Source organism: Microchirus variegatus, assembly GCF_963457635.1.
Source record: "Microchirus variegatus genome assembly, chromosome: 18".
Classification (NCBI taxonomy): Eukaryota; Metazoa; Chordata; class Actinopteri; order Pleuronectiformes; family Soleidae; genus Microchirus; species Microchirus variegatus.
Window position 1 is genome coordinate 13755559 of NC_139819.1, and position 134149 is coordinate 13889707.

Consider the following 134149-nt stretch of genomic DNA (forward strand, 5'->3'; position numbering starts at 1 on the left):
CTGACATCAAAAAAAGGGGGGGGACTGTGTTGAAAAGAGGTGAATCGTTTCTAACCTTTGGACAACAAACGCGCAAATATGACAAGAATTCGTGTCTTTTGGCGCGAGTGCACAGCCGCCTGCACTCATTGTTGCTCAATTTGTGCTGTTTTTTTGTGCACATGGAACGAGATGAAAGGAGGGGGGAAGCTAATGCTGGCTAGGCTAACGTTCATTTGCCAATATGGCTGCCTTTGCCCCTTTAAATCAAATCGCCTGGCGTGATGATTATACATCCATCACTGGCGGCTACGGGGAGAAAATGTGCCTGAAAACAAGCGACCAAACACGACCAGAGAGGATGGGAAGAGGCGACAACATGTATCGACAGCAGCCGAGGCAAACACGCTTATCGCTAAAGAAGAGCAGGGAGAGAGGGGGAGCGAAGGAGCAGCACACAGATATTGATGCCGAGTCGAGAGATGCAGGGAAATTTTTAACAGAAAAAATGTCAGTACCTTCAGCGTGTCCCATTCTAAACACATACACCAGCCAGCAACCTTTCCTCGTTTAATCTGTGGGGGGAATAAAAATCGGAAAAACAAAAAAAAAAACAATCCTGTAATAGTGATAAAGCGCAGGCCTTTCCTTGTCGGTTTAACGCAATTCTCGAACACAGAGAGAAGGAGGGGGTGTTACGCTATCTGGTCGCTGCCCAATCCCAAAGCTTGGCTCTTCCTCAGTGTAGATAGACTATTCTGCTGGGCATTTTGGTGAAGAGAAACCTGCTTAAAGCACATTCTGTGTAGATTATGTCCATTTCCCAGCCTCCTCTCTGCGTGCACCATCTAATAATATCAATAACCATAGTCTGTTCCTGTTAATGAAAGCCTCCTGGTCTCTGGGCCTCTGCAGCTCAGTCAGCGCCAAATCTCACAGATCCAGACTGGACTGGGCTGAAGGAAAAGAGAAATAGTTCACGTCAGATATCAGTGTACTAGTAACGAGGGCTGTGGGGTATAGAAACAGTGGGGGTCAAATGTTAGAGCCAGATTTGATTTGATTTTGATTTTGATTTTGATTTTGATTTTGATTTTGTTTTTGTTTTTTTGTTGAGAAAGAGAGAGAGAGAGAGACACGCCCACTCTAAAAAGAAAGAAGGAAATGAATGTGGTGATGGAGGAGGGTAAAACCCAGCACCAGCCACAAAGAGGATTTTTAATTCAGCCATAATGAATACAAGCTGTGAACACAATTCATTAACTATTGTTCCATTATTACCACTGCCACCCCTGATCACCAGGGGGCCCCAGTGGTTTCTGGAGAACATTTTAACATATTAAAGAAATATATTAAGATATCAAGATTGTGTTGAGCTGAAGTTCTGTTCTACTGTTCTACCAAAGTCATTCAATTTCAGTATCATCACACTGAGTACTTCACTGAAAACGAAAATGCAAATGAATACCAGGCCACTTTGCCCTCTTAGGTGAAAAAACCAAGAGTGACACTGGTTTGGTGTAAATAATAACATTTTAATGAATGCAATTTATAGTGTTATGTTTGTGTTAATAATGGTGATTTTCCACTACACAGTTCTAAGCACGACTCAGCTCGGCATAGCCTGAATGGTTTTTTTTTTTGCTTTTCCATTCGGGATAGTACATGGTACATGGTGCTTTTTTAGTATCTGCTCTGGCAAGGTTTCAAGTAAGCTGAGAACGACATCCGACACAGAATCAAACTGAACAATCCTGAACTGTAAATCAGTTAAAAAGTCTCCAATATTTTACAAGGAAATTTCTGAGGAGTTTGGTGTATTTAATGACATCACTGCTGAAAGATGACGATCACAACCACTGTGAGAAATACAGGGGGGTCTGAGGGGGGTTAGAACCCCTCTGATTAATATAAAAACTGCTTTACTAGTCACTAGTTTGGGTCGCAATGCTAGCAGCATTTTGGCAATAGCAGTTACACACTGTAGTGTGAAATGCATTTTTATACGGACATCATTATACATACACTTTTATTTGAGAAGTGATACTATAGACCAAAAAAAGGAAATCTAAATTATTAAAAATATAATTAAAAAATAGGCTGTTGCTTGATCAGAGACCCAAAGAGCAGGAGTTTGTGCACGTGGGGTCTGTGCATGTCGTACTGCTACTACTACTACTAATAGTAATTTGAAACACAGATTAATTGTGCTAATTTATGCATTTTTAAAAAATAATTGGCCAATTGTTACTTTGTTCTCAGTAATGTGGTGGATGCTGCTAAGTGAATTAATACCTTAATGTTTTCACTCAAATGTTTTTTTGTTTGTTTCACCTATATTTCCTATATCTAATGCTGTGAATATGCTACTTTTATTTAAATACATCAGCGCATAGACGTAAAAAGCAGGCAGGAGGGACAGACAGTCAAGGTTGTTCAATGTATATTTATTGGACTTACACACAGCTGTGTATGATGTTGTTATTGAACTGTTGATCTGTGAAATTATGCACTGGCAAAATCAATATGAGGTCTTGTCTGAAAAGACATAAAATGCAACACTGTTTATGTGAAATCATGACTGAGGTTGGCTCAAACACTGGCACATACATAATAGCAAATATTATGTATGTGTAAAATAAATTGTAATGACTGAAAATGCATTTCAGTTAACTGCTGATACTGTTAATTTATGATTTAAAAAAAAAACATTTTAATCAGGCACCTCCATTTCCATCTCTTACTAATGTCTGCTGATATTGTGCAGTTCAGATACTATTACCATGTTTTTCCATTTCACTTTAATATATTTTATATAATACATGCTTAGGGCTGTTTATTTTAGCCACAGTTGAAAAAAAGCTATTCAATTGAAAATAAAAAGAGACACACATTGAAACCGGATTTTATCAAGGAAACCACAATTTTCATAGTGACACACACACACACACACACACACACACACACACACACACACACACACACACACACACACACACACACACACACACACACACACACACACACACACACACAAGCAAAGTACCAGCACTTGGAAAAGTACCAACGCCATGATGTACGCCCACTTATACCGAGCGATGGGCGGGTCTGTGCGTACTGTACTGTAAAACTTGTGCGCATGCGCTCCTTGTCCTTCCAGCACAGCTGCTCACGCTGCACTCTCAAGTCGCAACAGAGTTCAGGGAACGAACAGCGGACATAGGATCGGTAACCTATTACGCAGGAACGACACAAAACGAAGAGACTACAGTAGATGGGGTTTATCATCGCTTGTTACCTTCGTCTCTCCCGTTTTTGTCGCCCGGTTGTTGTGGATGGATTACAGTATTCACGTGTCACCGAGAAGCATCACATCACGCCACTCAGCCAGCAGCGGCAGCCATAGCTCAGTCGTGACGCCAGAGGTGAGTCTGTGCCTCCATTTCAATGGAAATATGCTAAGCTAACGGGCTAACAAACATGCTAGTCAAGGCGAGTGGTGCGGTGTTTACTTGCATACAGGTGACGCTCAGCGTTTTTATTTTCGTGTTTTGTTAGGTAAGTAGTCTTTCTACAGTTTTCGGCCGTTACATTTGTTCTGGCTGTTACTTAACGATACGCCTTAACTGGAAAATAACCGAAATGTCACGTATTTCCCACCGAGTCACATGCATGACGGTGTACATTTGTTATGACCATTTAACAACAGTCGTTTGTGGGATATAAAGGCGACAAGCGGATTGGATATAAGTATCTGATATGTTAGAAGTGCAGAATGCAGCGTGGCGTTACATAATAATAACTCACGAACCCGATGACGTTGGTAATATAAACCAGTAACCACTCTGTATTCGGTGCCACTCTGAAGTTAGTTTGTTAGCTGATCTCAAACTGTTAGGCTCTTACCTCAAACCTGAGTTTTGTGAAAATTGACAAAGTTGGGGGGAAAAAAGGCGGATTATCCGCTGGTTAGACTTGTTCATTTGATCTGTTGTGTTGGTGTTGTTTAATATTATTTAATTTAACGGTCAGATCACAGCTTGCAGACCAGTGTTACGTGGTCTGTATTTTTCCAGTTAGCCGGTATACAACCGTGTGAGTGAGGTGTAATTGGACACCTGTCACACCCCCTCCTCTCTGACTCTCTGTCCCTACATGTGCTTAAACAGAATACCGTAGTCGTCCCCTTCAATGGCGGTCTTTGGTCAGCAGGTGATCGTTGCAGTCACAAGATCAAGGTAAGTTGCAGTGGCATGCATGAAGAACGGCAAGAAAAACGTAAACACACTGTAATTAACATGCTCCCAGTTCCAGACCAGTATTTCCTGTGTTGGGGGAGAGGTGTCTCTTTTGTTTTAGACTCTGCAGGGAACATTTTCAGTGTTTCTCAATTCCCTCATTTCTTACAAGATTTTGTTTTGTCAGAACAATAGATCAGAACAATAGATCAGAACTTGGAGCTAAAACAGCTAAAAATAAAAACAGAGTAATTGAAAAGGATGTAAGTGGAGTATATTTGTGATTTATTTAAATCAAAGAAATGACCTTATGATGATGTGAAGCACATAAAAAGCTTTTAACATGTTTCTAAAACTGAAATAATTATCAGAATTGTATGTCTTCTTCTCCTGCAGAATATGTTGTACTTATTAACCAATTTTTCCTACCTCTGCCAACAGGGGATCATATTTGTTGTCTAAAAGGCACAGCTGTTCCTCTCTGTCTTCCAAAGCCTATCTCCACATCGACCCTCCCCGCCACGTCTTGTCCTCTTCCCCACTCAGACACTGCCGCCATGCCCACCCCCACTGTTACAGAGGCCATGCCCTCAGCCGTGGCCACAACTCTGCCCTGCTCGCCCGCTCTCTACACAGTTCAGGTGTCTGGCTCCAGGACATAAAGCAAGAAGACACAAAGTCCTCACTATCTGCTGCACAGGATGCTTCTTCAGCAGCTAAAACCTCTCAACCTCCATCAGCTTCCCCACCAGCATCTACCACCACCACCACCACCACAGCAGCCACTGTTCCTCCAGTGCAGGAGAGGACAGTAGTGAAAAAGACTGTGTATCAGAGGATTGTGGACGAGTTGAAACATTATTATAATGGCTTCCGATTACTTGGAATTGACATTAACACTGCAGGGAGGATGGTGTGGAGGCTTTTACATGGACAGCTTCTTACACGCCGGGAGAGGAGACGGGTAAGATGCATTTAATGTTGTATGTTCAGTTTTCTGATTTTACAGGTTAACGGAATTAAATCAGCTATAAAGTCATTACATCCTCATGATTCTTTGCCGTATGATGTGCTCTTGGACAAATCCAACTGGTCTGCATTTTTTGTTTTGACATAAGAGGTTACATTTTCTATAACAACTTACTGTTGACATAGAAAAAAAGATTGAGATAATATGAAAATAGACAAAAGAGGGAAATAGGGTTTTTATTGGATCATAGCTTATAATTTATTTGCTTTTGATCCAGCTGCCATATAGAACCCACCTCGTTATAAAACCAGTGACTGCACATTCAGCATATAGCCCGCAGTTCTCAGTAGGCAGGTGGAATAAAATGAGCTCAACACCAGCATCCTCTGTGTACCTGTCATCTGGGCTCTGTTACGAATGGGATGAACTGTGTACGTGATCGTACACACAACAGTCAACCCTGAGCAGCTGCAGTCGCAGACTAATCATCAAAGGTTTTTCGTGAATGCATCACACTTACAAATGTCACTGAAGAATAAATACTTAATATTCCAAAAGTGAGCAAGAGCAGACAAGTTTCTGTCATCTCAAATAAGATAGAGCTGAGGCTCCGGCAGTGAACACATATATTATTAGTTGGTTATTATCTCTTTATAATGACAACATCAGATTCTGATCCATACCTGTGATCTGCCAGTGTTTTCAAATAAGTTTACTTTCTTTCAGTCAAGTATTTTATTGTGCAAGTGTTGCAAACATTTTGCAACGCCGAGTTTCTATCTTCTAAACGCCACTTTTTCAAATCACGGAAAGGAAAACGGTAATTTCATCAGATCAACTCAGGGTGGTTTTGCTTAGGAAACAAAGTTCTTAATGATGAGATGCTCTTTACCATGCACCTTTGCCTCAAATTATCTAATAAGTTATAATGTTTTTGTTGCCTCAGTTAGAAAAGTCTCTGGTAGATTGATGATATCATTCTCTTACTGTATGTGTCAATCACTGACTGATTGATGTATACATGTTTCAGTGTGATTATGCAGGCAGTCTCGAAGATTCAAGCTGTGCACACATGCCAATGTACATTTATATTAGGGTTATTTTTGACGAGTACTGACTGGGTTTCAGTGCTAGGGTAAATGGATCTTACTAACTTGGACATTGAGAGTCATTGACTGATTGCTTATGTCATGAATCTACCTGCTCATGTTACCACGTTTTGTTAAATTATTACTATATCTTTTATTTAATGTGATCCTGGACTCAAACATGTAATTTTGATTATCCTATATATATATTTCATTAATTGTTTATTTTCTGGTAATTGCATTTGTTACATAACCACTCACTTTCTGTTTTTACAGCTATTGAGGACCTGTGCTGACCTCTTCCGTCTGGTGCCCTTCATTGTGTTTATCATTGTTCCTTTCATGGAGTTCCTTCTGCCCGTTTTCCTCAAACTCTTCCCAGAGATGTTACCCTCCACCTTTGAGACGGAGTCCAAAAAGGCATGTGAACATATGCACACAGACGCACACAAACCCTGCCTCCTGAATGACCCGTGACAGGGTTCATTTTGATTATGTAACTTGTGTCAGTTTTACTAAGAACCTTTGGCCGTTCAAGCAGCTGACATTAATCTAATCTGGGTAATTTACTCATGGACCTGTGACAGAATTGTCTCCAAACCTGCAAAATGTTTAAACTAGACCTAATATTTTATTTACTTAACTTTTTTCATTGGCCTGTTTCTGTAGTTGTAATAAGTCAATAATATAACATTTCTCTTTGTAATGTTGGATCTCCTTTAGATGGGAAAAGCACTACGTTTTGTGTTAAATTGGTTCTTTGCTGGATGTACTAGAGCATGGTTGAGTGATTCACAGAAATGCTGCCATGGACATCAGAAATGTCTGGCCTCTCAACCTTTGACCTAAAGCCAATCAAAGTCAAAATATTAATTTCTGTCTTCTTGATAGATGTTATGAGATATTAAATAATGATTATGTATTTGAAATGCAGTACTTTTTTTTTTAACGAACCAGTGTCTCCTATCTTCTCGTGCAGGAGGAGAAGCAAAGAAAGGGTCTTGCTGCAAAGCTGGAGCTTGCCAAGTTTCTCCAAGAGACCATCGCAGAGATGGCGAGAAGAAACAAGGCTAAAGCTCAAACAGAGGATGAAACACAGCGCTTCTCTACATATGTTCAAAAGGTATACTACAGCACAATTCTTAACACCTTGTATGACCACAAATGAGTCAAAGGCAGCTCATCCAAACACGGCATCCAGTGTTGATTGTGTTTTCAGTGATATCTGTGTATAATTGGCAGGTCCGGGGCACAGGCGAGCAGCCCACCACAAAGGACATTGTGCGGTTTTCAAAGCTGTTTGAAGACGAACTCACACTAGAGAACCTGGAGCGCCCCCAACTGGTGGCTCTGTGCAAACTGCTGGAGCTGCAACCCATCGGCACCAACAACTTGCTGCGTTTTCAGCTAATGATGCAGCTCAGGACCATCAAATCAGATGATGAGGTGAGATGAAGGACTGGGACCTGGTTGTTTTTCAAGAAACTCTGTAAAAAAATGTAGCTATCATGTAATTTCACACTTGTGCCACATTTGCATGGAAAACAATGAAAAATGAATACATTTCTTGCATATAGTTGACCTTCTCCCTCTTCATGTCCTCACAGATGATTGCAGCAGAAGGCGTGGCAGCGATGAGTGTGTCAGAATTACAGGCGGCATGTCGTAGCCGTGGGATGAGATCTCTGGGTATTACCACTGATCAGCTACATCAGCAGCTGCAACAGGTGAGTAACTTTGAAAATTTCTGCCCCTTTACAGTTGAACCCTTTACCCTGAACAGTTAATTTGTTGTGCTTTGCTGACCTTTTGAACAAATGTTCTTCTGCTTCATCAGTGGTTGGACCTGCACCTGAAGGAGAATGTTCCTCCATCCTTGCTGCTGCTCTCCAGAGCCATGTATCTGACTGACCTTAAACCAAAACCCCCAGCCATCCCGCCTGTTCCGAAACTAGAGGTTTGATCTCTTACAATCCACACCTCCACACTTCCCTTATGTACTGTATTAGAAAAGCTTAACATTCCAGCAGTGAAATAGCTGGTACACAGGTCACTGGTAATTATGATGTTCATTCTTTGCACTCCTTACTAAAAGCTGTTTCATAACTATGTTTAAAGGATGGCTAGCTTTGGTAATGAACAGAAGAACAGAAGGGGAAAAAAAGTTGAAAAGGCTCATTTTATTTACAGTCATATTTGATTAAGACAATAAGCAAACATGGGAATCATTCAACAAGTAAACCAAGTCAGTTATTACAGCAGTTTACATGTTAGTTAAAATACTTAAATTACATTTAAACCTCTCATTAAAACCCAGAATCTATGAACATGCTAATTTCATTCCATTCAATTCCATGTTAAATTGCTGTAGAAAACATTTTAAAACTTCAGTTTAGGATCAGTTTTATCATTGTATTCTCAAAATATTGGACCACAATGTCTCGAGTGCTAACATGTGCACATGATACAGGATTATCCTGCACAGTCAAAGTCACATGAGCACCACTAGTTTGAGCAGTGGGAGACTTAACCAAATACAGCTACAGAGAATAAATAAACCAGAGCATTTAGTCTTTTGTCGGTTGCTGATGTTTGTTGTTTTCTTTTTACAGAAAACTGCTCCTCCCCCAATGGATAAAACAGAAGCAAGCACAGCCTCGGTCACGACAGACATGTTGACAGATCCTGCTCTCATCATCAAAGACAGTTCGGTCAGTGTTCTCCCTAAAACACACAGCATGACATGAGAAACTGTTTTGATGATTCAGAGGAAAGTGCAGTCACTGCATTTAAGAATAGAACAGAGTAGCCATGTTATCAGAGCACAAAGGCTGCACAACGGGTTTTTATTCCAGTCGAGTCTTTGGATGTTTTCATATTCTTAAATGATCAAAGATGAAGATGCAACTAAATACACAAACCGAGAAAAGGCAATGACGATGTTCAATAAAAACAACTTTGGAAAACGGGTTTGTCAGTCGATTGTCAGTGAAGACATGGTTTTCATGCTTAATTATACACTACGGAAAAAAGTTGAGGGAGTGGTTGTTGAAAAAAACCATAAAATCCTGCAGAGCCGTGTTGACTTTTACTCTTTTGTTATAGGTGGAGGAGTTAGGAGACAAGGCCCCTATGATCTCCGACAAACCTCTTACACCCGCTGAAGTCCTGCAGGTAAGCACCCACTGTTGCCCAGACCAGTAGCAACCACGAAAACCAGTCCTAATAATAATTTCTGTACAAAGTACCCTAAGAGGTGTAATGCTGCCCTACACTGTTCAAATCTGGTGTTCAGCCATGAGAAAGAATCCAGTTAGTCCTTCCATTCTTTGATCATCATCACATGGCGAGCTAATCCACAATACATACTGTACAATTGGACACAGCAGTTACTGTTGGATTTAAAGTACAGTGAGTACAAATAATAGAGACTGGTTTAGAGAAAGGAAGGAAATATATTGAACTGAGAAAAACTGATACAGAAAACTGAGGGCAGATAAGAACTAATGAACAGCAAGTTGCTGTGTGAGGTTTAAAAATAGCTGATAAATATAGACCTGTCACTGTCACACAGGCTTCCAACTGAGTCTGTTTAATAACTGGCCATTTAACAAGACACCAAAGCTTGTTTGATATTGGTCTTTAGAAAAGCAGCACACGCTTGTTTTCTGTTTCTCATAGTCTGTCATGTAACTGTGGTCTATTCATTGATTTTTAAAGTCCCCCTTTAAAAATCAAAATCTCTTTATATAAGGGTTTAATTTTTTTAACTAAAATGGTAGCAAGTAAGATGACCAAAAAGTACTTAGTGTTTTGTCTGCTCCCCCAGATTTATCAGGTCTTACCAGATTTACTAGGTTTGCCATTGGGCATGGGTGCACGTGTATAACTAAAGCTACCCTAAGTGAGAAGTCTGCTACCAGACCATGTGATAATTAACTCTCCCCCTCTGATTCTGTAGGCTTCCTTGACTTCATATATTGGCGCTTATGTACAACTGGCCTGTAGCTAATATCCGTCTCCACCTGAAGCTGTAGACCTTGGTCTGTTGACTCGAGTAGCCACACTTTACTGGGTGTTCTTCATTCAATTTTGCTATGGATATAGACCGTAATGGAAAAATAAACTATGAGGTAGAGGATTAATAACCTCAAGATTAATTCAGTCATGCACAAGGATTCTTGGCTTTTTTACCCCACAACCACTCAAAAATCACATAATCAGTGGGAAATACTACTAGATATTAAACTACGCTCTTTGTTTCACAGGCTAAAGCGGCAACAGAAGTGTCCCAGAAGAGCAAGATGAGTGCCAATGGTGTATGAAGAGAAGCAGCAACATCTGGACTGCAGCGGTGATGGACTCCTGTCCTATTTAAATACCTACCTGTATAACACCTTCTCCCCTCTTTGGACTAGAGGGAGAGGAACTGGTGTTTCAGGGATTCTGCAAATAGCAGCTCATACAACTCATCCAGGAGTCCAGTTGGCTTCTCATCCCTCTGTTAACACCCAAGAAAGCTCTGTCTTGGCAGCAGCTTCATCCAACCTTTCACCCTTTGCGTTCACTTTTGTGCACTCCGTTTGTTGTAACTCTCCATTAGAGCTGGACGAACCAGCCTGAAGTGTCACTGGACCCACTGTCTGCTGCTGTGATGATGTGTTTCGACTGACTGTCTGAGAAGTAATTCACAAACTGCCCAAGGCTGCTCCTGGTCAGTCATCTCTTTCAGTGGTGTCTCCTCCTCCTGTAAATTTGTAAATATCTTGTATAGTTTCATCCCTGCCTCAAACTCACAGCAGCAGCTTTGTACAGTTTGTTATGCAAAGGCCTTCAAACGAATTTACTTGAAGGGTTCTCTCTTTTCAGTTTTATTTTGTTATTATTAAGTTCAAGTAGAAAAAGACGTTGTCCAGTTTTTGGCTGAATATTTAGTTGCGGTCTTACCCAGACACCAAGAGGCCGCACGTTCTCAGCCTGCAGTTTAATAAAAAGCATAAGGTTCAGTGGAAATGTCATTATGTCATTTAGTCGGTGGGTGGACCAGCAGATGTAGACCGACCCCGTCTGTCAACACAGTAATGTAGTGTTGTTTCCTGCTGCTTAAACTGGCAAATGAAGACTGATGTGATTAAGAGAGTGGTCACTCCTTTTTACCCCATATGTAAAATGCTGTCTGCTCCCACTGTTAAATCACTGACGAGAATATTTGTTTAAAAAAAAAACCATTTATTTTATACATACATATGCTTATATTTGTACAGTGTATGGATTGTGTTTTTAACACTATGACGCAAAGACCTCTTTGAAAGAGAAAAGTATAATATCTATGACGATATACTGTGCTACTAATGTGGAGGATAAGCTTTAACTCTGAAGCCACGGATGAGATTGATGTTATTTTTTAGTATTGTGGCACTAAAACAGGTAAATATGTAGCATGATGACTAAGTCGCCCTAATTCCTTACTTTAATAAGCGCTCATAATAAATAAAAAATAAAAAAAAAGTTGTTATTGGAAGGTATACAACATAGATGTGGTGATAACAATAACTGTGTACAGTACACATACAGTTTTTTTGTACCCACTCATCTCCCTTCGTACATTTGTCATAGATGGAGAAACTTAATGTCTCCACCATTTCCTCTCTACTATTTTTCCATAGGTACCTGCCAGTGGTGGACACCGTAAATGAGAATATTTTTTTAAAGCACATAAATAATTCATAACGAAGATTTCTAAGTTGAGTTAAAGAGTTCATGTTTGCCTTCTTCCTTAACAGATTTTTTCCACTGTATCTTTTTGCACTTTGGTTATTCAGCTTGTGTTTAAAAGATGCACCTTGACCCTCCCATTTCATCCAAATTTATACCCAAGTCCAAATGGAAATTAAGAAAATATTAATATTTACAACAACAAAAAAAAGAGAGGCAGTATTGTGGCTTTATTGTTTCTGATTTTTGATCTGATGTCACATTTACAACATTTTCCTCAGATTTCCTTTTGGATTTGAAGTGATATATGATTTTTTTTTGCAGTTTATATAATAATTTTCATCCCACAAATGGTGCTTTTTAAGTGCTCTGTCTGGCTGGATGTTTCATTTGGCTTTCACCTCTCTGACCACGGCCTCAGTGTTTGACATCCGTCTTTGTTTTTTTGTTGTTTCTAATTTGCACATGAAAACGAACTTGACAGAAAATGCTTAAGATATCACACATGTCACAGAAGAAGAAGAGGTGGAGATGTTGGTGTTTAAGTAACTGTGCAATGGAAACGGACTTGATGAATAAATAAAAAAATGTGACTCCCACTAAACATGTATAAGTACTGATCCATGTGGAGTGATGAGGAAACCAAGCTTCCTCAAGTTATTGAATAAACGACAAAGGTTTCACGTGGTTTTGCTTTCTACATTGTCTGAGCGTTCACTTTTGTAATGTTGCTCTCTCCTTTCATTTGATGTGATTTAATTGTACCTGACTCACAGTATTCACATAACAGAAGGGGACATGCACGCCCATCAATTTGCATTCTCTGCTGCAGGTTTTCTAGATATTGGCTGTAATGTAGCTGCTAATGTTAGTGTTTGACTCTATATTGGTGACTACACCGACACTGATAGATCAGTTCAAAACTTTAAGAGGATGTTACTACAGTTACAGATAAATGTTATTCACTTTTCACTACTTTTCTCATTAATCTACAATTCAGTTTTTGGATATCTGTTACTGAACTTTATTCCGACTTACCGAAACTTAATCCAAGATATCTTTCAATTTCAATTAAACTTTACTTGTCCCCAGTTTAAAAGACACAGTGAAGCAGGTACACATGTACAGTTATGTAAGTTGAACATTTAAAAAAACAAAAAAACAATCACAAAACAGTATATTTGTGTAAGGTGCAACCAGAGTAGAATATTTACATGAACTGTACATGTATGTTATCTGTGCCTTATAATCTTAAATAACAATAAATAGCTAACCAGAGCAGTTAAGTGCATGTTGAGGAAAAAATGGGAATGTGTTGAGGCGTGTGTAATCGTGGGGTGGGGTTAGCCGTTGAAGAGCAGGACAGCTTGTACAAAGTCAAGTACAACATGTACAAAATGTAAAAAGTACAATGTAAATATATTTAATTGAGGATAATTAAAGATATCCTGGACTTGAATTATGACTAGTCATAATGACGCTGTAGATATTTGAAACTGGAATTAAAGATAATCTTCTGTATAATAATAATAATTATAATTATAATGAACCCCATATAAAGAATAAACAAGTATATTTGACTCTTATGAGTAAAGCTGAATTACACACACCTGTAACTAGCTTTGAGTAGTAATGACGTTACAGATGATCATGATCATCATCTTCCTGAAGAGGTGTCACACTTTTGTGTGTATGCTTGTGCAATATGTTAAGAATTCAAACTTTCATTTCCTGGTGTACATGCTGTTTGTTGTCCTTTAGCTTTAATGATTCAAATACACGTTTTTTTTTCTTTCTTAATTTGAAAGAGCAAGTGTGAGAGTAGAAGGTTGAAGGTTGTTTTTTTAAGAAGAAGAGTCAGTGCATGACACAACAAACCACATGACTTTTCTAAATAAAGAAACTGCAGTGTGGTCGACGCACCGGCGCTACAAGGTCAGTAATGTGTTCAAAGTATGTGATAAAACCTTGTTTTTCTTTTTAAAAATTACATTTTATCATTCATTTAGCTGATGGTTTTCAATAGAAGCCTTGAAATCCCTGCATTTTTATTGTTTTTATTTGAATAACATTTTTTATTTATATAATATATATACATACAATCATTACAGAAACATAGTGTATTTGGCGGTTATGAGCCATTTTGAAATCTTAAAAAGAACTTAAATGACAAACGAGTGAATAACATGAAGTGAAGGTCTGTGCTATTTAAAGCCTGGTGGTTATTCTGGACCATGCCATGAAGTTAGTTTTAGTTTGGCTACTGTTTGTGTTCAACAGAATGCGTAACCTTTCACTCAGAAATCATCAAAAAATTACCCCAAATCATAAAATCATAAAATAAAAAAGATCAGCATTAAAGAAGAATGACACACCTGTCACTATTTCAAAGGAGAATTATTAACTTAAAACACAAATATACAATAATAAACCTAAAGGTCCAGTATGTGATGCTGTGTTCACAACACAGCACATCATTTACTCCATTGTGTTGTGTTGAGATTCTCTGGATGACATCACGTACTTGGCGACGGACAGACTGTGTGAGTGTGGGCACCTGACGCGTGGCAAATGATCAGTGAAGGAGTCCACGGTTCGGTTTGCAGTGATCTAAGTGAACCACGAATGACGCAAATGAAGCAGTGCGACGCGGAAAATTAATGTTTTGTGTAAAGCACAGCATACGAATGACTGACATCTAACGGTCAAACCGCAGACTTTGCTTTGTAAGTTCCTCCTTCAGATGCAAAACATGCATTTTTTTTCTGGGTTTGGGCTGCTGTCGGAGCACAAGATGGCCGCCTCTGTAAAGCATGTCTTCAGAAAGGCTTCGGAAAATTAACATTTTAAAGCTTACACTTAAACAAACGTGTATCAGTGGTTGTAGTAAATAACAACTCTGCCAATAAACCCTACAAAATGTTACACACTGGACCTTTATCCTTTTGGCCTTTAACACGCCTACACTTGTCCATCATGTGAATCCACACACATGAATCCAGCCTTGAATTAAATTAATTATGATGCGGTGTGAAGAAAACTATGAATATCTGATGCATAGTTATGACAAATGATAAAAAGAAGCTTTGTCAATGAATAAGTCTGAATGTCAACACTTGTTAAATTGACTTTGGCTCCAAATAAAATCACAACAAAGTCCAAGTCATTGGGACTTGAGTCAGAGCTCTGAACTGGAACAACTACACTGTTAACAGAAATAATAATAATAATAATAATAAAAAAAAAAACCCTCAACAAGAACAAAAGGTTCCTCGCATTTCATATTCATTGTTCAGGTCATGGTAGTCCTCTAAGACACATTTTGACTTCTTTAACTGTCATGACCGTCTCATGATTGGCCTTAATAGACCAGCAGGTGGCGCCATCTGCATTACTTTCTCTGTCCTGGATCCTGAAAGCAACTAGATTACACAATATTACCAGCGAGCAGCAGGGGGCGTTAGAGGTAAACAGTAAATGGCTGAAGGTGCTCTTTTGTCTCCCAGTGCTACTGTTATATTTGATTTTGACAACATTGTGAAGAACTAAATCACACGTTAAACGGATTAAGACAACACATTGGAAAACGGACAAGAAATGTATAATTTTTAACGTACAACATTATGTGTTTTTACATTTTTAAATCTCTTATTATTTGCTCATCATAATCCTACTATGATTCTTCTTCTACCAGCAGTGATTTTCCATCATCGCGTGATGGCGTGAAGAGGCTCGAAAGTGTGTCACGGAAGCCCCGCCCCCCCGTCTTCTGTTTCTCGGCAACCCCGCATCCCTCGCGCCTCGTTACGTCAACAGGTCTGTGAACGTCGATCCTAAATTGTCCCAAACGGTTCACGTCGACACTAAAAACGGACGTTTGAGTGGAGATAATCTGAATAAATCGACCCAGGTGTCATGAGTGAAGGTGAGGACGGTGATTTACTGTTAATAATCCAGTGTTAGTGGTGATTCATGTTGAGTAATTATGGGTTATTGTTGGAGGAGGAGAGAAACAGACCACAGGGGTGTGTGTGTGTGTGTGTGTGTGTGTGTGTGTAATCACACGCTTACACTATGGGTTTATGAGTTTCTTTGTTTGTAACTGGAGGATATTATTAAATCACTAGTCTTCATTACCTTCATGAAGTAGCCATGCTTGACTATTATTTGTATACATTACATGAATTATAGTTATGTTATTTACATCAAACCAGTGTCACTCTTGTTTGTTTTCCCTATTTGACTTCAGAGGGCAGTAAAATCACAAAAGTGGCCTGGTATTCAAACAAAAATAAAACCAAAGATTTTTTTAATATGTTAAGGTTGTGTTTTTTTTCTACCATTGCTAATTGCTGGTTTAGCACAGGTGTGTTGAACTCATAAACAGTGTCTTCCCCCCAATGTTTTCCCTTTGTTTTAGATTTAATGAACCTCAAATGTTGTGCTTAAGTTGACCATTTACTCATGTGGATCGCAACTCAAGCCCAATTTATACTCCTGCATAAAGTGCTCTACGTCGGTTACGGAGACCCCTTTACGTCGTCTCCAGCTGCACGAAATATTTTGTGTCCGTCACTCCTTCAAGGGACAACGGAGACGGCAAGGGCTGCGATTGGTCCTCAGGACAGACTGAACTAATGCTGAATTGGACCGAGCGTCCACAGAGGCGGAGCTGACTATAAATACTATAAATACGTCATATCTTAATACACGGACCACATGTTTAGACTCTAAATGGCTAATTTCTCGCCTCAAATGATCTTAAAACTGCGTTCCGGGACACATAAAATATTTATTTCAGGTGAGAAACGGCCACTGTTTCAAAACATTTTGACCTAGAAATGATTGACTATTCCCACATAGACGTGTTCCTAGGTCACCGTTAGTCACCACTTCATAGTGACTAATGCTAACACTGCCCATATGCCGGCTTCACTCTCTTCACACACACACACACACACACACACACACACACACACACACACACACACACACACACACACACACACACACACACACACAGCGCTGCTCTCTTTCTCTGCACGTACACTTTCCCGTCTCTTAAAGGGGCTGCAGCGTTCTTATAACAGTAGATTACAAAAAGTCATCTTGTGGGCCGGATTGGACCTTCGTGGTGGGCCGGTTCTGGCCCGTGGGCCTCACGTTCGACACCCTTGATTTGTTGTTTCTACCTGTAGAATAAACATTACAATAACAATAGCTCTGTTTGTGACAGACACAAAAGATTTTTATGATAATTATTTCATAATGTTCCTTTTCTCTCTCTCTCTGTTACTCCCCCACAGCGTGAAGATGAAACTTAATTCACCATCTGTGCTGTGCCTGTCACTTATTCTGCTTTATACCCATTCATCACTGCCTAAGAGAATCGGGGGTGGCTTCGGGAAAGGCTTCAACTCAAAGAAGTTTCCTACATGGAAGCGAGGTAACAGCCACTCTTCTAAGAATAAGCAGGGCTCCAGGTCTGAGGGAGGAAACCCCAAACAGCCTGGACAAAACCCTCAAGGGGGCAGACGTGGGTATCCTGTGCAGGGATCCTCAATTGGAAGAGGTCATGGAAACCAGGGAGGTTATCCAGGTGGATATATCAATCAAAACCCACACAACAAAATCCTGAGCCCTCATTATGGAGGCAGCTTTGGTTATGGAGGCTACGGTGGTAGAAGCGGATCTCCCTATTCCCACTCAGTTCAGGCAATGGGCGTCTATCCCCAAGATAAATCCAGAGGGTTTGGACGCAGTGCAGTCATGGCAGCAGCTGGAGGCGCTGTGGCAGGAATGGCCCTGAGCTATGGGTTAGGAAGGTTCCCTCGCCCTCACTTCCAATTCCACAGTGCAGAGGAGGAGTACCACTACAACCACTACATGTACAGGAAATATGGTGTCAGGTCCACTGATACCAATGACTACAGCAGGGACTACAAGTACAGCCAACCCACTGAGACCTATGACCACTTCATGGACTCATGCATGAAGAGAACAGACCTTCTGTCTGGCGAAAAACCCAAATCTGCCACCTTAAAAGTTATCACCACCATCACATCTACTCCCGCAACTACCACACCTACTGCAGCCTCACATACACACAGTACTGCAGCAGGAGACCACCTGACCTCTGCACCGTCAAGTCCCCACCCTCTACAGGAGTCTGAAGCCAGACCTGAGCCTCCTGCTGCACAGGTTCTCAGTGACGATGATGATGATGATGACACAGTCAGTATTGAGGAGATCGGATATCCCGCACTGATCGAGCAGATGAAGGCCAGGAAATGTTTGGAGCTCTACATGGTTTACTCTGAAAAGTACTTCATGAGACAGAGTTCAGGGGTGCAGGGACTGAAGATGAGCCTGGGAGGGTTTTTATCCATGGTCATCAGTGTCACTGTGATGCTGCTGAACAGCAACATTCTCCTCCACTGACTGCCTTGATTGGCAGGAAAGCAATTAAGAATAATTTAACTAGAGGGAGAAACATCTGACAATACAAGGAAGCAGTGGACAGGAAAAGTTTAGGTCATATAGCTCTGCTTCTTCCTCTTTGGCAGAGAGGGTCATTCTCTGTGATCTAATTGATTGACTGTGATGGTGGTGTCCATTAGAAATTAGCCATAGGAATGAATGGAACTACCTTTAACTCAAGTCTCTATGTTTGAAAACAATTCAGTCTTTCATAAAACATTGTATTTACACTAAAGACGTGTCCAGACTTCCAGTCCAGTTTTATTTATTCAGGTTAAAGTGTCAGATATTCATTAAGTCTGCTTTTAGTAGATATTAGTGCCTGGACATGGTTGGTTTTTTTAAAATGAATATTTGTAATGGATCATGTCTCAAACCAGACTAATCTGGTAATTGGGTGGTTTTTACTTTAATAAAAACTCTCGAGACACTAATGGGAAAACAGGCTGGTTTCCTAATATTTCTGTAGTTACTTTTGGCTTAAAGGAGAGGTTTTTTTCTTAATATTTGCCAATATTATGTCCTCTGCACTTGCTTTATAAAAGTGTGTTGTATATTTATATTATATACAACTTGCCTCCCTTTGTTCAGGGTCACACTGTGATTAAGTTTTATTAAAACAGGAGAATCCTGATTCTGAGCTGAATCCATAACAAGATTTGTACAATAAAAGCGATGAATTAAAAAAGGTAGTGTGTGCACGTGTGATTCAGACACATTGAACACTTTTCTTAGCAAACATCTATCAAGATTGAGGTTTTATGTGAACAGACAGTGTGAGATAAGTTTTAACTACTTATACTGCACACCCAACATGAGCTTTAAGTGATGTGCCTAACAAGTAAGTGAATGTGACAATAAAGACTATTATTCTCTCTCAGAGGAATCATGACCACTGATAACTGTTGAAATACCTGACAAGGTCACCCTGAAATGTAGGTTTTTCTATTGCCAAGAATGATTGTAGACCGTATTTTGTGACTGAAAGGTTTCTACCTTAAAATCTTATGAATTGACTTCATAAGAGTTATATTTGACAAATGGTGGCCTGCAAATTCCCTGTTAAAATACCCATTTAAGTCCAATACAATGAGCAAAATGTGGGTTTTCACTTGCCAAAAAGTCATTGCAGCTCCTACTTTGTAAGTGAAAGGTTGCGCTCGTCTGAACATTCATTTAAATTCATTTAATTCATGAGAAATATTTGACAGATTAAAGTTAGGTCTGTTCAGAGACAAAACTGTAAATATAAAGTATAAAATAACAGAAGTGTCACTCCAACAAATGTAGTGCTGCAGAGTATCATAAACACTGATGTTGTGACTTCAAACTAAAGCTCGGTGTGGTGTTTCATTTCCCAGAAAACAAAACCATCAAGGTCATGGCTCACATTTGAGGAAATGAATACAATAAAAGATGGTTCTATCTGCTCTAGAGTCACCCAGCACTTCTAAATGTTTCCAAAATGAATCAAAGGAGAACCCACATTGTCAGAACACAACCAACAGAGAATAGCTTTCAAGGAAAGAGAATCAAGACTCCCCTGAATCTGACCTGCATATATAAATAACCTGGTAATCAGGCTGATGAAGTGCAGCTGTGGGAGAACACAGGTGAACACAATGGCTTCAGATTAACAACCAAACCTGTGACCTACATTCTCTGTGGGTTCAAAAATAGAGGTGAGGCAAAATCAGGCTGAGGCTGGAATGAAATATATATAAATATAAACACTGAATCAAATTCAGACGTGAAGTTGATTACCACTTTAGTTTTATTGGAGGAATAAAAAGGAAACTTGAGCACATGACGTAAGTCTGCAGGCTGTTGAAACTTTGTTAAAGCTGCGTTATTAAATACATAAATATACCCACTATGAAAACACAGCAGAATTATTGACACATTAACATGCAATCTCTTCTCACCCCAACAAAGACAATAAAAATCAATAGAAATGTTTGCTCTATGTTTTTTTTTCTTCTCTTATACAAGATTTGGTATATACAGCATTTTGTTACATAAAAAGCTACTCATAAAAATAAAATATAAAGCAATGAAGTGAAAATGTAACATATACAGAGTAGATACTGTGAAGCAGGACGGCAAACAATTCAATGTGATGAATACAGAGACATGACATGGTCATGTGACATGTACAGCTGCTCTGGTTCCTGACCGATCATCGTCAGTCACTGAAAGTATAAAAACACGGGACACATTGCAAGGAAAAAACGGGAATTTGGAGCGTGATGCAGAGTCAAATCATCACACGACACTGATGAACGTCGTGCTTTCTTTTTCTGCAGATTTAGGCTTCATGGGGTCTCTCGTAGAGCTTAAATTGGTAAACGTCCTCTCCTGGACCTCACACAGAGAGTATTATATTATAATTACAAGAGTAACACACTATATGGACAAAAGTATTTGGTCACACCTGTTAAGTTTTGAATTCAGGTGTTTCAATCAGGTCCCTTATCTCCAATGAAGCACAATCTTAATGTCTATAAAGACATAGTTTGACTTTGAGTTTGTAAGAACTTGACTGGCACAGAACCCTAACCTCAACCCCATTGAGCACCTTTGGGATGAACTGGAACAGAGATTGTGAGCCAGATCTTCTCGTCCAACATCAGTGTCTATCCTCATTAATGTTCTGAAGAATGAATATACACATTCTCAGAGAAACACCTCAAAATCTTCCAGAGGAAAGTCTTCCGAGAGGAGTGGAAACTGTTATAGCTGCAAAAAGGGGAACCTGTTTGTATTTGAATATGTCATTACAGTCCCTGGTGGTGTAATGGTCAGGCGTACCAAATATTTTGGTCCATATAGTGTATTTTTTGGTCACGTTTAACTCAAAACCAAAGATTGTCCTTTGTACTATCAGGTCATGAGTTGTTTCTGGGATCTCAGCCCTGTCTTCAGTGCTGCATGAGAACCACCCAGTGTCCCATCAGCAGGGACATCAGGGAGCCAATGACAACAATAATACTGTTGTAGATTGGGCCACTGGACGCTCCAGTGTAGTACTCCATATCTCCAGAACCCTCTGGTTCATAGCCGGCCCTGGAGCCATAGCCGAGACCACCTCCATATCGTGTGGAGCCATAGCCCCCTCCATATCCTCCATATCCTCCATATCCTCCATAACCTCCATAACCCCCACCGAAACCACCACCATACCCAAGGCCAGGGCGGCTCAAGGCAGACCCCAGCATTGCTCCTCCTACAGCTCCTGCTGCAGCTGCCCCTGCTACTTTGCCAGCACTGGGACCACTTCCCTGGACCACTACTGGTCTGTAGGCCTGACCACGGCTGCCTCTGAAGCCTCCTCCGCCTCGGCCGAAGCCACCACGCCGGGCCTCAGAGCTGGGTAAGAGTGTGGCAGAGAGCAGAAGGCACAAGGCCAGAGTGAGCGGGACTTTGTGTAGGCCCAACATCGCTTTTGTCCTGGAAACAGAAGACAAAGAAAAACAGGTATAAATGTGACATACAGGAGAGCTGAACATGAAAGACAGACCTCCCACATAGAAATGTGAATTTATCATGACACCCAGTTTATGTGATAAGACACCCAAAGTGGTTCGCTGTATGCAGGTTCCTATGGGCTGGACAGTAACTCATATGTTACTGTTTCAATTCCACATATATCCAAGCCTCTCTCAGATCAACAACACATAGAAATATTTCCTCAATGTTCCAGGTTGTAAATGACGATTTATAGATTTAACAGTAACAGAACGGTCAAAAAACCTCTTGTTTTTTTGTATTTTTTTTACACCAAACCAAGCACAGTTTCTCACGGACATTTTACACCAAAGCAACTTGCTAGATATTTCCTACCTATCCCTATATCTATCATAGCTATCAATGGTCCACGGTACCCTTTATCTAAAATAGAATTTATAATAACATCAAAGTTCCACAATACCACATTTCATTCCTTATATTACTCAAAAGATTACTCAATACTGGCTCCTACAAGTAATATTGCCAAAATGTGGCATACAGTACCATTATCATAATACTAATAATAATACTAATAATGGTAATGCAGTTCTCTTTCATAATATTTCGTGAGATGTCTCACTATGGTATGCACGCCCTTCCTGCAGTCCTCAGAAGCGTTAATCTCATTATGCCAATCCAGATTGGCTGGTGAACGTCTGGCACAGGTAGTCCCACCTACCATAAATACTGTGTGCGGATGGGACCACGTCATTCAAACACCTCTTCTCACTCGGAGCATATCTCGTGTCCAGGGCTAACTGGCTGAACTGGATTTATTTGCTGCGTCAGTCACACCAGACCGATTTTACTGAGCATTAGCACACCAGCTAATCCTCAGTCCTTGCGGTCATCACACCAGCTAACCGCCGAGCTCGTCGCCCGACCATGGCATTCGACCGTGGTGGCTCAACCTCGCCAACCTGTCAGACAGAGAGAAGGAAGACATCCTGGACATGCCCATTGTCCCGGACGGGCTTTTTGGTTCTGTGCTGGCTTCGATGCAGCGGTGACGCCCAAAAGGAGGAGGACCAAGCTCTTCAGCTCTGCCACCAGAACACATGGCGCTGTGGACTTGGCCCCTGAGTGGCTCAATCTGTCAGCTGTGGGTCTCTCAGAGCGTGTGATTTCCACTATACAAAGTGCTTGAGCCTCCTCCACTAGGTCTCTATATGACTGTAAGTCGAGAGTGTTGGTGGTGGTTTTGGAGGGGCTTAAAGGGCCCCTGTTCGAACCACTGGAGGAGGCAGACTTGAAGCAATTGTCACTCAAGACTGTGTTACTGCTGGCTCTGGCTTTGGCTAAACAAGTTAGTGACATTCATGCACTTTCAGTGCATCCGCCATGTGGTCAACTTTTCCCGGGCGATGTGAGGATGATTTTGAAGCCCAACCCCGCCTTTGTGCCTAAGGTGGTGGGTTCATGTTCTCCTCCCACCAGATGGGCGGTCGCATGTGTTGTGTCCACTTGGATGGGACAAAGGCTTTCAGGAGGAGCGATCAGCTGTTCGTCTCCTGGGCTACTCCTCATAAGGGGAAACCTGTCACAAAGCAGCGCCTGTCCCACTGGGTGGTGGAGGCGATAGCTTTGGCCAACCCCCAAGTCAGGGTTTGCAGCCGCCTGTGGGCCTGCGAGCGCATTCGACTCGGGGGTTGGCCGCATCCTGGGCCTTATTCAGGGGGGTTTCTGTTCAGGACACTTGTGCTGCAGCGAGTCGGTCCTTGCCTCTCACTTTCGTTCGTTTCTATATGCTGTACGTTTCATAGGAACAGAGTACTTTCCCTGTGGGTTGGTGGACGCTTGCTAAGCTTGTCTGGCAATACCGGAGCTACGACATCCCATAGCGAGACGTCTCACGAAATATTATCAAAGAGAACTTAAGGTTATTAACATAACCCCGGTTCTCTGAGTACTATGAGTGAGATGTCTCACCAGACAACCCTTCTTGCTTGGGCGAATGAGAAGAGTTGCTTATCTTGAATGACGTGGTCCCGTCCGCACACAGTATTTATGGTAGGTGGGACTACCTGTGGCAGACAGACACGTTCACCAGCCAATCAGGATTGGCGTAATGAGATTAATGCTTCTGAGGGCTGCAGCAGGGGCGTGCATCCCATGCATATCTTAGGCGTAATATTGTTGACATTGCACTTATTTTTCTCAGGAAATTTCAGGCTGTTTATAATATGTTTTGTAAAACGATACTTTATTAAATGTAAATCTAATGGAAAAATGTTGTTGTTCATCAGTTATGCTATTGTTTGACTGGTCCTGCCTACTTGAGATCAAATTGTGCTGTATGTGGACCTTAAGCTTAAACTGCTTTACTGCTTTACTCTATATGTGCTAAATCATCACCAGCCACCAAATTTGTATCTGTATTAAGATACAAATTCATTATATTCATATTGTTTATAATACATCAGTGCATTGTTTCTTAATCCTGGTCCTGGTCCTCACTGTCCTGCATGTTTTAGATGTTCCCCTGCTCCAACACACCTGATTCAAATATTGTCAGCACAAGCCTGATAACGACCCCTTTATTATTTGACTCGGGTGTGTTAGAGCATTGTTTTAGCACAATGCAGGACAGTGAGGACCAGGATTGAGAAGTGTGTATGTTTCCTGTTGTTCGGTAACTTGATCTGAAAATATCAGCTGATTTTGAGGAAAAAATTATTTTAGGTAGTTTAATGTATAAAAACGCATAATTTAGGAGATCTCATTTCATCTCGTAGAACGACTTTTGTGAAATGAGTGAAGACTTGTTGAAGTAAAGGTGTTCCATACATGCAATTCAGTCATTACACTTGTTTTTTCCACACCACTCACAGTCACACGGTCACTAACTCCAACACATAAACACACTGATGGGATGTTCTCATTACGGCTTTAGTCCTACTGTGTAGTATATTTACGTCTGTGATAAATTTAGAGCAGTACAGATCACGGCTCCTAATCCAGCTTTAACAAACACACCTTACACAACACTCGCAGCTCAGATTTTCTAATCTCTGATACAAACATTGTATAATATAATTTAAACAGTCTGTTTAAATGATGCTAACCAACTTGTCCACTGAAGGAGAAACACCGTAGATCCTAACTAAAGGGTATTAATAAGTATATATATATATAGTGTCTTTGGCTATAATTTGTCTTTTTATTAAACACATTTTCTTGTTGTTGCTCTTATTTGAATGTACCAATCATCTTTGCATTGTTTACTTTTTAATTTAATTTAATGTTCTGCTTGTTATCTCGGATTGGTTTTATTGCTTGAATTGCTCACAGGGTCAAACACACACACTCTCACACTTAAGTTTATAATAGATTTAATAGATATATAATAGGTTTCGTTTTTAGAGTGGGTTTAGTTATGTTTTTATTGGTTTTAGTTTTTTTGTAATATGTATTTGCCAAAAAAGGGCCATAATAAGTATTGTGTCATACAAACCCAGCAAAAGATGCTATTTTAAAAAGGACACATGAAAAATACAAAAAAACCCCCACAAAAAATAATATTAAATAACCATCATCACATTGTTTGAGTCTCAGGGAGCGAAAAACATGAGGGAAAAAAAAACAAAAACAAAAGAGTGAATATTAAATTTTAGTTTTCGTTATTTTGTTAATTTACGTCAACTATAATAACTTTGGTCTCACACTTACGGTTCATTTAGAGCGATGGTTCCAGAGGAACACTGTCCTGTGTGTTTTAGATCCAACACACCTGCTTCAAATGTCAGCTCGTTATCCCGCTCTGCAGAAGCCTGGTAACGAGCGTTCATTTGAATCAGGTGTGATGGATCTCAAACACAACAGTTTCTCTCAGGATCAGAGCTGGGAGACACTGATTTAGAGCGTCCTGTTTACGATTGATTTCAGATTTTTTTTTACATTAGATAAATAGTTGAAGTAATACTATACTAAGTTAACATACAATATTGCATATTACAAAATCTTTAGATTAAAAATAAATAAATAAATAAAATAAAATGTAACATACAGTATTAGCCTTTTTTTGACACGTGATAAGATGTGTTGGAATTCATTTGTTAGTCACCGGACAGGAGTCACTGTAAATAGTTAATTTCATTTTGTGACAACACAACTTTGATAGATTAAATAGCACTTTGGTAAAACATACAAATGTGTGACAACTTTGGAAAAGTTTTGACGTGTGTTTATTTTGAGTGGCATCTTTCAATGTTACTTTATATTTCCTCTTCACCACAATTCTTAAAAATAAATTGTAATTCTTACCACATTAAGTAATACATTTTCTAAACGACAAAAGTGTGTGATAAACTGAAGCTTACAACTATATAGAAGCCGTTAACTGACTCAAGTATCATTTACATATTAAAAGATGAATAATATTGACCCAATACTGAAAAACAATAGTATTGAAAGAGGCCATTTTGCACCATGACTTCTTTTTACCATTTAACTGAACTGTATTTTTCTGTACTTTTACCCATGTAAACAATCTGAATACCTCAAGACAGTTCCATTGAGCAGCAGCAGCAGCAGCAGGACATCATTTACTGTGCCGTCAACAAACTGCTCAGTCTAATCTGTGTCCTCTAACAAGTTCAGATAGAATTACCCCGGGTCACTTAGTTTGAGAATAATCCAGTTACTGTCATGTAACAGCTCCAGGAGCTCAGAGCCACAGATGAGATGACACAATTTCTTTATGACCGTTTCAGTTTGCAGCTCTGTGATCTGATTACCTGTGTGTTCGGCATTGATTTGTTTCCGAATTCCGAAAATCACCTCAAAGCTAATGATGAGCCTGAATATGATCAGGGAAACAGATACGTTCTTTTAAGTCACTGTTATAGACTTACCCTTTTAATTGATTTTATTGTTTTATTATTTGAATGTGTTATCCTTTTCACACTATCTTTTTTTAAATTTCAAATTTAGTTATTATCTGGGCTGCAAGGAACACATGAAAATGGCATCACAATTAATAAATACACAAATAATCCTGAGAAAAATAACAAATGGTGTTTTAAATCTGCTAATATTAAATAAATAAAGAACACAGGTTAATTCATAAAAAGGTTTGTTAAGTTGAACCATCTCACCTGTTGAGTGTCTGTTTGCAGAGAAAGTGAAGCGGTGCAGCAGGTCAGACGATGCTCTTCCTCTCAGTTTGCAGCTCCGTCTCCTCTGACCGTGTGTAGGAAAGTATGTTTCAGGGCCAGACTGTGATGATCCTGATCCTCCTCCAGACAAGCTCAATCAGGTGGAGTGGATCATTGACTCATACTCACTCATTGGCTGAGTGCACCGTTAAGCTGCTGTACCACTGACATCACACTTAAATACCTGTGTACATGCTGCTAATTTTGTCTGAATTATTCAACCGCTCACTGACAGAATAAACCAGAACATGTAAGTAGGTTTACCGAAGCTTTTACTGTGATTCCGGTTATGTCTCTGTCAGGTCAAGGGTCAGTGGTGAGACAAAATAACACACACACACACACACACACACACATTCTTGTACTTGCTGCATACTGAGGACCAGGTAAAAGTGCTGATAAAGTGAGGACCAGAATTTTCACTTTAAAAATCAACTCCAATAGCTACTTCATGAATGACATCTATAAAGAACTACTGGGTACAGTACCATAAAATGTCTGCAGGTGGAGCCCCAGAGCAAAACTGGAAAACGGGTTTTTGTACCAAATTGAGGACTAATGTTAAAAACAGAGTATAGCATGTTAACAACCTAAGGAAGTGATTTCAATGAAAACAAAGCAAGGGCCGGCCAAAATGTCCTCACTTCGTAAATATGACCTCACTTTGTTGGTTAAAAACCCTCACTTGTCCTCAGAATGCCGCAAGAACGCACACACACACACTGTATATTTACATCTCTTATCAGGATTTCTTTCTTTTTTTTTATTAAATAACAATCATACAAAAACAATTTATTTAAGTAGTGGCATGAGTCCTGAACATTTGAACTTTTCTTCATTATTGTGTAAAAAGACATGATACAAAACAGGCAAGTCTTGAGAGTCACTAAAAATGTAACAGGCACACACTCTTGTTGACACGGTGAGATGTTCACCACTCTAAAAAATACTGAACACACGCAGAGAAAAGCACGCGTACGAAACCCCAGTATGCGTCATCGTTCGTACATTTAACACATTCCTATACAGCATTATGTCATATTTAAAATAATCCGTACACTTCACAGTCTGAGGGATTTCACTTGATGTGCTTTTTGTGTCATTCTTTGTTGGTTATAAAAAAATAATATTGCTGTCGGTTAAAAATGTTCATCATCATTCATCATCAACTTTTTTTTCCACTGTGGTAAAAGTTTGTCGTCCTGTTTGTCTATGAGCAGCATTATTTCAGAGGTAACGTGACTGTGGTGGTGATCTAAGGTTTGTACCTCAGATGTTATGGTTCTTGTTGTTTTTTTCCCTAACAATTAAAACAAGTTTCTCTGATTTTTCAGCTTCTTAAATGTGAATATTTTCTGGTTTCTTTGCTCCATTTGACAAAGAAATCATTCAAACTGAATCATCATTCCCAGGTTTGAGAAAAACTTTCAACATTTTCTGACATTTTACGCACAAAACGAGTCGGCGGGTTAACCGATTATGAAAATAATCATTAGTTGCAGCCCTAGTAGTAAATATAAAACTATACCTCTAAAGGTAACAAATCAAAAACTTTACATCTGTGCTTGTTTAATCCAAACAAAACTTTTCAGGTTTTATGTCCAACACACAGCCTGTAAAAACCCTTCTAAAACAACAACTTGTCATATTTGTGCTTTGGTTTTTATGCAGATGTTAGCGTCAGAGTTGCTGTGACTGTGGACGTTTTTACCTAATCCTTTATTTCAAATCTGAACGTTAAGGGAGCTGCATTTTTGTCTTGTGTTAAAACTGCTAAAAAGGGTGATCCCAGAGTGATTTATGCATTGTTACGTACGTCATGGTGACATCATACGCGCTGTACAAACATGAGAACTGTATCAATCTTCTCAATAGTACGCAAGAATATTAATAAATACCGACTATTCCCTTACCTACAATAACAAAAGCATCTTCATCATTCATATTTGCAGAATGATAGCTACGGCGACAACATAAACACAACGTTTTCAGCTGCAGTAAAAACAAAGAGGGTTGATTATAATCCTTTTGACAACAACGTGCTATGTTGCAAATCAGCCTATCAGGGGAAAGAAGAGTCGAACAATAAAACAGGTGTTGATTTTTCCAGCGAACCTGCCTACTGCAGCTTTAACACACACACACACAAGCATCATAAAAGCACCCAGTGCAATAACGCTGTTTGGAGGCTATGACCCTTTTACTTGTGGTTCCCGTACATTTCACAACACCCTAAACTGTGCGATGTAAAAAATACCCTCATATTATTATTTTCTACACGACACTAACTTCAAAATGTTTTGTGCTTTACAGAACCTTTAAAAACAGGCACTTCGCTAAGACCACAGACCAATGATGTTTGTGCTTTGAACTCATTTTTGGGTCTGGACTTTAGCCTGAAGACGGCCTTACAACACTGGGTGCTCTTGGTCTGAACGGAGAAACAAACAAGGCTGTGCAGGTCTCTGTGACTCTCAAGACTATTGTAAAGATGGTCACGCGTAAACATGCACACAAGACGGCATGTTAGACTTCTGTGTGTAATCTGATTGAGCGAACGACTCCATGCAGAGGCAGGGATTAACTCAGGCGAGCAGGGTTATCACTGACAGACGTACGCTGGGGTTGTCGTCTGCTGATTTGCCGTCACAGCCAGGTGGAGGAGATTTAACTCTGGGAATGTTTTTTGACAGTTCTATGTGCTGGAGAGAGTTGGATCACATGCACGTCGCCCCCTCTGGAACACAATGGAGCTGCTTCTCAATTACACAACGCAGGAAATTATACCTGCAAGTACAAGGAGACATGTAGAGAAGGACAATGCTCAGTGATTATAACTTCTATACTATGACAGTTTTAAAAGAAACTGTCTTTCATTTGTCACCAGCTGTTTGACATGTGGACAGTTTCAAACAGAATAAAGACACAGGATCATGAAGTAAGGAAGGATATTTACCTTCTCATGAGTTTCTGCACCTCTCTGTCCTCTTCTTCTTTCAGCTTGGTGATAAAACTCTGCAGGACAGGCATCTCAAACTTTATATACTGTGCCACCTGGTGGAGAAAAAGTGTCATGAAAATAAAACAGGGGTGGACACTGTTGGTGTCCTTTGTGCACATTCATATCCAGGAATCAAGTCTTTTGACACTTTTCCACGACATGGTCCCAGCATGACTCGACTCAGCACGGCACGGTTATTTAGCTTTTCCATTAGCTATAGTACCCGTTACCTGGTAATTTTTTAGTACCTGCTCTGGCAAGGTTACAAGTGAGCTGAGCCGATACTACGTGTGACGTCATCAGACTGCTGGCCACTGATTGGTCAAAGTGCCGTCACAGGAAGAGACACGAGCAAACGCGTCTGACACAAGAATCAAACGATGATGTACAGTACTGTAGATCAGTTAAAAAGACTTACAAATCCTGAAAAGTGCGTTAATGTCAAGTGACAAGTCTTAAATCTCAATATTTATTTGGTGTATTTAGCGACACCACTGCTGAAAGCCGGCGATCGAGCCGCATCATAAACCCTGCTGCTGTATTTCGGTTCGGTGACTGTCTCAGATGGAGTCATACAGGAAGTACTGAACAAATCTTTTTAAATTAACTGATTCTAATGATTCAATACATTGAAAACAACAGCTTTACAAGTCACTAGTTTGCGTGTGTCGCAGCAGTTTCATGCAGCCGTGCAGTGATGACTCCGCCCACGTTGAGGAGGTACTATATTGTAATGGAATACCAACCAAACTGTGTAGAGTCGAGGCGAGGTGGGACCATGCAGTGGAAAAGAGACATTCGTATCTCTGAGTGGAATCAGTTTTACAGTCAATGTGGGGACTTACATCATATGTGACTTCTTCACCCAGATCCGCTTCCATGAGGAAAACTTTGCAGACCTGCTCACATGGACCCTGCATTATTCTCAGCACAAGAGGATAGTCACTGCGCTTCAGTTTTACACGCTCTGAAATGTAAATACAGCAGAAAAAAAAGGGACACATACATACACATTAAATATCGTTCCACGGTGACAGTAAGGAAAAGCAATAAACAGCGTAACCCATTCTCACCTCCACTCGTGTGGACGAGGTAGAGCGCAAAATCATCCGGGCTGTTTTCAATTTTAAATTTGTTGAGGAGAACTCGCAGCACTTGCGGTGTTCTCATGCAGCTGTTGATCCGAACATTCGTCACCGAGCCAAAAGCGGGAGTAAATACCGCTGTCTGAGGGAAACAGACATTTAAACATCGTGAATATATTTAAAGCTTGTAAATGAGTTGGAAAATTGTAAAATGTATAAAGGAATATATAATAATGAATGACAATTAAATATAACACAGCTTTAGTATTGTGCAAAATGTGTTTAACACGCATGCACATGGGTGAAATGGGGGAAAGGCTGCACACTTGGTCTGGTTAATGGTCTCAAGTCATAGGTTCGCAAACTGTAGAATGTGTTCCACCAGTGGTACGTGAGCCTCCTCTGGTGGTACTTGGAGGAAAATCAGTGATACTTTTCCATCCTAATCCAAGTTATATATACAGTATATGTGAGGAAGAGCAGGACGATGAGAGATGAGATCTTATTGTGAATAAATCTGCCTCCTGTGAAAAGTCTGTATCTGACTTTGCTCGACCTATTTACACCACTGTATTTTAACACTGGTGATAATGGTGATACTTCCAAAGCTCAGTCTTTTCCCAGTTTGAGATCCACTGGTCTAAATCGCTAGTTTCAGGTCTTCATTAATAGAACATGATGTCAATTTTGTAAACCATGACATTAAAGCATGGCACATATGACTAGACACAAGTGGTATTCTGGTCTGTGAACATCCATGTTTTCAAAAATCTGACCTTGGTGGTCAATCTGGAGTTGTACGTCCATTTTTATATACATGCTATGGATCAAACCTTCTATACAAACATACATGTACAATGTATTACATTTTAATATCGTGTTAATAAATATTATTATGACGATTCACATCAAAACTGCTGCCAAAATATGCTAAATATGCTAAATAAACTGAAGTGATTATACAGACTGATTCTACTGGCAGCACCTTGTGGTTGTAGAAGTGTCCGTTGATGGAGAAGCGATGGCGTCTTATTTTCCTCTGGTCGCTCGGTGACCGTCGCTGTCCACGTCTTAAAACTCCGGCATCGCTCTTTGTCCGTAAGAGCTGAGCGGAGGTCTCACTGTCCTCTGTCCAATCAACAACCATTACCTTAGATTACTTTGTCATTAAAATGAACAGAAATACAATAATGGTAAGCTCCAATCTTTAAGAAAGGTCTTAGACTGACATGGTGGAAACTACAACTCTGAAAGTTTGAAAATCTGAGAGCTAATATCATATGCACATATGTAAGTGGATTTTAGATCATCCCTGTCATGCATGAGTTTATCCAAATTAAAGGAACTATGCAGTAAACTCCTGATTAAACTAATTCAATATTGTAATATTCAATATTGACTGGAGGATGATGCTGTTCACTGAATCCTTATTACAGCCACAGCATGTTGCCATATTTACATTGAACTATCAGAAGGGCTGGGTGATGTGGCTTATGAAGTTAAAAAAAAAAAAATTGTATTTTTGCTGTTTATTATTTATGTTAAACATTAAAAATACAGTTTTTATTGTTAGTTTTCAAAACCTGGTGTATGTCTTTGACTTTTCAATTAATGAAGGATATTGAAGTTGCTGTGTTTTCTTACATAACTATACAGGTATGTTGATTCCATGAATGTAGTATATATATATTATATATACATATATACATATATATAAATATATATACACATACATACATACAAATATATGTATATATGTATGTACTTTACAGTACTGATATTGAGGCATTAGTGTTAAATATTATGACAAGATATTAAATATATGTATACATAATATATATATACATACATACATATACATATATATATATATATAAACATATATACACACACACACACACACATATATATACGTATATATACACACATAAATATACATATACATATATACACACACACATATATATATATATATATATCGTTTTAATATGTCATAATATTTAAGACTAATGCCTCAATATCAGTATTGTAATGGGTTTCAAAACCAGGAAAAGCCATTTGAGATGCCATATCAATATGATGATATCAACATCTATGTAATGATATCTTCTCTTATATCATAATATGAATATAATATCAATACAGCACTCAGGCCTGACTGTCACTAAGGACACTTACCCTCCTCGGTCTCTTGTTCCATCACACCGTTGTCCTCTGGTTGGCTGTCAGGTGGCGTCACCTCCACTATGGGTGGACTCTGTTGTTGATCATCTGTGCTGTTGGGGGAACTTTAAAAAAAAAAAAAAGGAAACGAGACAGAGAGTAAGAGACACACACACACCACCAAAGAAGAACAAGAAGCTGCCAAAATTGTACACACGCAATGGAAAATATCATATGGAAAATACAATGACGGTGGCTGTATATGGAGCAAACAGCAACCAGGGCAGCTTTTGTTCAGAATAGTGAAGTAAGTCATGTAAAAAAAAACAAACAAGTGATGTCACTGAACAAAATCAATACGGTGAATCTCATTTCCACTATTTTGTATACACACCTCAGACAGTGAGTACATCACTGTCTGGTTAACTGCCGACTCCTGTTCCTCCTTCTTTATGTACTCTGTAAACTACCGTTCAAAAGTTTGTGGTCACTTCGACATGTCCTTATTTTTTGAAGGTATATCTTTTTGGAATATGTACATAGGTGTATAGAGGCCCATTTCCAGTGTTCTAATGGTACATTGTGTTTGCTAATCGCATTAGAAGGCTGTTAGCACAGCTGAAAACAGTTTTGCTGGTTCTTTGACAAAAGCAAAGTTTGAACGGCAAAATTATTATTTTGAATAAAAATCATTATTTCTAATCTTGTCAATGTCTTGACTATATTTTCTATTCATTTTGCAACTCTTTTGCTGAATAAAAGTGTGACTTTTAATGGAAAACACACAAAAATCGTATAGGTGACCCCAAACTTTTGACTGGTAGTGTATGTGAAAATATAAAATCTCCTTCACATATGTGGTGATTTAGTAACTCCAAAGTTAACGTCACTTCTCCTCAGTTGAAAGGTGCCTGAGAGGGTGAAATGTGGCAGGATGATGTCGTTAGTGCTGTGATTTCCACCGTCGTATTATTTGTGTTTACTGGACTGCTAAATGACAGACATTATGCAACAAACTTATGAGAGGTTGCATAAAATGTTCCTGTCATTTTGTCTACTTCCTGTAAACAGTTTTAGCACAAAGGTAAAATTACACGCAGGCCTGTTATCCTGGGAACGAGAACAGCTTCATTTGATGAACGGAATTAAGCAGCTTACGATGGAGCTTCAGGTCTGATGACACAGGCTGTACTGTGTAGATGTGGCTTTTGTTTAGTTTATGGATCTCTGCAAAACTGTGTTCATTAAAGCTGAGGTAATATAATATCATTTTAACATAATGTAAATCAAGTGATTTTACAAGCCTGTGGGGGCAGTGCTATGATCTGGGGTTGCTGCAGTTGGTCAGGTCTAGGTTCAGCAACATCATGTGCCCAAAGAATGAGGTCAGCTGACTACCTGAATATACTGAATGACCAGATTATTCCATCAATGGATTATTTCTTCCCTGATGGCACGGACATATTCCAAGACGACAATGCCAGGATTCATTGGGCTCAATTTGTCAAAGAGTGGTTCAGGGAGAATGAGACATCATTTTCACACATGGATTGGCACCACAGAGTCCAGACCTTAACCCCATTGAGAATCTTTTGGATGTGCTAGAGAAGGCTTTGCGCAGTGTCCGACTCTCCCATCTTAAATACAAGATCTTAGTAAAAAATGAATGCAACAATGGACCAAAATAAATCTTGTGACATTGCAGAATCTTATCGAAACAATGCCACACTGAATGAGTGCCGTAATCAAAGCTAAAGGCTATTAGAGTGTGTGACCTTTTTTTTTTTTTTAGGTGCCGACTTTTTTTTTGGCCAGGCAGTTTATATACGGTTTTCCCTGCGCCCAACTGCAGAGGTCATTTAGTCTCTTCTGTCGTGAAATTAACATGATATCTTGCCTCATCATGTCGCAGTAGATGTCGATATTTATCATTATGTTGTAGTCATTAGTCATATTGGCGGATCTTGGTCTTGTTTGCTGATATCCGATAATACATTTTGAAGCCAATATCTGCCGACACTGATATCGTGCATTCTGAATTCTTACATATAGACCAGTTGCATGATTAAATGCTCGTTATACGACCTCAAGCACAAGATGACTCATCAAAAATCTCAAAGTTGTTTTGAGGGCATTGCAGGCTTTAAAATTCAATAGTCATTTTGGTAAAACTATCTCTTTTGGTATCATTAGGTTGTACGTGGACGTGTAGGTGACATGAATAGGTGATGAACACACTAAAATGCATGATGCATTGATGTCATGTGGACTTTAAAGGATTTAACCTTTTGCAGGATTGGTTGCATAACAACAATGAATGCCAAAAAACATCAAGAAGCAGCCATTCAAGAAACAAATAATGTCTCATCAGAGAAACGTGGGCGTGGCCTAATCTATATCTGCCCTCATTGACCTACAGTGTCTCACCATTTCCGGGCAGTGAGGTGTAACTGGATCTGTCTGGATCTCTTACCCTTGACTGTCCAGATTACAACCCGAGTGCCACGATGTGGAGGAGGGGGGCGGTCGGATACGCTCGTGGTCATCCTGCATCTGAAGCCTGATTGGTCGGCGAAGGCCCCAGAAGATGTTCAGCAAGCCTTCGACAATCAGCTCCTCCTCTTCCTGTCAGGGGAGAGGAGAAGAGCTGTGATCGATGTGTGCACATGACAACAGAGGACATTGCATTGACTTAAAAAGAATTACTGCTAACCTTAAACCTGACCCTGACCTCAGCCTAACTTTAATACATGTCTTCACCTTAAAATGTAGTCATTTACGTTATGGGGCCTTGATTTTTGTCCCCATAAGGAAGGCAAATCCCTATAATGTGACTGTGTAAACAGATGTAGGTCCACACAACATAAGGAATACCAGGTGTACACACACATTCACACACACAATTTAAATGTCTCCTCACCTCTCTGTGTCTGAGTTGTAGATTTTGTCCTTCATAGTAGAGGTTGTATGTCTTGAGGTGGGAGAGGACTGTTGACCTAGAGACAAAGATGCTGAGTCACTGAAGAGAAAATGCACTTTTAAAAGGCTGAAGTCTGTATTGTGATGTGAGGTGTAAAGGTGTAATTTCATGAAATCCAGGCAGTGATTCAAGTTAAATGTCAGAACAGCATGAAAATCAACTTATAAAGACTTTATTTAAATAAAAGTTGTTCCTGCTCTTGATTACTATGATTGTATTTAAATTGTATCTTTAATTGCAAGACAGGGTGGTGATACATGTATGTGACCCATACCAAACTAATACAGTGAAGGGGTGACAATATACTGGGGGTGGGTAACATCTAAGGGTGGGAACAAGAGTAGGAACAATAAACATACATGACTGCAGGATGAAGAAATAAGGTGACTGTGTGAGTGAGTGGTCTCATCTATATGGAATAATAATAAATACTCATACTCCAGAACGTATGATTATATTATGTGCTCTTGCTGAGAGACTTCTGATTTCTAATTACTTTGGTCAAAATGAATGACCAGGAGGTGTGACTCCATGTCGTCTGTATATGTTATTATTTACGAGGGTATTTTTTCTTTGGTATTTTAAGTAATTTTGCAATTTGTCTTCAATCTTCAAGATATAATCTGCGTTGAGAGGCTCCATCCTAGTAACTTTTTTCATTTCATCTCAATGTCCGCTACAGTACACTTGAGTAGAACGACAAGGCAAAGAAAGATACTATGAACCCTAAACTCTGCAGTGTAAATAAATGAAATCGAACATAAAATAAGTCCCTCCTTGACATGAGCTCATGTGTTTCACATGTGTGTACAGGCGAGTTCCTGAGAAACAGGATGACAAATGCAGAGTCAGTAGTTTCTACAGCGAGGAGTCTCAACCAAAACAATAACAAACAACCTAGTTAAAGTTGATGAAGTTGGGATGAGTGTGGATTATGAGGAGAGCTACCAGAAACAGCAAAGCTGAGCAAATTAAAGCTTTACCTTCAATAGAAATATATAATTTAAAGTCTGGTGGATATGTTGTGTCCTAATGTATACACACCACTCAATAACATTATACAACATCAATCTAACTGTTTTTTGAGATAATTTCATGCAGAAAAAGTGACATAATATATCTTTAATTTGATCCTTACTTGCTGATGAACTTGTTCTCTCCAATCTGAACCCCGTTGTGGATATCATCCATTTTCAGTCAGCATGAGAGGAACTGAGAGACAAAGAAGCAACACAGGGAGTTAATGATTCTCATGCGTCTGATTCAGTCTCATGACTTCTCATGACCAGCGGTGAGCACAGACACAACCAGGGCCGCATGGAGACGAGGAAAGTGACTGCAGGAAGAGGAGGAGGAGGAGGAGGAGAAAGAGATAAAGCTCCACACAACAGATCATATCTATTTTCCGGGGAACTATTTCCTTCAGCAATAAAAGCTGATATACTGTATCTCTACATCTTTACACGGTTACAACCATTTGTGATCTCCTTTTGCCTCCAATACATTTGATTTACCAAGTCTTTTAGGCATTAACACTCTCAAAACAGACAGACATGCACACATTTTTGTACACAACCCCTTAAATATTTATATATCTATATATCTATATAGATATATATAGATATATAGATAAATGCTTACCTTAACCTAACCTAAACCTAATTCTAACCCTAAAACCCTCAATCTTTATATTGAAAAATATCAGGATCAGCCAAGTGCCCTCACGCACACACGTGTTTGGCAGAGAGGTAAGGGTGATTGTGGGTCAATGGCAGAGTTCCATTTAAAACAGCTGTGTGTGTGTGTGTACTTGTATTTATATCTTTGTGAGGACAACATTTTGTCCGGGCCCCACAGATTTAAAGGGCTTAAGACCTGGTTTTAGGTTAGAGTAAGGGTTAAGTACTTAGTTGTGATGGTTAATGTTAGGGTAAGGGGTTATGGGATGCATTATGTTTATGATGTGTCCTCATTAAGATATAAAAACAACTATTTGTGTGTGTGTGTGAGTGTGTGTATGTGGGTGGGAGGCAGAACATAAGCCCATTGAAGGAGATGAACAGGTGCAGGACACATTGCCCACATGCTGCACTAAATTATTTCAGCTTCTTAAACACCATACATGCACCTGTCATATTTGTATCAAGGCTAACATACAGTCTGGACATTATATCACAACTCAGCCAAACAGGTACAGAAGGTCTAAGAATATTACAACATGAATCAGGATATTTGACTCCTCTCTGCTTTACTGAACTCTCTATCTGTCTTTGGACCATGTTTTAATACAGGCATTACATTCTGTATGTCCATGTGGAAAATTATGCTGGTCAGTTAATACAATACTTAAATAAAGATAAATATCATTATATAATAATAGCAAATCAACAGATTGGTGAATGATTTTCTACAGACAGAGGATGTATCCTATTGATTTCCGATAATCTCCTGAGTCTTTGGCTAGTACCACCATTTTGTGTATTCTGCTAAACATCTCGACACATTTTGGGATGAATTTTAACATCCTGGATTAAATGAACTTTATGATATGTATATAAATATGTGTTGATTCTTTTCTTTTTATTCCTGTATCGTATCAAGCAAGTAGTAGACTTTTGGTTCATGTACATGCAGTATAATCATCACAGCTCCAATGGGTTTCTACTAATTGTCTTTATATTGCATGGAAATAAATAGTTACGGAGAAAAATAAGCAAAATACAAACATTGATAAGAAATATTAGGCATCATTAAGAGCTATGTAACTGTGATCTTACCGTGGTGAGAACTGTGTGATTTTGTTGGTCAGCAGAAAGAGGGAACTGGAGATGAGAAAGTGAAGAGAAAGAGAATGAAAGATTAAGACAGGTAGACTGTATAAATCCTCTTGTATTAGCAGTTCTTGTCACACGGGTGTCGATTTCAAACAGCCTCTGACAGACAATTTCTTGTGAGGATGATGGCGAACACACAAGGAAGAGAGGGGGTGTTTAAAGGAAGTGCTCCCTTTCCGTTTAATCACTTCCTCCTTTACTCAGTCTGTCACACAGGAAACTGCTACAAGCCCTTGCACAGCCCAAAACTTCCTCAATTCAAGCATCTCAAGATGAGTAATCGTGCACAACTGAAGCTTTAAACATACATGAGCGTGTGTATAAGATCTGATAACAAAGTCAGCACTTGGTATTTGCATCTAGATGTGTTTAAAACGAAAAAGACATAACACCTATAAGTTTGTTAAAATCCACAGATGAGGAGTGTATGATGAGGTTCCTTCTTATTAGTTTACATGCTGTTTCTGCTGACTTTTGAATTTATTCTGCTGCTGCCACTGTGAGTAACATCATTAATAAAGATTAGCGAGGATGTTTAATGTCGTTTTCACACCCAATAGTCCATTAGACTCCGTACGATTTGAATAGTGCATTCCCCTCCTTGCCTGAGCCAGCGCTGCATCAAAAAATGAGAAGACAAACAATGAACAAGAAAAAATTTGCCCATCTATTGGTTAATGCATGACAACTTCCATTTCCTCCACATAAGAGCAAAACATAAAGCTGCATCGAATCCTATCGCTTTATGCTGCAACAGTGGGCTCAGTCATTTCTCCAGGATAACGTTCAACACACATATATCTTGGTTGTGTTTACCCACAATGCCCTGCGTTGTAGTCCTGTAGTTTCCTTTATTTGGTTCGCGTGAAGCCTAGAGACCTACGTTTTTAGGCAGACCAGAGATCGCTTCTTTGGTGCGCATCAGAGTTCGGTTGCGCATTCACACCTCTCCAAATGAACCACACTTTGCAAGCAAACGAACTCGAGTTTGATTAAGAAGATCTGGCGTGAATTCACCCTCAGAAGCACCCAGGCCAGGTAACACTTTATCCACACTGCTTCACAGAGTTTTTTTCCATTACTAAGTTCCATCTTGATCCAAAGAACAGATTTGATTCTTAATGCTCATAAGTGGTTTTTAAACTGCAGTGTGACCTCTATACTTCTGTTTTAACTGTTTTGGATTTGACCAATTTCCCCTCCTGTCCACCTTCAACAGTTTGCTGTTGCTGTCACTGTGTCTTCTGATTGGTTTATACCTTTTTTAAAAATGAAAGCAATTGGTGAAACTAAACCTAAAATTGTACATTCAAACAATCAATCTAATATGTCCTAGGTCCAACATTATTTTGCTCATCGAGATGTAAATATCAGGGAACAAAATGTAAAATATTCAGCACTTATATCATCTTAAACCCATATGCATTAAGTGTACTACAAATGCATTGGATTGGACTTGCTGTTCCAAAGAATAAAATGCACAGTATGCATTTTTTGCCTCTGGGGGCCCTCTCAATAAAAACAATAACAGAGGACCTCGTTTGATCGCGTCATGGAGCAGCTTAGAAACATGGGAATTGTTGTCTGGGGAGAGCTTCTGTGGCAGAAAACAGCAATGATTCTACTAAAATGCAAAGCATTACAAAAGACAACGCACTAACTAGTACAACCGAATCTTTCCTTCCTCACACTGATGTGTCTTACGGAGTCTGTCCCAGACATTATAGCTGTCATCTTACGACAGACACAAAGGTAACCAGAAGTCACACGGCTGATTGTGTATGTGTAATTCACAGGAGAGTTGAGTGTGTGCGTGCTGTATATGTTGCTGTGGTCACACTACTACATTAGTCTTGATGTTTTTAAATATGTTAATGCAGAAATCCTACATCTTTAAGGGGACTGTAAGCAGCCAAACTCCATTATCACACTTGCATGATAAAACATGGCGCTGAATGCTGATAAATAACCTGAGGCTGTCAATCTCTGAAACAAATGTGCTCAGTTATTGTGTGCAAATTAAATATTAAACACTAATCAGCCCAGCCCCTGCCAAGCTCTATCAATATTTAAGCGACTATTTTGATCCTGTAAAGAGCGCAAAAGCCACCACTGACCTACACAATGGAAATCATTAGTCTTTAATAGTTCGGTCATGGTCAAGGGCAGCCGTGCCTGCAGACTCATTAACAGATGATGCCAGTGGTGTGAGACAGACATGTCGTCGCCTCTGGCCCGTCCGCCTACTTTCCTGATGTTACCTCTGGCTCTATAAAGCAAAAATCACTGACTCCATTTGCATGGAAATCAATACAAAAACAATCGACCTTATTCTGATTAAGAACTAATCTGATGGAGCATTAGTACTCCATTACAATATGATGTGTACTTAATATTCTGACGTAAGGATGAAAGGTTAAAAAGACATCGAATGCTTACATGGGTTTTTTTTTTAATTAGCATAAGACAACTACCGATTTATCCTCCACATGAGGGTCACTGGTGCCAATCCCAGCTGACATAGGATTATGTCACACATAGGTGTATAGGGCGAAAGCAGGGTACACTCTGGATAGATCGCCAGTCCAGGAAACCATATAATGACCAACAACCATTCACTCTCACATCTACGGCCAATTTAGAGCACATGTCAAACTCAAGGCCTGGGGGCCAGATGTGGCCGGCCACGTCATTTTATGTGGCCCGCGAGTGATTCATTGGTCTTACAAATCTGTGTTAAAATAGGTCTATGCTGCTTTAAGGCGTGCGTTGACCATAAACTACATTTCCCACAATGCATGCCAATTGTGTTACCCGCAAAGTGACGGCATCCCGCCGTCCCACTAGATCGCAGTGTATCATTGTATATGCATCATGCGGCGAGTGAAATTGAATAAGTAATAAATACAGAAAGTTATTTAGCAATATGTTACGGAGTAGTAAACTTTATTTTAGATATAAATTCTGTCTGACAGTTACATCTGGCCCTTTGAGGGTAACCATTATGCTGACACCCCTGCTTTAGAGTGTCCAATTTACTTAATCCCTAAATCTGCATGTTTTTGGACTGTGGGAGGAAACCGGAGAACCTGGAGAAAACCCCGCACACACAGGGAAAACATGCAAACTCCCTGCAGAGGCCTAAATTAATTATAGTCCTGACCTATACACATCATATTCACACTCAACCATCATACAGACTGAAGAACACATGAAAATGATAATTATGTAAAAAATATGTATATATATATATATATATATATATATATAAATTATTATTCTTATTCAGAGTGGGACCCTATTCGGGTTGAGGAAATTGCAAACGGCTCCACACTGGCTTAATATCTTAATACTGCTGTCCATGTAAAAATACTAATGTTGTAATAAATAATCTGCATGACATGAAGTGTTTATTGCTGGTGAAAAATGTTAATGATTTCCTTCAGATCATGACCTCAGAGTTTTTACAGGCCACAAGCTACAGCTCAGTGATATACGAGTGCAGTATTGATGTTGTGATACGACACTGGCTTGTGTTTATTGTAATGCTTTGGAAAAAATGCCTCGTCTTTCCCTGAATGTTAAGGATACAGTATGGCTGAATATAATATACAAAATCAAAATGATATATTCAATACCTTTATCCAAGTACATGAATGTGTTTAAGAAAGAGAACAACATATGATTAAAGCAGAAAGCATCCTACAAAAAAAATCCTCTTTCCTCTTTCCTGTAAAGTACAGAATAAATATCTATGTGAAGCCTGAGAAACTGTATTAATTACCTCGACATCAGATCAAAACTGCCCAGAAAACTAAATAGATCTTGTCTGGTACAACAAAAAATACACTATTTCCAATCGCTGTGGAACATTTTCTGTTTGACACTTGGGCTCCAGAAAGCTTTCACTGGTATTTGTGTGTTGAAGCCAGCAGCAGCTTATAAATGCATCCAGATGAATCTACAAATTATGCAGTGCTGCTTCACATCACTGAGCTCTTCTCCATCTTAATAGTCCAAATGTAGAGCTCATTGACTCCTAGAATCCCCAGGTGCCTCATCAGCCAATCCTCAGTCTCCATCTTTGAGTCATTCCTTCATCTAGTGTTTCATAAAAAACAGTAACAGGGTTTAATAGTGCTGCTCCTTTTCTTCTGATAAGGAAATTCTTTCCTCTCTGCCGTCAGACTGCGATTCCCATTCAGCCTTCTTCTCTGTCTCCTTCATAGTCCCTTGTGTAACCATCCACCATGCGATTAAAACTCATGACCACAACTTCCTGACTTCTCCCCCCCCCACTCCTTCTCCTTCACTGAGACACTTGGGCTCTTGTTTTCCTCTCTCTCTGCCTCTGAACCTCCTCTGTCAACATCCATGGCCAAAAATGGATGATGAATGGCTCCTCTCTGGCTCCTCCTGTCCACATTACCACTCTTCTGCCTCACTATTGTCACTGTTGTTATAGCAACATCAAAAACATCTGAGCTCCAGCAACTATCCTGCAACGTGGAGCCAAAAATAGTGTGTGAATTTGTCTCTCCTGCTCCTTGTTATTCGTACAGGGTAACTTTTCAAATTATGCCACCAGCCTCGAGTCTCTACCTCACATCCCTCTTTCGCTTTCTCTCCACCATTTCTGTCCCCTTCCTCTCCTCTGTCCCCCATTTCTGCTTTCACCCCAACAGGTCGAGGCAGATGGCCACACTGTCAGAGATTTTTTCCGGTTAAAGGGCAGTTTTTTTCTCTCCATGACACCTAAGCCTCAGAAGTGGTATTTATTTAAGTATTTTGAGTTAAGACTAAAATCTGCAGACTCACGTGTTCTAGACAATCTAGAAGTCAAACTCAAGGGCCGGGGGCCAGATGTGGCCCGCCACGTCATTTTATGTGGCCCGCGAGTGATTGATTGGTCTTAAAAATCTGTGTTAAAATAGGTCTATGCCGCTTTAAAGCGGAACTAGACCGGAAGTTCCTATTATCGCTGTTTTTTTTGGTGTGTATCTGCGTCATTACCTTGTTTATGAAGCCTGACGGTTCGAAACAAACAGTTCAGCCATTGCTGAGAACGTTGTGTTTTATTGTAATCTCGGGGCTCAACGAGATCACTGAAAATCCCGTAAACGTTACGTAAGACAGCGGTTCTCCTGAACAACCGATCGTCCTGCTCCGGGCGGTAGTCCGGGCACATCCGGTTACGTACATTGAACCGCAGAAGAAGAATAACGTCCGTTGTGGAGGTGTTTCATGAGCGACAGTGTCTTCTGACTCTGGGTCTGACTCCGGTTTTAAGTCATAAAGGGACTGCGGCGGGGAGTCGTGACGAAGCTATTTTTAAACACTGTTAAAACAATGTTTTGATAATGAGTAGCAATGCATCCACCGCTCCAGAGAGGGAGCTGCGCTTCTGAGAGCTGACGTGATAGATTACGTCACTTCCAGATACCTGGCCAATCACAACACAGGTGGGAAGGCTCTACGCTGGCTGGCCAATCACAACACACTCTGTCTTCTCGGGCGAGATTTATGGCTAAAAATAGCACGACTGACAAGCGCTTCGAAAAGGACAGATTTCAATCGGCTCGTTTACATCAACTAGGAGGATTTTGACCATAAAAACAACTTAATATATGTAAGTAGACCTCCATAACTCACATATATGTGCAACAGGACCACTCTATGTGACCTTTAAGGCGTGCGTTGACCATAAACTACATTTCCCACAATGCATGGCAATTGCGTTAGCCGCAAGGTGACGGCATCCTGCCACTAGATCGCAGTGCATCATTGTATATGCATCATGCGACGAGTGAAATTGAACAAGTTATTTAGCAATATGTTACTGAGTAGTTACCTTTATTTTACATTATATTTAATTACATTTAGTTACATTTATTCTGTATGACAGTTACATGTGGCCCTTTGAGGGTAACTATTATGCTGATTTGGCCCTCAGTGAAAATTAGTTTGACACCCCTGTCCTAGACCATTTGTGATATCGAGAAAATTCAAAAACTATGGACTATTGGACTGGTGGTCTGTCCAGGGTGTGACCCCGTCGTTTGCCCTATATCAACTGTGATTGGCGCATCAGCCCCCGCAACCCTCATGTGGAGGATAAAGCAGTAGAAGATGGATGGATGGATACTGGAAAGCTTTGCACCCATATACTTGTCATTACGGTAGCCCTTTAGCCCCATTAGGACTTCCACAGAAAGACCGTCCAATCACAGACAAGATTCACCAGCGTGTCACACGTTTGTGATGTCAATTTCTTAGTACTGTTATTCCTAAACATTCAATAACTGCCAGATATTGAAAGTTATCTTAAAAAAAAGGGACAATAAGGGGCTCTCATTGAACATGTTTTGACAATTGTACAGCTATAAAAATCAAAATAAATCCAGACGGCATGATTATCATGATGGTCATAAGAGGGTGATTACCCAAATATCTTTTGAACTTGATTTTTGTAAAAAGTTATATAGCCCTGGGGCCTCCTGGGCCCTTTTGCCTCGGGGCCCCAAATCCCGTTGAAACGCCCCTGTCTGCTCCCCTTGTCTGCCCATGCAGCCTTGTGTGCTGCTGTTAGGAATCTTAACTATCTACAGACTGTTATATAACCCGTTTTACTAAAACACAGCAAAGCACTCACACGGATACAGAGCCGATGTAATATTATGGGGTATCTTTCTTTTTATCTCTCCCGTTTTTTTAAGGCTGGACCACATACACGCACCAATTCGTGAGAGGAGCATCCGCATATTATGAGTGACATGTGGGACATGTAGATAGCGAATAGATACGCGAGTTCGTGTTGTATGTCGTCAAAAACAGTTAGATTGTATTTCCAGTCACGACATCCAACGACACCCAGTTCACATCAACCGATACACATCGTCATGTTCAGCCTACTTAGCTACACCGACGCTTCTGTCGGATTCCTGGCGACTTTTGCAGCTCCTCTCTCGGATCAGCAGACCGTGGGAAGCAGGTTCTGCGGTTCTCCTCTCACGACTCTGCCTCGGTCCCGGTAAATTGTCCGCTAAACTTCAGTGTTTCGTTAACCCGCTCGTTCACTCACACACACACACACAGCCGTTGGAAACAATCACTTTAAAGGCGCGTGCACACCGCCGCCGCGGACTGCTGCGAGGAGCCGTGCGCGTGCGACAGAGCTCCATCTGTTGTAGACGGGCACGCGCGTGAGCTCGCGGCGACACAGCAGCGTCGGGGGGGCGGGGGGAGGAGGGGAGAGCCTGGCCGCGAGCCAATCAGAGAGCGAATCTGACGCCCCCTTTGTTCACGCTGAATGAAAACATGAAAACAAAAGGGTCGGGGTGAGAAATCACGCAGGCACACCAGTGACCAGTGACCAGTGAGGAAACGTAAAGAAGCGCAAAAGTGAACAAAACGCCACGTGTCGATCTCAGTCGACCCTCTTTTACAACTTATTATACATATTTATTATCGTTTTCGTCCTCATTCAGAGAACATTTAAATGGAACAAAAGTTGCTACTAATTATATTCCATATTTTGCAGTCTGAGTTCTAATGAAAAGGCGAGAAAATAATATATAGTCAACTACAGACGTTCAACAACGAAGAGGTCTGCGAGGAGTTCTACATACACTCACACATATACTATACATATATATACACACATATATAAATATATATAAACATACATATATATGTATATACATATATATGTATATATATACATATATATACATACATACATATATATGTATATACATATATATATACATACATATGCATATACATACATACATATATATGTATATACATACATACATATATATGTATATACATATATACATATATATGTATATACATATATATGTATATATATACATATACATACATATATATATATACATATACATACATATATATATATACATATATATGTATATACATATATACATATATATGTATATACATATATATGTATATATATACATATATATGTATATACATATATATGTATATATATACATATATACATACATATATGTATATACATATATATATGTATATGTATATACATACATACATACATACAGATACATATATACATACATACAGATACATATATACATATATATACATACACACAAATACATGTATATACACATATACAGTACAGACCAAAAGTTTGGACACACTTCCTCATTCAAGTAAATGGAAAGGTGTCCAAACTTTTGGTCTGTACTGTATATTCACACATATATATGTACATATGTACATAAATACATATATATTATACGTGCATGTATATATATATTTTTACACAAACATGAATATATACATCTATATACACACATATGTACATATATGTGTGTTCTGAATACTTGTACATACTGTAAATATCATGAATTTAACATCATTATATATAATGATTGGTTATAATGATATATATTTAATGACGGTTGCATCTACAGGAGGTCACTATAGTGAACCTATAGTGACCTCCTGTAGATGCAAGATGAAACCTGCTATTAATTTACTTTTGCAACATGGAGACACTAAAAGCCATTTTGTTTCAGTTTCCCTTCATTCTGCTTACTTAAAAGTTACATATTTGTGTGATCAATAAAGACAAAAGACTGTATTCATTCAGTAACATCTTATTAAATAGCTTTAGGAACAAAGAATAACACAATTTCTTGCTACCAATTAGTTTACACAATTTCTTTCCAGAAGGTTTAGCAAACTTTACTCCTTTAAATATACATTTATTTGTTTACATATTTAAAGTTTACTGGTAAAGTTTCACATTACCAGCAAAGTATACTGTAATGCAATGACATGGACAGAGAGCAATGTTAGAGTAAAAAAATACAATTTTAAAAAGGTCCTACGAAAAACAAACACAAGTATGGTATTCTGGAAAAGAATTCCACCACACCACATAATAGAATTGAAATGATTTACCTTTTAGAGAAAAAGTAAACAAAAGGGTGAGCTGTTCAGCATGATTTAAGATTGACAGTTATGATTTGTTTCTTACAAATATTTACTTGCAAAACATAAAATGATGTATAAAAGTACAGACACATTGGAAAAGATAAAACACAGATAAAACATAGTATTTTTTTTTTCCATGTAGCACCCCCTTCAAAATAACTGAAAGAGACTGATGTATTTGTGTTATGCACCGTATGACCACCTTCTCAAGAACCGTCTGCTTGTTTCTTTCATGTAAATAATGAAGTAAATCTGAGGTGTGGCTACTGTAATAGAGTCATTTCTGTCGAGACAATGTGTGATTCATTCACATATGCATGTATGAATGATTCTAAAAGAAAAAAGAAAGGGGACAAAGTGTACGATAACTGTGGGGTAGAGGTGGAAATTAAGAGGAAGATGAATTTAGGCACAAAGTTGTCCAATGTTCTTCTCGCTGTCAAGTAATAAGGCAGATTCACTCAGCTGCCAGCGGCCAACAGGCTCTTAATAAGATGGCCAGTCTGTGTCTTCTCATGCATCCAGAAACAACGGGCTCAAAACCAGTCAGACTAAACATGAGGACACGGACCGTTTCTCTGCAGGAATGAAGGACTTCTACAAGTGTGTGAGTGAGTGGGCAGAAAGAACTCGAGGATGTGATGGCAAATCGAAGTGCTGGTTGCATGATCATAATATGATACAGAGAACAAAGTCACGAGTCGTGATTGTGATTATCGTGCACGTCATGTGCAGCACACGGGCCACAAAAACTCCACCGGTTAACAGCTATCAAGATGGTGAGGTTTAAAATGTACAGCTTTCAAATCACAGCAACTGTAGCCTTTTTTTTTTTTAGAGACCACATCAATCTTCATTTCCCTGCAATTTGGTCCCATCAGACTATTAACCCGAACAAGGATGGTAGTATATTTGGCGACTCTAGCGTTGCACCAAATGTTGTGACTTTAAAGATAAAAATTGCATTATTAGCATAATGTGCATCAACTGATCTGAGAGAGAGCGTCACTCCTGCACCTCCTCTGAGCTCCGTTTACAGCCTTACAACTAAATCTGTAGTGTGATTGGGAGGCTTTGACCAATCGCAGGGCAGTTCATAGAGAGCTGCTCCACTTCAGAGCTCAGAAACAGAGAGAAACAATCCCAAAAACCAGGGTAGATGAAAATCAATCATGCATTTTTTCCATTGATCTTGCCTACTGCAGCCTAAATGAGGAATCACAGCAGCTATACACTGTAAATATCTATCACTCTTACTGAAATAAGAGTGATGTAAAGAGAGATGAGGTCATTCATAGGGCCCAGAATATTTCATAACAGATCAGGTTTTAGAGTCATTAAAAAGCTTGAAAATAAACCTGTATAAACACAATAGAGTCATTACAGAGGTTGAGGTCAGTGAGAATGTGTCACTCCCTGACTCTGATTTTCTTGGCACTGTTACATGTGCAAAGAAGTTTTGTATTAAAAAAAGGGCCCTGACAGAAATTTGACATGAAAATCCAGTTCAATGTGTAAAAAGTGTTTGTCCCCCCCCCCACCCCCACCCCCACCTATTTATATTAAACAACAGGATATAAATGGAATGAAGTAGAAGCAGCGAGCGTTTTACATGACTAACTGTACAAAAGAGTTGTTGAACTTGAGGTGAGATGTTTTAAAAAGCATAAACTGTAGCAGAGACTGGGAGAGAGAGGAGCATGTAGTCATCATCATCATCACACCTATTCTTATCAAGTATATATGATGTCAGCTGGGATGTGGCTCCAGCCCACTGCGACGCTCACATGGAGGATAAAGCAGACCAAAGTGTAACAATAAATATATTTGCAACATTGTGCAAGCGGCAAATAGAACCTGCTTCAAGCCATCGTTAAACACCAACTTCGCATAAATAAATAAATAGCTATATGATAAAAGGCATGAGATGAAGATTCTCAAATGCAACTGCCAATGCTGATGAAAAGTATTGTTTTTTTTGGTCACAGCGCAACATGAAGAGCTTTTAGAATTCTGATGAAGTAACAATCTCTTGGACTAAATGCAAATGACCATTTGTTTTCTATTGGTTATTTTTCCCTTTGTGTTACTTTTTACTTTTATATGACGCATGTTATTCTACAAACTGTTTGTTTTTCTTGTAGAGAAGCAGAGGCATAGAGTGAGGTCAACGGACTCGCTCTTTGCATTGAGAACTTAAAAAAAAAAAAAGGTCCGAACAACAGCAGACACGACAAGGTGACGTGACAACGGCAGGAGTTAAAAGCTGAAGTGGGATGAGAGTGGCAGGGGCGGCGAGGAGGAGGAGGAATGTAGGGAAAATCCATTAAAGCCATTAAAAGTGGCAAAAAAAAAGTAGTCTATCGAAACAAAACCACCACCCTAAGTTCTAAGTAACGTTATACAACAGCTAAGAGAACACAATGATGGAAAAAACCGCGTTGGTTGGATAGTGGTAGTTATTAACGGTAGAGTTAATCCTACATTAACACAAATCACTGCTCACAAGCGATTGTGAGAGAAGATCTGCACAGGGTCATTAGTGAGGCCACAAATGTGCAGATTCCCTCTCGTCATTACAGCAGTTCAGGCAGTATTAAAGCCTTACACAAGTGTCGATTATTGGATAAAAAAAAAAATTAAAAAACTTCGGTAAACATCTTGGTCTTGTTTACAGACGATGCACAATACTGACAGTAAAGAGACATGAACTAGAAGCTTTGTGACATTTCCTCCTGATCAAATGGGAGATGTCATGAATATCAGCAGTCTACATATTTTAAAAATGGGTCTCTGAGGAGTTTTACTGAAGACATGTGGGCACAAGGTGTGGAGAGACATTCTAAATGCGGGAGGCAGATAGTGCAAACATAAACTTCACAATCACTTCACATGGCTAAGTGCACCTGACAAACAGCCTCCATTCGTCTGCATGACCACAAAGTGCTTCGTTTTCGCTTGTTCTGGTGAGGCGGTCGGTGTTTAAGCACGTGTGTGCATCTCTAAAGCGGTTGCATAATAAGCCTCGAGATCTTGTAACAGTAATTTTGCATAATCCTAAAATCGACGCGTTTCGAATCTAACGTACTTTTAGGAGAATGTGTCAAAGATGACGTGGCACATGAAAGTCGGCAGAAGTGAATGACCAATCGTTCAGCTTTGATTGTTCCACGTCCATCGCTCTCACTTAAGGATAACGTGCAGCCACCTCTTGCTGCTAACCGGATACACATTCACACTCACACACACACACACACACACACACACACACCAACTAACCTCTGTGTGGTGACATCTTTTAAAAACATGCTGTGACTTGCTTAAGCATGCTTTAACCAATATAGTGGGCAAGTGGACAAAAACAGTCACAAAATAAAGTAAACAAATAATGGGGGGGGGGGGGGTTGGGCATGGTGCAACACATTTTCTAACACATACAATTCAAAATCCTGCTCTGCCTCGGTCTTTCGTCTTCCGTCCTTGTGTACCATCCCCTGCTCCCCAAATCGAGCCACATGTTATTCCTTGCCGACTATACCCGACTCTCCCCTGGTGCAGGGTCCCCGTCCCCTCCCATTCCTCCCCCCTTGACCACTTCTCCAGGCCCCATTCTTCTCCTGCAGGTTTTCTGTAGCCTCACCGACTGATAGCCCGTGAAGGCGGGGCTGATGGGGATGTACTTGAAGATGGGGTGCCTGTGAATGAAGTCCATTCCAAACGGCAAGTCATAAGATCTCATCCCTTCCAGTTCTGAAGCATTGACGCCAGCTCCTCGCTTCAACTTCTGGAGGCCTCGTTCCTCAGGAGAACCTGAACAGAAAGATGAAAGAGTGAATGATTATTCAAAGCCATCAGGGGGCGACTCCACTGGTTGCAAAAAGAAACCTCTTGGAACGCAAGTGTATGAGCCTACTGTCCATCCCACTTGATTTACAACGTGAGATGACATTTTCTTGAGGAATGAATGGTCTCGTTTCAGGTCTTCTTCACTAACACATAATGTCAATTTTGTACATCAGACAATTATGTACAAGTTGACAACAGTGTGGAAATGTCCATTTCCGGTTGCTTCACAACAAGAGTTTAGATTCTTATGTTCGAGTCCAACATGTTACGACAATCTTTTTTAGATATTCGAAAAACACAACTCGAACACAGTTCTTCTTCAAGGGTAGACGCGCTCTATAATTTCCAGTGTGTAACATTAAGGGAGGCTTAAGTGGCAGAAATGCAATATGTATTTTGTTTGTAAGTGTACAACTGCATTGAAATAAAACTTTTGAATAAGACCATTTATTGAAGGAAAGGCCTTGGTTTACGCAGGTCACCTTTTTGTGCCTATATGTTTCTACAGCAGCCTTAACAGACAGCTAACAGCTTACTACACATACACACACAAAAACAAGGCCAGGTCCACCCATGTAAACCCGCTGTATAAACCACCAAAATTGTTTACATTTTGCAAAGGTCACCATAGTTCCCTGACACACTTGTAAAAAGCATTGGTCTGCAATCTGCAGTCTCACCATTCGATGGGACTAATTATTACGCACTGAACCCTTTATCCTTATTTATACTGGTCCAGGTCACAGATGAAATTTAAGTTCAGGAGTCCTCCTTCCAGCCACATCGTCCAGCTCTACCAAGGGGATCTACTGTAGATGATACAACCACCCCACTATCTTCTATCTGCTTGTCAGTCACAGCAATGTTGTACAATTCAACAATTCTATCAATAATTTTTCATCCTGCCATAAACATGGCAACATTTTTAGACTCAGTAACATGTCATTTGTGAAAAATGGTGGATTAAACACTTACCAGGGATAGTATTGTCCAAAATGAAGGCGACAGAGCCTCCAACAAACATGGCCGTGGTGAGGAGGACATTCAGCACTTGGTCAATCTCAACTATTCCTGAGAAAGATTAAAGAACAACTTACTTAATGAAACAATGCTGTAATAGGACGAGAACTGAAACCTTTAAAAAGCTGGCATCAATCTCTAATCAACATCATTTTAACATGTTCAGCAAATTAAATGATTTCCTTAGGTTGTTAAGATGTTCCTGTGGGGTTTTTCACAAGAGAGGAGGAAGTTGGGTCTGTGTCTTATCCAAGTGTTAACAATTTTGACAGATAAAATCAACCAGTTTCCACTTTGACAAGACATACATTTTCAAATGATGGCCAGAATTGCAACTGGTGGTGAGAGCAGATGACAAATAAATGCATCCACAAGTTCATATACTGTATGTATTAATAAGAGGTTCACAAAGATGGAGAATGTTGTATACATGCATTTCTTTTTTAATCTGCTGCAGAATACATTTCCATTAATCAAAACTGTGTATGTAGAAACCTCCTCTGCACTCACCTGTCACCAGCGGGTTACTTTTGAGGTAGCTTGGCAACATCAGACCGAAGAAGATGGAGAAGCCCAGGACAAAGAGGTTTCTGGAGGAGTTGAGGTCAACAAACTGCAGGTTGGACAGTCCAACTGCTGTGATCATACCAAACAAGGTGCAGAACAGAGCTCCCAGGACAGGGTCGGGCAGAGAGGCAAACAGGGCGCTGAATTTACCCACCATGCCCAGCAGCAGCATCATGGCGGCTCCGTACTGGATCACACGTCTGCTGCCCACCTGCAGGAAGGATACCGGTCAGAGAGATGAAGACAGAGACCTGAATAGGCTCCAGTGCAGCCCTTATACCCCAAAGTTTCCATATAAGGGCTTAAATGCTCAAAGCATCTATTTTAAGCATGTGTTATCTGTTTTGAGAATCTTGTACAACTATAGTTTATCGCCCTGGCCACACGATGCAGAGCAGACATGTCTGTGCATGTCCACTTAAAAACTTGTTTTACCATGTTGATCTCGCTCTGCCCACTCTCTGGAGTGGTTCGGTTGGTTTTCCATTATAATATAGTACCTCCTCAACGTGGGCGGAGTCATCACTGCATGGCTGCATGAAACGGCTGTGACGCAGTTTTACACGCGGCAAACTACTGACTTGTAAAGCAGTCGTTTTCAGTGTAACTGAATCATCAGAACCAGTTAATTTAAACAAAGACTTGTTCAGTACTTCCTCCATGACCTGAGCACAGACTCCGTCTGACACAGTCACACTCGCAGGCTTTCAGCAGTGCTGTAGCTAAATACACCAGACTCCTCTGTTAAATTATGAGATTTTAGACATTTCCTTTGTGAAATGTTGGGAGATTAACCCACATTTTCAGGATTGTTAAATCTTTTTAACTGATCTACAGTTCGGTATTGTTCGGCTCTTCGGTCTTGCTCATGACTCTTCACTGACGACGTCACGCATAGTATAAGCTCAGCTTGCTTGGAACCACGCCAGAGCAGGTACTAAAAAAAAAAAATAGCGGGTACCAGGTATTATCGCTAATGGAAATGCATAATAACTGTTGCCGCGCTGGTGGAAAAGGCGCTTCAGATTCACTGATAGTATCATACAGAAAATAAACCACATTCTGAAATGTGGTCTGGTTGTGGAGGATTGTGAGCTGGCACTACATAGTGCTTCAGTGTGGGGCTCAGCAAGGACAGCAGAGCTTGATGAACATGAACACCAAATGGAAGCGAGTGGCGCTTTTGTGTTTATTGTGTCTTAACTGTACATGACGTGCATTCAACACAGGAAGCTGAATAAACGAGGCTTAATCAAGGATGTTTTCAGGTCAGAGCAGAGGTTTGCGAGTTTTGACAAAAGCTTGAAAATTATGTTTGTCTGCTTAGGTTCCAACGCTGCAACAGAGGACAAACGATTTGACTTGTATGCGTGAAACCAATCAGCCTGTAATCCATGTAAAACAATGACTTTTGAGCTGCAACCATGGTAACAACAGCAACATTTGGCGTGTTTGTTTGACAGTTTTTAAGAGTTGCCAGTTATTTTTTTGACGAAGTAAACTTTTCAAAAACTAATATGAAATGAATGAAATGCAGATGAGGTCTCGCACAATTCAAAAGCAAAAATAACCTTCGCAGAGATCAGATGCATTTTACCTTTGTGATTCCCAGGACACCTATATTTGGACTGGAGGAGGTAGATCCATTTCCTGTGCCAAAAAGCCCGTCCAGCACACAGGAAATACCCTCCACAAATATCCCCCTACAGAGACAGAGGGGTGGAAACTAATTACAGTGTCCGACAGACAGTAAAACATCCTTGCTGTACTTCTGGAGTGAACAAATACGAGCATAAATAAGACACTGAAGAGTTGCCTACCTGTTGATTGCATGGATGGGAGGCGGAGGAGCACCAGAGAGACGAGCACAGGCATAGTAATCTCCAATGGACTCGATGATGCTGGCCACCACGGCACTCATCATCCCAATCACACCTGCTGCTGTTACAGTTGGAAAACCCCACTGGACTGCAGAGTTAAAAGTTAAGACATGTAAAGCAGCTGCATTTAGGCACAACATTTTCATGTTTTTATTCATCATCGTGTATCAGGATATGCCAACAATCCTCTGCCTCTTCACTTACAAGGATATGGGATCTTGAACCACGGCGCCGCCGTGAGGATTCCTTGACGTGCGTCTGTGCGGGCGTAGTACCCGTATTTGTCCTTGTCAGGCGGGAAAACGTCCGTTACAGTGAAAATGAAGCATAACAGCCATGACACCAGAATGGCCATGATGATCTGATGATGAAGACATAGAGAATTAAAAAAAAAAAAAAAAACAGTATCTTAGTTTTAATGAAGTATGGCACATATGAGCGATCATCAGTGCGATTGATGGCTAGTATTATCTAATATGTGCCTGGTTGCAGAACGGGAGTTCAGATTCTTATGGGTGATGTGACAACCGATGGCCACTTTGTCCAAAGTCTATATTCTCCACCACATTTGCCAAACCACAACCATGTCCATGTTATTCTGTACTCTCCTCAAATATTTAATTGTATCTATCACATGAAAACATTCAAAGACAAGGTCACATGTATAGCAGATAAAAACAGTTGTTTCATGCCAGCTTGTAGGACATATTAAGCAGACTGCTAGGTAACGTTGGTGTGAATTTAGGAGAGTTGTTATATATTTTTTAAATACAACCAGTAGAGGGCAGGGTAGGACACATTTACACCCTGCACAGTGGTATGCAAAAGGAAAATCGCTTTCCCTCCTGCAGAGGAAGGAGATTAGCTCTGGTGAATAATGTGCGACTTAGATGAGAACACAGTTTGTGGTGGTGGCAGGGGGAAAGTTGTAAAGACACCAAACTAAATTTATTAGGTGAGAATATTTTCTCAAGAAAACAAATCACTAAGTGGTGTCCAGTTACAGTTTGTACTAAATACAAAAACATGAGTTACATCTTGTATTTTTTTTGTTTTTTCTTTTTACAATGTGTACTTACAGGAAACATTTTGAAGACCTGAAGTTTATAAGAAGTCCAGCCTTTCTTGGCTTTGTAGACCGGGAGAGGGAAATTAACATTTCTGGCATACTGCGAGAACAGCAACACCAAGAAGATAGTCCTGTAGACAGAAACAGCCGTGAGTTTGGTGGGTCACAGAGTCATGCTATATTATCTGTTGTACCATATTCTTGCATTAAAAAACAAATCCAGTTTGATCTAATTTTTCATGTAACTAAGGACTCAGTGCCCTCAGAGCCAATTAATTATCCCAACTGTATGAGAGAGAATCAGTCAGTGGAAATAACACGGAGAGTTCGTATGTCCCCATAGAGTAAGCACCATGTAAACAAAGGTGACACAGCAGAAACCTATGTCACATCACTGTATATCAGGTTTGACTCTTTCAGTATCTTCTTCATGACCCAATACCTTCATTTAATAGGTTAAGAAAAAGCAGACCTGTCACATCACTATGATAAGCAAACGCTTGTTATCTGTAGGCTCAGGTCATACACAGATAAACGCACCACTGCCATAACACACTTTGATAGAGATCATTGCATGAGTGTTTACTTACAGCATGGCAATGCCCCAGTGTTTTCCAGCCCTTTCCCCTGCAGCCTGGAAACCAGAAAGGCCGATGAGTGCTACAGTGGGAGTGATGGTCAGGGGTCCGATGTACTTCAGGAGGATCCCGGGAAGACCAAGGGCTCCAATGCACACTTCAATCAGGCAGGACACGATGATGGCCCCCTGGATCTAATAAAACAAAGCAATTGCTATGGATTGCCCCACTTAAAGGACTCATATTATACACTATTTCTCTAGTTCCCTGGTGTCCTAATGAACATGTCTGTGACATGCTTTGGTCAAAATACCATAAGGATGAAGCACCACAGCAGTTCAATCACCCTGCCAAAACAGCCCTGTTCAGAACGCTCTGTTTAGTCGTATCTCTTAAAAAAATAAAAAAATAAAAAAAGGAAAACGAAACTAAAGGGACAGGAAATATCAGCCACAGAGGCTACTGGGAGCTAACAGCAGGTAGCATTTGGGAAAGTGATCATTTGCAGGCTCTAGCAGGCACATTGCTATGTATCCACTGGACAGATAAATTCTCTGAGGCTGGAAGTTTGTGTAGGACTCTGTGCTGCACTGTGGAGCCACGAAAACTTTGCAGACTTCCGTTGTTTGGATAATGTTGCCCTCGTCTCAAAATATTTAAAGACCTTATCCCCACTTCAAACTGTAAACAACACATTTAACTTACAAAACAATTTTAGATTGCAATAAATTTACATTTTCCCATGTCTGACAATTTTTGGAGTTTATTTCGTGCGATTTCTGAAGATGCGTAACTTCACGTGTACGCGCGGCCCCGAGCTGATCTAACAGGGCGAATGAAATCGTGATTAAGACTTTTTAAGGGCTTTTATTTTCCCTAAATTGATTTATCAACCTTTAATACTTTTTAAGACCCCGCGGACATCCCGTAAATACTGTTGTATGTTAAATATTTTCAAATCTTCACCCTAAATCGGCCACTCAAGACCCACTTTCAGATGTGCTAAAGTTGCAGTGGGCATTTTTCTTAACTTTTCTTGTCTGACCATTTGCCAAATTTCCACAGAAACAATTTTAGCTCTGACATGTAAGAGAGAGGCTATGTGAGGACACAGCAAGTGAGTGGGCGTGTATCCTGCCCACTGCACCTTGAAGCTTCAGGAAATATATGATCAACCTTTAAAAGATAATGATCATAAGACAGAATATGGGTTCAGATCAATCAGAAATCATTTATCATTTCATGTGACACTGGAGCCAACCATATTTTTGATGGAACTCATGCAGACAAGTGTTAGGGTTAGGGTTAACCCTTATACTCCGCTAAGAGAGTCATGTAATATGATTAGTGACATTTTGTTTGCAATACGGTTGGAGAAGATTAAGTTACAGCCACCTCATATCCTGTTTTTTCAAAAGATTATCTATGTTTGAGTGTTAATCTTATTTTTCCTGCCGTTTCCCATCTCACAGTCCTCTCTTCCTGTCGCCATTCATCATGTGCACATTGGTGTTACATTCGACAATAGGATCCAGTATGACTGACAAATGAAACCGGTAAGCTCTGTACAAATATGCAATATCAATAACAGTAACTATGATCGTCATTTCAGCTCACTTGGATTATCTTTGTTGACATCAGAGGACGTGGTGCTTTCTTATTTGTCCTGAGGACATTATTGCATATTACGCAGTTCTGCCAGCTCTGGAGGTTTTAGGGGATGTTTACATAATGCACTACTGGACAGCTTTCTATAATACCCAGTTACTTTTCTGACCAGTCAAGACAGTTTCAATGTTTTCCCCTTCCACAGTCATGCTATTTGTCTTTTGTTGCCTCACCTCTCGTATCCTCGGATGCCAAATTTCCTCCGTGTTGAAGAGCTCGGTGCTGTTCAGTACTGGAACCTCTGGTTAAGTAAAAAAAAACAACATGGACATGAGATCACAAAATAGGCAAACTTAAAGGAAGGGTTGCTCAGGGTGTTTTCAGATATCCTGAAGTTAATTTCAATAAATTTTTAAGACTTTCTCAAGACCTTCTCAAAATATTTTAAGACCTTATCGCCACTTCAAGCTGTAATCAGCAACATATATTTAACTAAGATAACAGTTTTAGTTTGCAATTAAATCTACAGAGGACAACCATACAAAGGAACAAAGCTTGAAAGAATGAATTAACCTAAAGGAAAGGTTTATTAAAATAAACAAGTAACTCTTTGACTTAAGTATTCATGAGTTTCTTGTGTGCGATTTCGGATATTATTTTGTGCCAGGACGAGCGCTTTTGCAGGCACAAGATGCGTGATCGATGTTTTTAACAAACACGGGGAGGAAAAAAAATATATTAATGCCTTTTGCAGTCAAACTGAGCAGACACATTTTAATACCTCATGAAATCGAGATTAAGACTTATACTTTATAAGGGCCTTCATTTCCCCAAAATTTCCCAAAACAGATCTATTAACATGTTGAGAGTTTTTTTCTTTTGTTTTTACTAATGAAACAAGTTCTCAGATTTTTCAGCATCTTAAATGCTAATTTCTTCGCTCCATTTAACAAATAATGGATTATGGATATTAACCAGTAAATCCCCCAAATATCCTTGAAGCACACATCGTGTGAAGACGGGATTATGAAGATGCAACCCAGAAATTTCATTGCGATCATATAACAGATGAGGTCGTCTACAATAAAAGAAAGGAGTTACCTGTATTATTACACTTCCATTTGTCCAGTGACAGGATGGCTCTGGCTGGTGCCAGGAAGGCGAAAGCACTGGCTTGGAACAAAGGTAACCTAAAACAAGCAAAGCATGGTTTAGAAATTACACCTGAATAATCATTTAGGACACGTCTAAACATGGTTGGTTTTCAGCTCTGTGTTGAGTCTGAAAAGCATCCAGGTGTTTGGGCTCAGTTAAACACAAAAGGGCATAGAAAGACAGATTTGCTGGAACATATTTCTCTCCATGCCACGTTTTCCTTTCCTTTTTCTCTCAAACCATAAAACACTACTCAAACCCTTTGTATACTCATACAGTAAATGTCACATTTCTATTACATAAGTCAATGGGCAGCCACACAAAACACAACTATGACAGGTGGTAATGATGGTGGAAGGATGTCGTACCTTCTGATCATAGATCAGAATACAGTAAATCGATTGTAATGATGTCAAGTTAGCGTGAGTGTAAATGGAAGACGGAAATGCAAAGAGAATTAATCAGCATCAACAATGAGGTGAATTTATATCTAGAAAGAGACATTGAGCAATTCTAAAAACACTAGTGACAAGCACACGACTACTTTAGACAAGATTCCAATAATCATATATGTACATGTCTTATGTGTCACAACCCACAACTGAATAAGAATTAAATTATAGATTTCCTTCATCCTAGATTTATAATTTATTTGCATTTTAGTCTGAAACTAAAACAGTTAAACACACATGCTGGATTCAAATTCATTAATACAAGTATAGAAGTGATTATTTAAACCGTGGATGGCTAAGATATAAGGGAAAATCTCAGCAGGTAGTAATATCTCTTTACCATCACCAACTTCTGAGATATGATGAATTATAAATACAATTTAAATAAATATTTTTAAAAATAAAATGTAGTACTAGGCTTGTTGGTTATACAGAGCATTTTCTAAGAATAGCACTGTAGATGTTGAGCATGATTTTATTTTCCAAGCATCTTCCTAATTTCTACTGCATCATGACAACAAACTCAGACACAAAAACTTAAGCAACTAGAAAAGCACTCAGAGAGCGCAGACCTCCTTCAAGGCAGTTCAGTGCCTACAAAATACACCCTGCCGGCGCACCTGGGTCAGACAGCGAGTGGTGTAACCAGTGATAGCATCTACGGATCACGCCTAAAATATATATTCACTTGTTCCTGGTTTCATTGCGGACATTTCCTGAAAATTTCATCCAAATCCGTCCCAGATTTTTCGGGTTATTTTTCTAACTAACAGACAAACAAAATAATAAGTAACAAGATGTCCTGCAACATCTGTTGGTCACCATTTTAAAGATGCAGCAGGAGCAAGACCATGTGTTTTCTTTTAAATCAAAACTGGTGTTTGTTCCATAAACTGAGTAATATTTTCCCACAGAAACCTCGTAGCTAAGAGAATAACCACAGCAAAAGCAAGACTTCTCGCGATCAATATAAACTGACAATTTTTAACCAAAAACCTCAGAAAAAAACCCCAACTTATTCCACATTGAATAATCTTAAATGTATATGTTCTATGAACACATCTAAAAACAAATAGGGTGATTAAAAGGAAAATACTGCAATCACACTTATCCAATCCTTGAGAAACATCTGTGCCCTTTCCAATTCGACTTGGCACCATGACTCACCACAAGCGTTTGCATTTTTGTTGTCCACCATGCAAAACAAATATCAGGTTTACTGCAGCCATTTCTCCCGTTCATACTGGCCACTAAACCACACCACATGCTCAAGACCATTTTTGTTTTTCCATTTACAAAAAAGGACACACTGCACTGTTAGTTTAGATGAGGCATCAGTCAAGATCATAGATTGTGTCAAAAAGAACAGCGAGCGGCCCTGAATGAGGTGATTCATCTGCAGTGACACACCAAGGATAATCATGAGACTGTGAAGAGCTTGTGACACCGTGATGGAAAGATGAAGTTTATTAGAAAATGGAAACAGAGAGAAAAAGATCACCTCAACACCTCAAGAAGAGACCTGACTGGGATGAGATAATATCCATGGCAACAGGAGGTGTCTCATGTCAGTCAATACATGACGTTATTGAAGATAAAGCAGGTGGATCACTGTTTAACTCACAAGTACAGTCAATATTTTTGTCTGTGTGAAAAAATAACAACAATGATCACAACTAATGAAATGAGAGAGGACAGAGAGGTAAAAGGAAAAAAGAGATGTGTTTTTTTTTTTAAGCAGTCAGCATGGGGCAAACATAAGGTCGCTTTCACACTGTGCTGATCTGCTGTCTCTCACACAGCTCTGTCATTCTCACCAGTTGTGCGTCTCTTTCTCAACTACCACAGAGCTGCTTTGGAGCCTCTATCATAATCATAAAACATACTTATGGCAATACTCCTCTGTACTAAACTAAATACTAGGACTCTTCGGTGTAATGTTGTACATCTGTTGATATGGGGGGGTGTGGGGGGGGGGTGGGAGAATGAAATCAAGGAACTGAAACAACGGAGTGGCTTTTACTTTGAAGCAGGTGCAGGATGTGCTGTGTTTGTGACAAACTCCATTGATCCAGACATGTTTTTTTCATGTAAAGTTGTAAACGGTCTCATTACTCATGCCTCAATGAAAAGAGAGCGATGTGCCACAGGGCGTAAGGCGCTGCACAGATCTCACATTAACAGAATGTAGGGTCACACAAGGTTCTGCTGCTGCCGACGTGTACATAATGCTGCAGCCACAGACTTCCCACATGCTTAACAGACCGCAAGCACGGGCGAATATTTGTTTTAATCAATTATAGCTTCAACATCACGCACATATGCCCGTGACAAAGTGAACGGTTGATGCACGTCTTAAATGTGTGGAATTTCTATCGCTGCTTTCGAGAAAGACAACTGCAGTCACATGAATCTGACTAATCTACACCAAGCTCTTGACAGCGACAATACAGCAATAATTTAAATGTTATAATATGCTGTCAGGTCCCTTCCCAACAAGTCTATTCTTATAAACGGTCACTTTGCCGTTCTGGAAATACACTTCGCCAAGCCAAAAAAATGTGTGAGCAAGCATCTACTTAAATGTATTAACACACACTCACACACACTTAAACCCACTCCAGAGTGACATGAAGGGTGAAGGTGGAGAAAGAGGAACTTGTTGACAAGGGGACCTGTCGCTAAGTGGCACATAGTGACACATTTAGGCAAAGGGGGGAAAAAAGGCTTCTCAGAGGAATTTAGTACATTTAAAATGGCACAGAATGTAATTCAGCGCCTTTCTCACAGTCATACCTTAGAAAAACAAAGATCAACAACAATTATATATACATTAGTAACCCTGTCAGTTAACAAAATTAATTATTTGTTACTTAAAGCTTAAAGGCCTTGGTACAGTTCCACACACAGCACATGTGGACCCACGTCATCAACACACAATGTACAGCCTGCTTGTGCATTCAATGATTTTCGGACTGTGTATTAAAGCTCCCATAAAACGGAAGGATGAATTAACGCTGTTTTTTAACCTCGTTTATGAAACCCTGAAGGTTCGAAACAAACAGTTCAGCTGATGTTCAGGTTTGATGGGATGTATAAAGAGAAGGTGCGCAGGACTCGGCCTACGCACGGTTTTATAAATTTGAGAATTTCTTTGCGTACGTACTTTTCAAATTTTGTGAGTACGCCCTCTTTCAGTATGAAAGCTGCGCACTCTTTTATACACGAGGCCCCTAGAAACTACTCAAATTAAATTCCATACTTTTCCATGATGCGTAGGAACCCTGTATGAGCCTGCTGGTCTGAATTGTCTGTATCTGTCTCTGCCCTGGGATTGTCAACATGCTACATGTGACTTTGATTTGTTTTACACTGGACAACATGCACCACATATTGGACACAAGCACCCTCATACTCCACTGGTACTCACTTCCACACCTCATTGCACATTTACGCTGTACTGTATTTTTATCAATAAACACTCGTCTTATTTAATGACACACGTGCCTTATCCATGTTTTGTTTGCGGCCCTAGAGTCAGGCTTAACAGAGACGCACTACGGAGCATGCGGCATGTCTGCGGAAGTTTACCAGGGCCTTAAGTGACAGCATGAGTCAATAATCTTCATACAAATATATATACGAATATTTGTGACTGATGTCACCTTTTGCAGCAAGTAAACAAAACGGTTTTTTTCCCTCATTGCTTTTTTTTTTACTAGGTAATTGAATCTGTTGTTTTTCAAAATGTGCAGACACTGAGGAGAGAAATTGAAGGAACAAAACGTACAACAGTCTGGACACTGTCTGTGTGAGGCAGTAATGTTGTGTGTATGTACCTGCAGCCCACTGTGGTCTGCAGCAGGGTGGTGATCCCCACACAGAAGAAGATGGTCCCGATGAGCTGACTGGTGGCCCACTGATCGAACCCCACGCACATCGCCTCAGCAAGGAGGAACGGCACCGCGATCGTCCCACTGAAACATGTCAAGTAGTGCTGCAAAAACAAGAAGCCATTCAGTCAATGTGTGTCTTCTGTGATTTCATCACGGCCACATTGTGCCAAGTAACGGTCTCAACGATCCCAGTGCGTCCCTGAATGTGTCCTTACATCCATTCACAGAAACCACATTCAGTGGTGGTTTGAGGACATTTGTCCACAGTCCTGAGTAGCATGAAAGCAATCGTCATACATTCATTTATCTGTAGCCACAACCACATTATTATTACTGACCGCCATATGATTTGCTTTTTTTCTCAGAGTATTTCCACACAGAGAGAAAAATATCTGTTACCTACCTGCAGCTGTGAGCTGTGGGATTAACATCTGTACTGTGTGAGCTGATCACATATAGACAGAGTTTAGTACAGGTTTGAATTAGGGATATATGGATTATCTGCGCCGATATTCTGCATTTTGACGCATATCGGCATAGGCCTATTTTTAAATCCGACGGTCGATTAAATTTCAATTTATATATATATATATTTCTATTTCATCCTTACTGACCGCCAGAGGCGGTGCTTTAGCACTGGATGTCTCCATCTTGCGCATGCGCAGGTCGAGTGTTTATACCAACAAAGTCACCCATGACCCCTGATGACGCCGGCTAGCCTATATCTTCCGGTGACATCAGAGGATCTGTTCCTTTTCATCTTCTCGCTTTGCAGGTAGACGCATGTCAGCGAACTCTAGCTGAATTAAAGCGTTCATTGCCGCTCCGTCGCTGGTAGCCTTGTGACAATCTGTCGGAGCTGCGAGCTGCTCGCCCTCCAAGGGCTGCGACGAGCGGAGACGGGAGGTTCGTCGCGGTTCGCCGTGAACACCCCGTAATAGAAGTTGGATCAGCCAACGCTACAACTGGCTGAGTATACCAGGCGTCTTTCGCCTCCTTTGAGAATATGTCTTCTCTGTAAAATTAGTCGGTGAAGGCGTTGTGCGCTCTCTCCCGACATTTCCGTGTGTTAATTACGGGCGCTAGCGGTTAGCATTGCCTGCTCGACCTAGCGTCTGTATAATCGGTACACAGCTGATAGTACCCGCTTTGTTGCGGTCATATGTTGGTGAAGAAAGTGCATCTGTACTACTATATCTGTGAGTAATTGTACAACTTGTACCGTTTTTTATCTGTACTTTTCCATGTATGAAGACAGCATTGCTTTAAGACACAGAGTCTGTGTAATCGCTACACAATTGGTCGTACCCGCCTTTCGTTGTAGTTGTATGTCGGTGAAACCCCGACACCCTACTTATGCTGTATCTATGAGTAACAGTACAACGTGTACTGCCTCTCTCCTTTTTTACTGTCATGTGTCGGTGCAGACAGCGTGTGTGCTCTCTCTTCGACATTTGTGATTTAATTACAGGCACTAGTGTCAGCACTGCTACTTAATCTAGTGTCTGCATAATCTGTACATTATACATGTCAGTGAAGCCAGTGTACTCGCTCCCTCTCCTGACATCTGTACTACTGTTATCCGTGAGTAACTGTACAGTGTGTACCGTTTCTCGCTTTGTTTTTTCATTTCATGTGTTGGTAAAGACAGCGTGTCCGCTCTCTCTCCCGACATTGGGTTGTTGCGCTGGCGGTCAACATTGCTAGCTTGACCTAGCGTCTGCATAATCGCTACACCGCTGCTCGTACCCACCTCCAGTTGTAGCTTCATATGTCGGTGAAGCCAGCGTACTCACTCCCTCCTGACATCTGTATTTCTGCTATATCCGTAGAAGCTTGACCTAGAGGCTGTGTAATCGGTACACAGCTGGTTGTACCCGGCCCACCTTTCGTGGTGGTTGTATGTTTGTGAAGCCAGCGTACTCGCTCCCTCTTCCAACTTTGTACTTCTGCTGTATCTATGAGTAACTGTACGGTGTGTACTGTCTCTCTTTTTTACTCTCCTGTGTCGGTGAAGACAGCGTGTGCGCTCTCTCTCCCGACATTTGTGATTTTAGTTACAGGCGCTAGTGTCAGCACTGCTTGCTTGACCTTGCGTATGTGTAATCGGTACATTATACATATGTCAGTGAAACCAGTGTATTCGCTCCCTCTCCTGACATCTGTACTACAGTTATCTGGGAGTAACTGTACAGTGAGTACTGCTTTTGCTTTGGGTTTTTACTGTGTTGATGATGATGATACACCGTTGGCTGTACTCTTCATTCTAGTCCCCTGTAGTAAGCAGACGTGTTCCACTAAGGCTAACTGCATTGGATACCTGATTGTGAAGGCAGTGTGTTCGCTCCCTTTCCCATCGCAGGTGTATACTACTACCTCTAGTAACAGCCATATCTTGAGCTGTGTTGCTAGGCGGGATGGTTGTATTTGGCGCAGCTAGCCAACCTTTTGCTGGTGAAGGCAGTGCTCTCGCTCCCACTCCCAGCATAGGCAGGTGCTGTTGCCCTCCAGTTAGCAGAAGTGTGAAGAGCCCACTAAGGCTAACTGTACTTGTCTGTGCGACACCTGTTGGTGAAGGCAGTGCGCTCGCTCCCTCTCCCATCACAGGTGTATGCTACTAAACGTCAGTAACAGCCACATCTCGAGCTGCGTCTGCTCGGTGGCGACAGTCTGTATTGGCGCAGCAAGCTGGCCTTTGCCGGTGAAGGCAGTGTTCTCGCTCCCGCTCCCAGCATAGGCGGATGCTGGTGCCCTCATAGTTAGTGTGAAGAACCACTAATCCTAACTGTATTCGGCTGTGCGACACCTGTTGGTGAAGGCAGTGTGCTCGCTCCCTCTCCCATCACAGGTGTATACTACTTACCGTCAGTAACAGCCACATCGAGCTGTGTCTGCTCGGTGGTGACAGTCTGTACTGGCGCAGCAAGCTGACCTTTGCTGGTGATGGCAGTGTTCTCGCTCCCGCTCCCAGCATAGGCGGACGCCGTTGGCCTCATAGTTAGTGTGAAGAACCACTTACCCTAACTACGGCCGTGCGACACCTGTTGGTGAAGGCAGTGTTCTCGCTCCCTCTCCCAGCATCTGTTGCTTCTCCCACTCTACAGCCGCCGACTGGCACCATGCTTGGTGACCACTCCTGTGCGACCTGTATGGCCTCCCTGCAGCCGGAGGACGGTCATGATAGGTGCCCTCCGTGCCTTGGCCTCGAACACCTGAGGGAGGGGCTGTCGGAGGATCCGTGCATGAACTGCAGCTTCATGCCCAGGGCAGTGCGGGTTGCCAGACTGGCTGAGGAACACCTGCTGGGTCATGTTCCGGAACCGGACCAGCTGACCCCAGCCCAGCGACTGCCACCAGCACAGCCTAATCGACCTCGGCTGCAGAGGCTGTGGGCGCCCCCTCTGGGAAGAGGGTCGAGGAGTCTAAACTGGCCTCCAGGGGGGACCAGCTGACTGAGGAGTTAAACTAGATGAAGACCCTCTTCATAGCCGTCCAGTTCTGGGATCGGTGCAGTGGACGCAGGTTTTTCCGCTTCCCCGCTGCCACGGTCGAACCGGAGGAAGATGTACTCTCCGTGGCGGCTTCAGCCACCGAGTTCACCAACAATGGGGCCAATGTGGTTCCCCAAGGTGCTGCCTCACACACCCTTGGGGTGAGCTCCCGCTCCCCAGCCAGCAGTGGCGGGTATAACTTCATGGGTGCCACCATTCGCATGGCCCCACAGGCTCAGCCGGCTCCCGCCAGTGCCTCTTCAGGCGTGAACCAGCCCAGCTCCCCCACTGTTTTGACTCGCCGCCAGTGGCTAGCTCAGGGGAGATTCAGTGGCTGATTATCGGCTTCTTTTTCCAGCAGCAGCTCAGCTACTGGACTGTTTTAACCACAGGCCCTTAGGTGATTCCACCTTAACCCCACAGGTACAAATTTCAGTTCCGACACCCCCAACCTACAGCCTGGTCAAATGACCATTATACGCGACCCGGCAGAAAAAAACCCTGTCACCATGGGGTTCTACTCAACTTACTTTCTCATGGAAAAGAAAGACGATGGACTCCGCCCTATCACTCAACTTGAGGGGACAACAGGTTCCTGAAGTTCACGAAGTTCCACATGCTCAGTAATGCAGTGGTTCTGCGTACTGGCTTTTACAGGGGAATGGTTTACCTCTTATTCTTGAAGGACGCGTACTTTCACGTCCCCATAGCACCAGGCATTTTCTGCAGCCTGCTCTCAGGGTCGCCATTATCAGTCCAGGGTGCTCACTGCTCCCGTTCGGCCTCTCCCTTCACCACTGGTGCTGGCCAGGTGTGTGGCAGCAGCCCTCTCCCCCCTGCAGTCGCGGGGCATGAACATCCTCAGAGTGATTTTCACAATGAGCTGCCTGGTTCCCCCTCAGAGTACACTTTTCTAGGGGGGTGACTCCGGATGCTGTTGCCATGAGGGCCTGTCCATCACTTCGGCGTGTGGACTACATCCTCATCCTCCTTCTCCTCTTCAGAAGGGCCGCTGCTTGCGCTACACCCAGTATATGCGCCTCTTAGGCAAGCTAACAGCTGCTGCCACTGTGGCTCCCTTAGGCCCGCTGCCACTACGCCCCCTTCAGAGGTGGCCGAACAGTTTTCCACTTGTATGCCAAGTGGCACCAGCACAGGAAGCTTAGGCATCACAACGCTGCCTCCTTGGCCTCCTGCCTCCTCGGCCTGCTCTAACCCCACGGAGGGTGAGATGGTTTCTTCTTCAGGGCACGCCCATGGGCGCCATTACATCCCCTCGGGAGACTGTCACACAGATGTATCCCTAACAGCTACAGGCAGTGCACATGGCACTGCAGCTTTTTCTTCAGTTCCTTCAGTAGAGGCATGTGCTAGTACGGTCAGACAATGTCTCAACCGTCTCTCTCTGACATAATTGCACACACTCTGATGTAGAGGTGGTATTTAATATCTGGGATGTTTTTTCGGCAGGGCAGAGGGGGATCTCTTTGCCACAGAGGAGTCGTCGACCCACTGCCCCCCTCTGGTTCTCCTTGACAGAGAAGGCCAGCCCTTCTCAGCCGCGAGGATGCTCTCGCACACGATCGCCCAGAAGCTCTTATCTATGCCTTCCCACAGAGCCGCTGATTCCTCAAACACTGCAGAGGGTCCTCCAGCAGGGCCACAACCTGCTACTGGTGGTCCCCTTTTCTGGCCAGGGATGACATGTTTTCCTCTGCTGCACAGGCTCTGCTGCAGCTCATCGCGGCGTCTCCCCGACAGGTTGGATCTCCTGTCTCAGTTAGGGGGCCAGGTCTGGCATCCTGACCCTCATTGCCTCCAGCTCTGGGTCGGCCACTGCAGGGCACGACCTCCGGGCAGAGTGTTCAGACACAGCCCAATGTACCACACTGAAAACTATGGAGCTTTCTACCCAAATGCAGTATGTGAACAGGTGTAAACTGTCTGCCTGGTGTTCCGACGGGGGCGAGGGCCCCGTCTACTATACAACTACAACAATTCTGTAGTTCCTACAGCCACTCCCGAATGGCGGACGGGAGGGCTTATGTGGCGGGCTTTTCCTCTCGACACACTCAAGTTGATGACAACACCGTGGAGTGCCACAGACTCGTGTCCTTTTCCTTAAAGGAAAGCCTCAAGGCTACAACTACCAAGGGTACAGAGAATTCTGGCTTGGGGTCTGCCCCGGTGCTGCCCCCCCCCCCCTTGAGTTGAAGACTGCCTTCCTCCTCACCATCACTTAGTAAGGAGTGCTGAGGAGCTACATGCTCTCTCTGTGAGGGACTCATATCTGAGGTCGAACTCAGACTCAGATGGCTCAGGGGTCACTCTGTGGCCAAATACGGGCTTTTCCTCCTCAGGTTCTGTCATCGTCAAACCTTAATCCTGGCACAGTTTATCCTCCCAGCAGGGGAGGAAAGGTCATGACAGCCGTGCCCTGTCCAGACCTTAAGAGTCTATATAACTTCGACCGCGAGCTTGAGACGGTCAGAACAGCTGTTTCTCTACTACGGCGTACTAATAAGGCCGTGCTCCCTCCGAACAGTGACTCTCACACAGAATTATGGACATCATCACTCAGGTGTACAAACACGGTGGTTATCCCCTGCCATCCGGGGGAGGTGCCACTCTACTAGGGCTGTCACTACATCATGGGCGGCTCTGCGCGGCGTGCCCCTGGTGGGCATCACCAGCTACCCTCTCCAGATTCTATAGGGTGAATGTGCCGCCTCTACCTTTACTCTCACTGAGGTACGTACTGGCATTCCTCGTGACTTTGTTGTTATGGTCATCCAGTGCTAAAGCACCGCCTCTGGCGGTCAGTAAGGATGAAATAGAACGAAAGTTACGTATGTAACTACGGTTCTATGAATCCTGGATGACCGCCAGAGCGTTCTGTCACTCGGAATCCTCGTGGTTTCGCGAGAAGATTCTGCAGGAACAGATCCTCTGATGTCACCGGAAGATATAGGCTAGCCGGCGTCATCAGGGGTCATGGGTGACTTTGTTGGTATAAACACTCGACCTGCGCATGCGCAAGATGGAGACATCCAGTGCTAAAGCACCGCCTCTGGCGGTCATCCAGGATTCATAGAACCGTAGTTACATACGTAACTTTCGATATATATATATATATATATATATATATATATATGTGTGTATGTATATATACATACACATACACCTTTACGTGTGTATGTATATATATATACATATACAGTATGTACATATATACACATATAGATACACATATACATATTTATATATATATATATATACACACACATATACATATATACATACACATGTGTATGTATATATATATATATATGTGTATATGCATACATGCATACAAACATATATACATACACGTGTATGTATATATATATGTGTATATGCATACATGCATACATACGTATATGCATACGTATATGCATACATGCATACATACGTATATGCATACATGCATACATACGTATATGCATACATGCATACATACGTATATGCATACATGCATACATACGTATATGCATACATGCATACATACGTATATGCATACATGCATACATACGTATATGCATACATGCATACATACGTATATGCATACATGCATACATACGTATATGCATACATACATACATACATACATATATGCATACATACATACATATATTACGTATATAATAATATATATACACATTTATACATACATATATATGTATATGCATACATACATACATATATATTATACGTATATAATAATATATATACACATTAATACATACATATATACACATTATTATACATATATACACATATATAACTTATAAGAGATGCTGCTGACCCTGGGAACCTCCTGCCCATTTTGTTTTTATTTGAACTTAAAACAAAGATAAGTGAAGGATGAAATAACATTTCAGTTATATTGACAATTTGTCAAACTTTATTTACTCTACAAAACTTTAGGGAGCTATTTATTACCTCCGCCAAGGAGGTTAGGTTTTAGCTGGAGTTTGTTTGTTTGTTTGTTTGTCTGTCTGTTAGCAACATAACTCGGAAAGTCCCAGACACATTTGGATGACATTTTCAGGAAATGTCCGCCGTGGGACCAGGAACAAGTGATTAAATATTGGGCGTGATCAGTATACGCCATCACTGGTTACAACACTTGCTGTCTGACCATAAGGTCATCACTAGTTACAACACTCACTGTCTGACCATAAGGTCATCACTGGTTACAACACTCGCTGTCTGACCTGGGTGTGCCGGCAGGGTGTATTTTGTAGGCACTGTGCCAACAACTTTGTTTTTTTATATGTTGCCAAAGTATCAATGCTATCAATGAGTAGATTTTCTAAAGAGGGGGGGGGGGGGCTGAGCTGTCTTGGCAGAGGTCTGTGCTCGGTCATGCTGCTGAGCCTGAGAGCTTCCAGCACTTTTTGTTAGAATTTTAAAACAAACATGCCTATTGTCTAAGATAAAAAATAAAAAAAACCTTTAACATGATGCAAATCTAAAAATCTGTTTAATAAATATATGCTTAAAGGCATTTAAACGAAGTTAAGTGTTTAAAAATGTTGACGCCAATATTTTCACTTTTGCAAATATTGGTCATCGGCCCCCTTGACTCCTAATAATCGGTATCAGCCCTGAAAAAAACATATTGGTCTATCTCCAATTTAAATGTCCCAAAGGTATCCTAAATTTAAAAAATCAGATTAGATCTGATGGAAAAAAAAACACATTCAAACAAAGGTGCTTTGTACCCACGGCCACAATACTAACACCAAGTCATAATTTCATTGTCTAATGATTATAACCTTACTTTATAGTGCTTTGATTCACTCAGGGCTATTTTGCTCTCTGTGAGACTCACCGAAAACAACATGTTGCTCTCGCTAACAGACGTGATGTCAGCGAGGGGTGAAGCCTGTGCCAATCTAATGTGGTCACAGCAGACACAAAAGTGTCAGTGTCGAACAAAGCACACCACCAAAATACAGTGCTGCGCAAAGGTCTTAGGCCACCGTTCGATCTGTTGTTTTAGCAATGCTACAATTATTACAATTACAATTATACTATAATTATTTCCTCATCACTTTATTGGAACAGAGCCGGTCGAGTCTGATTCCGTCAGAGATTCCTTCCTCTCCACTGATGCCTCGTGCTTGTTCATTGGGTGAATTGTTGGGTTTCTCTTCCAATAATAATATTGTGAAGGTTTCCAGTGCCTTGAGAAAATGCATGTTGTGGTTTGGCGCTATACAAATAAAATTGAATTGAACCTTTTTCAGTTCATATGGTGAGAATTTAAACACGTCTTTTACTCTGGTATTGAAAGCACACTAATGAGAGCTCATACAGGCCCAACAGTGTCGTCTGAATAATTACCTGTAAGCCCAAGAATACACACAGGTACCAGGGTGGGGTGTCTTCAATGGTATAGATCATATCCATCCTTCTTGCGTCCATACTCTCTGTGCTGTCCAATGTCTCGGACATCGAGCTCTACACGGAGACAAACACAGAAATGTAGTTCTTTAGCGTTTTGTTGACTTTGTCCAGTGCACTTTGGTTTATGGATCAAACCACAGAAAAGAGTTGTTAATGTTTAAGAGGCATCAGGTACGTTTTAGTGGCCCCCGCAGTTCAAGTTTGGTCACCGTCTTGAAAATGGTAAAAGACAAAGGGGACTTTTCCTCAGATCTAGTGTGATGTTATAATAAAGAACTCATGTGTGAAAAAGACAACAGATACCAGGTGAAAGCTATTTTCTTCTCTAAATCATTATGGAAACCGAATGCAGTTCCTTTCAGTGGCCAAAAATATAATATAGTGAAAGCAAAACTTGAAGGGAACCAATACAAATGTGGGTGGTGGTGTTTTTCTATTGCACATTATCTATCGTATACTGTCAGTGTTCGTGTTAATGTGAGAACAGCCAATGTTTTTAAATTAAAGACAAAAAGGAGCTTGAAACAGGCAGCGAAAGAGAAACTAAATGAATAGTGTGCGTGTGAGGAGAAAACAACACGCTCCATCACTGCACGTTTTTCGCCTGACCTACCTTTTCTGCACCTTGAATATCTTTTGTGTATATGGCCATTAGTTCTGTATTCTCAGTGTCCTGGTCTCCACTGGCACCACCGACTCCACTGACCACCACCTAAACACACACACAGTCAATTTAGATTTCTGAGATAATATACCGTACTGTGCAAAAGCCCTAGGCCACCACTGAGTTGTTGTTTTAGCAATGCTACATACAGTGTAATTATTTCTCCATCACCTCATTGGAACACTGTGTGCTACGTGAGATGGGGCAATGGAATCGATGCTTTTAGAGAGTTCTACCGATGTCTGTTGCATTTCTTAACCAAACACAGTCAACACTGCACACACTGGTGGCCTCAATAAGTTGGACAGTTAAATGATTAACAAACAGACAATCTTTGCATTTATAGATAGATAAGTGAAGTAAACGCAGTGGCATGATGCACTTAAAAATAAGGGCCAGGGATAGTGAAATTAAAAAGAAAATGTACATACAAGGATAGGAACAACTTGAATATAGGCACCTGGTTAAAGCCCACCACAACAAGTGTAGTCAAGCTAGGCTTTATGTGTGTACGTGATTTTATGCATGACACCGCTACTCTTGTGATTTTTCTCATTGACCTTGATGAAGCGCTGGCCTGGAGCCGAGCAGACAAACAAAGGAAATGGAAGGACAGTGCTGCAAGAATGTGCAATAAATTGCCATGAAGTAGACAGCTTGCGTTTGTACACCCACAAAACTACATTCCATGTACAGATGAGTGGGAGGTGAAAGAAGACAACAGGTTTTATTTAATTATAAAAAAAAAAATAATAAAAAAAAAAATATAGAAAGAAAAATAAAGGTGTGATGTGACCCAAACCTTGCCAACCCTGTCTTTTTTTAATAGTTCCATTATGAGCTCATTGGTTGGTGATGACTGAGTGGATATGCCTCAGTGGAAAAACTATAACCTTAACATTCAGAGCCATGTACCGGTATAGGGTAGAAATCTGCTCCATGTTTGCTCTCCTCTTCATATTTTACTCCCTCACTGCCGCTGTCCATCGACTTGGAGGTGGTGTTTTTCCCCACACCCATTCTTCTGTATTCAATGTTGTTGACCTCCTCCTCCTCCTCCTCTTTCCTTATCCCTCCTAGGTCTTGCTCTTGTGTCAACACTGCAGCTGACTCCTTTAGTCTGATGACATCGTCCAGGACTGCCTCATCTGCTTGAAAAAATAGAGACAAAAAAAAACTGCCAGATTACCATCTTTATTGCGGACTCGTATCCTGATCGTGCTCTTGACATCAGAGAGGCCGCAACGCCGTAACTCTCGTTTGATTTATTACTTTTTGTGTTTGGGAACAAATGTCAGAGTTTATTTCCTTTATTAAATGTGAATATGTTCTGCTTTCTTTGCTCCATATAACAAATCACAAAAACCCCCCCAAAAAACCTCTGGCCTATTATTAGAGAATGAAAACAATTGTTAGCATATGTTACTAATACATAAATACCCATGTTGTCAGCAGGTCACTGAAACAGGTGGAGGAACATAATGATCCGACTTCTGAGTTTCACTGCCTGTTTTAAGGACATGAGACACTTGAGTCTGAGTGAGTCTGAACTGCAAATGCTTACAAAGCTGTCCCTCCATGTACTTATACAGTAGTAGTGGTCTAATTAACTGTAGAAATATCTGTAAAAAAAAAAAAAAAAAAACACTTCAAGGAAAAAACAGCAGAACAAACTTGGACACACTCATTCCTCATGCCTGTACCAATCATATCGTTTTGAAATCCGATTCCAGGGAAAAACATTTACTGAACTCTAATTGAAGCATTTCCTTTTGAGCAACGAAACAAATGCATCTCGTGACTTCCTTCTCCCTGGACTTCCTTTTTCTTGGAAGGCAAAAAAAAACCAAGTTCTCACGTGCGATCACATGTCGTGTCAACAGTCGTGGTTCATGAAACATTAACCTCTTTACTGACCAAATCATGTTGGTATTATCGATTTCTAATTCACGTTAAAGCAACGGTACAAAACTTAGTGACCCGAGGGCAACTTGCACCCACTGTTCATTGGATGACATTAAGGAATTTGGAATTCTTTTCACAATTTAAACTAAATTTCTGTTCCGATTGTACACACAAAGAGTACAGTACAAGAGTACAAGAGGTTGCTTGTATTGACTCAGATGTGAATGGTACCCAACCCTATTGCACTGCCCAAGAGGAACGTTTCATTTACTTGTTGAAGTAAAAGCCGAGCCAGTGTTTATTGTAGCGTCACAACAGCTGGAAACATGGGATTTAACTGGATATACTGTAATAACAAACTCCCTTGCGTAGCGCTAACACTTCATTCTTGTTTGTCTTGAAAATCATGTTGTGACTGAAACATGTAAGCCTTCAAGATTCTTTACATTAGTGCATTTGTCTATACAATGTTATACTCTCAATCCTTTTTATATTTTTTCTAATATTCGTAAAGCCGTTTACATGTTCTTGATACTTTATATTTGTAGTTCGTCACTTACATTTTTAGAATTTTAGAAGAATTACCTTGTTGTTGAAATGTGCTATACAAATAAACTTGCCTTGCCTTACATCTTTCTATATCTTAAGAGTTGTAAGGCGCATGATGCTGTGCAGCTGTTGGGATAAATATAGTAGGTCTACCCATTTTGAGTAGGAAACTGTGTATATGTGCCTTGTTGCTGCTGTGAGGACAGTGACAGTTGTGCTAGTGATCAGCCAGTTATATTAACATTTTGTACATGCTACATTTATTTATTAACTCAAAAAAGGCTAATAATATCTTAAAAAATAATGCAGCTTCAAAATGAAAGATGTTGAGAATCAATGTTTAGTGCCATATTGACCGATACGTCTACAATCATTACACCCGTACAGAGTTCAATGTGGGCCTTTATATAATTCATGATAAATGATAAAAAGGAACTGATGCATTTTGGGACTTTTAAAGAGTACTACTGTACCACTGTATCTCTAAAACGTAGATAGCAAAGTTGCCAGTTTCAGTACTTTATACTCATGTTTTCAAAAATACACATGTAAACTGTGCAGTAATAGAATGAGTAATAAAAAAACAAACTAAAAGTGGTTCAAATAATTGTCTGTTTGTAGTGATCACCAAATAATTCCCATTGAATTTCACAAATGGGCCCTTTGCACAGCAGAAAGTTCAACAGGTCTTAAAATCAAATGTGTAAAATTAATTAAATAAAAACTTCTTCCGTTCCTGGGTAATTGCAGGTTTACACTGTTCAGATTTTATGGGGGCAGTAATGTTGTCAGTGCTTTTCCTGCTGAATCATGTCAAACCGTGCAAAGGGACCATTGTTAAAAGAGTAAGCACAGATGCCTGCACTGAAGCCACCGACCGCGCATTTAATATTTCTAGCACCCGAAATAAATCATTTTTTTTCCCCCATCCAACCAGACTCCCTGCTTTCAGTGTAAAATGTTGGGATAAGTGTAATACCTAGTTGACACACCCCTTCACTCTTGTCAAGCTGGGCAGCTGGAAGCATCTGTGGGGAAGGGGCAAGAGAATGGGGAACAAGTGGTGGTAGAAGATAATGATTAGAAAGAATGAAAGAGAAAAGGAGATGGGGAACAAGCGGGGAGGAGTGAGGCAGATGGGGGGGGAAAGGAGGAGGACACAAGTTAATTTGACAGACAGGATTAACTCACAAGCAAAATTAATAGTGTGAACTAAAGGGCCACCACAATTCATTTATCACCAACTATATATATATATATATATTTTAAATTCTGTGATTTTCACTTCTTAATTATGAATGTGAATATTTTCTGGTTTCGTTGCTCCTCTATGAGAGTTAACTCAAAATCTTTGGCAAAAACAATTTGAGATTTGAGGATTGATTGAGGTTTGGTAAACAGTGATCGACAATTTACTGACATATTATGGAAGAAAACAGAATAATAAACAGAATGTTAGATGCAGCCATAAAGCCAGTTATAAATGACATACTTATATTTGCTTTGAATGTATTGCTTTGAAGTTGGGGTGCAGGCCTTTTGAAATAATAAAAAAAGGCTATACCAATTAAAACTGAAGCAACATTAAAGGAAAGGAAGTTTTGAATCGATTTAGAATCCTTGAGGATAAAAATCACAATTTTAACATGGATCCATTTGCTTTGACACATCTAAAGATCTGCTGTGGACCACATTAAATGTCCAAAGCCCAAGAGTTGGAGGTTCAACACGAGGATACATGCAGCAGTTTAGTAAACCAAAGAAGCTTAAACCAGAAAATCAGCACCAGAAGAGTGCAAACCTCCACTCCACAAAAGGCCACTCACTTACCCACGGTGTCAATTTACTCCGCTTACATTGCAATGTAAAAAACGATACTTAAACTGCGTATGACTCACCCCCAAAATACAAACAAAACAAAATATGCCCTTTAGTATTTGAGTTAAGCTGCTCACAAACAGACAGACAAATCTAACATCCAAGATGGATGATAAAAAAAGAAGTGGAAAATGTTGTCTGTCGAGTCTTGACTTTACAATTACATTTAGCATGGAATGGCATTAGGCAGAACAATTACTGACTGTCTCCCGCTGTAGAATCCAGTGAGCCCTGTTCCAGTGGCAGGTGGCATAACAACCAAGGTCTTAAAGATATCATTAGCCAGACTGCAATCTACGCAGGGACAAGTCATAACACAGGAGTCCTTCAGGTCATGGCCCTTATGATTCCTTTTACAGTTACTTAAATTAACTGCTGGTCTAATGAAATCTGTTATGACCTTGGCAGATCAAACTGGCACAATGATCAAATTTATCAACATCATACATACATACATACATACGGTCAGCATAGGTTAAGCAGGGTCTCTGCAGGTTTCAACAAGTCAAATTTAAGACATTTTAAGACTTTTAAGACCATAATAAATACAATTTAAGACCCTTTTTCAAATCCATACTGGCAAAAAAGCAAAAAATACATGAAGGAAAATTGGAGCCACAAACTGTTGAACTTGCAATTCCGCTTAGCTGTGGGCTTTCATTAAGTTTTCTCCGCTGCTATGCTAAGCTGTAACACACTGCAGCGCACGCACAGCACACTAGCTAGTGGTGCTCGATAAGTTCTCACCGGGCAGCACAGGTGGCCTACTTTAGTTCCGTGTTGTAGTTATGTTATCGCATCCTCAAAAATAGAAACTTTTCAAATTTAGAGACTGAAGTTTATGCACGTTTTGAATAAAAGTAACGTTAATAGATTTTTAAGATCTTTTATTAGATTTTAGGAAAATTCAAGACATTTTAAGGCCTTAAATTCAAATTTTTGGATTTAAGAATTTTTAAAGCCCAATTTATACTCCTGCGTAAAGTGCTCTCTACGTAGGTTACGCAGAGACCTCTGCGTCGACGGAGAGCCTTTCTCCTCTGCATTGTCTCGACTGCACAAAATATATTTTAAGGAGACGGCAAGGGCTGCGATTGGTCCTCAGGACAGGCAGAGGTAACGCTGCTCTGTGCCGGCCACTGTGCGCACCGAGCGTCCACAGAGGCGGAGCTGAACGTCGCTGCCAAACTATAAATATGTCATATCTTAACACACAAACCACATGTTTAGAGCAAGAAGCACAACAACCTTGCGTAGCGACCCCTACTGATCGGGCGGAAAATTGCAGTGCGAATCCAGAACCGCGACGGAGAACTATGAAGGCTTGAGGGGTCTCCGTGGTTACGCAGGCGGAGAAGTATACTGTGGCCTTTAAAATACAAGGCCCACAGGAGGATCAGTGTCTTCAATTCAGCAGGAGATAAATGATTCCTGCTCTTCACTTCCATTCAGTTTTAGCTGCAGTGTCACGGATGAACATGTCCCTTTAGGGAAGCAGTCAATCAAAATGCCAACAGCAGCACAATCAAACAAATTAAATAACAATTATACATAACTAATGAGTTTCATTCAGATAGATAGATGATAAATAAAGCCTTGAAACCCCTTCTACCCTCTGTAGCACTTTCCAGTCAAACAGCAGGACTTGCCCCATGCTGGGCTGTGCAAACACATTTCTCAGTTAAATGGCCAAAGCAGCAGGACAAGAAAGGTACATTTGGATCATGGGAGCAGAGATTTAAAAGGATTTCTATCCGTTTCTCAAAGCAACACCGACACTCACACAGCATGACATCAGGAGCACATGACCCGTCATGTGGTGATGTACAGAAAAAGGAGACCTGTATTGTTTTCTCACAGGTTGCCCCACAGGGCAAAAGAAAACGTATTCTGTGATTTAAGCCGACTTAAGCCTACATAAGATTCCGTGATACAACTCACATTGTTCTCAGTGGGATAACTGGTTTCATTTGCTTGTGCAATAACTTTGGAGACCGAGTACACGAGCCGGCTCTTTAACTGTCAAAATAAATCTGTTAAAAAAAAAAAAAAAAGGTAACATGTAACATAAGAAGCAGAGTTGGTGTTTAGAAGCACATGTATGTACTTGTTGTATTAGGAGTGGTAAATCACAGATACAACATGTGGTGACTGAACATAATTACAGAGGTAATGGTTGGGGAAAAATTCTAACAAATTGATAATGTGATTTTTAGATGATTTTCTCCCCAGAATTGTGATATTTCTACTAGTTTGGTGAATATAAACAGCTAAAAACAGAATTCTTAATAAAAAAAAGCATTAGAAGTTCCATTATCAGTGTTACCTGAAATCCAGTTTCATTATTTGTCACATTTACAGCATGTTCCTTTTTTTGAAGGCTCATTTAGCTCAATCAATTATTTAAAATGGAAATTACATTTGTTGCTCAAGGCCAAGAATGCAGTTGAATCGACACAACTACCCATCTATGCAGTGTTAAGTATCTATTTTTTTTTATTACCAACAAATATGTTGGTACAATAAAAGAACAGGACAGACCAAATAAATGCAAGGACTCTGAGATAAGGACACTCTATGAAGACGATAGAGCAAGAATTGCGACAAAGTGCAACTAAGGCCTTGTTACTAAAACATTTTAATCGCCAGCAAAGACTGAACTGAGGTCATGTTGGCATGAACAGAAGGGTGAACTTTACTCTGCTCGTTTCCAGATCAAGGTCTGTGGAAGTTACGCATTTGTCCAACATAAATGGCGACTGAGTTGATAACAGAAAATGAACTCTTTTTAAATAAAGGAAAGGAAAGTACACAGCAATTAATCAGGAAATGTAACAGTAAACTAATTAACTTTAAAAAATAATAGGTTGCAACCCTAACCAGCCGATTTGGTTGGTTCAGTTTTCTAAGGAGAAAAGTCGCCACATTTGTTTGTGCATTAGAGCAAATTCACTATGATCAAGACATTTAATAAGTATTATGCCCTCTGCATTTTATCTGAAAATAAAATATTCATTAAATCTAGATGAATCTGCACAGGAGAGCATGTTTGACTAATGATTTCATAAACGTACGCATTTATTGGCACCTGGTATAATGAACCAATTATTTGAAATTTGAATTGTAGGGTGTTTTCCTTTTTCTTTCATTAGTTTTAATATTATTTTCAGCCATTTACTTGTTCATTTTATGTCTACATGTATAATTGTGTCTATCCGTTTTGTTATTGGACGGTAGAGTGCATTCTGTGTCAAGGGGATTGTTGTAGTTCATGATTCATGGATATCGTGTTCTTTCTTCTTTTTTTTTTCTTTCAAAACACAAATGTCAGAACAATGGCTTTGGCACGTGATGAGCTGAAAGAAAAACATCCAAGAAAAAAAGAGACCTACACAATAGCTAATTGTTTGGCGTGAGTATTAAATTACCCCGACTCAAATCAGCATGATGTCAGCGCTTTGAAATCAGATGGCTACATAAGAGTGTCGACGTCAGATGGACCACTTCAACAGACAATTAGTAATGCACTTTCATCTACCACTGCATTTATCATCTGTCATGATTAACAATTTTAACAAACCCATAGTATTATGAAAACTGCACTAATATGCTGATATAAGACAACGACAATGTAAACCATATTATGCAAAATTAACTTTTTAATCATTACACACAAACAATAAAATACCCATTGTAAACTACTTCAATAAAAGTGGATAACGAGAGAATAGATATAACCCCAACTCATGTCACAGGGATAAGACGATTAGTGTGTGCCAAACTGCATTTTTGGCATTTTCCCTGCAAATTGTAAACTAAGGCAATCCTGTTACAAGCAAAGCACACCATCGCCAATTCTTGGAAATCCATTACCAAATCAGGCCTAAGTGCCTGGCCTGCTGACTGTCAGATTCTCTTTTGCTTGAAAAACTCACATTTATGTTTAAAGCTCCCATAGAGTGGTCCTATTGCACATATATGTGAGTTATGGGGGTCTACTTGCATACACCAACTTGTTTTTATGGTCAAAAACCTCCTAGTTGTTGTAAATGAGATGATAGAAATCTCTCCTCACTGAAGCTCTCGTCAGTCGCGCTGTTTCAGACTGAAATCTCACCCCCAGCAGACAGACTGTGTTGTGATTGGCCAGCCAACGAGAGCTTTCCCAACTGTCTTGTGATTGGCCAGTACCTCGAAGTGGCGTAATTAGCACACCCGCTCTCAGAAGCACAGCTCCCCCCTCTGGAACGGTGGATGCACTGCTACTCATTATCAAAACATTGTTTTAACAATGTTTAAAAATAGCTTCGTCACGACACCCCGCGACAGTCTCTTTTACACCTTTGACCCAGTGTCAGAAGACACTGTCGCTAGTGAAACACCTCCACAACACACGTTCTTCTTCTTCTGTGGTTCAATGTTCACAACCGGATGTGCCCGTCCCAGGAGGATCCGCTGTTCAGGAGAAATGCCGTTTACATCACCAGAACAGGTTTTTTCAGAGATCTCGCTGAGCCCAAGATTATAATACAACACAGCGTTCTCAGCAATGGCTGAACTGTTAGTTTCGAACCTTCAGGGCTTCATACACAAGGTAATGGCGCAGACACACCAAGAAAAACAGCGTTAAATGGTAATACCGTTCTATGGGAGCATTAAGGGTAAATACCCCATGTTTGATATGGAGATCTTTCATGATACTCCTAGATGGGAGGAAAGCATTAGAAGCACTCTTGTCGTAACCGTCAACAAGTATTTCTGTGGTATTTAATATGTACATTTTATTTTGTGCTTTTCTCTTCTGGATAACGGAGATAGCTATTGGACCACCAGTGTCACTTCAACATGATCTATGTTTTGGACTGTGCCAATAATGCATTCTATTGCCTGGTCATATTTTCCAGTGGGCTGGATCTCTGGAAAATAGTTGCCAGGTGTGTGAGAATACTCAGCTCCTCTCATCAGATAAGCACAGACAGGCACAACACCTGTTAGTTGATCCAAGCAGGGGGATGGGAAGTGGAGTGCTGCAGCACCCCCTACTGACAAGGGGTGAATACACAGCGTGTAAATAGTTTGGTTGCTTTTTTATTTTTTTTAAATCAGAAATTTGATTTTTTTTGTGTGAATAATAATTAAAGTATGTTGAATGACATCAGCACACTTGGGTCAAAGTGTAAGGGCTGGTCAAAAACAATGTAGGGAAAACAATGGCACAGAAAATATTTCTGGATTTCTTTATTTCTAAAACCCTAAAAGCAACCAAAACACAGAGTGAAGATTCCAGTCCGTGTCCAGTCGCAGTAAAAGTGTGTCAACTAATGTCACAAGTGTGTCGAGTTGAGTTCCGCTGTAGAAGGTTGGGAGCCTGAGCATCAGCCCTCACTCACACTACTTTAAATGTTGATAAACTGAGTAATGATGATCACCTCCATAAGTGTTGGTTTGCTTAAAGTGGACCTAGACTGGAAGTTCCAACTAACGCCGTTTTTTAGTGTGTATCTGCGTCCTTACCTTATTTAAGAAGCCCTGGTGGGTTCTAAACAAACATTTCAGCCACTGCTGAGAACGCTGTGTTTTATTGTAATCTTGGGCTCAGCGAGATCTCTGAAAAAAACCGGTCCGGTTACGTAAACACCGGTTCTCCAGAGCAGCAGATCGTCCTGGTCCGGGCACTAGTCCGGGCACATCCGGTCGCGTACATTGAACCGCAGAAGAAGAATAAGGTCCGTTGTGGAGGTGTTTCACGAGCGACAGTGTCTTCTGACTCTGGGTCTGACTCCGGGTCAAAGTCATAAAAGGGACTGCGGTGGAGAGACGTGAAGAAGCTATTTTTAAACATTGTTAAAACAATGTTTTGATAATGAGTAGCAGTGCATCCACCGTTCCAGAGGGGGGAGCTGTGCTTCTGAGAGCGGGTGTGCTGGATATACTGGCCGATCACAAGCTCCGTCCTATGGGTGAGAGAGTTGAGTCTCAAGTCACGCGGCTGGGAAACACCGTCAGAAAAGAGGATTTCTATCGGCTCGTTTACAGCAACTAGGAGGTTTTTGACCATAAAAACAAGTTAATGTATGTAAGTAGACCTCCATAACTAACATTTATGTGCAACAGGACCACTCTAGGTCCGCTTTAACATCAAAGTGTGTGCCAGTTACTCTAACATCGTTCATTCCCTCATTATAAAGATGTTTCTTATGGTAACTGGAAAGGTGCTTTTGACGTGACTTGAAGGAAGGAAAGTGTGCATGCACATACAGTCTTGCATGCTGTAAATGGCAAAATGATGTCCCTGCGCACATGGACCCAAGACATCTTATTAGCTTCATTATCAGACACTTTAAGATGCTTCCATTACGACACACAAGCAAATGATCTCACACTTGCACACAAAATTAAGGGTGTGTTTTGTGACAGGGTGGAAAGCGAAGAAGCACAGAGATCTTTACAAACGCGTTTTCACCAGACAAACAACATTAAATCACTAAATGGCTCCAACGGTTGCTTCCATCCACACATCGCCACTCAAAGAGAAAAGCTAAATCTTTGAATCCAAAGGAAAATTGAGTAAATGCTCATGTATTCATTAAGTCATTACACAAGGCCAAAAACAGCTTACAGGCCAAACAAAAAACAATGAGAGAAAAAAGAAAACAGTCATTAAGGGTGCACAATACAGAGACCCATTTTACTTCACGCACTTTGCAACCACAGGAACACACACACACACACACACACACCTTAACACAGTACAGTGGGAAGACGCAGCTTAATCAGCACTACAGCGTAAGCTCGGTCACATGCTGTCTACAGCAAATGGGGCCAAGAATCCATTTCTGCACGTATGACCCACTTCAGCTCAGTGGGCTTGAGCCTGATCCTGGCCCAGCCTGGCACACCCCTCCTGCGAGGTGATACTCTGCACTTTTACTGCAAGTCACGGTGACTATGAAAAGCTACAGTAGATGATTTCGGTCCATCCATCAAACTGTGCGCCCCACTGCTTTGCCCTGATGACTGTGGCCTATCACTGTGACAGCACACCGAGACGGGGAGCAGCAGGAGATGTGAAGAATGCACCTGTGCACCAGTGAGCACTGCTGAAGGGAAGAGAGCTCGTCTTCCAACATCTGTACTATGATGTACCGTGATAAATAAATAAATAAATAAATAAATGTGTCCTTTATCAGTGCTGCAGGGGAAATTCCTTCTGCACAAGGGCACAATGGGGTTGGGTACCTTTCTGAGGGGTCACCAACCCTCTGGTTACAAGCACTTCCCTACTTTCCTTTCCACTTGGCCTTGGGCTGCCCCAGTGATTGAAACACAGCTTAACTTCACCTCTTGGCCATTCCTCAAGTTTTGAAAATAACATAACTTACGATTTTTCACATGTGAAATTTGCTAATGTCCAGAGATTAAGCTCCGGACATACTTTAAAGTTTGCAGTTTATAAATGTTTCCAGGTGAGTCATGTTCACATCGGCAGGAGGACAGCCGAAAGCAGTACGCGAGAACACTTGCCCACTCACTCACAGTGGCTTAGTTTGTGCGTTCACACATCAGCTCCCTTGGATGTTGCCTAAAATTATACAGGAGTGCTGGCAGAGAATCCCCAAAGGACGTCGGGAGGAGATTCTATGGACATTTGTGTTCACACATACAGCTTTCCGTATTTAAACTCAAGAGAATCTTTGGAGTCTTTGGTGAGAGCAGTTCTCGACTTACTGGCAGGTCATACTACTCTATTTTGAGTCAAAAACGCATGATTTCTGCTCTGAATATTTCACTGGGTATTTCCTACTACCTTGTGATATATGTATAGAGAGGACACAATTCGATACGTGTTGATACACTGTTATTTTTGAATAATAACCATATCCTACACAGAATATGCCACAACAGCTGCTTTGTTAAGCTTTAACAGCGGTGACAATGGACGTGTATGTTTGCGATATATGCTACACCATGTCAAATGAACAATGCTGCCACCAATTGACTTCATTATTCACTGCCCTTTTGGTGATGTTTATGTCTCAAGACTACCACCACAGCATTTGCTGACAAATACAGAGACAATTCTCTTCACAGATTGAAATGAAAGGACCTTGAATTTTATTTTACAATTATATTATTGTGTCAAGTATAACCATCAGTAGTTTAGGCTCTTTTTATGGCAACATTTGTCTGCGAAACATTAAAAACGTCTAGGAATGATCAAGTAATTTGCACACAGGAGGTTTCACATATTTACAAATCTATTAATACCTCTTCCATCTGGACTAGAGATCTCAAACTCTCCGATTAATTTCATGTAGCCCGCCACTTAATATCAACTTAGAATAGAGTTGTTTGTGTGCGTTTGCTTGAGTAATTCAATATCATAAATACATGACTTTATAGTGTCTCTATAGTTGCTTACATTTTTTCCTCTTGACTGTGTCTCCTGGCCAGATTAGATGCTCTGTGGCCCCAGTGTCATTTAGGTTTGATACCCGTGCTCTGGGCGAAGACAAAGGTCAGTCTTTACCCTTTGCTACATGTTTAGCCTCTGTTACATGGGCAGTCCCGTGTTACAATTATTCTTATTTGCACAATTCGTCGTTTTGCATGCTTGATTATCCTGTGTTTGGTCCATATCGCCAAGCTTTAATCGTTTTTTTAAATGTTGCATTTAGCCTTTAGGAATAATAAAGCCATAATTACCTCAACTGAACCATAAAACCCCAAGTGTTGAATCTCAAAGCCTCTTGAAGTTATGACGACGTGCTAACATGTTCACCACCTGCCTGGGTCGTTTACAGCTGCTCTACATTTTAGGATGTCGTTTATTTATTCCATGTGTATGGTGCCTGCTTACATGCTTCCCTGTAGCGTGTAGCGTGTGTATATAAAGGCCTCACAACCACAACAAACGAGTTTATTTGCCTTCACAAAACACAAAGACAGGCTTCTGTTTCCTACGTGAAATGCGTTTCCTACGCTAATTTGTCGCGCTCCAAAGGGATGAAAATGAGTGGAGGGTGACGTTGGTGTTCATAATCTCTATGGTACGGGTTAATGCCATCAGGCCCATCAAGTCCTACTCCAGCGACCAGAAGAGACACCTTTACACCCCCGAGCGTTTTTATCCGCTGTCGCCGGCTGACTACATCTCCAGCCCAGACTGCTACGACAAAGGGAGGCCGTCCACATCACTTCTCTTTCCGTGTCCTACTTTCTTAAACCCACATGCTACGTTTGTCTCACTGTTTTTTTTTTTTTCTTTCTTTTTTTTTCTTTAAAGGCACGTTTTGTACTCACCTGCCTGACGGAAAGAGACAGCGGAGCCCACTTCCCTTCTCTGCTAACCGTTGGCTTCTAGTCCCCGTGGTTCGTTATGTCGGAGCGTGAAGGCAAAGACAACCTACACTCACAGCCGGGACACACGCGCAGACGACGGGGTGTAGCGAGGAGATGCGACCGCCCTTCAGCCCGGTTCACACGAGGAGAGTTCCTTCTTCTTCTTCTCTTTCACAACAGCAGCAGCAGCCACAGCCAGCCCACCGACCTGCGGATCATGGAGAGATCCGTGTTTAGAAGCACGGGGGTCAACGTTCGTCATCACGCACGACCACGTTCACTGGTGACGTCAGGGGCCTGCCTCCTTGCCGCTTTGAGGAAGATGGAAGATACCACTTTTTTTGTGTGCGATACCGATATCACAACCTCGAGTATCTACCGATACCGATATTTTAGAGCATGTATGAACTAAGAAGCTGTTAACAACACATTTGTGCTGAGCCATTTCAAAGACGCACTTCTAAAAAAAACAACAACTGCTTAACAAATATTGTTCTCTCAAAATAGAAGAAATAAACAGCCCGAACATGACTCAGCTATAATGCTTTTGCTGATTTTTATTTACATTTTTTAATTTTATTTTGTGTGTTCTTTTCTATATTTGTCTTGTAGAACACCTTTAAAACAGTATTCATATGTATTCATAATGTTTGCCATCGTTTATTGTTAATGCTATGTGCAATTCTGTAATAAAGGTCATTAAAATAATGTCCTTTAATCTACCCACACTGAAAAAAGACACTGATGTAAACTGTTTCTTTTGCTCACAGTTTTTATTTTCATAAGCTGTATGTTCATAAATACTAAATTTCCCCTAAGTTTCCATTAGATAAAACAACACAGGTTTATTGATTTCCGTGTGTATAACTACCGTGGCACATTGCATTAACATAATAATAAAAAAAATGTTATGTTAATGTTAATAATTACAAGATTATTATGTCATAATTAAGAGATATTATGTCATAATTACGAGATAATTATCTCGTAATTACGAGATCTTTATGTTCTCATCATTACGAGATACGAATATGCATGATATCAATGACGCGCACATCTGGGGTGCTTTGCATCCGCTGCATCTGGGTGCTTTCAATCAGCCAGACTGCCAGGCTATGACAGCATTACGTCAATAACAGGACAAACTAATACAATTATCTCCTTTATGTCATAATTACGAGATAATTTGTTATATATTTTTTTTAATTATGTGAATGCAATGCGCCACCGTATATAACAACTATTAATATACATCATATTTTTAAGCTTTAGAAGAATTGTATGTACTGGTCTATTGTTTTTGTGTTTCACTTTTATTTTGTTATAATCCTCTTGATTTGGTTCATTTGGTCTCCAGTTGGTTAATTGTTTACCTTTATTGACTTAAAGTTGTGCAAGATTAAAAAATCCAGGAACATTTCAAAGCCCCAGAATTTTGTTTGGTATTTTATCTGAAACAGTATATTTAGAATTAATTTCCCACACACTTGTTACTTCAATGTTAGAAAACTATACCTTTAAAATTATTGATTAAGTTTTATTTGCAGGCTCTACTATCTTAGAAATGATGTTTCTCCCATCGGGAAGAGAAGCTGTGATTACGCATCAGTGGCTGAGCTTCACTGGTCCTGAGGTGTTCATTTGTCTCAGAGCACTCAGGGTTGATTTATGAATGTCTCCCGCTCACTGTGCCTGAGCTATAACTGTATATTTGACCATACTGCCATCTGATGGCTGTTTTGCTGTATTGCCTTTATCTGAATACACACACCCACACACTAGTTTCCACAACTTCAGAGGACATTGAATTGACATTAAAGGTGCATTTTGTAATAAATCTAAAGCAACTGACCATAAAATCCTCCTAATTTGTCACAGAGACTCAGGAATAATGTTCATATAACAAACTGAACTCACCAACTACAACAGTACAGCCAAAATATTTGCATTAAAAAAATATTTTGCAGACTGCAAATCATGTTTGTTTTGAAATCATGTTTTGGCATGTGGCGCCACCTACCGCCGTCTACCAATCATTGCAGTCAGTAGAGTCTCAGCTGCCGAGCAACCACGGGTTGCCTGTTACGTCAGAAAACGCAACCGACCTAAACCTAACCCTAACCTTAACCTGACCCTAACCTCAGCCTAACTTTACAGCCTGTCTTCACCTTAAAATGTAGTGATTTACATGATGGGGACTTGATTTGTGTCCCCATAATGTGACTGTGTGAAAAGATTTAGGTCCCCACAACATTAGGATTACCAGGTACAAACACAGACACACACAAATGCTGGTTTTTCATTCTTTGTGTGGACACTCATAGACATAAATAGATAGGGCATGGAAGATACCACATAATGCAATAAGACATAATGCATTCCCTAGCCCCTTACCCTAACTTCCTCAAAAAGCCCGTAAAGTTGAGAGGACCAGTCAAAATGTCCTCACAGGTTTGCTTGACAATTGTTTTCGTCACAGCCTACTAAAGACATGTATACACACGATTGATGCTGCTAACAAAAGAACAAAAGAATCCAGAACAAGACCAACAGCAGTGGAAAGTAACTCATGATAGACAGAAAGGGACACATTAAATTGGACATGACAGTTTCGGACAGCGCCTTTAATTAACTGACAAAGATCCAACCATACTGTACATAGTACTGTGGCACTTACGAGTCAGCATGCTCATAGATACCGAGGAACCAGGATAAAACCTTAATTCAGCTTTAAAAATACGGAAAAAAAACATACTCTAAAGACTTTTGTATCTCTGCAGAACTCTAGAGATTCAATATTCCAATCTGACCAAAACATAATCATAGAAAATACAAAAAAGAAAGAGAAATATTTAAGTAACTCATTTAAATTGTGTTTTTCTAAACAACATTTTTCTGAACTAAATATTGACTTCTGCCTATTCCTTTACCCAGTTCAGCGCGGAGAAAACAAAACACAACTATTCACTATACATATATACATACACACTGGTTTCCATCAGGAGTGCATCAGGTGCAGGTATGTACAGAGCCTTTGTTTCAGGCACATATCATACATAGTCTTAAAAATGTAGTGCAAGCTAATTCCACATCACATATTTGAGGACAAACATGCTTAAATGAATTACTCTGTGTCTTTGTGTGTGCACGTGTGTCAGAGACAGAAAACAGGGTGTATCAGTGTAAAGCCTCTGTCCTTGAGTGCTCAGGTCAGTGGGTTATTGTAAGCGTATTCACTCGTTGTTGATTTTTGATCCTTTTAGGCGTTTTGAGGATGTTATTTGTTGCACACATAAAAAACACACACACTCTGAAGGGGAGGGGGGTTCACCCAGGAAGCACTTCTTCAGTCTGTGACAGTTCCTTTAACCCAGAAGCACTACAGAAGACACAGCGTAAAGAAGAAAACAAAAAACCCACATACAATCTTATATTATGTGCTTGGAAGTCATGTTATAGAGTGGAGTTTGAGGTGTTTGTACTGATTTTGTGTGTGAAATGTGGGTGTGTCGCTGTTGAAAATGAAAAAGCACATCTGGATCTGCATCTGGACTCCTCATATCACATTCTCAAACAGCTGCATGGAGTTCATGATGTTCTCGTCCTGCATAAAAAAAACAAGTTCAAACATATGTCAGCAAATGTCTGAAGTAAACATATTTCACGTATGTTTCAATTATATGCCAGAATGTATTTGCAGTGTATTCTTTATATTATATTACATAACAACATGTAAGCCTCGTTTTCCACATAAAGCTACTCAATGAGGTGGTAAAGGATAGGTTTGACATTTCAGGCAACATTTTAAACCTTTTCCAACTTGAATGACATTTTTAAAGCACAGGCCTGTCACAAGTGGAATTCCGTGTGTACTGCACTCAATATATACGCATTATTATCACTATTATTTGTGTGTGAGTGTGCATATATTATGAGTCACCTTCTGACAGGTCTCAATGAACTCTTCAATTGTCACAACTCCATCTCGATTTTTATCCATTTTCTGTGGGGAAAAGAAAAAAGAAAGAAAACAAACATTAGCAAGAACATTTTTGCATGGGTTTGAAGCTGTAGAGAAGTCTCTACACTTTGTTTTTTTGTGTGTGTGTGTGCATTCAGAACCTGGAAGAACTTGTCCACATGTTCAGAGGGTGCATCATCTCGCACACAGGGATAGGTGTATCTCCCCATCATGTCATAGATCGATTTCATAATTGCCAGCATCTCCTGATGAGGACAGAAGCATGATGAAATAAGACTAAACAACTTTTTTAAAAGTTGTTTTTCAAATGTGCACACATTTCTAATCCACTCCAATTTTGCTTTAATTTGCTTTTAATTGTGTGGTGTTGAATATGACATGTGCCTGTTCTTTTATTGTCTAGTTTCATATCCCAGTACCTCTTTGGTGATGTAGCCATCCTTGTTAATGTCGTAGAGGTTAAAAGCCCAGTTGAGCTTCTCAGTGACTGAACCTCTGAGCAACACAGACAGGCCAATGACAAAGTCCTCGAAATTGATTGAACCATTCCTGTCCATGTCAAATGCGTTGAACAGGAAGTGAGCGTAGGTGGTTGCATCTGCAGACAAAAGGATCAGGGTCATTGTCATGGATTTAGACGACAGTACAATGCTGTACAGTCAAGGCCACTCAGTCTCTCAGTGTCAATTTAATCCCCTGTGTTAACGATGGCTTAAATCTGGATGAGAGCCCAAATCATGACCAAATCTATGGCTGAACATAAAACCCCTGGGCCGAGGTAAAAATGGAAAAAAGTTTATGATCTCTTTTGTAATGCTACAAACTTAATATAATAGTCAAATTAGCTACACATAAGCAAGTTGGTCATCTTCTAAGTGAAAGCTTGGAGTTACGTGCCAATGTGTCCCTGGGAAAGACACTTAACCCTTTAACACTTAACCCTCAAAATGTCCAGCTAGACTTTTTTGGTTTGTTTTGTTTTTGCTCATTTTAATCATAAAAGGGCCAGAAAATGCTTTTGCCCATTTTTTCCAGAATAACGTCCAATATCTGGCAGTTATTTACAATACTGCAATTTGAACAGTATAAAAAATATTTAAAACAAGGCAATCAGAGATCCATTGTCATATTGGTAAGTGCAGGTGTTGGAAGCACAGACAGACACACAGACAACTCTCTCCTCTGGTGAAAAAGACGCTGATTCTCCAGCTTCCTGCAACAGCGCGAGTGAAATTACCGGAACAACCACATGCTGACTTTAATGTGCAACTTTTCAGCTTTCAGAAACAGTTGGAATTTTTCCGATAGCACAAACTGTCGTGTAAGTATTGCAATGCAAATTGCACTTGTGCAAACATGTCGCCGGCGATACCCTCAGTGTTAAAGGGTTATCCCTTATTTGCTGCTGATTGCAGCGCCAGCAGCATCTGAATGGGTTACTCTATCGCTCTATCACCATTCAACAACATTTCAGTTATATATGCATCAACGACAGGGGCCATACAATTGTTTTTACTTTCAATACTTTCACTGAAAATACTTCTGGATTCAGAATAATTTTACCAAAGTTAAATAAACAGGATTTTGTGCCTTTTTAAAAAAAAATCTTCTTATGACATTCACACATTTTCAATTATGAGGCCGAACCAGGGGAGAGATTGTTTTAACAGCTTACCTCCTTGGGGAAAGAACTGAGAATAGATTGACTTGAACGTCTCCTCATCAACCAGCCCACTGGGACACTCCTGCTTAGGAGAAGGAGGAAATAAATCTATATATTATATATATTATTGAAGTAAAGCATCATAATAAGGTATATATTAACAAGGTAATAATGTATGTGTATATATATATACACATATATATGTATACATATACGTATATATATTTATATATATACACATATATATATATATATATATATATATATACATATATATACATATATACATATACACATATACATATACATATACATATACATATACATATATACATATATAAATATATATACACATATACATATACATATACATATATACATATATATATATACATATATAAATATATACACATATATACACACATATATATATATACATATATATATACATATATACATATATACACATATACATATATATATACATATATACATATATACACATATACATATACAACATATATATACACATATATATATATACATATATACATATATACACATATATACATATATATACACAATGTGGACATACATTCTTAAAGCCCCGATAGAGAGACTGAAGCTCCTTCCTGTCGAACTTGGTCTGAGCCTGTAGCTGGTCCAGCCCTTCCGGCTGGTGACGCACCGTCGACAGCTCCAGATCACTGTCGCTGCTGTCTGTGGGAGAAAGAGACAGAGAGAAAAGAAAGAGAAAGAAGTGATGTAGAGAGGGAAAGATGAGGAGAAAAAGAGGGAGGATGGGGGCAGACTGAGTGCGTTGATGCAGGTCAACATTCAGGGAGGGGGACATTCAACGGGAGACGAAGGAGGTGGGAATAGTTGCATCAGAGAGATTTAACAAAAATACTGCAAAGGGCAGGCAAATGACGGAGGAAAAAAGAGGAGGAGGTTGTTTATGGTGGAAAAGTCACCAAACAAGTCCAGTTTTGTTATTTTGAAAAAGATCCTTCACAAAGGATATGAATTTGAGAAAATCAGTCATGGACACTTTTTAAAACGAAATGCACAATTAAGTGTTCGAACAGCATTACTGATTCATACACATTAAGAGAAAGCACTGCACAACTGGGAAAAAGAAAAAAAGTATGGTTGTATCCCAAAGTGTAGTCTGGGTTTGTACAGTTCCCATACTCACCATCTTTAAGAACGAGAGAACAGAAGACAAGGAGGGGTGATGACACCAAGGTGGAGTGAAAGAGAGTAAATGGAGGACAATGGGATAGCGATAGTAAGGAGGAAGGAAAACAAAACAAAGACAAACAAGTTAAGTTGTCAGATTGGACAAATATATGATGAGCACTGTGTGATCTGGTGGAAAAGACTGAGGTTATTCTGATAAAACAGATCATTGACATACACAATACAGAGAGAGAAATAAAAAACAAAGACATACTGTAAGTTAGGATTGTACCTGATCCACGTCTATGTTATATTAGATTGTTAATGTCGGGTCGTTTTGATTTCAGTTCAAACATTCCACTGTTATCACTACATGGGTTCTCTCATTCAGAAAAAATTGTCTATGTATGAAATCAAAGCACTCAATTCTAACCAAACTATAGTTTGAGCTTAAATTAAAAGGTCATGACTGAACAAAATTGACACTTTCTACTTTATTTTTTGCCTTTTATCATAACTAACACAACTACACTTTAATGGAGACACAACATTGGCTGACATAATGTATCACAGCCAATAAAATCAAACAATTTATAGTCATGGTAAGAAAGTGCTTGAGGTCTTACCATCACCGCTATCCCACAGTGTGTGCACATCGAGAACTATATTTACAGATGATGCTCTGCATGTGAAGAATCAATAACAAAATCAAAACCACTGAATATGTCATTTGTTTCAGATTCATTTTTTAAATATTACACATAATTTCACTTTTTAAAGTTTTTTTCTTTTTTGCGTTTGAATCCAAGATAAACAGACAAACAAAAAAATACCTCATACTTGTCATCCTAGCCTTATCTGTGTACTCCTGCCATGATTTATTATGATCCAGATGTGGCTCAAACATCACATCCACAGATATCTACACGTGGATTATAGTGAAACACTTATTCCCAGCCTCCTCCTCCACTTCCTCACTGCCCCTCTCACAGACTGTTTACCGGTCTCAGTGATGTCGATGAGGCCCAGCAGGTGCATCAGTTTGAGGAACATTATCACCAGGCAGACGATGCCAACTGTCTGGAGTCCCTCAGTCTCCCACCTTACGCTCATCTTCCCCTCTTCTTCTTCTATCTGTTCTTCCACGGTCCTTTTTTCACTTCCTCTCCTACATTATTGAACGTCTCATACACCTCTACACATCTTTTAGTCCTTTCCTCCAGTCCTTTCTTCCTGTGTCTGAAACATCGTCACTCATGGATCATTCATCTTTGTCGGACACTTTTCTTCGTTTTTGCTGTCTTAAGTTCTCCTTCTCTCCTTTTACTTTTTTTTGTTGTCCGCTCCTGTTCTAATAGAAGTTCTCAGATATTCCGCAGGATGATGAGCAGGCTCTGACGCTCTTTCATTAAGACCAAGTGGATCCGATTATTGCTGTAAAAGTACTTCATAGGAGAGAGAGAGAGAGCGAGAGAGCGAGAGAGAGAGAGAGAAATCCTCGGGAAAACTGGACCTCATTAATCCAAGAACACAGAGAAAGGACCAACACAACATCCATCATCCATCCACAGAGCAGTGAGCGATTGACCTGCTCCCTCCCTCTCACATCGTATTTTCTGACAATTAACCAGAGAAATCCTGAGGAAAATGCAGAGAGCCACCCTTCTTCCCATTTCTATCAAAAACTAAGTATCAAAGCATTTAACACAGCAATTTAAAATGGACCAAAACAGATTATCGTTGATAAATGTGACTTTTTGATGTTTAAGCATAAGAGAGGGCGGTGTCATAGGTCAACAGGTGTCCTGAATCCAATTTCCCAGTCGTCTCTGTGATCCACTTTCTAACTGCTCTGCTCTCCGTCTCTCATGGGACCAGTAACACAGATTTAAGATGAACTCAGTGGAATCCTGTCACATTATCATAGTCCTGTAATAACATGAAAGAGAGAACAAATGCTCCCTCAGGTCCTGTGACACTTGTTCACAACTCATTTCACGCTCGCAGTTTATAGACAGGCATATAGATATATAGGTAAGTCAGGCAGACAGACAGACAGACATGGAAACAACAGATGAAAACGTGAAACTATTAATATCCTTTCTCACCCCCAGTTAGGGAACAGATTATTGATGTTCCTCACTAAAATATCCTGCACGAGAGTCAAATGTGGAGTAAAAATATCAGATATTGCTATCTGAGAGCTCATACATCTCTGAAGACAAGGCTAGCTCAGGCATTGATGTCATCCCAAAATAGGCTCAAGCTTGGACTCGACCCAAAATCGACATCAGAGCAGGAAGGACCAGACTAAAACAACAAGCCGAGGCCGACAATTTCATTCATTAGTCAACAGACTGAACTCGACTTCAAGGATACAAACGCAAGTTCAAACACAGGCCTTGCGTGTACACACTGACACACCCATCTACACAGACACAGACACACACAGGGGACTAAGGGTTTCCAGAGGATAATTTCTGCATTTAGTCAAATTATGCACTTCAAGTCAGTCAAACAGGCGTGGCACTGTTGCCTTGCAACAAAAAGACCTGTGTTTGCGACGACAACCGAACGAGTTAGCCCAAATGTACAAAATGAATGTGTCGCTGTATAACATGTAATGAAGAAAAGCATAAAGAGCCTTTTCCATCATCATACTGCATCTACTTATTCAATATTGAGTTATTTACTAATGTATTTATTAAAGATGTGTCTCCCTCTTACTGTGCCAAAGGTTATACTGTACATTTGACCATACTGCCATCTGATGGTGGTGTAGCTGCATTGCCTTTTTTAAATATAGTAAGACAGATCTGTCTATGTTAAGATAGATAGATAGATAGATAGATAGATAGATAGATAGATAGATAGATAGATAGATAGATAGATAGATAGATAGATAGACAGATAGACAGATAGATAGATAGATAGATAGATAGATAGATAGATAGATAGATAGATAGATAGATAGATAGATAGATAGATAGATAGATAGATAGATAGATAGATAGATAGATTTTTGAGTTTACAGCCCAACAAAAGATGTCACAACATTCCTTTACATTATCTGAACAACATTAGTTAGCCAAACTGTGAAAAGAGAATTTTGAGTTAGCACAAATCTTACAAACAAGTTTTGTTTTTTTTTGGACTCAACATCTTTTCTTTTGGGCTGTAAACTCGAAAATTGATTGCATCAAGTTGCCTTGAAATTTTGAGTTTTCTCAAAAAAAATATTTTTTTTAAAGTGCAGATAGACCCATGTGTCAGCTGATAAACGTTGGAGTAAAAAGTAGTGAAGAATAAGTACAGTATGACCCTCGCAACTGTACTGTGTATCTTTCTACAATGGATCAGCAAGAAGGTCATCGGGAACCGAGGGCCTTTCTATGTGGAGCATGTTGCATGTTCTCCCTGTGTGTGTGTGTGTGGGTCAAAAACTTGCTGATTAGGCTAACTGGACATTCTAAATTCACCGTAGTGAATGGTTGTTTGTTTGTATGTTGGCCCTGTGATAGACTGGTGACCTGTCCGTTTGACCCCATGTCAGCTGGGATTGACTCCAAACCCTCCTGATGTGGAGAATGAGGTATGAGAAAATGAATGAATGATGAAAGGTGAGCAGAAAACCCACAATATCTGCTGCCAAATAGTTCCTCATGATAAAGATAATGAAGAGCTGCAGGTGAGTTAATAACACTGCTGTTGGTAAATTAGTCCCACTGGGACATGAGGACGTAATGAAGTGGCAGGAGGAGGATGAAGACATATGAGGAGAAATGCTCAGGCTACTGAGGGGCAGTGAGTGTCCTTCAGGGTCCTGGAGGAGTACTCCAGGCTCCATATTTAGGCGGCCTCAGAGAAAGCCTGTTCAATACTGCATGTATAATTGATGTGCAGTAATGCTAAACCAGGGTGTAGACCCTGCCACAGTGGGAGGAGGAGAAGGAAAATTGCAGGGGGGAATATTGAAAGAACTGCAGATTGAAGACATTGAGAGGAGTGATAAATTATGGAAGGGCATTACTGGTGTTTTTGTTGATTTTATTACTTATGATGCCGAGCCATCTGCAAAACACTAATGTGCCGACTGGAGCCTTCCCACTGTAACTGACTTGGCAAACTGACTACAGGCCACTCTGGTTGGCCTTCAGCCCAAAACTCTAATCAAAGGGAACTGCATCATTCAAAGAGCAGTATCTGATGTCTTCTTTACAGTCCCAAATGTACACAGTCTTTTGGCCCATCAATGCTTTATGGTATTTCCCTTAGTAGGCACAATGGAACATCCCATTAACCTTTTTCCACTCTGATGCCATACATAGATTTGCTGACAGCCCATAATTAATAATGTATGTTGGGGAAAAAAAATTACAGTAAAACAAATTTAATGTTGTCCAAATTTGTGTTTGTGTGTTTAAAGGAACTCTTATTTAATGATATAGTGAGTGGACAGGGAATAGACGGCCAAAGACAGAGGAGATAACCTGGAGTAAAGACTCAAACATATGGCTCTGTGATGTCATGGTCACTGTCATCAACAACTCTATGATAGTAATACACCTTTTTACTACAATAATACACATTTATGTATACACACAATAGGCATGTGCAGTGATTGGAGTGTTTTACTATTTTGGTTATATTTCCAATCCATTATTACGACTCAGAATAATCATTTCCAAGGGTGCACTACGTGACATTTAGAGTCTAGTGTTTGTTTCTAGTGTTCTTATATTTATCGTTAAACAAGAACAATATGTTTGGTTATTGCCACATCTGTGTCCTGGGGGACAGCATCATAACAGGGCACCAAATATGTTTAAAAGTTTAAGTTGTTGTTGTAAAAGTTAAGGATAATCTAGTTGACAAAATATGAAAAAGGTCCAGTTTTTAATATAGACTAAATATTTAAATAAAGAGATGCTGTGAACAACACAAACATCTTCTGGTATCCTTTATATATATATAATACAATTTTTTTTTAAATTTTTAATGGTTTTGAAATGACATGCTGATAACCGTTATTTTGATTAAATAAATAAATTAATTAAAGACTAATTGAAAGAGTGGAATTCACTCAAGTTGTGTACGACATTAAGAAGATAACATTTGTAGAGCTTTAATTACGATATCGGGACACCATGTCCCATGTCTAATACACAACAAGTCCTCCAGCCTGAACAAGGATCCCTACCCTTCAACTGGTCAACAATTCATTGCATCGTTATTTTCCAAAAAGGAGTCCAGTCAGCTTGATTTTAGTGTTTTATAAACAAGTTAAAAACATGCAATATAGTCTGAGAATTGGAGAGGCAGTTTCAGAACCCACTGCAGCAATCATAATTTAACAGCTCCAAGTATAGGTCTGAATGCACACAATGCTGATCTGATCCCAAATAACACATTCTGAGGCGTTTTAGGGATATAGTATGTGGACACATTCTTTTGCATGTATCCGTCCCACCCGCATTAGAGACAGTAACATCAGTTAATGTTCTCTGACCTGATGTAATTGTAAAAGTTAAAATCTTGTGTCATGCTACAGCAGCGTGAGTAGTGTGTCACTTGGGCCAATGCACAGACACACACTGTATACAGTCAGACTGCTGAAAAACCTAACTTTGGATACATGTGTGGATTAACATCTGGTTGAAGCCAGATCTAATCTCATGTGGTCCCAGGAGACACATCCAGGACAAATGCTAATTCATCAGTCCACTCAGAGCTGATATTAACTACATAGAATATAGTAGCATGTACCCGTTAGCCAGTAGAGGGGCCTCAAGTGGGCCCTTACCTTCAAATGAGGACATGGGTTCCAAAATGCCAAACTGCTTGAGAACTGCCATGAAAAGGATGATGACCACTCCGATGGCAAACAGCTCCATGCCCTGGATCCCCATGACTGCAGAACAGGTGGGAGCCCGCTTTGGGCCAAGTCTTCACAAGAATGCCTGGCCTCGGGAAGAGACGATGGGAAACCTGGGCCGGCCCGAGCAGCGCTGGGCCAGGCCAGTCAACAACAAGCGTTTTTCAACAGGGGATGAAACAAGATGTGTCAGCAATCAGTCTGGTTGGTGAGTGACTGCATGGGTTTGTTTCCAGGCCCAGGGTGAAGCATGAGAATCAGGCCAGTGAGATGGATGAAGGCTGCTTTAATGTCAACACTGATGCTGAAATGGAAAATGTGTGGAAGTCGACATATATGGAAAACTGTCTTCTCTGGACCCATGAGGGAAAACGGGGGTTGTGTCCCGAGCCATTTATTACAATGCATTAAAGGAGACGTTTAGAGTCACTTTCTAAACTTTCCTCCTGCACACACACTCAGGAGCTCAGACTGGCCAAGACACAAGTTACTTCTCATCCTCTTAATCCAAACAGCTATTATGACTCCTCGCCTCATAGTTTATGCTCATTAATCACATCTTGGTTTTAAATAAATACGTCATAGGGGTAAAGCAAATAATTCGACAAAGCCTTGATGTCCATTTTTTATATTTTTTCTCCCATTAGGTGGGAGAGGCACCAGGTGAAGGCACGTAGCTTAACAAAATACAGAACACCACAATACTCAGGTCTTCTCATGTTCCATGTTTTCAAATGGCAAAACATTTTCACTTACGACTAAATTACCCCATTATGTGAGCCACCCACACAAGTCATTTGTGAAAGCTCTGCTCTAAAAAGACAAAAAAAGATACTGTTTATCTGCAAACTGAGGACAACTTGGCTGTCTAGTCTGTCTTAATATCTATAATATGAATCATTATAACGATACTGAAGATTCCTTCTGTCAAGATACAAAAAGCAGGCTTTCATGCAAAGTGAAAAGCGATCAATCTGAAATCTAAACTGCTCATATAATCAAAAATAAAAATGACTTATTGAACTTTTGATGCTTCAAATCCGCCAAATAACCCTTTTTTTTTCAGTCAGTAATCCTTTGGTCCACCAAACCTTTCAGAGCAGACTTAGTTATGCTCAAGTTCAACGTTGCCTTGCCGAATACAGACCACTTCACTGTTTGTCCAAGTCCAGGTCCAGATATGGAAGAGTGTGGCCCAGCAGAAAAGGCACTTAGAGCAGCAACAACAGCGAAAGCAGCAGCGTCCAGGGAGGGAAATCCTGAGAAAGTGAGAGGAGCTGTAGGGAATGAAACCTCCTCCCCCTGAATCTACCTCCTCCACATATACTTCTCCATCAATCCCCGCAGCTTTCTGAATTTATCTGTTGCGGCGTCGAGTTGCAACTTTTACTCCCTTCACTCACTCCGTCCGCATTTAACCACCTGAGGTTTAAAAACAAAGTGCGCTGTCAAACTGAAAAACCTTCCATCTTGATCTTCTTTTGGGCTCTCCTTAATCCACCACACTCCTCCTTTTTCTTCGTCTGTCCATCTGATTTGCTTTTGCACCCCGGAGCTTGCCACCTCCTCCTCCTCCTCCTCTTTCTTCTCCTCCCTTTATCCCTTCCGTCATTCCATAACTTTGGCCGACCACAGACTTTCTCTCCCCCTCTGCTCAGCTTTCTCTCTCATCAACAAACTGCGACCTTCTTTCACCACCACGTCCACCGCATTGTCTCTTTGTCTTTTCCCTCTGCATCCCCAGATTGGGTTTACTCAAAATATGTTTTGTTACTAAAAGAATAAAACCTAATGGTAATGTGATGAAGGAACTATTTCAAGTATTGTATTATTAAATAAACTCTGAATATCTTACAGGGATAGAGACATGTATATGGTCCGTCACCTCTACAACATTAGCAGCAGAATCCCAGAGATTTGTGACCTGTTTTTTGGTTGTTTCTCAACCCATGATCACCATTTTTCATCTTCTGCAGTTGTTTTAATAGTTGCATTGTTTCCTTTTTATGTAGTTGTTTTGCTCATGTTTGTGTTAAATTTAGACCTTTTCTTGTATTAGTCAGTGTACATTAGTTCAGGGTTGTAATGCTTTTCTGATTTTCCCTCCTCGTTTTGCCTCATATATCGTCTTTTGTGGTTGTTTTAGTGCGATCATCTGAAATGTTGCGTCAAACAAGTTGCTGTATCCGGGCCTTGGACTTGCACTTAGTGATCCATCCACGATTCTACCAAGCTTCCGGGAATATGTGTCAGTTTGCCACAGATGACATGGAAAATTTTATTAGTGTGTGTGTGCGTCTAAGTGTGTAGAGATTGAGAGAAAGTGTGGTGTGGTTTTAGTGTAACTGATGACTCGGCACTTGCTAATGCATCTGGATAAGAGGAGAATGAGTGTGTGTGTGTGTGTACCTGGTATTTCCTTATGTTGTGGGGACCTAAATCTGTTCACACAATCACATTATGGGTACTTGTCTTCCTTATGGGGACAAAAAGCTAGTCCCCAATTACTACATTTTAAGGTGAGGATGTATTTTAAGGTTAGGTTGAGGTTAGGGTAAGGATTAGGCCAGTAGTAATTATGGATAAGGTGAGAGTAAGGCTCCAGGAAATGAATGTAAGTCAATGTAATGTCCCCTGAAGTGACTGAAACCTGTGTGTGTGTGTGTGTGTGTGTGTATAGACCAAAACTTGGTCCTAATGAGGCAGAACCCTATTTCTGAGGAAGTGATTAAGTTTAGGACTAACATTTTAATTGTGGTTAGGTTAAAGTTCAGCATTTACTGTTATGGTAAGGGATAAAGCAGTGTTTAGACTGTCCAAATAAAAGGAAGTCAATGCAGTGTCCTACATAGAATAGCTGTGCAAATATACTGTGTGTGTGTGTGTGTGTGTGTGTGTGTGTGTGTGTGTGTGTGTGTGTGTGTGTGTGTGTGTGTGTGTGTGTGTGTGTGTGTGTGTGTGTGTGTGTGTGTGTGTGAGAGAGAGAGAGATCTATGTATTACCCATGTTGTGGGGACACGCAAGATCTGTCACTGACTGTCTTCCTTAAGGATACAAAGTGTGTGTGTGTGTGTGTGTGCGCGCGCATGTGCACCTTGACTCTGTTGGAGATAGGAGACATGAATGGGAGGCCAGCATGAGCGAGATCAATATCTTTGTGGTCAGGTGGTGGCAGCACTGGAGCAAACCCCATTTCTCTCCTCTTTCTTTTAAAGAAAGGTGAAGTAAAATAAATACATACATGTTCAGTGTCTACTGTTCGATCAGTAACCCTAAAGTTTAAACTCTGCTTTGTGGAGGAGAGTGGATCAAGTGACTAGTATTCACTCATTAATCACACACATCATGCCGTGCCTGTACAGTAGGTATCTTTGTGCTTAAGTTGAGTAATGTGCATTAGAGGGTTTTTTTTTTCTCTTCTCTTTGATGCTTTAGTGTAGTGAGCTGGTGTGGTCCGTGTATGTGTGTGTGTGTGCGTGAGTGAGTGTGTGTGTGTGTGTGTGTGTAAGCCATTAGGACACTAACAGGTTTTTAAAAGGTATACTTGATGCTGCCTGCTGACACAACAGTCGGTAATTGGGGGGAGAGGACCCAGACTGTTTCCTCACAGTCAGACACATCAGCAAACATCACCTCCATCTTCACCACAGTCAAAGGGAGATGATTTAAGTGTAAAAGACGATTTAAAATCTCTCGAATGTTGTAAAATCATGTCATGATTGAAGTGTTTTATTGTTCGCTGAATTGGTGAAATTCAAAATGTGTTATACAAAAATGCATGTTAGCAGAATCACAATGAATTCAGTAACTAATTTAACACATTTATTACTACAGCACTTTTTTTTTTAAGTTGTGAGGAACTGCAGTGTTGTAGGATCAAATACTAATACGTTAAATCCGTAACAATTAAGGTGTTCTAATACAGTTGATTACACATAACATGACATTGTAATTATATCAACATATGCAACACTTCTGAGCTCCTGTCCCACATACACATTCGTTAGAGAAAGCAAGCGTGAAAAAATGAGAGAGAACCACAGCGTGATGGGGTGAAATAGTGAATGATGGGACGACATATAATAATGCGGCGGTTAAATCGTGCAAATTCCTACCTGAGCGATGGTACCTGGCTGCACTGTGGACGCAGCGAGAGAGGCAACTGGGCCGAGACAGGCGTCTCCTGGCCTCCACAGAGAGAGCGGCCATCACAGCTCCCATTATGCAGATGGACTACTACCTACCACCACCACAACAACAACACGGCTCCTAACAAGCTGCACCGAGATACAGATTTTCGACCATGCAAGAGATCCAGGGAGGTTGAACAAGACGAGATGCAAACTTAAAAAAACGACTAAATGTTGAGGCTCAGTCATGCAGATCAATGCTAAGTGAATGATTTAAATGATGCAATGATTCCTGGCACTATAACTCTGAGATCAGGGTTAGAACAGGGAGCTGTTTGAAAGAGAGAATCTCATGTACTGACAAAAGCAAAGGTTTGTCACTGTGGTGTCAGGGGTGTGTGTGTGTGTGTGTGTGTGTGTGTGTGTGTGTGTGTGTGTGTGTGTGTGTGTGTGTGTGTGTGTGTGCGCACACGTGCCTTTGTCAAAGGCCACATTTGCGAATCTGTTTGAGATTTTTTGTTTGACCCCACGTCAGATGGGTAAGAGAGATGAAAAAAGAGGAAGAGAACAAACAGATCCTGAAGTGGATCTGACCTTTCACATCACACACACACACATACACACACATGGCACAGGGCTGTGTGTGTGTGAGCGAGACAGACCTCCACATTTGTTTGTCTGTCTCGCTCCCTTCCTCCTGTCTGTCAGGGTTATGTCACGTCTCTCTTTCTTGAACTCCTAGTCCTGTATGATTCCACTATCTCACTGGAGACGATCATATATAACAAATTCATTTTGGGGAAATGTTTATTATTATTAGTGTTAGTCATCCATATGACAGGTGTGATTATTGCACAGGTGGCACAATGGATTATTGTAGTAAAGGATTTTAACAAATATGTGAACCAAACATTGAGAGAAATAAACCTTTTGTTTTTATATTAGAAATATTATTATAAAAAATACAAACAAAACATATTCTCATCACATTGCAGTGCAATCACAATAACTTATCATATATCCAATAACATGTCAGCTTAACTGAAGTCATTATTGTTGATATTCTTTCAGAGTTTCACACAATTTCAATTCCTCAAAAGTGTCATCTGTAAATACTACATTTATGAATGCCGTTTTGCTATTGTTGATTTATGAAAAGAAAAGAAGCCGTTTAGAGTAACTGTCATTTAACTAACATATTTGTCAGAAGTGTAGCATGTACACAGTGTTGCTCTATAGTTTGTTGAAGTTTGGTTGAATTCTCTACTACTGCAATCGTTATGTCCATCCATCCATCATCTACTGCTTTACCCTCCACCAGAGGGTGACGGGGGTGCTGTGCCTATCTCAGCTAACATAGGGGCATAGGCGGGGTACACTCTGGACAGTTGGCCCGTCCATCGAAGGGCCACATATAGACATAAACAACCATTCACTCACACTCTCACGCCTACGGTCAATTTAGAGTGACAGATTCACCTAATCCCCATATTGCATGTTATTGGACTGTGGGAGGAAGCCGCAGAACACGGAGAAAACCCACACACAAACACGGGGAGAGCAATCGTTATATCAAATAACTAAATTATCTTCAACTTATCTGAAGACGAACTGAATTTATGTGGCATCTGAACTGTTGACTGCACTTGAACTCTAGGAAATGCATTGTTATTTATTCCACAATCAAAGGATTCAAAAGAGAATAGGTGGTTGCATAAAAATACCATTCTTTTTTCCTCTGTAGGCATTTATTATTCCCCTCTGACCACTTGAGGGCACTGGGCTCTCAGCAAATTATGGGCTCACATTCATTCACTAGTAGTGGGAAGACAAGGAAATGAAACATGAGAAAATGGATCAAATCTTTCAGGCGATTCCAACACACTTATATAAGCTTACTCAGCTGCAAAACAATATGGTAGATATTCTGCGGTTTGTCACATCATCACTTTCTGTGTTTCGCAGAGAATTCTTGATTAATAGTAACAAAAAAAAAGCCACAAAGAAATATCAGATTGCACAAGTGAAGCCTTTTATCCCTGTGAGTGTCTGTACACACAGAGCAGTGAGCTGATAAAACAGCGGCTTAAACCTCACATTACATCCAAACTCCATATCTTTTTAATGCCTCTTTCCTAACAACCCGCTCCAGGGACTTAAAATAAAAATTGAAGATGAAAACTTGCTACGTGTTGACACAAACTGCCCTCTATAAATGTGTCTTTAATTAGCTCCATCACTGCTATCGCTGCAGAACTGGTCTTTTAAGCTTTTCCTCCACTCACCCACTCAACTGCTGAATGTGTTCTAGTTCAGTGCTAACACACTGTAACTTCCACAAGAGAAAATCTCCTCAGACACACAATGTATTGAATGAATGTAGTAACCGTTTTTGGCCACATTCTTACATATGGCGCCTTTAACTTTTACTGTTAAAAAAGGTCTAAAAAAATCTTCACATTATCAAATTTGGCCCTCATTAAAAAAAGTTTGGACACAAAGTTTGATATGGAGATTCAAAGTGGAGCACGATGCAGAGAGACTGAATAAATCAGGAAGCAGACAGTTTTTCCTGTGTCATCATCATCATCATCAGGTCCCATCTTCGGAGGACAAGTTAACACTCCACCCTGAGGTGTCCTGAGGTGTCTATATTGGACAGGGTAAGTGAGTGAAGACAGATGAGGGAAGGACATCGTGCTGACTCAGCTGACGATGGCCTGATGAAACAATGTGTTTGTTGGATGATAGGAGGAGGGCAAAGGATTGACATCTAATACGTCTGATCGATGATGAGCGGAAAGGACAAACCGACTAACTCAAGAAGGACGGACCAGTGAAAAGAATAAAGTAATACAAATAAACAACAATAATGGTAATAAATCAACCAGGCAACGTTCCACACTGAACAAAGTCTCTTTTACTTCAGCAACGATAGATAAACGTACAATTTTGAGGGACCTGTACTTTTTGGGGAGTACTCATGACTTTACTCAAGTTCATTTGAGAGGCAAATATAGTACTCTTTACTCCAATACATTTCTATCCATAACCTTCAAACTCTAGTTTATCAGAGCGTTGCCATTGAGCTATTGCCTTGTGGGCAAGTGAGAAATGTTAAATGTTTAAAAGATAAAAATGATTTGATTTTACTTTCAATTCCTTTTACATTCTTCAAGGTATTAACATTTACATTTTTCAGAACTCCATGTAGGACATTTCTATACGTAAATGTAAGCGCTGTGGCAGTAGTAATGCAATATATAGAAAATGTACTCTTGATACTCATGTACTTTTAAAAACAAGTACTTTTACTTAAGTAGACATCTGACTGTAGTACTTTTACTTGTACTCGAGTAAAATTTAGCAAGGGGTATCTCAAGTAATGAAACTATGTGCTCTGTCCGCCTCTGATTAGAAATCATTTGATAGAAACAACTGCCAAAGCACATATTATGGAACAAGCCCAACATGAACATTCTGATACAGCCACTCAAAAAACTCTGTTAAGGTAATTTACTTCAAACATAAAAAGATTAGTCGGCCTTAGTAAATGTTCTAACATTCACCTTGATATAAAAATGTTATTTTGACTTACTAAGTACACAAGATAAATGATCATTTGACGTCTTTAAGTGGACCTTAAGTACCCTAAGTGGACACTGCTTTTTTGCATTGTATTTGACATTGTTTTACATGTCTATCCACCTATTAATTAATGTATATTATATACTACTATATATACTTATATACTACTTATTTTACTACATCACTTATTCAATGAAGCAGCAAAGCAACACATTTATGTCGTGGAGCAAAAATACTCAATATATTAGTACAAGTATCTCAACAATTTAAATTTATTGTTGAGATATTATATTATAGCATAACACATGAATACATGTACTTTACAGCAGTGATATATCAACAAACAATAAACTGCAAATACAAGAAATGATGTGTAAATAATATTGTTGATGTCAATCACTGTTACCTTTCTGTTTTTCACTATAATATTGTAAGGACTGGGCTCTACAATCATTTGATGCTATAAAAATAAAAGTAATTAGATTTGATTAAAACTATTTTTGAATACCAAATGTCTAAATGGAAGGAGAGAAAAAAGTTTCCACATTCGAGAGCATTTGTTTCTTTCAAGCCGAGACAGAATAAAAAAGGGAAGTACCTTGAACAAGCGTCCCAGTGATGAAGCCAAAGAAGCAGCGCAGCAGCTTGGCGATCTCCTTTTCACACTCTGCCTTGCACCTATTCATCATATAACCTTTGACCACCAGCACCAAAACCACAGAGAAATACAGCGTCTCAAGACAAAAACCGGCCCACAAAGGTGAGAGGATTAACCAGGAAGGGCTGGTTGGTTTGAGGCACCAAGTAAACTGTTCAACTTCTTTTGAATTTGCCGTCCAGACGCCTGTGTCCCTTTAGAGAACACACTAACCTGGTGTTCCAGTGTGTTTACAGGTGATGTTCCCTCCCACCTTTTCTTCGTCTTCTTCTCTCCTCTTTCACTCGTTTCTCCCTCCTCTACCCTTGTCGCCTCAGAGGACGGAGGTGAACTGAATCTCTCTGGTCCGCTGTGTTGTTTCATATGACCAAACCTGCCAAACCACAACTCACTACAGAGACGCTCAACAACGCTCCTCCCGTTTCAACCTTCACCAGGCCGCCATGCAGCATGGTCATGGGGACACGCTCGCCCTCTGAAGTTCATCTCACCTCCTCATCACACAGAAGTCATACAGATATGAGTCGGAGTATTTGACAGCTCAGTGAAGTTATCTCACTGCTCCACTTCCCTTCTTTGTCTGGCTTCCATAATCGCTTCCTTTCTCATATTACACTTTTCATATTACATATCTCCCTTTCCACTAATATATTGCCTTTGTTATTTCTCTGTGTGTAACTTTCTAATATCACAGGAAAATCTCTTCCTTGGCTGTTTTTTTTATAGCTTCACTCAAGAAAATGAACTATAACATCATGCATCCATCTTCTACTGCTTTATCCTCCACATGAGGGTTGCAGAGTTTTTTTTCATGTACTAGTAGAATTGTATTGTTATTTTTGTTGTTGACAGTGCATGGACAAAGCATTTTCCACACTGCCACATAAAAAAATTATTGTGTGGGGATGAAAAAAAATAAAAAAAAAGACTTTCCTTTTCTTTATTAAAAATCAAGATTGCCAGTCAAAACAGAAGAGACATTATTCATCAATCAACATCATCACCACCATCAAACCTCTCTGACTGACACATATCTTTCTGTTCTGGCGCCATTTTCAGCCTTAGGTCATTTTCTAACTGTGCACAGAGACAAAGCTGAGTCTCTACTCTCTTCATTCAGCATCACTGAGATTAAATAGATCCTAATCTCAACCTGCTTGTCTTTCTTTTTCCTCCTAACTGTATTTATGTGTCAACTGCAAATGTATGAGAGTAATCTCATAATTTTATGACTCTAATCTCGTAATTAATCTTGTAAATGTACAACTTTAATCTCGTAATTAATCTCGTAAATTTACAACTTTATTCTCGTAAATTAATCTTGTAAATGTACAACTTTAATCTGGTAAATTAATCTCGTAAATGTACAACTTTAATCTCGCAGATTTACAACTTTATTCTTGTTAAAATTTAGATTAATCTCATAAATGTATGACTTTATTCTCAAAGTTTTTTTTTCTGATTGTCGACAAATATGAGATTAATAAGATTATTAATAAGAGAAACTGCCTGTGAAACACTGAAGGGGGGGGGGGGTGAGTGCTGCTGCTGCTAGATCCAAGGGAGAAGCAGGATGCCCACCTGATCCAAAGTGTGCCTGTGTGTATAATTATCTAGTCTCTGCCACCCATCTGCTCACCCTCTCCTGGGACCACAACACCCCAGTTCTCCAAAATCTCCAGTGATTCCACGGCCAACGAGTCTTCTTCTTCTTTCAGCTTCTCCCACAGTGGATCTTCTGCCTCCATCATCCTCTTCTCTTACACCAACTGTCCTCATGTCCTCCTTGACAACATCCACGATCCTTCTCTGTTTCCTTCCTCTTTTCCTCCTGCCCGACAGCTCCATCTTCATCATTCTTCGTCCAATATCATCACCATCCTTCCTCTGCATGTGACCAAACCATCTCATTCTTTTTTTTTTTTTGAACAAAGTTTTTATTGTTTTTCAACATAGACACAGAACATACAGTTTGCCATCATATCAGTTACAGAGATAGTTAAAATAAAATAAAATACAGTATTGCCATCCATCGAATCTTCCAGTCGGCCGCCCCCTATATACCCTCACAGCACATATAGGTGCCCCTCCCCATGTTGCTCCACATACATACATTTCACCCATTAATGTAGTCACAGTCAAATCAGTACCCTACGCAGTAAGCAGTGATAAATCAAACAGATTAAAAACAAAGCAATATGGTAGTGTTTAAATGCCACACTGCAAACAAGGACACTTAAGGATTCATCTTAGGTGGGCATGACCAATGTAAAGAAGACTGGCCCCTCTCCACTAGCTGAGACAATTCGTCCGGTAGGTAGTTAAGCAGAGGAGCCCACATTTCATTAAAGGACCTTTCATTACCCTTCACGACTGCACTAAGTCTTTCATGGGGGAGGACCCGGAATATTTCCCTATACCATAGAGTGACAGTAGGTGGTTTATCAGTGATCCAGTTAATTAAAATGCATTTTCTGGCCAATAATAATAATTTGGCACATAATTTGAACTTCAAATGGGTTAAAGTCACCTCCCTTGAGGGAAGGCCAAGGATGAAAAGGCCAGGGTCCTTCCCCATCTTTACGCGAAAAATACCACTCAGTTCCTGCGAGATTGTAGCCCAAAATCTTTTTATCAATTTACATTGCCAGAAATAATGGTAGTATGTTCCAACCTCTCTTTGACACTTAATACACAAAGGTGAAATCTGACGGTCCATCTTATTTAGTATGTATGGCGTTAGGTGTAGACGGTGTAGTATTTTATATTGTGTCTCTCTCAATCTGTTACATGTGAAGGTAGATTTAAATACTTTAATGGCCTCCTGCCAGTCATCTTCAATATACTCTGTGTCAAGATCTTTCTCCCACTTCTGCGCAATGCTTGTGATATCGCCTGTATTAAGAGAGTATAGTAGTGCATAGAAGGAAGAAATAAAACGGGAGATGAGGAACCTCTCAACCTCACTATACATGACTGGGTCAAGAGGGGGTAGGGTCTTAGATCCAACGTAGTGCCTGACCTGAAGAAAGCCATAGTGATGTTCTTTAGGGATACTGAATTTGGCCTGCAATTGTTGAAAAGTCATTAGTATCATATTGTCATATAGGTCTCCAATCACACGCACCCCGTTGCCGTGCCACCTGTCAAAAATATTGGGACGGAGACCTGGGGGGAAATCCTGATTCCTCGTAAGAGGGGTCAGGAATGAGGCATAACCTCCTCTACCTAGATGTTTACAAATTTCCTGCCACACTCTAATAGTGTTGTATATAATTGGGTTTTTCTTGATATCCCTATGTAACTTTTTCTTATCGCTCATGACCAAGCTCCATAGTGAGGATGGCAAAGAGGACCACGAATCTAGGCAGGGCTTGGATTCAAGATGAGCATGTAACCATTCCCATAGGAAGCGAGCGTGGCATGCCCAGTTGTAATGAATTATGTTTGGCAGGCCTAGGCCTCCTCTGTCAGAGGGTAACTGTAATTTTTTAATTTTCTGTCTGGGCCTCTTGCCATGCCATATGAATCTAGAAAATGCCCTCTCTATATCAAGAGAAACCTTCTTGGAGATCCACAGGGGTAACATTTGTAGGGGATATAATAACCTGGGGAATACGTTCATTTTAATTAAACTAATGCGCCCCATAAAAGAAAGAGGGAGGTCGTGCCATCTATCCAGGTCCTCCTTTATTTTAGTTACTATGGGAGAAAAGTTAAGCTTCCATAGCTCAGTCAGGTCTGGTGAGACTTTTATCCCAAGGTAGGTGAAGCCTGTTGGGGACAATTTAAAGGGGCAGTTAGCAAGTGAAGCCAGGTCAGTCGGACTGCCCAATGGCATAGCCTCTGATTTGCCATAGTTGATCTTGTAGCCTGAAAATGAGCTGAACTCCTGGATAATTGAGAGAATAGTTGGGATTGATATGTCAGGTTTTGTCAGGAACAGCAAGATGTCATCAGCATAGAGTGCAATTTTATGGGTTGTCCCTCCTATGGTCATCCCATGTACGTCTTTATGTTGTCTAATAGCCTCCGCTAGGGGCTCAAGTGCTAGCGCAAAGAGCAACGGAGACAGGGGGCAACCCTGTCTCGTTCCCCTACGCAGTGGGAAAGGCGACGACTGTGTGCCATTAGTCACAATACAGGCCTGTGGAGAGTTGTAGAGTATCTTAATCCATTTAAGAAAATCCCCCCCCAACCCAAACCTCCCAAGGGCGTCAAATAGGTATTCCCACTCTACCCTATCAAACGCCTTTTCAGCGTCTAAAGATACAGCAAGTCCTCTATGATTTTTTTGACTCGAGTACTGTATGATGTTCACCAGTCTCCTCACATTTGTGAGGGAGAACCTGTTCTGTATAAATCCAGTTTGGTCTGTATTTATTAGAAAGGGCAAGAGTTTTTCCAGTCTTGTTGCAAGCAATTTTGATAGCAACTTACTATCCACATTAATAAGGCTAATGGGTCTAAATGAGCCACAGATATCAGGGGGCTTATCTTTCTTAAGAATAAGTGTGATGTTTGCTAGATTAAACGTTGGGGGGAGGTGACCAATCCCAAAGGAATCCAGATACACTTCAGTAAGTGGTCCAGCTATCAGGTGAGTCAATTTCTTATAGAACTCCGGACAGAACCCATCAGGTCCTGGTGCCTTTCCACCCTTAAGGGATGCTATGGCTGCACGGACCTCTTTCTCGGTCACTGGTGCCGTTAACTTTTCTTTTTGTACCTCTGACAGGGATGGGAGGGACACCTTATCGAGAAACTCCTTCCTCCTCTCCTCAGAAAACTCACATTCAGATGAATAGAGCTTCTGATAAAATTGCCTCATTATTTTATTGATGTCTTTGGTTTTGTAATGTCTAACCTGATTGTCATCCAGCAGTGATGGTATTGTGTTTGACTCCGTTCTACCTCTTGCCAATCTTGCTAAAAGGCGGCCAGGTTTGTTTCCTGACTCATAAAGCCTATGCTTTGCAAAAAAGATGGCTGACAGCCTTTTTAGTTAGCAGTTGGTTTAGGGCCGAACGAGCTGCTTCCAATTTTTTAGACAGAAATTTAGAGGGTGCACTTTTAAATTGTACCTCCAGCTGCTGTACTGTATTTTCTAAGCTAAGTTGTTCCTTCATAGCAGCTGAGCTGTGGTATATGATATAATACACCCCCTAAGATAGGCTTTAGCTGTTTCCCACAGCAGAGATGGACTAACATCGGGAGTCTTATTAGTAGCAATAAAAACATTCCACTGTTCAGTAATATAATCAATGAATGGTGGACTGCTCAGTAGCGAGGGGTTCATCCTCCAGTGGCGAGAAAAGGGGTCAGTATAGGGGGGACCAATGCTCAAACTTACATGAGAGTGGTCAGAGAGTGAGCATATACCAATTGAGCACTCCTTTACCCTATCCAAAACCACCTTGGATGACAGGAAGAAATCGATTCTTGAAAATGTCTGATGGGGATTGGAAAAAAATGTGAAATCTCTCTCCCTGGGATTGGTCATTCTCCAAGTGTCGAACAGTTCTAAATCATGGCAGAACTCTTTCAGTCTGAGGCTCTTCCGAGGGATTGGGCTAGGTTTAGGTGGGGACTGGTCAAGTCTTGGGTCAGGCACACAATTGAAGTCGCCCCCTAATACAACATATGGGGTCGATACTGATGAGACCTCAGATAAGAGCTTAGGGAAAAAGGCAGAGTCGTATGAATTTGGGCCATATATGCAACCAATGAGTATCTGTTCCCCATATAGATAGCCTGAGATAAGGATATAACGACCGTCATTATCTTTTATGGTTTTCTCTAAAGTAAACGGGAGACTACGGTGGATTAATATGGCTACACCTCTGCTATTTGTGTTGTAGGATGAGTAAAACACTTGGCCCACCCAGGACCTCCTTAATTTGAGATGTTCCAAATCGTTTAAGTGAGTTTCAGACAGTAAGGCTATTTGTGTTTTCTCCTTTTTCAAAAAAGCAAGGATCTTTTGCCTTTTAATCACGTTATTGAACCCCTTAACATTAAGGGAAACTATTTTAAGATCACTCATAGCATAATAGGGATAATAAGTAAAATGTTGAGCAATCTAGCAGGGAGCCATGTGACAGGGCAGCGGTGCTCATCGTTTTTACCACAAACGGGCGGAGAAATGGACAGCTCTGTGAAATATCTTATGGAAGGCTTCAAATATATGATGGCATAAGTAAATAAATAAAAAGTAAATAAACATGACAGAACATCATGAACAAAGTAATCATCCCCAAACGATGAAATCCCAGCAAACACCCAGTTGAAGAATCCCCTGAACACCCCCCCTCCCCAACCCCCCCACCACCCACTATACCAGAATGAGCCAACAGTGTGGCCCATTGAACAATTTGCGGGGCACGTGGAACCGAGCAAAAACATCACTGAGAGAGAAAAAAAAAAAAGAAAAAGAAAGTCTTCTCCACTCCCCCGCTCACCACGAGCCAAGGTTGTGATCTAACCTTACAAACTAAGATGGTTATATTTTGGCAACCAGCGTAAGCCCTCCATCAACGTTAATTGTAGTGAATTACAGCATGACGTGAGAGGGAAAAACAAAACAACAAAAAACAGCTAAGAGTTAACTTAACCACACAAAGTTTGTCTAATTAACACACCTTATCACAAATTATGAAAGATTTAACAGTGTCTGCAATGAGCAAAATATGCTATTTTTACATCACCTCTAGCTCAGCTAGAGGTCATCTCATTCTTGACTTTATCTCCAAACCGTTTAACCCGAGTTGTCCCTCAAATATGTTCATGTCTATTTCTGTCCATCCTGGTCACTCCCGACGAATACCTCCACATCTTGAGTAGAATGCAAAGTCCCATTCCTGTCCATCCTCCACACACTTGTGTATGAGAAGGAGTTTGAATTGACCTCAGGCCTCAAAGACGAGTCATAATCACACGCACTGCCTCTTCTGGTTTGTATAAAATTCAGTGGAGTCTGAGGTGATGTTTATTTTCTCATGATTACGACCTCACTATGTATGAATAGTAGTTACAGATCTAACATAAGATACCCGTTTTCCTGTTTCCCTGCAGGCAAAAGATCAACTGTGCACAGTCACACCTGGACCACTGGGTGGAGCACTGAGACAGTCGATGAACGAGACCAGTTGAGATCGACACAAACCTTTAGAAAACCCTATGAACTGGTTTCCATTACAACGCTGACTGATAAGAGAATAAGAGAGAGTGACAATTTAGATAGAATAAAAGTAAATCAGACTACAGCACATATTTAGCTCTAGTTTCCCTCACTACAACAATGCCTGTGACTCACGTATGGGAGTTACTTGGATAACATATGCGTGTGACTTATCCTATAGAGTATTATTTCTAATAAAGAAACAGGTTCATGATGAAAACTAAAATATTAAAATGTCAGAGTGCTTTTCTCCTTTTCTCGAAACGGTGATATATGAAAGTCTGCTCAACAGCAACCTTAAGCAATTAAAATGATTACTGGACTCCCACTTCAAAACTTTAGAGCCCGTGGGCTGCCACTCACACAAACTTTTACCCGACATTACATTACAGTAGAGTCTCAGCTAACGAGCAACCACGGGTTGCCAGTTACCTCAGAAAACGGAACCTAAAAGACGTCTGTATTTTGAATTTGAATGTAGTAACCGTTTTTGGCCACATTCTTACATATGGCGACTTTAATATAATTCCTATCTTTTATCAACTGTACCAATATTTCTGAAACAGTTGGAACTTGTTTTGGTCGTGAAAGTTAAAAATGATGACAGGCTGTTTTCGAGACACAGAGGCGAAGGAAATTATGGGCTGCATGTCTGTGTGGAGAATATTAATGGTCTGTTGAGGTTGATAAATGAGTGTATTCAACTAAAGGATCTCTGGGTACTTGACCCTTAGGTCAGCTGCCCAGCACAATGAGTCAGTTGTACCCAGTGGAACCTCAAGAGGCAAGGAGAGGTCCAGCTGGTTAATTCACCGATCAATTCAAATAGTGCTAATCACATTTCATTATGCATTTCACCACCAGCACATAGCACTCATTCCACATCAGAATCTCCTCCCGCTCACCTTTGTCCTGAGGCTGTGTGCTGGCAATGATCCATTTGACCAGGCAGCATTTCATCAGAGCTTTCCGGGAGAACCGTGGCTTCTGCCACTTTCCTGAATCCTTCACTCTTCCCGGTGCAGGCTCCACACCATTAGCATCTCCCAGAAGGCTGCCATCGACCACCTTGCCATCTGCCTGTGTGTGGAGGACAGCGGAGGAGAAGAGAGCACAGGGTCAATATGGAAAGTAAACAAAAGAGGGATAAAATATGGTTGGAAAATATGAGCAGCCTCTGTTCTGGTAAGACATTGTTGAAAGATAGTTCAGCTTAGTTCAGGTTTGTGGAAATAATGATGTTTCATCGCCAGAGGGTTGCTTCACCTTTAATATCTAAGATCAGGCAGCTGGCATGATCCTAGCACGTTTACCTCTGGTCCTAAATGAGTTTGAAGTTGTTGAATTTCAATATTTTCAGTTGCTTTGTATGTCTGATGAATTCTTGTCAGATTGTGAAAATCCAAGTGCATACAGTGAGACACAATAAAAACAAACAGTAAAACCATAGTACCTGTGAAACAGGAGTCTAGACTGAGCAGATGACCCAACAAAGACACTGAGCACCAAGACCAACTATACAAGGCAAGGCAGGGATGATTGAACACAGGTGAAACACTTTAGGGTGGAGCAGACTATTAACTATAAGTGGGGTAAATGAGACAGAAAGTAACAGCAACAAGCAAAACAGGACACTGAGGCAAAGTACATAAAACTGATCAAAAGAAAACCAAATACACCGATTCAAAAAAGACTAAACTCAATAATAGAGGTCCTTGAATCATGATAACTGTGAGGAACAGACACACTTCACTGTCTGCACACCTCCACACCTCCAGACTCATTCAGTTCAAACCTTCTTAAATGCTGTGACACACTCTCAGGTCATTACATGAAATGCTCTGCAGCATCACAGTCTGATAAAACTGGAAGGTTCATGATGGACACTTAAACAAGTGTCATCAGGAGATGGCACCTTCCTCCAGATCACTTAGTGCCATCTGTTTCCCAAAGTAATAGAGAAAACACACACACACACACACACACACACACACACACTCTTAATGAGGCAGAACCTCATTTCAGGTTCAGGTTGGTGTTAGACATTAACTGGTTATGGTTAAAGTGTGGAATAATGCTTTGTTGTGTGTGTGTTTGTGTGTGTGTTCTTGTACTTGCGGCATACTGAGGACCAGTGAGGGTTTTTAACCAACAAAGTGAGGACATTTTTACAAAGTGAGGACATTTTTGGCCGGTCCTCACTGTTTTGATTGAAATCACTTCCTCAGGTTGCAAACATGTTATACTTTAACAGAGGTCCTCAATTTGGTACAAAAGCCCGTTTTCCAGCCCTGGTGATTCACACACGTTTTGCTCTGGGGCACCACCTGCAGACATTTTATGGTACTGCACCCAGTAGTTTTTATAGATGTCATTCATGAAGTAGATATTTGAAATTGTGTTGATTCATAAAGTGTAAATGCTGGTCCTCAATTTGCCAGCACTTTTACCCGGTCCTCAGTATGCAGAAAGCAAAAATGTGTGTGTGTGTGTGTGTGTGTGTGTGTGTGTGTGTGTGTGTGTGTGTGTGTGTGTGTGTAGCCCCAGTGTTGCCTCAGGCCTCTACTGTCCAGCAGAGATTAAGGGCAGGCTGCAGAGCTCTCTCATTCATTTTCAGCTTCACAGTCTTCAGCTCCTGCTAATGTTAACTTCAGTAAGGAGAAAGGAGACTAATTGACTTTTTCCATTTTAATTCGACTCCTCGCGTAGAGTAGAGTAGCCTATAGTGTAGGTGTTGATGTGAGCTCGTTTGCAAAGGGTTCCAGCAATCGAAGAACATTATTGTGCATTTCATGTCATGTTTTTTTCACACCCTGTTAACCACAAGTCCAATATTCAGTCTCTCTCAAATCACTCCTAAGGGAAACATCTAGCTTTTTACTTTGCATCTTCAGACAAAGCAAAAATACAGAAGACAAATGCAGCAATCATTGGACCACACTAAAACAGAGGTTTTAATGTCAGGATTCACCGTATTCGAAAATACGTAGTACAGTAGAGTATCATAGTATCAGAATCAGCAGGTATAAGACAAAAACAACACGAGGACCATGGCTTATACGCACAAGGAACTTGAAACTAACGTTAACAATGAAACACTGATTACAAGGTAACACGACAAACTGTTGAGGAACAAAGGGAAACACAAACAACAGAAGGGAGAGGAGATTAGGAGGTGCAGGTGGAAACTATTAGGAAGAAGAGATGAGGGGAATTAAGGAGGAAGGAAACAGAGAAGGGCTGAAAGTGAATAGGGAGAATAAACATTAAGAAGCAAAACTACAACATTAAAACAGGAAGTAGAATCGGAAAATATACAGCAAAGCCAGAGCTTCAGCTATATTTGGACTACAGACCTTTTACAACATATGGATGTATGACTTATCCTTCACAGCATTTTTTTTTTTTTTTCAAATGAAGAAACGGGTTTATGTTTTTTCATCTAAGGTACACTATCTTACAGAATAAATGTACTTTCCTTTGCTAAGAACATAAAGTCATGTAATAACAAACGGGATGAGAGTGGATTCAAAATGGCTGATCAAAATGTGTTAAAGATGTGCATTATGCATGGACGTTCTCCCCATTTAGAATAGATCTACACTATTTTACCTCCAAACGTCTATGATATTATATGACAAGGATATACAACACAAGTGCAATTCTCCCCTCCAAACAGAAAAACGCCAAAGCAACATCAAAATCAATAAGATCAAAGAGAACTTAACATTTTTAATGCCAGTATCTCAAATAGAGTTCAAGCTTTACTAATGACCTCTATTACATCATGCAACCACTGAAGGAATACTGATTAAAGGGGCATCAGGCGACTTCTATTTTCAGAGTTCCGACACATTTTCCATTTCAAAATTCCATACTTTTCCAGACTCAAATTTCCAGACTTGTCTGAAGATTTGTCAGTCAATATCAAACATCTGAATACCAATTGTTAGATTAGATGCTTATTATGTAAATAAATAGTTTTATCCGGCCCTCGGACAACTTTGACCCATGACACTGTCGTGGCCGACGATAGGTGGCTGGCTCGACGACACGTATGGAAAATAATAAATAAATGAGAATCGCAGTCAGTAACAGTAACCATGGTAACTCGACACCATTCTACAGCCAGCTTGATTAGTTTCTACACAATCTGTTGTCACAGATTAGTTGTCTACACAGTATTGTGTTAGTAACTTGTTTTGATTTATATATATATTAATATATTTAATTTTAGAAAGTGAGATAATAGTTTGGAAACAACACAAACATTTTTCCATATTTTTTCCCCTTTTCCACACTTATCCAGACCTGGAAATGACTCTAATTGCTTTTCCTCAGAGCCTGTGTTGTGTTATAATAAGCATCCACATGCAAAAACACGACAGATAACAGAAGAACGATATCCTCGTTGTTAATTTGGAGACTAATTAACACATTTAAGTCAAGAAGTAAAGCACCATGAGGTTTAAGAAAGTAAACATTGACTAAGTTCTACAAATGAACCTGACAGCAACATCGGACGTGGACGTTTGAATTAATAATGGCTCCATTTCACATCATTTTCATCATTTTACTGCTGGAGTTTTTCTCTCGTCTTCATTTAAATCATCATGACATTCTTTTATCATTAAGTCATAGCTGCAGTGATAAAGTGTTAGAAACGCTCGGATGCCTTTGTCTGTTGATGCACCCACACACTCTCAGTTGTTTTAGCCAATTAAATAATCATGTCGTCGTTTGTAGTCACTCAACATATGGTCTTGATATTTTTCGGTGAGGCTGGATTTCAAAGGGTTTGGCTCTTGTCCACTGACACTGAGTGGACACATGAAAAATATGAGCTATCTTTAGTCCTGGAGACAAATGAGATGACGTGATCACTGCACATCTGTGATATAATGTGTTACATCAGCTTTTCAAGAAATAAGGGTAAATGTGAGGTAAGGTAATGTTAAGGTCAATTACATTCTTAAACATGTACCCTAACGTTTAACATTGGAGTAATTAAAAGGCTGTTTTCTGTTCATTTTCATTCTCCGCCCAGATTCATCATTGTGACTCTTACTATGCTCGACCATCCCCCTGAACTCATTCATATTTAGTGTTTATCCTCTTTCATCAGGTCTTGATAAATTTCATATTTAAATGAGTTTTCTGCTGCAATATATTTTGCAATTCCTTTCCTTCTAATCTCGGCTTCCTTTCAGTTTATTTTATAGCAAACACCGGCTTAATCTGATTTGATCTTATTTAGCGAGAATGCTTTTTGTCACAGTCCCAACAAGCTCTTTTTAATCTTCTCCTGTTGGGCTTATGCAAAACACACGCACATGCACACACGCGCACACACACACACACACACACACACACACACACACACACACACACACACACACACACACACACACACACACACACACACACACACACACACACACACACACACACACACACACACACACACACACACACACACACACACACACACACACACACACACACACACACACACACACACACACACACACACACACACACACACACACACACACACACACACACACACACACACACACACACACACACACACACACACACACACACACACACAGAGAGAGAGAATACATGTGTACAGAGTACAGTGTGAGTAGGAAGATGAAAGAGGTGAACGCAGAATAAACAGAGGCTCTGTTTACTCTGTCGGGAAGACAAGAATGCAAAGGATGACAGAGGGAATAAAAGAGATGAAAACACTGTTTGATCCCATGGGTGTCTGACCATGCACATCCTTCACTACAAGACAGAAAGAGAGAGAATTAGAGCAGAGGGGAAAGGGTGCGAGGAGAACGGGGTCTACTCGAATTCCTGAAAGAACTGAGATCAATTAGCATAATGAATTTGCGCCCTATCTGAGAAGAAGCACAAAGGACAGCCAGGGTACAGAGGGCGGGAAGATAGAGGAGATGAAGATATGAAAGCACTTTGCCGGCGAGTGCATCTGCAAGGCTGATGTACTTCCCACAAACACACAGGGTCAAACCTAATGGCAAATGGAGAGAAAATATGGAAACTATTGTACTTTTACCAGTTATTTACAGATCAACAGTGACAAAGCAGAGTCAAATGAATAAAAATGAGAAAGTTGGATGTGCTTATGTAGCAGTGGTGTTATCTCTGCACTAAAACACACAGTTTAGATCATTTTCTCCACCAGATGTTTGATCGAACCACTTTCCCGACATGGGTTAATAATCCTAGTCTCTCACCTTTCTGTTAGATGTGGTCAGGAAGAAAGGAAGGAACCTTTAGGAGGATTTATTGGCAGGGATTGAATCTACTTTTCCTAAGTATGCTTCACTTTATGCAGTATCATGCTTTAACAAACGCTGCCACATTGCACAGCAGCTTGAATGAACAAACCAGCCGTACTGTATGTTTCACCTTTTAAAGCAGAAGCTCTATAAGCAAACACAGAAAAACACACTGCAAAAACCAACCAAGAATAACCTAGTTGGTAACATCTTTATCTACGGGAACATCATCAGCTGACAGGCAACTTGATGCACATCCCCTCTGGTATGTGGGGAACCTCCCAACTGACTGTCAATGTGATCTCTCGCCTAGTGATGGGATCGGCAGTTACTGTACTGGATCACTAGAATCCGTTCATTAAAATGATTCGTTCAAAAAAATGTGTTCACCGAATCTTTCAGTGCTAAGCAGGAGCCCAGTGCCCTGCTAAGTGACTCACGTCCTCCCTGAGTGCAGTACGTTCGCGTTGCGGGTCATAGAGCGAGTGACAGCGCGAACGAGATTCATGTCCTCAGCCACAGTTCACCAGTTCTCTCTGTCTCAGTTTGTTCGCGAATCATGACTGAGTCAGTGATTGACAGCATGAACGAATCACAGCAGCACGGCACAGTCCACAGACACAGTTCTTCTTACCAGTCACTCCTTCCCCGCTCGGCGCACGTTGGCTGGCGTCGTTTGCCGAAGATTCACGAGTTAATGACGGCGCCGGCGAACGACTTCACGAGTGATTCACAGAACGCGGCAGTTCCACTCCCGGCCACCACGATCGCTGCTGAGCTCAACTGAACTAAGAAAGGAACTAATCGGTTCATGAAGTGTTCTTTCGAACGAATCATTCATGACCGACACAACACTACTCTCGCCTTGACCACTCTATGACTTTCTGCTCAATGTGTCATGGGGTCAGTTCCTGTCTTTTATTTTGTTAAAGTTCTTGTTTTCCTGTGTTCCTGTGCTCCTGTGTATTGTGTCCTGCTTTCTGTTTCAGGAGGCTGGTTGGCAGAGCTTCTGAGCCACTGACCTGCTACTCCTCTCCTCGTTTACTTCTGCTATTTTGGTTTCTGGATCCACAGTCGCCAGTGAGTCATGTCTTCTCTGTTTGATAACAAGCCTATTTCAGTGATTCTAGTTTATTGTTCCTTTGATTCTTTTTCTAATTGCCCATTTTTTCCCCTCTTTTTCAGTTCCCTGGTCTCAGAGCTCTGCCTACAAGCCGGCCAGCCTCTACCCCTTTTCTGTAAATACATTAGTTTCTCCTTTTTTCCCAAACAATCTGGATTTCTGCATATTTTGGGTTCAGTCAGTTTATCTTTACAATGTTTTATAATGGGCTTTTTTGAACTGCAGCCATTTTAGCAGAGGTGATAGTGATCACACTGGTGAACTGTCCAGGGTGTTCCCCGCCTATCGCCCTATGTCAGCTGAGATAAGCACAGCACCCCCCCGCGACCCTCTGGTGGAGGATAAAGGGGTAGATGATGGATGCATGGATGGATGGATAGTGATCACATTAACAATTCTGTTTAATTCAGGACAGTGTGACTGGGAAGCAAAATTGAACTTTATAATTCATCCTTCAGTCTTCATTATTACAACTACGATGTACGGTGTATTCGGTGTGTAATCAGAATATATACAGCGTGAGCATATTAGTGTAAACTTTGAAAAGGATTGCGCTGATATGAGTAATCCCAGAGTCTCTCCACCACAAACCGATTTAATCCCAAATCAATTCCAGGTTTTTGGCCAGTGGGAATGTGTTTAAATGGCATTCACTCCCAGGTTAAAGTACTTTGCAAAGCATCCAGGTTTTTATCAATCTTGGCTTTGATCAGCATTAGTGATCATGCAACACATGGGTGAACATGGACATTTCTTCTATGTCCGCTTATTTTCTGGCAGTGATGCAAATTCTGACTTCATTTCCAGCACGAGGAGCATTCATTTGCCAGTCCATTAGTATAGATGCTATTTAATTTTTACAACTTGGCACAGTGCGTAATATTTTTCATTCAATGTTTTCCATATAAATTTTACCTGCTTGTTTTTATTTATCTGATTTTATAAATGTCTCTTTCTATGCTTTTTAATGTTTTATGCAAAGCACTTTGAATTACCTTGTTGTTGAAATGTGCTATACAAATAAACTTGCCTTGCCTAATCAGACAGATAAATTTAACAACTGATTAAGAGAGGGATCCAGGTAAAACCAGGTAACCCTCCCTTTGTCACTAAACCAACCCTTCAGACACAGAAACGAGTGTAGGTGAATCTGCATTTTCTTTTTTTTATTACTCATATTGGCATGTCATCCACACAGAAACAGTGTTTTGATTTAAGACAGGACTTTTTGCAAACGGGCCTCAGAGTGGGAAAAGGTAAATGCCACCCTTGTAGACAAGAACATGTTATATCCTTCTCTTGCGTTTGGAGATTATTTGCCAACTACTTTTAATAAAAGTACTTATAGCCAGCCTGAAAGGGTACTATATATCACAATATCACTATTTTGAACTATTATGAAAAATACAGTTCAGGGATTGTTCCACACGCAGTCAGCTGCACTGCACATCCACAGCTCGTTCTTGTCCTTGTGGTCACAATGTGTTTCTCTCTGTGTGGTCACAGTCAGACTGACTCTCCACCTGCAGTAAAAACAGTTAGATGAAGCTCACGCATGAGGCAGAACTAACTGGACTAACTTCTTGGAAAGTAGTTATTTGGCACATATTATGTACATATTTTCAGTCGTTTTGGTGGATGAAGACATTTCCTCAAACAATGTCGTGGTTAAGGGAAACTTTTTTCAAAACGACAAAGCCAAAGATTGTTTACACTTCGTTCTGTTTCCGTGTGGATATGGCCTGAGGGTGGATCATTTTGTCACTGAAGGAGCTGCCTAGATCAGAGATGGAGAGCTGCAGGAGTAATTTTCCTCTCCCCCACAACCTCCACTGGGTCAAGGGGGCATCAAGCTAGCTTTCTTCTTCTGTAATGAAAGTCTATATTGTCCATGTGTTTTGTATTATACACAAAAGCCAAAATGAAATGAAGAAAAAAGGCAAGGAGCTATCTTCCTTAGAAAGGTGAATTTAAAAAAACATGTTTTCAGAGTGGCTCTAAAGAAAGTTTCAAAATGAAAAGAGGAGACAAGCAGACGCAGTGGAAACACAAGATAATTCCATGTTGCAATCCATTTTCTATCACTTTATCTTCCACAGGACAGTCGCGGGGGTGCTGTGCCAATCTCAGCTGACATAGGGCGATAGGCGGAGGTACACCCTGGACAGATCACCAGTTCATCACAGGGCCACATATATATGTTATATTAGTCACTTTTTCCATGGACCACTGGATACGCACGCAAGCTTTTCCACAATCATAAATCACAGTCACAAGCACCCACACTTAATATACAGAATACACACACACATATTTTCAACTAGTTTTTATCTCCCTTCTTGAGGATTCATTTTCCTGGGGCAGCATTTCCCTCTAATGTACAGTTGTGCAGTTTATATACGCTGGCAGAATGTATGATTTCTTGGCCATTTGTCAGAGAATATGAATGATAACACAAAAATTTCTTTCACTCATGTTTAGTGGTTGGCTGAAGCCATTTATTGTCAAACTACTCTTTTTAAATCAGAATTACAGCACAAACTATCCAAATGACCCTGATCAAAAGTTTACATACCCTGATGATTTGGCCTGATAACATGCACACAACTTGACACAAACAGGTTTGGATGGCTATTATTAGTTATGGCTAGTTACTATTGTGAAAGGATCTGCATCTTTTTGGATCTCAAAAAGATATAAATACATACATACATATACATATAAGTACACACACACACAAACACATTCAACTCCTCATATCTAATACACATACGACAGCCACCCACACAAAAATAAAAACAAACCTAATAAATCCAGGTGCAGAACTGACTGTTTGCTACGACTGTCCAATCACAGCTCAGCGACTATAAACAGCACAGGTGTATCATGTCCAGGTTTTCTTTGAGTTTTCAAATGATTTTGCAGAATTCTTTATTTTTTTTTATTATGTTTTATACCAGCTGTATATTTGCAGACAAGTTTTCTGCCATAATAATCTACGATTCAGCCGCCAGAAACAAGGAATGGAAGCTTGGCCTATTAAAAGAGGCTAAAATTAGTCAAACTATCACCTGTATAATTAGATAACATTCATATGGACCTGAACTGACCCCTGCTTTGTTAAAGCTCACATAGAGTGGTCCTGTTGCACATATATGTGAGTTATGGAGGTTTACTTACATTCATTAACTTGTTTTTATGGTCAAAAACCTCCTAGTTGCTGTAAACGAGCCAATATAAATCTGTCTTTTCTGACGCTGTCCTCAGCCGCGATATTTCAGACATAAATCTCACACCTAGAAGACAGACTGTGTTGTGATTGGCCAGCCAGCTTAGAGTCGAGTCTTCTCAACTGTCTTGTGATTGGCCAATACCTGGAAGTGACATAATCAGCACGCCCGTTCTCAGAAGCGCAGCTCCTCATTCTCAAAACGTTGTTTTAACAATGTTTAAAAAAAGCTTCTTCACGACTCCCCGCAGCAGTCCCTTTTATGACTTTGACCCGGAGTCAGACCCAGAGTCAGAAGACACTGTCGCTCGTGAAACACCTCCACAACAGACGTTATTCTTCTTCTGCGGTTTAATGTACGCAACCGGATGTGCCCGGACTAGTGCCCAGAGCAGGAGGATCGGCTGTTCAGGAGAACTGCTGTTTACGTAACCGGACCGGGATTTTTCAGAGATCTCGCTGAGCCCGAGATTACAATACAACACAACGTTCTCAGCAATGGCTGAACTGTTTGTTTCGAAACTTCAGGGCTTCGTAAACAAGGTAATGACGCAAATACACACCAAAAAACAGCGTTAATTGGAACTTCCGGTCTTTAAAGCTTTAAAGGCTTTAAAGAAAAAAAACAGTTAAAGAACAGACTGCAGCTAAATCTGTGAAGCGACAAGTAAGTGCAAAGTGTTCACAGAAATGACCATAAAGCACAGAAATAAACTTCTCACATTATCTGATATATACAGTATGTGTTGCGCCCTCCTCCTGCACGTCAGACTGGGATGCAATAATTAAAAGAAAGGAAACCCATCAGGTGTATAACTCCAGCTAAATGCATTTAGTTGGTTGGTATTTATAAAGGTTTTAATGTGTGAGATGTTTTTGAAATAACACGTCTGGTTTATTCAAAATAATATAAGATGTTACAAAACTCATTTGCTTGTCATTATTGGATTTGGGGTCACAATCATCTTTTGTCATCTTTAAAAATAGAGTATTTATTTCCATTTGGTACAAGGCAAGCCGAGGCACGGAGTGTTATGATGGCTCATCTACAGAGACATCGACTCCTCCCTGTGCTGTCAATTGCCAACACAGGGAGGAGAGAGTTGGGTAAGAAAGGACAACTTCTACTCACTTCATCATTCAAACAGTCACTCAGTGAGAAGTCAGAGAAGATAAAAGCTATAACTAAAGAAACACGGGTGTTTATCTTTCAGTCTGTATCAGTGTTTGCTGTTAGTCGTTTTTTTTTTGTGACAAGAAAATCTATTCTTTTAACATTTGGCAGAACAGACGGTTTATACTCTTACCGAGAAGGCAAATACATTTTTGCCAAATAAAACAAATGTGTTTAAATGCAGTAATGTCTCCCTTCTGTCTTTTGACAAAATCTCACATCACTTTGATTTAAGATTGTTACAATGACTGAGTGCCTAATCACACTGCACTCTTATTTCAGTTTGTGCATGATTGCATTAAGAATATATGATTAAAAACTTAATCTGTCAATGGTGGATTGTTAGGCTATAGATCTGATGCTGCTGTATGTTATTTATAGAGCATGTGTCAAACTCAAGGCCTCGGGGGCCAGATGTCATTTTATGTGGCCTGCGAGTGATTGATTGGTCTTAAAAATCTGTGTTAAAATAGGTCTATGCTGCTTTAAGGCGTGTGTTGACCATAAACTACATTTCCCAGAAACAGATTGAGACTGTGATCGCAGCAGAATGTGTTCACAAAAGCCACAACCAAAAAACAATGAGGCAGTGAAAGCTCGCTTTATTGTGGCTGAATAAATCACCCGTGTTTCAAAGTCTTTTTCTGAGGGTGTGTTTTTGAAGCAGTGCATGCTGAAGGTGTGTGAGCAGGTCTGACCCGACCAGATACAGACTTTTAAAGTTTGTCAAGAAACACCATCACGGACCGAGTTACATCCATAATGCGTCATATTTGTAAATTGAATAAGTAATAAATACAGAAAGTTATTTTACAACATGTTACTGAGTAGTTACCTTTATTTTACATTATATTTGGTTACATTTATTCTGTATGACAGTTACATCTGGCCCTTTGAAGGTAACCATTATGCTGATGTGGCCCTCAGTGAAAATGAGTTTGACACCCCTGTTTTAGAGCGTAAATATGCATATAGAAAAAGAACCAAACTGAAAACAGTGACCCCAAAATCATGAAATGTACCAAACTGTGGATTTTGTTTTTAACCATTCCAACCAACCATTTTAACCAGAGCATACATCATCTCCTTGCCATAAATGTCTTTAACAAACAATTAATGATATATATGTGATTATACACATGCACGTGTTTTCAGCAACGTATTCTCTGCTCTGTGCTGTGTTACAGATTGGTATATTTGAGTTTGCGCAGAATGCCTCAGGCAATTTCCTGTCACGACCATCAATACATTTTTTTTTTCTGATTCAAATTCTGAAGGCACTTCAGAGTAAAGTTGGGAGATCACAGAGCTATAATGAGACACACGACTGCTCCCTCGAGCAGTTAGAGCGACAGTGGAGAGTAATCTCTCACATTCAAAGCAGGGAAATTCCTCCAATTCTAAACACAAATATCAGTGTATTAGTAAAAGGGAATATTGTAAGACGGCCTGTGGACATTGTTGTTGAATATATTTCATGTTAAACCTACAATAATTTAATTTGTGAAGAATTAAAGTGACACTTGGTTGCTTAAACATCCAGCAGTTACTGAACAACATCATCAGGAGAGATTCACTATCTGTTCACTCTGATTTTGGTCTCCACCACCACCTGAGGGAGTATCTGGCCCTTTAGCTGAAAAATGTTCCACTGTATTCCCCTGCTGAGCAGGAAGTGTTCAGCATCTGTAAACAGCTGCCTGCTGCTGCAGATTACAGCAGGCAGCAGTGAACCAAAAACAGCAAATTTATTGAGCGGAAAGATGAATAACACTGCCTTTTTATGCTTCCGTCTAATTTTGACTAATCTTTAAGGAAATGACTTCCATATAAGATTCTAACATAAACAAGCAGCAGATAAACCAACTGTCAAGAATGAAGTTAACAAAAAGGCCTTAAGGAATAATATTAACAAATGAAATGTGTGATTAAACTCTCCCTAACCCTGCTTACAAATAAGGAGATCTTACTGTAACCTTCATGTTTGGCTGCAGCTGTTCCTGTTCCTACAGTACAACAACTTGAAGAGGGAGAGTTTTCAGCGACAGAGAGAGAGAGACATTTCCCTTAGGAAGTGGTGGTGAGGAAAAAGAAAGGGAGGAATCTATTGTAGCAGTGTTAGTCTGGTGCTCACAAACATGACTTGTGATGATGTTTCTCAGTAACAGCTGGATGTATAACTCATCTAACAACTGACCTTGGAATATCCAGTGCTGTCAATCTCTATTTTTCTTAAGTCCACCATGGGGAAATCCTAAACTGCTGGTAAATACTTATAAAACCCTGTCTCCCAGAGGGTTAGTATATGTTAGCCATAGAATTACAGTATTTTAACTCAATATCATTAGGGAACATTTTAATGAAGTTGCACAATGATCATATAAAATACTGATTGACATGATATTATATATATGAACTAGAAAAGACCTACTTGCTATCCAGGCACTCATACTCACTATGAATAAGGGGATATTCTGGTCTTTGTTTAATAATAAAGGTAATCATTACTGACTTGAAATATGATAACAGGATGTGAGCTTTGGTCTCTGCTGTTACAGTCCTGCACTCTGTTCACTCATAACAGCCCACAGTGTCAGAGAGACACATTCAACCTTTATGCCTTTATGATTTAAGCACACAGATCCCTCATTACCGTTTGTTAAATGTCTTATGGAAAACAAAAACAAGTTAAGTCAATTGACAAGAGGACTGGACCTGAGTGAATGGGTCATCTTCAGTTTCCTCCTGCAGCAGAGCTGTGTCTGTCCCTGAGAGATGATGGCAAATATCAACCTCACACTGTACTGTATGTTGTACTACATACATGACGCCCGCTGCATCATGTATGTGAGCAGGCTGAAGGTCGAGAGCTGATACTATTTGCGTCTTGACTGCTTCGGTTTAAGCCTCTCAGTATGGCTGTCAGTGTGAATCAGTGCATCTACGGCAGGAGACACCCTACAAATGGACTGTGTGTACTGTAGTGTGCATGTGTGTGTGTGTGTATTTCTTAACTCTTCAGGACCTTTTCTGGTATAAACACTGATCTTCTCAGGACCAGTAGTCCCCATAGAGACCATGGCATGGTCCTAAAGAGGCAGAACCTCATTTCTGAGGAACTGGTCAAAGTTATGGCTAGGATTTGTAGTTAGGTTAGGGTTAGGGTTAGGGTTAGGCATTAACTGGTTAAGGTTAGGGATAACTCTATGTCCAGGCTGTCCAAATCAATGGGCATCAATACAGTGTCCTAAGAAGAATAGCTGCTCAAACCTGTGAGTGTACCTGGTATCCCTTATGTTGTGGGGACCTAAATCGGTTTACACAGTCACATTATGGGAACTTGTTTTCCTCATGGGGACAAAAAATAAAGTCACTATAATAATGTAAATGACTACATTTCAAGACAAAGACATATTTTAAAGTTAGACTGAGGTCAGGGTTTGGTTAAGGTTAAGATTAGGTCAGTAGTAATTATGATTAAAGTTGGAGTAAGTCTCCAGGAAATGAATGTAAGTCAATGTAATGTCCTCTGAAATCATGGAAATGTGTGTGTGTGTGTGTGTGTGTGTGTGTGTGAGAGAGAGAGAAAGTATTGATGTCCCTCATGTGGAGAAAGAGTCTTGTTTCGATTACCAGCCCCACCTCCTTTATTTCTCCCTCTCTCACACACACACACACACACACACACACACACACACACACACACACACACACACACACACACACACACACACACACACACACACACACACACACACACACACACACACACACACACACACACACACACACACACACACACACACACACACACACACACACACACACACACACACACACACACACACACACACACACACACACACACACACACACAGGTCACTTCTGGGGAGATATTCATTCCTTTTCATAGATGTAAACAAAGGTATTGACATACATTACCTCATTAACTGATCAGTGATTGATATTTTACAGCCACATTTCACCTTTACCATTTTCCCCTTGACAGCCAACAATACCGTCCCTCACTCACAATTAATCAATGAATCAATTATTAATCAAACATTTTGTTCATCAATAAATCGGTTTGAAGCTTTTTTCAAAAAAAAAACAAGATTTCTGATCGTTTTAGCTCATTAAATGTGAATATTATTGGTTTCTTTGCTTTCTCCATATTTCAAACAAATCATTGAAAACTGAATAATTTTGGTGTGCGGACAAAAGACGTTTGAGAACAACATAATTTAATTGATTTAATCGATTAATCGTAAAAATAATCCACAGATTATTATCGATTATGAAACTAATCATTAGTTGCAGCACTCACTCACTCACTCACTGGTGGTGATTCTATTCTAATACAAAGCGGTGTTTGTCAACAGCAGTTTTGTGAAGATAAGTGAGATCAGAAGTGTGCAGTGTCCATTCCTGATCCCACTTCAAAGATACAGTTACCAGACCTGTTCAATTATTTAATGAGTCTAAATCTACCAATCACTCCACCTATTGAACAGGTGGGTCCCCCAGACACTGTATCAGGTGCAGCACGGTGCACTCTCTGTAGTGTGTGTGTGTGTGTGTGTGTGTGTGTGTGTGTGTGTGTGTGTGTGTGTGTGTGTGTGTGTGTGTGTGTGTGTGTGTGTGTGTGTGTGTGTGTGTGTGTGTGTGTGTTGCCGTCAGCATGTCTGGTGGAGCGTCACTGATCTCTCGGCTGGTTATGTATTCCTGCTTTGATTGACGGGCTGCTCTGTGGAAAACTGCAACATCAGACTTGAGTCTCGTCAAGGAAAATGTGCACTCTAAAATCCAGCACAGTTAGTACAGCTGTCAAATTTTTTAGAATAAGAAAAACAACAACCGTGAGCTGCACTTGCAATCGGAGAAACACCAAAATCACCCCAAACTCAAACTAAGCTGATCAATGGAAAATATCCTCTCAGGAATAACATGTAGACAAACTGTAAAGAATGCCAGTTCAGTATCAATGCTTTCACAACACGATGATGTGAAGCATGACATTGTAAGATAAAAATGCTGCATAAATAAAGTTGTTTGTTTGAAACTGTGAAGGGTTGGGAAGAGGCCAAGGATTAACCAATTAACTTTAGGGGTGTATTCAATGAAGGGATGAGTATAGGAGTTTATTTTCACTTTCTTTAAAACTTTGTCAAGATTCAGAGTTCATTAATTAATTAAAAGAAATAAGCATATGCAGTGATCTATAAACAGGTTTCATTTAGTGTGGGTCCATGTAATGATGTGGGGCTTTAGTGTTGATGGTGGTGTGTGTTCTTGCACCACTTTCTGAATGTAATTTATTTTCAATAGCAAACAGAATATTTGGCCCAGAGAGTTTAAAGCTATTTTTCATAGCCACTGTGTGGCAACTGCAGCAAATACACAGAAATAGTAGATAACAGTCGTGGTCAATAAATAATACACAAAAGTCTCAAACCAAACAAAACAAAACAAAACAAAAACAGCACTCAGTTCCCAGTGGAAATACGGTCAGTCATTTCAACATCATTCATCAATGTCAGACATCAGCCAAGATAAAGACAACAGTTTGAGATCAATCTGACACCAAATGATCTCTTTTAAGCCATAACCACATAATGATAAGTGACACCCTCATTTTCACCAAAAGCATAAACTACAAGTAGTTCATAAGCTATTAGCGTTCACAAACCATCATGTGGTTATGATCGCTACCATTTTGCATCTTTTACTCTCTTTAAATGGATCATTCAGATGATCCCAGTGTCTCCAGTCTGTGAACACTGAATCACTGTGCTTCAAGGTTTACTACAGTTTGTCGTCGCCTCACTCATCACTGTGATTTGTATGCCAAAGCTGAGTGGCCTTCTTTGAGTATATGAAGCCATAGTCTTATTTATGCTCTCTGCTACAAAGAGCCAATAGCCTTTATGCATTACATCCTTGTGGCATTCATCACTCCACTGTTCCAGAGTTCCGACTGAATTGAGGAAACAAGCATTCGGTTTTTCCACGTCCCTTTGTTTGGAATACTTTACAAACTGAACTAAAAACATCTCAACAGTCCATGTGTTTTTAATGGTTACTGTGATCTCAACGACTGCACTTTGTAATTGCCAAACTGTTCGGAAACTGTTTGGAATTGGAGCTTGTAAAAGAGGTCTTCATCTCAGTGGGACTTTGTTTGGTGAAATAAAGGTGAAATAAACTGATAAAATAAAGTGTAGTGAGAGCAAAACACTTGACAGTGAGCGAACCTGATATAACAAAATATATTAATGTTGCTAAAGCAGTAGTAGTGTGTGTCATTGTTGGATATACTCAAAAACACAAGAAACTGACTGAATGGTACATGGCTTTGTATTTATATAGCACTTTTCCAGTCTTGATGACCATTCAAAGCTGCTTTACACTACAGTTCCCATTCGCCCATTCACTCACTTTGATACGTTTTTTCTATCACTCATCTTTCATACCCACTCACACGCTGCCGGCACAGCCGTCAGGAGC

At 40.4% G+C, this 134149-nt stretch overlaps 6 protein-coding genes across 10 annotated transcripts; 2 read left to right on the plus strand and 4 right to left on the minus strand.

Moving 5' to 3' along the window:
• The first annotated feature begins 3187 nt into the window (after positions 1 to 3187).
• On the plus strand, positions 3188 to 12620 carry letm2 (leucine zipper-EF-hand containing transmembrane protein 2). The gene is made up of 11 exons (XM_083904844.1): positions 3188 to 3404; positions 4149 to 4217; positions 4659 to 5181; positions 6552 to 6695; positions 7255 to 7398; positions 7518 to 7721; positions 7883 to 8002; positions 8113 to 8232; positions 8888 to 8986; positions 9381 to 9449; positions 10544 to 12620. The coding sequence occupies exons 2-11, from the start codon at positions 4171 to 4173 to the stop codon at positions 10598 to 10600; spliced, it is 1527 nt and encodes a 508-aa protein (XP_083760970.1). The 5' UTR covers positions 3188 to 3404; positions 4149 to 4170; the 3' UTR covers positions 10601 to 12620.
• A 1240-nt stretch (positions 12621 to 13860) lies between these two features.
• On the plus strand, positions 13861 to 19339 carry LOC310940448 (uncharacterized protein). Of its 3 annotated transcripts, none has more exons than XM_083905424.1 (3): positions 13861 to 13925; positions 15688 to 15915; positions 17297 to 19337. In XM_083905424.1, the coding sequence occupies exon 3, from the start codon at positions 17304 to 17306 to the stop codon at positions 18429 to 18431; it is 1128 nt and encodes a 375-aa protein (XP_083761550.1). In that variant the 5' UTR covers positions 13861 to 13925; positions 15688 to 15915; positions 17297 to 17303; the 3' UTR covers positions 18432 to 19337. The 3 variants fall into 3 exon arrangements, with proteins under 3 accessions (XP_083761550.1, XP_083761551.1, XP_083761549.1); XM_083905425.1 differs by having other exon boundaries at positions 13884 to 13925; positions 15685 to 15806; positions 17297 to 19339; XM_083905423.1 differs by having other exon boundaries at positions 13884 to 13925; positions 15685 to 15915.
• A 2052-nt stretch (positions 19340 to 21391) lies between these two features.
• sprn2 (shadow of prion protein 2) lies at positions 21392 to 21910 on the minus strand (the record flags this gene model as incomplete). The annotated part of the gene is made up of 1 exon (XM_083904592.1): positions 21392 to 21910. One exon carries the CDS (start codon positions 21908 to 21910, stop codon positions 21392 to 21394), a length of 519 nt encoding a protein of 172 aa, XP_083760718.1.
• A 7640-nt stretch (positions 21911 to 29550) lies between these two features.
• rassf2b (Ras association domain family member 2b) lies at positions 29551 to 46212 on the minus strand. Its single transcript, XM_083904975.1, has 11 exons — positions 46112 to 46212; positions 39143 to 39187; positions 37504 to 37577; positions 36306 to 36381; positions 35859 to 36010; positions 33401 to 33510; positions 32208 to 32350; positions 31211 to 31364; positions 30983 to 31104; positions 30093 to 30190; positions 29551 to 29923 (listed from the first exon to the last, which is right to left on the minus strand). The coding sequence occupies exons 3-11, from the start codon at positions 37554 to 37556 to the stop codon at positions 29854 to 29856; spliced, it is 978 nt and encodes a 325-aa protein (XP_083761101.1). The 5' UTR covers positions 37557 to 37577; positions 39143 to 39187; positions 46112 to 46212; the 3' UTR covers positions 29551 to 29853.
• A 5510-nt stretch (positions 46213 to 51722) lies between these two features.
• Positions 51723 to 77352, minus strand: slc23a2 (solute carrier family 23 member 2; the record flags this gene model as incomplete). 2 transcript variants are annotated; one of them, XM_083904838.1, is made up of 15 exons in its annotated part: positions 51723 to 52000; positions 53012 to 53107; positions 53567 to 53834; positions 55221 to 55326; positions 55444 to 55591; positions 55708 to 55864; positions 56583 to 56703; positions 57163 to 57344; positions 58992 to 59059; positions 59860 to 59948; positions 64205 to 64362; positions 73144 to 73260; positions 73820 to 73918; positions 74786 to 75018; positions 77304 to 77352. In XM_083904838.1, 15 exons carry the CDS (start codon positions 77350 to 77352, stop codon positions 51723 to 51725), a joined length of 2169 nt encoding a protein of 722 aa, XP_083760964.1. The 2 variants fall into 2 exon arrangements, with proteins under 2 accessions (XP_083760964.1, XP_083760963.1); XM_083904837.1 differs by having other exon boundaries at positions 74786 to 75021.
• A 13666-nt stretch (positions 77353 to 91018) lies between these two features.
• LOC310940414 (calsenilin) lies at positions 91019 to 116777 on the minus strand (the record flags this gene model as incomplete). Of its 2 annotated transcripts, none has more annotated exons than XM_083905381.1 (7): positions 91019 to 91148; positions 91485 to 91547; positions 91667 to 91771; positions 91946 to 92124; positions 93202 to 93271; positions 93785 to 93909; positions 116708 to 116777. In XM_083905381.1, 7 exons carry the CDS (start codon positions 116760 to 116762, stop codon positions 91101 to 91103), a joined length of 645 nt encoding a protein of 214 aa, XP_083761507.1. In that variant the 3' UTR covers positions 91019 to 91100. The 2 variants fall into 2 exon arrangements, with proteins under 2 accessions (XP_083761507.1, XP_083761506.1); XM_083905380.1 differs by lacking the exon at positions 116708 to 116777 and adding an exon at positions 100175 to 100280.
• Between the last annotated feature and the right edge of the window lie 17372 nt (positions 116778 to 134149).

Excerpts from the sequence above, each read along its gene's own strand:
- rassf2b (XM_083904975.1), bottom strand. The coding sequence starts at position 37,556 with ATGGATGATATCCACAACGGGGTTCAGATTGGAGAGAACAAGTTCATC. Across the intron at positions 31,365-32,207 it reads GACACTTCTACAACCACAAG|ACAGCGGTATTTACTCCCGC; the intron begins GTGCTGCCAGTA and ends TGTTTCCCTCAG. Across the intron at positions 29,924-30,092 it reads GTGCAGAAACTCATGAGAAG|GTATAATTTCCTGCGTTGTG; the intron begins GTAAATATCCTT and ends TTGTACTTGCAG.
- letm2 (XM_083904844.1), top strand. The coding sequence starts at position 4,171 with ATGGCGGTCTTTGGTCAGCAGGTGATCGTTGCAGTCACAAGATCAAG. Across the intron at positions 6,696-7,254 it reads TTGAGACGGAGTCCAAAAAG|GAGGAGAAGCAAAGAAAGGG; the intron begins GCATGTGAACAT and ends CTTCTCGTGCAG. Across the intron at positions 8,987-9,380 it reads TCATCATCAAAGACAGTTCG|GTGGAGGAGTTAGGAGACAA; the intron begins GTCAGTGTTCTC and ends CTTTTGTTATAG.
- LOC310940448 (XM_083905424.1), top strand. The coding sequence starts at position 17,304 with ATGAAACTTAATTCACCATCTGTGCTGTGCCTGTCACTTATTCTGCTT.